The following is a 144,179-nucleotide window of genomic DNA, read 5'->3' as shown; positions in this document are numbered from 1 at the left end:
ACCTTCATTCCGATTTGAAGACGTTTCCTGTCTGGTGAACTTCTATCTACCTGATATTAGCTGTTAGGTTTTAATTATGTAGGAATTGCAACTTGTTGTCATTTTGCTGCGAGCTCTTCACTTGTCATGATCAATTTTGTCACCTTGTCCTCCAACAGTTCCTCAGACTGAACTTTTACTCAGTTAGACTGGTGGTGTGGTTAAGGCTTTGGACTTGAAACTCTGAAGTCGTGGGTTCCAATCCCATTTCTGACACCGCTGTGAGAACCTGAGCAACTCACATGACCTGTCTGTGGGCAAATTGGAAAACCAAAAAGCAATTGCATCATAAATGTTGTAAGTCACCTTGGATAAAGGTGTCAGCTAACTATGTACAGTGCATCTGGAAAGTATTCACAGCGCCTCACTTTTTCCACATTTTGTTCTGTTACAGCCTTATTCCAAAATGGATTAAATTCATTTTTTTCCTCAGAATTCTACACACAACACCCCATAATGACAACGTGAAAAAAGTTTACTTGAGATTTTTGCAAATTTATTAAAAATAAAAAAATGGAGAAATCCCATGTCCATAAGTATTCACAGCCTTTGCCATGAAGCTCGAAATTGAGCTCAGATGCATCCTGTTTCCCCTGATCATCTTTGAGATGTTTCTGCAGCTTAATTGGAGTCCACCTGTGGTAAATTCAGTTGACTGGACATGATTTGGAAAGGCACACACCTGTCTATATGAGGTCCCACAGTTGACAGTTCATGTCAGAGCACAAACCAAGCATGAAGTCAAAGGAATTGTCTGTAGACCTCTGAGACAGGATTGTCTCAAGGCACAAATCTGGGGAAGGTTACAGAAAAATTTCTGCTGCTTTGAAGGTCCCAATGAGCACAGTGGCCTCCATCATCCATAAGTGGAAGAAGTTCGAAACCACCAGGACTCTTCCTAGAGCTGGCTGGCCATCTAAACTGAGCGATTGGGGGAGAAGGGCCTTAGTCAGGGAGGTGACCAAGAACCCAATGGTCACTCTGTCGGAGCCCCAGAGGTCCTCTGGGGACAGAGGAGAACCTTCCAGCAGGACAACCATCTCTGCAGCAATCCACCAATCAGGCCTGTATGGTAGAGTGGCCAGACGGAAGCCAATCCTTAGTAAAAGGCACATGGCAGCCCACCTGGAGTTTGCCAAAAGGCACCTGAAGGACTCTCAGACCATGAGAAAGAAAATTCTCTGGTCTGATGAGACAAAGATTGAACTCTTTGATGTGAATGCCAGGCGTCACGTTTGGAGGAAACCAGGCACCGCTCATCACCAGGCCAATACCATCCCTACAGTGAAGCATGTTGGTGGCAGCATCATGCTGTGGGGAACTGGGAGACTAGTCAGGATAAAGGGAAAGATGACTGCAGCAATGTACAGAGACATCCTGGATGAAAACCTGCTCCAGAGCGCTCTTGACCTCAGACTGGGGCGACAGTTCATCTTTCAGCAGGACAATGACCCTAAGCACACAGCCAAGATATCAAAGGAGTGGCTTCAGGACAACTCTGTGAATGTCCTTGAGTGGCCCAGCCAGAGCCCAGACTTGAATCTGATTGAACATCTCTGGAGAGATCTTAAAATGGCTGTGCACCAACGCTTCCCTTCCAACCTGATGGAGCTTGAGAGGTGCTGCAAAGAGGAATGGGCGAAACTGGCCAAGGATAGGTGTGCCAAGCTTGTGGCATCATATTCAACAAGACTTGAGGCTGGAATTGCTGCCAAAGGGGCATCGACAAAGTATTGAGCAAAGGCTGTGAATACTTATGGACATGAGATTTCTCAGTTTTTTTATTTTTAATAAATTTGTAAAAACCTCAAGTAAACTTTTTCATGTTGTCATTATGGGGTGTTGTGTGTAGAATTCTGAGGAAAAAAATGAATTGAATCCATTTTGGAATAAGGCTGTAACATAACAAAATGTGGGAAAAGTGATGCGCTGTGAATACTTTAGGGATGCACTGTAAGTGATTACGTTGACCCTTTTTGTAACTCTCTTTGGATTTGCCCAGCCAATAGAATGAGTCAGTAATGCACCTCCTTTTTTATTGTTATTTTCATCTCATGTGTTGGTGTTTTGGTAGCTCAATATCACCCCCTACAGTCCACCATGTGTCATCCTTGGACCTTCTAACTGTTTCAGATTCCCATAGGTGTAAACAGCAACGGAAAAGTCAACTAATTTGCAACATCTCCGCTAACCTTGTGGAACAACATGTGCTGCACTTCACAGCTGAACCTCAGAACCTTCCAGAAGAATCTGGACAAGATGCTGGGACAACTTAGATGGGCTGGATGGACTCCTCTCGTTTGTATGTTCTCACCTCTGCCTGGCAGCAAATCTCAGTGCAGACACTTTACACCTGGAGCTCCTGGCTGCTGGGACAAGTTGCTCACCTTCATTCCGATTTTAAAGACTTTTCTTATTCGGTGAACTTCTGTCTACCAGGTATTAGCTGTTAGGTTTTAATTATTTAGGAACTGTGACTCACTGTCATTTTGTTGGGAGCTCTTCACTTGTCATGATCAACTTTGTCACCTTGTCCTGTCAACCTTGTGCCCCAACAGACCCTCAGACTGACATTTACTCAGTTAGACTGGCAATGTGGTTAGCTTTAGACTTCAAATCCTGAGGGTTGCTGGGGTGATGGACTGGTACTACTGACCTCCTAACCATTCCAATGGTGGAAAGTGAGGGTCTTTATTCCAGAAATTTCCTCAGGGTTTTCAAAGGAACAGTAGGCGGCGCCCCTCTTTCAGCTCGACACATGCGATGAGACGGCTATTGGCATGTGCTTCATTTTGCCCAGCAACTTCAATTCGGCTCCCACCTCAGTGGGCTCGTATTGTTTGTAACCAAGACAACGAAGCTCTATGGCAACAAAGCCGTGACACATTTCAATAAAACCTGCTATTTGAATCCTGCAGTATTTTTAGTCCTGGTGCTTTGAAGAAAAAAAAAAAAACCGATATGATCGACCCCAAGAATCGTGGAGCTACCTGATGGGCTAACCGTGGGATGCAGAGGGGCTTCTCCTCTTTCGTCTCCCTCTTTCTCAATAACAATATCAATTTGCAGCTACCAGGGTGGAAAACTGCAGAGCCTTTCAGTGTCCTTCCATCCCTGCCTGCCCATCGCTACCCACTAAATATGCCAAGTCGTCCATTCATCAGGTTATTGGGAAAGCTGGCACCAATCCTGGCACTAACGGGGGCAGAAGGGAAGCATCTGAACCTTTGCCAGCATTCTGTTTGAAGATCAGCATTATGAAGATGGCTGCCATCCAATCTGTAGCTTCTGCAGAGAAAGCAGGAGAGGCCAGTTAAAAAAAATACAAATAAAGGGGCTGATTTTCACATAACATGGATGTAACTCTGTCCTTCATGTTTTAAAATGGCCACACACACACACACGGAGAAAAGAGTCAAACGAAAGTCCCCACAAACCTGCCTAGAGATAGGCCTAAGTCAGCCTGACCTCAAAACTCAACTGTCAGGCTTCGGCCCACACAGGCCCAAACCACGAGTCAGACTTTTACAGTGCAAAAATATTATTTAGTTTACTTAGCAGATGCATTTATCCAAGGTGACGTACAAAGGAAGTTTTAATACATACAAGAACAATTCAAAGGTGCAAGCATCCAAAGCAGCAGAGAACAAGATAATAACGGAGCCAAGATGGAGTCATATGACCGCAGCTCTATAATGATACCTGCAGCTCGACTGGGACACTCACATCAGCATCCTGAACTCTGTAAATAAGGGGGCTGATTTTCACATAACATGGACATACCTGGGGCGGCACGGTGGCGCAGTGGGTAGCGCTGCTGCCTCGCAGTTGGGAGATCTGGGGACCTGGGTTCGATTCCCGGGTCCTCCCTGCGTGGAGTTTGCATGTTCTCCCCGTGTCTGCGTGGGTTTCCTCCGGGCGCTCCGGTTTCCTCCCACAGTCCAAAGACATGCAGGTTAGGTGGATTGGCGATTCTAAATTGGCCCTAGTGTGTGCTTGGTGTGTGGGTGTGTTTGTGTGTGTCCTGCGGTGGGTTGGCACCCTGCCCGGGATTGGTTCCCTGCCTTGTGCCCTGTGTTGGCTGGGATTGGCTCCAGCAGACCCCCATGACCCTGTGTTCGGATTCAGCGGGTTGGAAAATGGATGGATGGATGGATGGATGGATGGACGTACCTCTGTGTTGTTGGGTTCAAAATCTGTACATTTTGGTTTCTATTTCCATTATATTTTGTTCAAGACAAGACAACAGATGAGCTACATTCAAGACAAATCAAAGCAGGTCTTCATCCCAGTTGTATCTCACTTTTAAAACAGCTGTTCCAACAAAGAAAGGAAGACATGTTGGTGGCTCAATTACTTTATAACCTGAGAAAAGATTTGACATCTAATTATTTTACAGCCTGGGAAAGGAAGACATAGCGACACCTCAGAGAACATGAAAAAGTTTTATTGTTTGGGAAAACGGACAGTGAATTCATTCATCATATTGATAGCCGGCCAATCAGAATATCTAAAAATCACATCTTGCAAAACCCCCCAGCAGAATTTTAGAATAAATATGCCTCATCTAAGGGGCGATATAGTGAGTAAGGAAGTAGGGAGGAAGAAGAAGGGACGAAGACGTCAGAGGAGGACAGAGCGACGTCAACGTGAATCCGTTTCCATACTGGTCATCAGAAAAGCATCATGAACAACTACAAGTGTGAGATCACAAGCCGCCTGCGACATTCATCCTTGTCATCTTTACTTTTTCGTAAGCTTTTTCTAAAAACTATATACTGTATATCCAGACTTTGCTATCAGTCCTATTTTCTATTATTCTTTGTTCCAGTGGTATTATTATTATTCTTGTAATAAATACCACGCTGCTTTTAACTTTCTATGCTTTGTCTTAATGTGTAGAGTGATTGAAGTAATAACGTAGATTTCTTTGAGCACCTGGTGCAGCCGGAGGTTTGCCATACGCTCCGTGCTACGAGGTTTATTAAAGCCGAGGGTGAGAGCTCCACCCAATAGTAGGGAACAGGACGTCAAGTAAGGCATTGTTGGCTTATAAATGGCCTATAGTCAAGGATACTGAGCCTTTGTATGTTTAAATGTATTCTTGTACACCAAAAGTAATATTTAGGTGTGAGATATCTTTAAAACATCGTATGTTGTTCGTAAGTCTCTTGAAGTGCTGAGAGAGTGACAGGCTGTGTTATTCCTAAAGCACTTGTGTGGTTTCAAGTGCCAGAGGTTAACCAGCTGTGTGTGTCATTCATGGGGCACTGTTGTGGTTAGGGTCTGTGTGTATGTGTATATCTATGTATGTGTGTGATAATAACGAACTTGACGAGTACTCTCACCCTTGAAGAAAAACAGGTAAAGGGTAAGTAGAGGGAAATACTATGATAATACACACTGTCCTTCATCTTTTAAAATGGCCACACACACCCCCACACACACACACAGAAAACAGTCAAACACATTTAGAAAGTCCCCACAAACCTGCCTAGAGATAGGCCTAAGTCAGCCTGACCTCAAAACTCAACTGGCAGGCTTCGGCTCGCACAGGCCCAAACCATGGGTCAGATTTTAAAGTGCAAAAATATTATTATTTATTTACTTAGCAGATGCATTTATCCAAGGTGACTTACAAAGGAAGTTTTATTACATACAAGAACGATTCGAAGGTGCAAGCATCCAAAGCAGCAGAGAACAAGATAACAACGGAGCCAAGATGGAGTCGTATGACCATAGCTCTATAATAATACCTGCAGCTCGACTGAGACACTCACATCAGCATACTAAACTCTGTAGGAGAGACCCCAAGAAGTTCCAAAATGTTTCCCAAAAGTCGCCTACACGTGCAGAAATAGGGTGCAGTTCGAATGGCCAATGGGAGAAAAGACCCTTGTCCACTCTTGGAATGACAGTCAGCAGACAGGCAGAGGCAGAACATACAGATAAATCTAGAGATCGTTAATTATAGGGGGACATCATTTTCTCAATTTACCGAATTGTGACATACGAGGTTTTTCCATGATTGGTGAGAGGAAGCCAATGGGGAGACAGAAGCTAAGGAGTTGTGGGAGCAGCTGGATTCGGGAGGAGGCATAAACGTTGGGTAGTAGTTGAAGGAATCCCCACCAGGAGTATGTTGCCATAGTCCATTCGAGAGTGAAGCGGCTCCTGAGCGAGGAGTTATGTGGTGTGATTGGTGAAGGAAGGGTGGAATCCTCGAAATATTATGAAGGAGAGGAGTGCAGGTTATTAAAGACAGTGAGGAGTCCAGAGGCTCAAATCAAAAGGGTGACATCTTCAAGAGCAATGCATAGCGACAAATCTGAGGAAGGAGAATCGGAAGACACGAATGAGATATCTGACAGTGAAAGGGTTAGGTTTAGGGCGACGATGAGCCTCCATGCAGGATGAGATGGCAAAGAGATCTGGGCTGAAACCTGAGGAATGGAAGACAGCAATGAGATGAAGAGCTGTGTGTGTCATCAATGTAGAAATGTTAGGAGAAGCCATGAGAAGAAAAATGATATTGTCTAAAGAGCGAATGTAGGGAGCAATGAGAAGTACAAGGAGCCAGCATTGATCCTTGAGGAACACCTGTGGAGAGTTTTTGTGGAGGAGACTAGGAGTCGGATCCAAGAGACACACAAGGGTTGGCCAGAAAGGTAGGATTTGAACCAGTCCAAAGCAGGACCACTGGGCCCACTGCTCTACTGACACTTTAACCAGTACCATGCAGGTCACATGAACCCCTTCATGGCAACGGTATTCTCTAATGGCAGTGGTGTCATTTAGCAGGATAATGCGCCCTGTCACACTACCAAGATTGTTTATGAAGGAACCTAACAAGGAGTTCAAGGTGTTGGCTTGGCCCCCGAGTTCTCCAGATCTCAATGTGATTGAGTATCTGTGGTATGTGCTGAAAAACAGCAAGTCCAATCCATGGAGGTCCCACCTCACAAATTAGAGGACTTGAAGGGTCTGCTGTTAACGTTTTGGTGCACAGATACCACAGGACACCTTCAGAGTTCTGGTGGGTCAGAGGTGGACCCACACAACATGAGGTAGAGGGTTTTAAAGTTGTGGCTGATTGGAGACTGTTGCATGAGAGAGCTGGTGGGGTCCCTTTCAAGTCGTACATTAATGTCAGATCAATACATATATGTTGTGACAAATAGGGGGCCCCACTGAGCCCCAAGCCTTGGAAACAGCTGACACTCAGGCAGTCACAGGTTCCACAGGCGATTATTACAAAATACCTCACAACAAGTGTCTTCCAGTTCACACAAGCACAAATATATACAGTAGTCTTCTTCCTTTGCTTCTTCTGTCTCTTCTTTCTCCATCCACCTGGGGCGACAGCATTTTTGTTTCGATTTGCCAAAAACTTGAAAGATGTGACATACGAGGTTTTTCCAAAGATGATGAGAGGAAGCCAATGGAGAAACCGAAGCTGAGGAACTCTAACTCCTCTAACTCACTGTATGAGGCTTGGCGGCTTCCTTTTATGTAAGACCCAAGAGTACTTCAGGGTCCGGCGGGAATCCCGAAAAGTAGGATTCATGAATCCCTGCAGCACTCCCCTTTAGCAGCTCTCATGAAACCCAGCAGGGCTGAATCTCGGCACTACAATTCCCATCATGCCCTGCAAGGTTCCACATGGTTACTGCAGTCATGGGATGCTGCCATCTAAAAGATGGAAAATAAAAATATCCAAATTTAGAAGCTTTCCCCCACTGCTTCCTTATCTTGTTCTCTCATCCAGGAAAGGGTCCTGAACTCATCCCAGCCAGGATGTCCGTTAATCCTGCTTGGCACTTACAATATTTATTTATTTATTAATTAATTAAGCTTCTGTAATAAGCCAAATTTCCACCTAAGGACAAATAAAGTTCTGTCATCATCATCATCATCATTCTTGTTGCTCGTGCTTTACTTTTTGATCCACCTGTTAAGACCCTTGCCTGGCACATTCTATTACATATCATCTCCGGATCGTCTCGTTACTCACATTAATTCCTGGAGATTTTCTCTCACGACACTCAATTGGTGGTTTCAGACATGAAGGTCTTTTCTTTTTTTGTATGGGCTGGAAATCAAAAGCTGTCAAAAAGCAATGGGCGTTCATCCCTGATACAGCTGCCAAATGACATGGAAAGCACAGATGAATGATCTTTTCCAATAGCCGCTCAGCTGGACCTCCCCGCGTGATCCGTTATCCGCTCCGAATGCAACAGATGCCCCCAAGTAACAGACCCCGTCAAGCTGTCAGTTACCGGCAACATGCAGAATTAGTCTTGTTTCTGATCGTTAGCACCTGTATATCCCATAATGCATCTGGAGCTCTCTGTGATGCTCCACGACTCACATATGTTAAGTGAAACACCAGGAGAAAGCTTGGGAGGACTGAAGGCTCCGTTCTTTTGCTTATTAGTTAGTGGTTAAAGAACAGACAGGGCGCCACAGTCAATAGGGATTTTAAAAATACAAAAACGTCCGACATGATTATCAGACGTCAAATTGGGAAACAAAATAACAAAACAGACGACCACCTGGTAGGAGCCACAAATGCCAACTTAACATTGTGGGGACCAGGAATCAGGAATCATAGGATGCCCAAGTGGTTTCTGTCCTGGCAGTAACACTGTGGCTTAATACTTGGCACGGGCAATCAAACAGGCCCTAATAACTCCTCCTCTCAAGAAGCCCACCCTTGGCCCACCTCAAGCTGGTAACCACACTCCATTCTGTCTCTCTTCTCTAACTTCTATACAGAACACCTGACCATGCAATCTCCTAATCAGGGGGGTAACTGCAATGGGACGGCTGTACTCCATGCATCCATGCATTTGACATGTTTGTGTGATAAGTGGTCCGTGGAATCCGGTAAATTTTAAATAAATCATTGCACCCCAAGAAAGCGCAGGTGCCAATTGGGCGTAGGTGTGTGTGCTTAATTGAGGAGCTGGCCGACAGCGCCACATGTGGAGACGAGCGGGCCAGTCAGGCGCCTCAATGATGCCACTGGATAAGAGACAGAAAGAGAAAGAAAAGAAAGAACAGCATTGGGTGGAGAGGTAGGACCACTGTGTGAGAGGTAGCGCGGTTGTAGACCCCGCAATGGCACTCTAGGGGGGGATTGTCCCCACTGATTATCCGGAGGAGTGGATGTGATCCTCTCCATGGATATGAGACACGCCATAGCAAGGAAGAAGGATGACAAGAGGACCACCGACCCCGAGTGGTCTAGCTGACGCCACTCAAGGCAGCCAAGACAAGGATCAGGTTGGTGAGGACTACGGTGGCTGAGCAAGTAATGGGGAGAGCTGGGGAGATGAAGAAGGACTCATCCAAGAGTGGAAGGGACACTGACCCCACGACTGTGTTGTTGCTTTTTATTCTCACTTTAAGGCTTGATTTTAAAGTCGTGGATCGTCACCGTTTTAGTGAATTCTTTATTTACTGATTGATTAAGAGAGCACTGCACTATTTATTTGGACACTTTGATTTGGAATTGTTTTGAATTAAAGCCCACTGTCACTTTGCACCTACCCCTTATCTGGATGTATGTGTGCTCATCTGCCTGACTCTCATCTCGGTGACGTTAACAATGCTGACGGGTCCCTGTAGGCCACAGGAGCGTGGGGCTAACCCGCGCTCTCACAGTTAGCAGTGCAGCTGTGCAGAGGAGAGCAACCTTAAGGGCATTCAGGACTTGAGGTGACTGGAGAGACACGTTAGGGCAGGAGAGGCGGACTTTTTTATTTTTAATCCCAGAGGGACCTTTTCTTTCTTTTTGGAGCAGGAAAATATAAAACATTCTGTGCCTATAAAATGTCTTCACCCCCCTAGAGGTTCTTCAATTGTATTGTTACACAACATTACATCACAATGGATTTAATTTCACTCTTTTTGATTCTGATCAACAGAAAATGTAAAAGAGGAAACAGATCTCTACAAAGTGCCATCCATTATCCAACCCGCTATAACCTAATATAGGGTCATGGGGGTCTGCTGGAGCCAATCTCAGTCAACAGAGGGCGCAAGGCAGGAACAAATCCTCGGACAGGCCGCCAGCCCACCGCATGGCACACACTAGGGACAATTTAATATCGCCAATGCACCCACTGGAGGAAACCACGCAGACACGGGGAGAACATGCAAACTCCACACAGGGAGGACCTGGGAAGCGAACCTAGGTCTCCTTACTGCGAGGCACTACCACTGCACCACCATGCCACCTCTACAAAGTTCTCTAAATTAATCACAAATTAGAACATTTGAGAGAACAGGCCATTCAGCCAAACAAAGTTCGCCAGTCTTGTCCACTTGATTCTTCCAAAATAACATCAAGTCGAGTCTTGAAGGTCCCTAAAGTCCTCCTGTCCACCACACAACTTGGTCAATTATTCCAAGTGTCTGTGGTCCTCTGTGTGAAGAAAAACATCCTAAGATTTGCAAGAAATTAATTTCCACGCTTACATTGCGATGTATTAAATCTAAACTTGGCATAAGACCACGCACATTTTCACGCCAGCTAAATCCTTGGTGTACGTCTCCACTCGGTTTTGCAAACTGGTGGCACCCAACGTCAAAGCAGTGCTTTTGTTCCAGTGTGGTTTCCTTTTCTTTTTTAGATCCACATCCCTGAGGTGGCTTTATAAATACACTGAAATTAACTGCATATTGTTTATTAGTTTAAGGCATCTGATTGTAATTAACCTGTAACAATATAATGGTCCACAGAATGGCCAAACTATTCCAAATACCACAGCTGTTTTAACGTTGTTCCTCTCACTGCACCACTCGGAGTATTTATATCACTGTATCTGAGTGTGGAAACACAAATCTACAGCAGAGAATTATTGGTATACAGCATCAAGCACACGCTGCCTCAGCCATGCTGTCTATTTGAACTGCTCTCATACGACAAATACTTCAGAGCCTTTCCTGTACGGACCTCGCGGTTCACAAACAGTTTCATCCCAAGAACTCTAAACGCACTCAATCAGACCATCAAGTGCTCCTTGTAGAACTGTTAGTACTTAGAAGTACAATCACTTCACTGTAAACCTGGGATACAGTTATAATATTACACAACCTGAGCCACTTTATAAAGCGCGTATTTGCAGATGATGACGATATCATTTTTAAGATGAAATGCAGCAAAATATGTTTATTATATTATACAGATAAAATATCCTTCCATCCATCCATTTTCCAACCCGCTGAATCCGAACACAGGGTCACGGGGGTCTGCTGGAGCCAATCCCAGCCAACACAGGGCACAAGGCAGGAAACAATCCTGGGCAGGGTGCCAACCCACCGCAGGACACACACAAACATACCCAGACACCAAGCACACACTAGGGCCAATTTAGAATCGCCAATCCACCTGACCTGCATGTCTTTGAACTGTGGGAGGAAACCGGAGCGCCCGGAGGAAACCCACGTAGACATGGGGAGAACATGCAAACTCCACACAGGGAGGACCCGGGAAGCGAACCCAGGTCTCCTAACTGCGAGGCAGCAGTGCTACCACTGCGCCACCGTGCTGCCTACAGATAAAATAACATCATTTAAATCATCTATATTGTTAATAATTAAACATGTGAGGACACAGTGGGCAGCGCTAGCGACCATCTGGCGTCCTGATTGTTCCTGCCTCGCGCTGTATTCGTCCTGAGGCTCGCGTGACACTGGAAGGATAGATGGATAGAATAATTAAAACATGTACATTGAAGATATTTCAATGTTCCTTAAACGTTTTGAAGAATCGGTGTTCTAAGCTTACAGATGGTTTAACGTCTATTACAGAGCTGATTATGTGGCGATTGGGTATTTAGAGAAAGAAAAGTAAGGACAGGAATTGGAGGTTAGTACGTTTGAAAGAAACAGTACTGCTGCAATAAATTATTTCATCGAAGGTCACACATGGCGCAGCAAGCATCTTGCGTGAGGCAGGAACAATCTCTGGCCAGGTCGTCTCTTTCACTGCACCACCGTGTTCCCATGTTTAATAACATGCTTTAACTCCTATCATCATGAAAATGATATCAATTGTACATCTCAGTGTTTTATTTATTATTTGGAAAGCTGTAATATCACGAATGTCATGGATTCTGTGTCCTGTCGGAGGAAGAGAAAGCCCATTTAAGAAGCACGTAGTGATTCACACACATAGAGCACATAGAAGATCAAATACAAAATAAAGCATTTAACGTGCTACTTTAGTTATGATGGGATTTGAGAAACTAGTAAATTAAACGATTTTAAAATGAAGTTTATGACGTTCTACTTTAATGACAAAATAAACTACTTGATTAAAGTGGAAATTTCGAGATTAAGGTTGACATGTCGAAGTTTTTTCCCACGGTGTCCCTATTTTTTCATTCACTGTACCCTAATAAGTTTTCATATGACACTCTGACGGTGGGCTACGACTCGCCTTTTCACGGCGACTTTAATATCTGACAACTTCTTTTTTATTTTGGGTACTGTGCGACTTTGTGAACTTGAGCTTTTGAGTTTCTCCGACACGCTATGTCACTCGATCAACTTCCTTTTGTTGTTTCTACCACTGTTTAAACCAACAAATAATACGTTTTTCTTTGCCTCCACTTGGTATTCGCTGAAATTCTTCTATTTCCTCCGTGCTATTGCCATTGTCTTTTCACAGAGTGCTGAGCTTAAGGGCTATTTATATTGATTTTCATATTCAAAGAGGCGTAATTCGGGGGGGAGATGGGGCGGGACGTGCGTTACTTTTCACACTGACCGGCATTTATAGAGCAAAAGAATATGGAAGTTGGTATATGCACAGATTTATGCATCTGGATTTTATGGTGCGTACGCACATTTCCGCTTTTGTCCTTACGTCATGTTTTAGTGTGAATTCTACGCATGGAGTTATTCATGAGGCCCAAGATCTGGAGTATCGTCTGCAGTGCTGGTCACTACACTACAAGAACGACATCACAGCACATGAAGATGTGCAGAAGAGGAAAACCCAGTGCATCTCAGAACTTAAGGACGTGTCCTACTGTGATAGACTCGCAGATTAAAACTGTTTAGTCTCAAGCAGAGGAGACAGCACAGAGTCCTCATCCCGGCCTTTAAAATCCTCAAAGACGTTGATAAAGCAGATCCAGCAGAATTCTTTGAGATTAAGGGTGAATCACGTAGTCGAGGAACATTAGAACATTAGAACACTCTATACGAGAACAGGCCATTCAGCCCAACAAAGCTCGCCAGTGCTATCCACTTATTTCTTCCAAGAAAACATCAAGTCGAGTTTTGAAAGACCCTAATGTCTTACTGTCTACCACACTACTTGATAGCTTATTCCAAGTTTCTATGTTTCTTCTTTGTGTAAAGAAAAACTTCCTAATGTTTGTGCGAAATCTACCCTTAACAAGTTTCCAACTGTATCCCTGTGTTCTTGATGAACTCATTTTAAAATAACAGTCTCGATCCACTGCACTAATTCCCTTCATAATTTTAAACACTTCAATCATGTCACCTCTTAATCTTTTTTTGCTTAAACTGTAAAGGCTCAGCTCTTTTAATCTTTCCTCATAATTCAACCCCTGTAGCCCTGGACTCAGCCTAGTCGCTCTTCTCTGGACCTTTTCTAGTGCTGCTGTGTCCTTTTTGTAGCCTGGAGACCAAAACTGCACACAGTACTCAAGATGAGGCCTCACCAGTGCATTATAAAAATTGAGCAGAACCTCCTTGGACTTGTACTCCACACATCGTGCTATATATCATGACAGTCTGTTAGCCTTCTTAATGGCTTCTCAACACTGGCTGGAAGTCGCTAGCTTAGAGTCCACTATGACTCCTAAATCCTTCTCATAAGGTGTACTCTCGATTTTCCGACTGCCCATTGTGTATTCAAACCTAACATTTTTACTTCCAATGTGTAATACTTTACATTTACTGACATTAAATGTCATCTGCCACAAATCTGCCCAAGCCTGTATGCTATCCAAGTCCTTCTGTAATGATATAACGGATTCCAAATTATCTGCTAATCCACCTATCTTGGTATCATCTGCAAACTTGTTACTTATATTACTATCTAAATCATTTATATATATTAAAAATAGCAGCGGCCCTAGCACTGACCCCTGTGGAACACCACTCTTAACATCGGCCAGTTCTGATGAGGTTCCTCGCACCATCACCCTCTGCTTCCTTTGTCTGAGCCAATTCTGCACCCATCTACAAACATCACCCTGAACTCCCACCTCTTTTAATTTGATGCCCAACCTCTCATGTGGCACCTTATCAAATGCTTTCTGAAAGTCCAGATAAATAATATCATCTGCTCCACTTTGATCATATCCTTTTGTTGCCTCCTCATAGAATTCCAGCATGTTAGTAAAACACGACCTCCCTTTTCTGAACCCATGCTGACTGCTTAGAATAACTCCTGTCCTTGCCAGGTGTTGCTTGATCTTATCCTTAATAATTCCTTCCATTAATTTTCCTGTGATGCATGTTAAGCTTACTGGCCTATAGTTGCTTGGATCTGCTCTGTCACCCTTTTTATATAATGGGATGGTATTTGCCATTTTCCAGTCCTTCGGAATCTCTCCAGTGCGCAGTGACTTCCTAAAAATATGCGTCAAGGGTTTATATATGTACTCACTAGCCTCCTTAAGAACATGAGGATAAATATTATCTGGTCCTGGTGATTTTTTCGATTTCAGCTTATTTAATCTGAGCAGTACTTCTCCCTCTACAATTTCCAAATCCCTCAGTACCTCCTTAGTAGTCCCTGTTACTACTCTGAGGTTATCCACTTGCTCACTTGTAAACACCTCAGAAAAATGTAAGTTTAAGGCATCCACTATTTCACTGTCATTCATTGAGAACCTTTAAGAAGAATCTGGAGAAATACAGAGACAGCTGACCTATGAGCTAAACAAATGGGCTTGATGGACTTAGTGGTCTCCTCTCATTTGTTGAACTTTTGATGTTCTTGAGAAGAAGCAGGCTGAATGGGACTAAAGACTTCAATGGGAGTGGGGTAGGCGTGGCTAGTGACTTGAGTGGCAGCAAGCTGGGCAGGGCTTCATGCTTGAGTGGCATTTGACTGGATGGGTCTCCATGCATGAGCAAAGTACCAAGTCATGGAGCTGAAGCAGAAACCTTGAGAATCTTTAAGAAGAATCTGGAGAAATACTGAGATAGCTGAGCTATGAGCTAAACAAACGGACTTGATGGACTTAATGGTCTCCTCTCGTTTGTCAAATTTCTTACGTTCTTATATTTCTTCAGGTGATTGTGAGGCAGGTCCTCTCGTACAACATCAGTACCTGACCACAGAAATGCTCTTTGATCTGAATGGGTAGCCATTCCTACAAATGCAATCCCAAATCTTGTAGAAAGAGCACAACAAGAAAGACATAGCAGCTCTTGTAGCCGTGCAGATAAGAGCAGCCAGGTGCATCATGGGACCTGAGTACATGTCCTACTGGGACAGATTCAGACAATGAAACCTGTTTAGTCAGAGCAGAGGAGACTGTGTGGGGACCTCATCCAGGTCTTCAAAATCCTCAAAGGGTCTGATAAAGCAGATCCACCAGAATTTTTTCAGCTTAAAGGTGAATCGCATATTCGAGGACACCTAGTGGAAATGAAAGGTAAGTGCAATTAAAACTAGAGCCAGGAACTACTTCTTTACACAAAGAATTGTGGGAATCTACTGAGACATGGAGTTGAAGCAGAAACCTTGTGAACCTTTAAGAAGAATCTGAAGGAGATTTTGAGAGACCTGAGCTATGAGCTAAACAAACAGATTTGATGGACTGAATGTTCTCCTCTCATCTGTCAAATTTCTTATGGTTCTTTGGGATGAACTGGAACGGCGATTGTGAGGCAGGTCTTCTCGTCCAATGTCAGTACCTGACCTCAGAAATGCTCTTTGATCTGAATGGGTAGTCATTCCTACAAATGCAATCCCAAATCTTGTAGAAAGAACACAAAACGAAAGACATAGCAGCACTTGAAGCCGTGCACAGGAGAACGACCAGGTGGGACTTGAGGACATGTCCTACTGCGACACACTCTCAGAATTAAACCTGTTTAGTCAGAGCAGAGGAGAGAACCTCATCCAGGCCTTCGAAATCCTCAAAGGGTCTGATAAAGCAGATCCTTAAGAATTCTTTCAACTTAAAGGTGAATCGTGTATCCGAGGACACCCAGTGGAAATGAAGGGGAAGTGCGTTTCAAACTGAAGCCAGGAAGCACTTCTTTATGCAAAGAATTGTGGGAATCTACCAGGACATGGAGTTGAAGCAGAAACCGCAAGAACTTTTAAGAAGAACCTGGATGAAATACTGGGAGAGCTGAGCTATGAACTAAACAAACTGGCTTGATGAGCTGAATGGTCTCCTCTCGTCTGTCAAATTTCTTACATTCTTGTGTTAGGGCAGGCCAGAGCTAAGGACATGTTTGTCTGTTTGTTTTGATAAAGCAGATTCATTGAAGTACCATTAAAGGTACCCCAGGATGCCTAGTGGAGATTATGGGGCAGTGGATTTAAGGCTGAATGGTGTCCTCTCGTCTGTCAGATTTCTTAGGTTCTTATCTTAGGGCAGGCTAAAGCTAACAACATGTCACCTGTCCTCACCCTGCTAGATCTCTCCTCTGTCTTCCTCATAGCCAACCACCAGATCCTCACTGCCAGTCTATCTGCCCTCAGATGGTTTAAAAACTTGTGCAGACCTTACTGTGTGTCCTGCTAAGGTGGGATTTCAATGGTGTACCAGACTAGAAGGGTGCTGGGTACCCCATGGATGGGTGCTGGGTCTTACTTTACATCTTCTCTTTAGGCCCCATCATTTAGCCTACAGTTCACACGGACTTGCCAAAACTGGACAATAGAAGATTGGAAAAATGTCACCTGGTTTGACGAGTCTCGATTTCTTCTGTGACATTAAGATGGCGGGGTCAACAACATGAAAGCAGGGATCCATCCTGCCTTGTATCAACAGTTCAGGCTGGTGGTGGTGGTTTAATAGTGTGGGGGATATTTTCTTGGCACACTTTGGGCACCTCAGTACCAACTGAACTTTGTTTAAAAGCCACAGCCTACCTGAGTATTGTCATTGACTGTGTCCATCCCTTTATGACTGCCATCTTCTGATGGCTCCATTCAGCAGGATAACACGCCATTGTCACAAAGCTCAGATCACCTCAAACTGGTTTATTGAACATGACAATGAGCTCACTGGACTCCAATGGCCTCCATGGTCACCAGATCTGAATCCAGTAGACCACATTTGGGATGTGGTGGAACGGGAGATTCACATCATGGATGTGCAGCTGATAAATCTGCAGCAACTGCATGATGCTGTCATGTCAATGTGGACCACAATCCCTGAGGAATGTTACCAGCACCTTGTTGAATCTGTGCCATGGAGAATTAGAGCAGTTCTGAAGACAAAAGGGGGTCCAACCGGATACTAGCACTTCAGTTAGTTCAAAATAAAATGATAAGCTCAGTGACTTCCACAGGGGTCATAATGGAAGACCACCTAGCATGAGGACTCAAGACAAAGATGTAATGCAAGATTTGCCGGGGAGGATTTTAAATGAACAAAGCACACAGTTGGATTGAAGGGGACATCAAAATCACATTTTTACAAATTTGAAATGTCAGGGAAGTGTAAGGTGTAGCAGAAAATCTGTGATTGGTGGGAAGGAAGCCCCTGGAGCTCCTTGTGGCAGACCCCTCCTCTTTTTTACCCCCCCCCCCCCCCCTTCTTAATTTATTCCCAGCACTTTGTAAATCACATCTCAGGGTGTGGCGGACGAATTAATAATCAGCGGAACTGCCAACTCCGTCTGGCAGCCAACGCAGCTGTGGAGCTCTTGATGTGCAAGACACCCCACCACTCCACGCGCCTAAATTATAATGAACATTAGCAAAATGTGAAAGTCTTAATGGTGCCGGGTTTATAAACTGAAATAATTGACCTAAAAAAATCATACATAATTAAAATTAGGCTGGAATAACACGTGTGATTAGTTACACTGCATTGTGTTCAAAGATCAGGGCATTGGTGGCCTTTATCTCTGAACTTGTGGAGCTTCACACGACTGTGACCGAGAATTGGACAAGATGGGTCAAATCTAATTAAGCATGGACAAGATTGTTGGTCCCCCTCCATTAAAAAAGAAACACCCATAATTGTCACCATTGAAATAACCTGAAATGGAGAAAAGTCATTGGCCCCCCATCATTGTTTATTGTATATTTAACACAAATCACACTTTGCTTTAGAGTTTTGATTTAACAGAATATTTCAAATAAGAACACAAATGACAATGGCATGGATATCAATCATGGGACCTGTCACCTCATATTTGGCTATTACACGCTATCTGGTATGGGATTTATAAAACCGATGATATTGCTCATGATGTGCCATCTTTTGGAATGACAAATGTTATATGCTATCTGGTATGGGATTTATAAAACGCAGTGATAATGCTTGTGAAACTGACCAAAGTCACTGTTTTGACATTGTTTATTGCATATTTAGAAAAAATTGGACTTTGCTTTAGAGTTTTGATTTAACAGGATATTTCAAGTAAAAACACACATGACAATGGCATGAACATCAATCATGGGACCCTTCACTTTATATTTGGTTTCACAACCTTTAGAGTTTGCAGCCCCTGCACACAAGAAATTTCTAGAGGTCTCCATGAAACATCTGTACCTGTCCAGAGGTTGTTTGGCCCACTCATCCTGAGCAAACTGTTCCAGGGGTGTCAGGTTTGACAGATAGATAGATAGATAGATAGATAGATAGATAGATAGATAGATAGATAGATAGATAGATAGATAGATAGATAGATAGATAGATAGATAGATAGATAGATAGATAGATATGAAAAGTGCTATATAATAGATAGATAGATAGATAGATAGATAGATAGATAGATAGATAGATAGATAGATAGATAGATAGATAGATAGATAGATAGATAGATAGATAGATAGATAGATATGAAAGGTGCTATAGATAGATAGATAGATAGATAGATAGATAGATAGATAGATAGATAGATAGATAGATAGATAGATAGATAGATAGATAGATAGATATGAAAGGCACTATATAACAGATAGATAGATAGATAGATAGATAGATAGATAGATAGATAGATAGATAGATAGATAGATAGATAGATAGATAGATAGATAGATAGATAGATAGATAGATAGATATGAAAGGCGCTATATAATAGATAGATAGATAGATAGATAGATAGATAGATAGATAGATAGATAGATAGATAGATAGATAGATAGATAGATAGATAGATAGATAGATATGAAAGGCACTATATAACAGATAGATCATCTCGTGTACAGAGTACAGTCAGACACTTTGTGATCTGCTTTGCCTTCTCTATACTTTTACCAGCTTTACAGATTTTAAGCCTTGGCATAATTTCAATGGGAGTAAATTTATGAGTTAGCAAATTAAAAATGACTGGGGTAACGCATAAATTCATGAACAGCAGAATCGGAGTTATTTACTCACACGATGGATCAAATCAATTTGGAGATTTCATCGGGAGCAACAGTCAAATTTCCCAACATGTGCACTTTTGCCAGATTTTGATAAATTGCTTCCATTAGGCTGTCTAATTCCAAATAGCAGAGTTGCAATTCATATTCTCAGCTCATGTAATCTTTAAAGAAGATAAAACCTGATGGAAGTTAAGTAAAACTAAATACATTAAAAATTGAACATGAAATACATTTTACATTAAAATTATAAATGAAATTATGCTAAATATAAAAATAAATAAAGCCTGTTCACTGCCTGGCTGCTGCCTGTGTGAGTTTTGTGTGCTTGCCAAGGTTGCCTTGTTCTTTGTGGGTGGAGCCCCAGGAGGCGGGGCCACCCTGACATCATCACTCCTGATCAGTCATGACATTGAAAGCACTGGCAGGTGACGTGAATAACACTGATTATCTTGTTCCAATGGCACCTGTCAAGGGATGGCATATACAGTATTAGTTAGCAAAGTGCCCGGTCAGTTCTTGTAGGGGATGAGTTAGAAACAGGACAAATCGTTGAGTGTGAGGATTTGAGCGACTTTGACAAGGGACAGATTGTGATGACTAGATGATTTGGTCAGTGTGTCTCTAAACTGGCAGGTCTTGTGGAGAGTTCCTGGCATGCAGTGGTCAGTGCCAACCAAAAGTGGCCCAAGGACGGACAACTGGTGAACTGGCAACATTGTCATGAGTGCCCAAGGCTCATTGATGTGTGTGTGGTGTTGCACAAATTGCTGAAAAGCTTAATGTTGGTCATGAGAAAAAGATGTCAAAACACACAGTGCATCACATCTTGCTGCGTAGCCACAGACCAGTCAGAGTGCCCATGCTGACCCCCATTCACTGCTGAAAGTGCCTACTATGAGCATGTGAGCATCAGAACTGGACCATGGAGCAGTGGAAGAAGGTGGCCTGGTCTGATGAATGACGTTTTCTTTAAAATCCTGTGGACGGCCGGGTGCTTGCGTGTTATTTACCTGGGTAAGAGATGGCAGCAGGCAGCACCATGTGAGGAAGGCAAGCCGGTAGAGGCAGCGTGATGCTCTGGGTAATGATCTCCTAAGAAATCTTTGGGTCCTGGCACTCATGTGGATGTGACTTTGACATGTACCACCTCCTTGACGCAGACCACATACACCCCTTCATGTCAACGGTATACCCTGATTGCATTGGCCTCTTTCAGCAGGTTGATGCTCTCTGCCACACTGCAAACATTGTTTTGGAATCATTTGAGGTGTGGACTTGCCTCCATATTTCCCAGATCTCAATCCGATCAAGCACCTGTGGGATCTACAGGATAAACGAATCCCATCCATGAAGACCTCACCTCGCAACTTTCAAGACTTACAGGGTCTGCTGCTAACATTGCCTTCAGAGGTCTAGTGGAGTCCATGCCTGGATAGGTCAGAGCTGTTTTTGGTGGCAAAGGGAGGGCCTACTCAGCATTAGGCAGGTGGTTTTCATTTTTGAATGTCGTGGCTGATTGTTGTAAGTCTGCTGAGAAGGCTCAGGAGCTGCAGATCATTCATTTATAGTGGAGTTTGTTTAAGTATCGTGTTCTCTTTGGATTTCCTGCTTTCTTTTTGTATTTCTACCTTCTTTTCTTGAATTATTCTTCTGCACTCTTACAAATGCTGGTTCTTTAATGACGCCTTATGGTTCTTTACTGGGATGTGTAGTTCCTTTTACAACCGTTGCTTGACCGAGCACTATTTCATTCCGGGATGGGCTCTTTGCATATAAAGTTGGTTCTTCGTGTTTTGAAAAACTTCATAACATGTAGAAAAAAAACCTGAAATCTTTACTGTATGATTGGTGTGACGGGTGGGCAGCCACGGTCATTACCCGGCCGGGACACCAGCTGGATGGAAGGACCAGGGGGACAGAGCATCGACAGGGCACTGCCTTCTCCGGGACGCTACAGGGAGGCTGTATCACCATGGATTCCTGCAGGACATGCTGGGACCTGGAGTGTAGCACAACCCTGTTGGGTTCTGTGGGGGGCCGCCAGGGTGAGCTGCAGAGCCCTACAAGGGGGCTTTCACCACACCTGGGGGTGATTCCAGGTCTGATTACTGAGGCACCCGGAACACTCCCAGGGTTCTGCTTTGAAGGAGCCGCCTCACTCCAGCCAGAGAGCCAGAGTCGGGAGGAAGAGGGTCAAAGCTCACCAAGAGGAGGAGTGGAGGCAGACGACTAGGAGAGGAGAACAAAAAGAGACTGTGCTGCTGTGGGGATCGAGGGAAAAGCACCTCCCATGTGAATAAACGCGTGTTGTGTGGCAAAGTCGTGTCTCTGCCTATCTGTGTTGGGGTTGGGGAAGCTGGAGCCCCCCTGGTGGTCCCCAAGTCTTTATGTTTCCTTTCTCTTTCCCGTGGGAAACGCTTTCCCCCGTTTCCCACCGGTACAGCACAGTCACAAGCACACCAAACACAGTCCAGGACAAAACCTTTTGTTCTTCTTCTCTCTTTCTCTGTCACCTCCACTCCTCCTGGCGAGCTTTGTCCTCTTCCTCTTGACTCTGTCTGCCGGAGTAGTGGCTGCTGGCTCCTTTTACAAGGCACCTGGAAATGCTCCAGGTACTCATTGACCATCTTCCGGCAGCACTTCCAGGTGTGCTCAGCAGCAGCTGCTGTACCCCCTGGCTGCGTCCATGGAATCCTACGGGGGCTGCTTCAAACTCCAACTCCCAGGGAGACCTGCGGGAGTCTGAGGCACCACTGCAACCCAGGAGGAGCTAATCACGTAGCGCTCTGGAGGAGGTAATGTTCTGGATACGCTCAGAGGAGGCCTTAGGAGTGGACGGGACCTATAGGGCTGACCAACCCCACATGGGACCAGTTACTTCATACACCGTTACCGGTATGTGTGGACTGTAGAAACTTGCATGCAAATTTAATAAAAGTAACGTTAACACATACCAGATTTTCTTATTACAGTATTCAGCTACATTTTTTACAGTATAACACGCAGACTTTTTCAAAATATAACGATATCTCCCTGTTATAAATGAAAATCTTGAGACGAGACAAGACTTTTGCCAAGAGATTTTTTCAAGTCCCGCCCTCCTCTCCACTATCTCCGGTTCACGGCCCACGCCCGCGGTCCTCTCATCTCTCATTGGTGTGAATGCTTTTGTCAGACTCAGTTCCTACTCTCTCAGCTCTTATAAATATTTACATTTTACTCACTTTAAGTTCCCAATAAAAGAAGACGTATTATGTCCAAATCTTATTGAAGAATTTCATCCCGAAGGGTTGAAGAAATGAGTACACGGGCAATCCTAGCACCGAGAAACAATGAAGTCAAACGAATTAACGTGAAAATTGTCGATCAGTTACACAGCAAATTTGTTAAATGCGTATCAATAGACTCTGATGAAACAGTTGGTGGTGATGGTGAGGAAGATGAAAACATCAACTTACAATATCACGAAGAATATCGACAACCGTTAACACCGTCTGGTCTTCCACCGGTCGAATTACTGTTGAAAGAAGGACGTATCGTACGCGTAATTTATGTCTGAGTGATGGGCTGTGCAATACGACAAGATTAGTTGGATTCAAAATTGGTCGAACAATTCTGACATGTCAAATTATAACAGGTGACAAGAAAGGTAATGGAGTACATCTAACATGAGACACCAAAGGAGATCTCGATATGCCAGTCGTATTAAAATGCTTACAGTTTACCGTTAGAATAGCTTTAGCTGTGACAATTAACAAATCACAGGGGCAAACATTCGAAAACGTCAAGAAAGAAATTAAATTCACTCACAGGCAGTTATACATGGCGTTGTCACGATGTAAGACCAAACACGGAATCAAAATTCAATGCAATCTTGAAGAAAAGTTCATTCTATCCATCCATCCATCCATCCATTTTCCAACCCACTGAATCCTAACTACAGGGTCACGGGGGTCTGCTGAAGCCAATCCCAGCCAACGCAGGGCACAAGGCAGGAACCAATCCCGGGCAGGGTGCCAACCCACCGCAGGACACACACAAACACACCCACACACCAAGCACACACTAGGGCCAATTTAGAATTGCCAATCCACCTAACCTGCATGTCTTTGGACTGTGGGAGGAAACCAGAGCGCCCGGAGGAAACCCACGCAGACACGGAGAGAACATGCAAACTCCACGCAGGGAGGACCCGGGAAGCGAACCCAGGTCCCCAGGTCTCCCAACTGCGAGGCAGCAGCGCTACCCACTGCGCCACCGTGCCACCCAAGTTCATTCCAAATAATTGTTTTTTACTGAAGTTTTACAGTAAAAGTGAAAGTTTTAGAAGTATTTGCGTGTTCATTTCAAAGCCAAACGTGAACAAAATCTTATTACGCAACAAATACCTCTAACACAACATGAAACATAATTTACTTTCAAATCATTACGTTTTACTATGTTTTAATAAGGTTAATTACTCGCTGCATTGTAAAATAGTTCTATTATGCATAAGTAGCAATTCCCATGGAAATAACCATCTGTTTAAATTGTACATCCGCTTCCCCGTATGCGAGTGGGCATCCGCGTACTGCAGCTCTAGAAATGCGTGAAAACAGATTGTATTGGATTAGTGCTTATAAAGTGCCTTGGGGCAATGATCACTATAGAAAGACACTATATAAAATAAAATGTTTGCTCTTTGTAACCCTGACTGGGATAGTGCAATGAAAAACACTTCATTAATATTCTCCTCCATAAAAGACCCCCCACACACTATGATTTGATTTGCCATCTTTTGTCTTATGAAGTTCATCGAAATCCTTTGAAATGAATTGTTAGGGAGGCAAACCACAGCTGATATCTCACATATATGTCATGTGAATGTTTCTAAGGGCAGCCTTACAAATGAAATGAGCTCCACCAGGTTGGGGGCGGGGGGGGGGGCTTTCTCTCCAGGGAGATGAATTTACGAGGCGCATTACAAAAAAAAGAGGAATATCACAGTCAGGTTCACATTTTACAAAAGGCTTTTGGATCTATTAAGTGCACAAATGCATTAATGCCATTAAGATTTGCTGACATGGTGTTGAACAAAATATGAAATCAGCCGTCCCCCCCTAACCCCACCATTAGCATGGGTGACGTGGGCTTTAAAAATGAATAGCCCATGGCCAGTCGGAATGAATTAACTTCATGTTTGGGTGGCTACAACACCCCTCTTTGTCTTATATAGATGGTGGTCATAGTGAGACAGAGCCTTCAGAAACACATGAGAGACCCTCATTGTTATGGTTTAGGGTTTAATCCCTGGGTCATGTAAATAATTGTTTTATGTATTTGTTAGGGCTGCACGGTGGCGCAGTGGGTAGCGCTGCTGCCTCGCAGTTAGGAGACCCGGATTCACTTCCCAGGCCCTCCCTGCGTGGAGTTTGCATGTTCTCCCCGTGTCTGCGTGGGTTTCCTCCTGGTACTCCGGTTTCCACCCACAGTCCAAAGACATGCAGGTTAGGTGCTTTGGTGATTCTAAATTGTCCCAAGTGTGTGCTTGGTGTGTGTGTGAGTGCCCTGCGGTGGGCTGGTTGTTTCCTGCCTTGCACCCTGTGTTGGCTGGGATTGGCTCTAGCAGACCCCCGTGACCCTGTAGTTAGGATATAGCTGGATGGATGTATTTATTATGTGTTAACACGTTTATTGTTGCCTTTCTTCCATTTGTATTCTTATTTTTCACATTGTTTTGCTATTTTCATTGATTTTGTTTAAATTGGATAAGCTTTATTAATCCCATGGGGAAATTGAGAATAATGGTAATAACTTAATTGTGTATTGTCCCTTTATGTTTGCCTGTGTTCCTTGTTCTTTGTGGGTGGAATCCCAGGAGGCGGGGCCACACTGACATCACCACTCCTGGTCCCTCCCTCTGCTCTTGAAGACTCAGCAGCAGGAGATTTTTCATTGATTGTGGAGGAGTTGCAAGTGTTTGGATTTCCTTGCCTTTTTTCTTTGCTTGGATTCTGCCCGCCAGCACGGTGGCACAGTAGGTAGTGCTGCTGCCTTGCAGTTAGGAGACCCAGGTTCGCTTCCCGGGTTCACCCTGCGTGGAGTTTGCATGTTCTCCCAGTGTCTGCGTGGGTTTCCTTCGGGTACTCTGGTTTCCTCCCACAATCCAAAGACATGCAGGTTAGATGCATTGGTGATCTTAAATTGTCCCTAGTGTGTGCTTGGTGTGTGTGTGCACCCTGTGGTGGGCTGGCGCCCTGCCCAGGGTATGTTTCCTGTGTTGGCTGAGATTGGCTCCAGCAAACCCTCGTGACCCTGTAGTTAGGATATAACGGGTTGGATAATGGATGGATTCTGCCCGCAGATGGTGCATTTGGCACTGGTGAGCGGTGGACTGCCTCTTTTGGGCAGAACCCTTTTGCCCTTTTTTTGCTCTTTTGAGCTTCTCTGCCTTCTCTTTGATTTTTAAAGATGCTTTGTTGTCCTTTTTCTTCACAAGCCAGGGGTTGACGGTAATCCTCCTTCTTGTGGACATCTTATGTGGTTTTGTCAGCTCCCCCATACTTTTAGGGGCCCGCTCAAGCTGAAGCCAGCAGGTGGTATTTGGGGCCTGGCTTAGTTAAGATGAGCCTCTGCACCAGCAGGTTGCGGGAAAATCCTGGCCTGCTTCTCGGCTAAAGCTTAGAGGCCTCCAATCTATTCTTCCTTTGTGAAGACTCCAACCCACGATGGTAGAATTTTAATGTTTAATTAAATATTTTATATACTAGGGGGCTCTGCCCCATGCTGGGCACTATGCGCTAGCCATTTCATGGAAAGCGGATGTACAATTTAAACAGATTGTTAGTTTCATGGAAATTGCTACATATTCATAATAGAACTAACTATTTTACATTACAGCGAGTAATTAACCAGAGTAAAAAATAGTAAAACTCAATAAATTGAAAGAAAATTATGTTTCATTTTACGTTAGAGATATTCGTTGAGTTTTACATTTTCGTTCTGTTTGGCTTTGAAATTAACATGCAAATACTTTTTAAACTTACACTTTTACTGTAAAACTTCAGTAAAAACAATATTTGGAATTAACGTTTCGTCTATCGCATTGAATTCTGATTCCGTGTTTGGACTTTCATTGTGACAACACAACGTATAACTGCCTGTGAGTGAATTTCATTTCTTGCTCTCTAATAAATAAACCGACATTTTCGAATGTTTGTCCCTGTGATTTGTTAATTGTCGTAGCAAAAGCTATTCTCACGGGAAACTGTAAACGTTTTAATACGAATGGCATATCGAGATCTCCTTCGGTGTCTAATGTTAGATGTACTCCATTACCTTTCTTGTCACCCGTTAAAATTTTACATGTCAGAATTGTTCGACCAATTTTCAATCCAATTAATCTTGTCTTATTGAACAGCCCATCACTCAGACATAAATGACGCAGTAACATTACGATACGTCCTTCTTTCTACAGTAATTCGGGCGGTGGAAGACCAGACGGTGTTAACGGTTGTCGATATTCTTCATGATATTGTAAGTTGATGTTTTCATCTTCCGCTCCATCACCACCAACTGTTTCATCAGAGTCTATTGATACGCATTTAACCAATATGACGTGTATCTGATCGACAATTTTCGCGTTAATTCATTTGACTTCATCATTTCTTGCTGTTAGGATTGCCCGTGTACTCATTTCTTCTGTTGATATCCCTTCATGATGAAATTCTTCAATAAGATTTGGACATAATACGTCTTCTTTTATTGGGAACTAAAAAGTGAGGAAAACATAAAAATTTATAAGAGCTGAGAGCACAGGAACTGAGTCTGACAAAAGCATTCACACCAATGAGAGGTGAGAGGAGCGCGGGCGTGGGCTGTGAACCAGAAATGGTGGAGAGGAGGGCAGGACTTGGAATCATCTCTTGCCAATAATCTCGTCTCAAGATTTTCTTTTATAATAGAGAGATTATATGATAAATATTGTGTTGTTTGTTTGGCCATTTTAAAGTTGGGGGGGAAAAGCCCTTTCTGAACATCCAAATATCTTTGCATTGCTATTACGCTAAAGTCATGAGGAACAGGGATAGGGTAATACATGTGTTCATCTCGGTGGCAGAGGCAGTTCATGTTTCTGTGCTATGCTGCGGGGTTCTGCACATGGCATCACAATATGCCATCACAATGCGGAGCTGTATAGCCGTGTGCCACCCGACAAGTCCAAGTGACGCTGATGGTCTGTTCAGTCACCGCCTGTGTGTGGGACTGACTTTCATTTAGCTCTCCTCTCCTCTCCTGTGGTCTACTCACTATCACCAGAGAGAAAGAGTGCTGTCTGTAACCCATTCAACTATCACGATTACATTTTATGCTAGTTATTCAGTGTGTTTTGTACGCGCATTGAGGGGTTTTGAGATCAAGGATTCGGTTCCTTTTGTTACTTTTTTCATGAATTTCGTGATGATTCAGATGCTGTGTTTTGTTTTCCAAATGTCTTGGATGCCATTTTAGGTTCTGAGTCACCTCCATTTTGTAATCCCGTTGTTAGGTCAAAGGAGTGTTTCATGGGGCAGGGCCTCTGAGGTCGTGACCCTTGTTTAATCGTCATGACGGCATAAAAGGATAACTGGGAAGTCATTTCCTTTTTTGCAACTTGTAAAAGTTAGTGCTTGTTTTTTTATTATTCAGTTTCATTCTCTCAGTGACGTTCACGTAGTACAACACACCTGTTTGAGTTGCTGCCGTTTATCTCCATTCTTTATACAAGAGCAGCGCTGTGGCTGATGCCTGCTCCAAACTGTTTGTTGTACCAGCAATGAAAGGTACGATGTCCCGTGACCGCTATCAAAGGCAGGACCGTAACAATAGACAGCTTCTTCACAGCACTTTCGCTGGCTAATAGACTGCTGCACTCTGCTTGGTACCATAAACTAAAATGGGACGGGAACTTCCACCAGCAGCTAAAGTCACTTCAGTATGCGAGCAATTCGCCACGCTAGTGTTTAGATCTGGCAGTGCCATGCTGACGGTATATGCGCCCAAAAAGAAGAAGCCTGTCTGCATTTTCAGTACCATGCACCATAACGTGGAGTACAGGCAATATCGAAAAAGAAACACGTTCAAATGACATAGCATTTTCAAAAAGTGCCGTTTTCATGTGTGTGTGCATTCGCGAGAGAGGCAGAGACTGATTTGATCTCATTCAAGTGGTTACTGAAATCTAGATATATAATTCACTAAGCCGCCGACAAGTAGCCAGCCACCCATGGAAAGCACGCAAGACAGCCACGCCCACCAACTCTAAGACCATTGGATACGACGACAACTCGCAGAGCCACGCCCACCAACTCGGACCCAGCAACTCACAACACCGGGCGTCATTCACGTTCGTCTCTGCTAGACTCCACATACACCTCTGAGCCACGCTGACTTTTCATTAGTCAACCTCAGTGGAACCTCGGTTCACACAGAGGCAGCGCGAGAGAGAGATAGAGGCACACACACAGGCAGCGCCAGAGAGAGACAGACGCACACACACAGGCAGCACCAGAGAGAGACAGACACACACACACTGGCAGTGCCAGAGAGAGACAGAGGCACACACACAGGCAGCGCCAGAGAGAGACAGACGCACACACACTGGCAGTGCCAGAGAGAGAGCCGTCCACACACACAGGCAGCGCCAGAGAGAGCTGCGCACACACACAGGCAGCCTGAGAGAGAGAGTCGTGCACACACACAGGCAGCGCCAGAGAGAGACAGACACACACACACTGGCAGTGCCAGAGAGAGACAGAGGCACACACACAGGCAGCGCCAGAGAGAGACAGACACACACACACAGGCAGCGCCAGAGAGAGACAGAGGCACACACACAGGCAGCGCCAGAGAGATACAGACACACACAGGCAGCGCCAGAGAGAGACAGACGCACACACACAGGCAGTGCCAGACAGAGAGCCGTCCACACACACTGGCAGTGCCAGACAGAGAGCCGTCCACACACACAGGCAGTGCCAGAGATAGACAGACACACACAGGCAGCGCCAGAGAGAGACAGACACACACACACTGGCAGTGCCAGAGAGAGACAGAGGCACACACACAGGCAGCGCCAGAGAGAGACAGAGGCACACACACAGGCAGCGCCAGAGAGATACAGATGCACACACACTGGCAGTGCCAGAGAGATACAGACGCACACACACTGGCAGTGCCAGACAGAGAGCCGTCCACACACACTGGCAGTGCTAGAGAGAGAGCCGCGCACACACACAGGCAGCACCAGAGAGAGACAGACGCACACACACAGGCAGTGCCAGAGAGAGACAGAGGCACACACACAGGCAGTGCCAGAGAGAGACAGACGCACACACACAGGCAGCGCCAGAGAGAGACAGACACACACAGGCAGCGCCAGAGAGATACAGACACACACACACAGGCAGCGCCAGAGAGAAGAGAGCCGCGCACACACACAGGCAGCACCAGAGAGAGACAGACGCACACACACAGGCAGTGCCAGAGAGAGACAGAGGCACACACAGGCAGTGCCAGAGAGAGACAGACGCACACACACAGGCAGCGCCAGAGAGAGACAGACACACACAGGCAGCGCCAGAGAGAGACAGACACACACACACAGGCAGCGCCAGAGAGAAGAGAGCCGCGCACACACACAGGCAGCGAGAGAGAGAGGGGGCTGGACTCATAAGGTAGGAAGGCAGTTAAAGAATGCACCAGGCTTGATTTTGTTTTCACTTCTGTTTACAGCGATCGGTTCGTAGCGTGCATTGTTGCAATGTTACTTTTCTTGGTGGTTTATCAAATTACGGATTTTTTTCCCTGTGCTTAAAACTCATTAAAAAAAAAAAAAGTGTTTTTAGCCAGCGGTTGGTAGCGCTATAGCGGAGACTATTGCAGTGTTAGTTTTCTCTGTTGTTCAAGGTTTTCTCAGTGTTATTCAATGTTTTTACATTTAGTTTACTATTACGCTGTGCATTCTATGGTTTAATTAACTATATTTGTGCTTAAAAACTTAAAATATATATTTACATACAGTTCGTACAGTCTGGAACTGATTAATTGTATTTACATACAATCCTATGGGAAAAATTGCTTCGGTTCACAACCAAATCGGTTTACGACCAGAGTTTTGGAACGAATTATGGTCATGAACCAAGGTTCCACTGTATTCTTTTCGGTTATGACGCACGACCGCGTCCACCATCGCAAACTGTTTTACACGCCATGGTCTTAGAGTTGGTGGGCGGGTCTCCGTGTGTTTCTCTTGCGAGCGGGCACATGACCAGGCGGTGTGTATGCTTCAAGAACGAGGGTGGACGCGGCAGGACTATCTAAGAAGAGGCATGTTTGTCACGGATGTGAATCGCTGTATGCAGCGTGTAAAACAGTTTGTGAGGGGTATCCCATGGTCTTACAGTTGGTGGGCGGGTCTCTGTTAGTTGCTCTTGTGAGCGGGCACATAACCAGGCAGTGATTTATGCTTCGAGAGCGAGGGTGGACGCGCCAGCACCATCTAAGAAGAATCATATTTGTCGCGGATGTGAATCGCTGTATGCAGCGTGTAAAACAGTTTGTCGCGGATGTGAATCGCTGTATACAGCGTGTAAAATGCTGTATTGTATGTTGCCCTCTCCAGAGTTACATTTTTTCATTCACCTACAGTCATATCCTCAAAACCAACCACATTTGGACAACTGTGTCTATCAGGAAGTGTTCACCCATCAATACATAATTATGCGGCGTATGCTACGCCGCGGGTTGGCTAGCATAAAATAAACACTTTCACAAAGGTATAATGAAACAAGTGTGCTTTTATTCAAGAATAAAACTGAATAACAAAAAACAAGATACCAGGAAGACGTGATTAACCAGCGTTTGTGTGTCTGCTTATATCCCTTCAGCGATATCTTTTACACGTAGCAAAACTTTACACCGGCTGTTACAGACGGAAATCAAATGAGTAATCTGGCCACGCTGAGTAACTGAGCAAGAAAGGCCTTGAGAACTCAAAGGTCATTTTAACAGAGGCTTCCAAAAATAGGGGAAAGCAGGATCAAATAGGACCCCAAATGACAAAAACAGCATAGCCCTAAGAGATGTTTCAGGGATTGGCCGCTCTGTATAGAAGGTCCCACAATTCACTCTGCATGTCAAGACATAAACCAAGACATGAAGTCCAAGAAACTCTCTGAAGACCACCCTGATCAAACTGTGGTGAGGCAGAGGAAGAAGGATCGAGCTATTTCTAAAGCTTTGACTGTTTTCAGGAGTTAAGTGAAATTTAAGAAGTTTAAAATCATCAGGGCTCTTCCTAGAATGGGCCATCTGGCCAAACTGAGTAACTAAGCAAGAGGGGCCTTGAGGATCCAAAGGTCACTCTAACAGAGGCTTTGAAAATAAGGGAAAGTCGGATCACCCAGGACCCCAAACGACAAAAACAGTATATCCCTAAGAGATGTTTTAGGGATTGGCCGCTCATCTCTTGTCCCTCTGCATAGAAGGTCCCACAATTCATTGTGCATGTCAGGAGATAAACCAAGACTTGAAGTCCAAGAAACTCTCTGAAGACCACCATGATGCAAACCATGGTGTGGCAGAGGAATCAAGCTATTTCTAAAGCTGTGAGTGTTTTCAGGAGTTCAGTGAAATTTAAGAAGTTTGAAATCATCTGGGCTCTTCCTAGAAGTGGGCTATCTGGCCAAACAGAGTAACTGAGCAAGAAAGCCCTTGAGGACTCACAGGTCACTCTTACAGAGGCTTCTGAAAATAGGGGAAAGGCGGATCACCCAGGACCCCAAATGACAACAACAGCCAAAAACAGACTCTCTGAAGACCACCCTGATCAAACTGTTGTGAGGCAGAGGAAGAAGGATTGAGCCATTTCTAAAGCTTTGAGTGTTTTCAGGAGTTCAGTGAAATGTAAGAAGTTTGAAACTATCAGGGCTCTTCCTAGAAGTGAGCCATCTAGACAAACTGAGCAACTAAGCAAGAGGGGCCTTGAGCACCCAAAGGTGACACTAACAGAGGCTTCCGAAAATAAGGGAAAGTCGGATCACCCAGGACCCCAAACGTCAAAAACAGTATATCCCTAAGAGATGTTTCAGGGTTGGCCGCTTGTCTCTTGTCCCTTTGCATAGAAGGTCCCACAATTCACACTGCATGTCAGGACATAAACCAAGACATGAAGTCTGAGAAACTCTTTGAAGACCACCCTGATCAAACTATGGTGTGGTAGAAGGATTGAGCTATTTCTAAAGCTTTGAGTGTTTTCAGGAGTTCAGTGAAGTATAAGAAGTTTGAAACCATCGGGGTTCTTCCTAGGAGTGGGCCATCTAGACAAACTGAGCAACTAAGCAAGAGGGGCCTTGAGGACCCAAAGGTGATACTAACAGAGGCTTCTGAAAATAAGGTAAAGTTGGATCACCCAGGACCCCAAATGACAAAAACAGTATATCCCTAAGAGATGTTTCAGGGTCAGCCAGTCATCTCTTGTCCCTCTGCATAGAAGGTCCCACAATTCATTGTGCATGTCAGGACATAAACCAAGACTTGAAGTCCAAGAAACTCTCTGAAGACCACCATGATCAAACCATGGTGTGGTAGAAGGATCGAGCTATTTCTAAAGCTTTGAGTGTTTTCAGGAGTTCAGTAAAGCATAAGAAGTTTGAAACCATCGGGGCTCTTCCTAGGAGTGGGCCATCTAGACAAACTGAGCAACTAAGCAAGAGGGGCCTTGAGGACCCAAAGGTCACTCTTACAGAGGCTTCTGAAAATAAGAGAAAGTCAGATCACCCAAGACCTCAAACGACAAAAACAGCCGATCCCTAAGAGATGTTTCAGGGTCGGTCTCCTGTCTCTTGACTTCAGCAATCCTCCGCATTGTCAAAGTGTGGCAGGGTGGGGGGGATGGGGGGGATACTAACGATGATCTACAGTGGACTGAGCCGCCGTGACATCGCTGCTCTGATCTAATAATTGGCTGGTGCTGAATGCGCTCCAGAAGAAGCCAAGGTCACTCTGAATTGATTCTCATAAGCTTGAGTGCACTTAAGAGTAATTGGGTGAGTCAAAGAGGACTAATGAATGGCAGTGAATATTCACTTTGTCCCAGAGCCCTGTCTTTTATTTCCTCAATCCCGTCATCGCGTCGGCGAGCGCATAACGTTAAGGTGGAAACCTACAGCCTTCCACTTCTTTATCATTTCATACCAGGTGGCCCTGCCTTCTTCTCTTGAACCTCCGACTCTGTTAGCATTTCTGTCAGCGGTTGTGCAGTCAGGTGTTTTATGCTATTTGTGTTACTTTGAGCTGACCAGCTTTAGGATTCTGTGAGACCCCAGGCACCACATGAGCATCAGCGGTTCAGCCGTGTGACTTGCTCGTCATTTATATCTTTCAGATGACATTGTGAGGAGGAGGAGGAGGAGGATGGTGTTGTGGTGGAGGTGATATTTGTGGTGGGAGCACGATTTGATTTGTTGTCTTGCCATCCCTCTAAGCCTGCCAGCACCTTCTTGTCTTCTGCAGGTTTCAACCCATGAGGTGGCAGATGCTGCCATGGCAACGGGACCTCCAAGCAGAGTGTAGGAGTCGCTGTGGATGCTTATGGAGCTCAACTGGAGGAACAAAAATAGATGGGATGGCATCTGAGCTTCAACCTGCCCTTCTGTCTGGGGCTGATTTGTCTGTCAAGGGTCTCTTAACACCAGTCCTCACCTGGCAGGTGGTGGGCTGAAGTAGCTACTTCTCTTAGGTGAGTTAGAGGAGGAGGAGGAGCATGATGATGGAGGTCATCTGGGAGTACAAATTGAAGAAGAACATTTATGACTTCTGTGGTTCTTGTTTTGCTTGCTGAATTTCTAATAAATACATTTTAATTCCATTAAAATATCATTAAAGGAGCTCTGCTTTGCTATTGTAAGCCGAGGGGTTTTCTCTTTCATTGTGAGATCTTCACAGCTTTTGGCAGGTGTAGGCCGGAAAGCCTGCTTCTCGAGTTAGGGGCCCGGCTGATTTGGTATCCAGGCCTTCTTGAACCCTTGAGGCCTAGTTTTTGTATTGAAGCCTTCTTTTTGTGTCCACTTCTGAACACTCTGAAATTTTTTTTGATCTGGTTTTTTATGTCTATCGATTAAAAACCTCACATATAATATACCACTCGACTCGACTTGATTGTTTTTAGCCCACTAGACCCGAATAAATCCTCATTTCTTGGCCATTTTTTGGGCCATATTTTATGCAAGAAATGACACCCTTATGCTAAGGAGTAGGTGTCTGCAGCAGAATTGATCAGACGAACTTCAAGATGTAGATGACACGTCAACAGACCCCAGGGATTCACCCTCTAATGGGATACGAGGGGTCAAAGTTACTCCTTTTCACAAAACAAATTGGGATTGGTAATATAGGCACATGAAGTATTGTGTGGATCAATTTCAAGGTCAGTGGTTATCAATATGATGTGATTTCTGAAATCTGATCCTGTATTAGGGGGTCTAGCCCCCCATGGACCACAATCAGAGGGTGAAAATCAGAAAAATAAATCAGAAAATGTTGAGATGGTCTGTCATTTAATGAAGAAAAGAATCAATTCAGAGGGCTGAATCCTTAAAAAACAGGGCTATCAAAATGAAGGGAAAAGGAGTTAATTAGAAGTGAAAACTGCTCACTGATTAAGAGAAGAGTTAGAATGAAAACCAGGACTGGAGTTCAACACCCCTGCATCAGGGGGTGAACCCCTGCGGTCAGTTGACATGGCTTGCACAAGTTCAAGTCCGTCTGATCAGTTTTGTGAAGACACCTATTGGCTTACTCATTATCATAACGGTATCGTTTCCTGCTTAAAATAATGACCAGAAATGGCAAAAAAGTTGGTAGGGGAGTCCAAAAAGCCATCAAGACAAGTCAAATGGCATATCATATGTGGGGACTTCAGGAGTCAGGAGTTGCCAGATTAAAAATTTTAAAAACTGAAGTGATTTTAAAGTGTTCAGAAGTGAACACAAAAAGAAGGCTTCAATACAAAAACTAGGCCTCAAGGCTTCAAGAAGGAATGGATAGCAAATCAGCCAGGCCCCTGACTTGAGAAGCAGGCTTTCTGGCCTGCACTGGCCAAAAGTTGTGAAGATCTCACAATAAAAGGGAACAAAAACCCCTGGCTTACAAAAACAAAACAGAGCTCCTTTAGTAATACCATATTTACTCGTGTACCACATGCCCTTGTGTAAGACGTGCACCCTAATTTTTACAAAGAAAATCACAAAAAAAATTTGCCCCGTGTACGACGCGCGTTGTGATTGTATATGAAGAGTTTAGGGCACGTTTTCTGCAAAATGCCCTTCTGTTTTTGTTGCATGACGAAAGAGCGAGAGAGAGAGAGAGAGCGTGAGCGAGCAAACGAGCGAGAGTGAGAGAGCAAAAGAGAGAGAGAGAGAACGTGCGCGAGAGAGAGAGAGAACACACGCACACAAGAGAGAGAGAACACGCGCGTGCGAGAGAGAGAGAGAACGCGCGAGAGAGAGAGAAAAAACGCGCAAGAGAGAGAACGCGTGTGAGAGAGAGAGGAAGAACGCGTGAGAGAGAGAGAGAGAAGGAGACAGAGAGAGAACATGCGAGAGAGAGAACGCACACGAGAGAGAGAAAACGCGCACGCACGAAAGAGAGAGAAAACACGCACGCACGAGAGAGAGAGAGAGAAAACGCGCACGCACGCAAGAGAGAGAGAAAACGCGCACGCACGAGAGAGAGAGAAAACGCGCACGCACGCAAGAGAGAGAGAAAACACGTACGCACGAGAGAGAGAGAGAGAAAATGAGCGCACGCGAGAGAGAGAAAACACGCGCGAGAGAGAGAGAGAACGCGCCCGCGCGAGAGAGAACGAGTGCGAGAGAAAGAGAATGTGCGCGCGCGCAAGAGAGAGAGAGTGTGCGAGACAGCCCAAGCAGAAGAAGTATACATTACAGAAAAAAATTTCCTTGTGTATGACGCGCACCTGATTTTCTAATGCTAATTTTCGGGAAAAAATGTGCGCATGGTACACGGGTAAATACGGTTTATTTTAAAATATCATTAATAGAAATTCAAAAAGCAGAACAAGAACAAAAGAAGTCAAAAATGTTCAGAAGAAGTGGCACAACCTTCTTCATGAGGTAGATGTACATAATAAACAAGACAAGTTGTGTCCAATATTTGAAATACAGTAATCCCTCGCTACTTCGCGGTTCACTTTTCGCGGATTCACGACTTCCCGGATTTTATATGTAAGCATATCTAAATTCATAACGCGGATTATTCGCTGATTCGCGGGTTTCTGCGGACAATGGGTCTTTTTACTTGCTTCCTCAGTTGGTTTGCCCAGTTGATTTCATACAAGAGATGCTATTGGCGGATGGCTGAGAAGCTACCCAATCAGAGCATGCAGTTAAGTTCCTGTGTGCTGCTGATTGGCTCAGCGACGGAGTGTTGCATTAACCAGGAAGTCTCATCTCACTCATTCATCATTAACGTGCTACTGCTTCAGGGGCCGTGTACAAGCACCAACAGAAAATGCAAATGATTGCAGAAAAGGTAAAAGTTTTGGATACGTTGAAGGAAGGGAACAGCTACACCGCTGCAGGACATCGATTCTTTTTATTTAAAAAGGAGGAAAAGCATATAAGATCTACGGCCGCAGTGTCCTTTAACCAGGGTGCAAAACGAGTTGCAAGTGGACGTGATAAGGCAGTAGTCTGGATGGAATCTGCTTTAGGAATCTTTGCAACAAGGTCAACGACGTCATGACCGCCTACAAGCTGCTACGTGTACTTCGCTATACAGTAAGTGTAAACTTATGTACCGATTTCATATTGCTTAGCAGTTGTCCCTGTTATTAATAGAGTAAAGGGTGGGTTGTAAACAATACAGGGAGGGTTTAAAAACGTCCAAATACACATTAAATAATTAAATAAATATGGTGTCCCTACTTCGCGGAAATTCAGTTATCGCGGTCGGCCTTGGAACCTATCTCCCGCGATAAGTGAGGGGTTACTGTATTAAAACATGTGCTTTAATTTAAATATTTAAGTTCTAAATATTCTTGATTGTAATACAAACCCAAATTCAGGAAAGTTGGGATGGGTATGAAAAATCGAAAATCAAAAAAACAAAGAAAAAAGCTTAATGATTCTAAAATGTCCTATGACTTTGATGTCACTGCAGACAGCGTTTTACCCAAGATATGTCATGCTGTGTCCGCTCAGCTTCATTTCATTTGTTAATTTTCATCCATTCCATGCATTTCAGGCCGGCAACACATTCCAAAAAAATGGCCAAGAAATAAGGATTTATTCGGGTCCAGGGGGCCAAAAAGCCATCAAGATGAGTCGAGTGGTGTATTATAGGTGGGTCCATTTTTTTCCAATGAACAAAAAGAATAAAAACCAAAAAAAACTGAAGTGATTTCAGAGTGTTCAGAAGTGGACACAAAAAGAAGGCTTCAATACAAAAACTAGGCCTCAAGGCTTCAAGTAGGCCTGGAAACCAAATCAGCCGGGCCTAAGATATGTCATGTTGGGTGAATATTAATAAATGAAATGATGAAATGAAGCTGAGCGGACACAACATGACATATCTTGGGTTCATGCTGTCTGCAATGAAATGAAAGTCAATGGACATTTAAGAAACATTGCATTTATTTTATTTTCCATTTTCCATACCCATTCCAACTTTCCCAAATTGGTCGTTGTATTACAATCGAGAATATTTAGACCTTCCATCCATCCATCCATTAACCAACCTGCTATATCCTAACTACAGGGTCACGGGGGTCTGCTGGAGCCAATCCCAGCCAACACAGGGCACAAGGCAGGAGACAAACCCCAGGCACGGCGCCATCCCACCACAGGGCATGCACACACACACACACCAAGCACACACTAGGGACAATATAGAATCGCCAAAGCACCTAACCTGCATGTCTTTGGATTGTGGGAGAAAACCCACGCAGACACGGGGAGAACATGCAAACTCCACGCAGGGAGGACCCGGGAAGCGAACCCAGGACCCCTTACTGCGCTACCACTGCACCACCGTGTTGCCCTATTTAGACCTTAAACATTTAAATTAAAGCACACATTTTAATATTTCAAATATTGAACATAACTCGTCTTGTTTATTATGTACGTCTACCTCATGAAGAAGATTGTGACATTTCTCCATCCATCCGTTATCCAACCCACTATATCCTAACACAGGGTCACGGGGGTCTGCTGGAGCCAATCCCAGCCAGCACAGGGCACAAGGCAGGAAACAAACCCTGGGCAGGGCGCTAGCCCACCACAGGGCACACACAAACACCAAGCACATACTAGAGACAATTTAGGATCACCAATGCACCTAACCTGCATGTCTTTGGACTGTGGGAGGAAACCCACGCAGACACGGGGAGAACATGCAAACTCCACGCAGGGAGGACCCGGGCCTCCAAACTGAGAGGCAGTAGCGCTACTACTGCGCCACCGTGCCGCCTTATTTTGACCTTAAATGTTTAAATTAAAGCACACATTTTAATATTTCAAATATTGGACATAACTCATCTTCTATCTATCTATCTATCTATCTTGTTTATGTACGTCTACCTCATGAAGAAGATCGTGCCATTTCTTCTGAGCATTTTTCACTTCTTTTGTTCTTGTTCTGCTTTTTGAATTTCTATTAATTATATTTTAAAATATATTATTAAAGAAGCTCTGTTTTGTTTTTGTAAGCCAGGGGGTTTTTCCCTTTTATTGTAAGGTCTTCACAGCCTTTGGCAGATGTAGGCCGGAAAGCCTGCTTCTCGAGTTAGGGGCCCGGCTGATTTGGTATCCAGGTCTTCTTGAAGCCTTGAGGCCTAGTTTTTGTAATGAAGCCTTCTTTTTGTGTCCACTTCTGAACACTCTGAAATTTTTTTTGATCTGACAACTCCGGGCACTCCGGTTTCCTCCCACAGTCCAAAGACATGCAGGTTAGGTGCATTAGTGATCCTAAATTGTCCCTAGTGTGTGCTTGGTGTGTGGGTGTGTGCCCTGCGTTGGGCTGGCACCCTGCCCGGGATTTGTTCCTGCCTTGTGCCCTATGCTGGCTGGGATTGGCTCCAGCAGACCCCCATGACCCTGTGTTGGGATATAGTGGGTTGGAAAATGATTGACTCCTAACTCAGCAGTATGAGAAAACCCCAACATGTGATATACCACTTGACTTGTCTTGATGGCTTTTTGGACTGCCCTACCTACATTTTGTCCATTTGTGGTCCATATTTTAAAGAGGAAATGATACCGTTATGATAAAGAGTAAGCCGATAGGTGTCTTAACAAAAAAGATCAGATAGACTTGAACTTGTGCAAGCCATGTCAGCCGACCCCAGGGGTTCACCCCCTAATACAGAGGTGTCAAACTCCAGTGGCTGCAGGTTTTCATTCAAACCCTTTTCCTAATCAGTGACCAGTTTTCACTGCTAATTAACTCCTTTTCCCTTCATTTTAATAGCCCTGTTTTTAAGGATTCAGTGCTATGAATTGATTTGTTTCTTCATTAAATGGCAGACAAACAGAAATGAGACGTGAAACGAGACGACAGATGACCAGCTAAATTGGTGCTTCAAACTCCAACCAATCTCTTAATGAGAATCCGATTCTTGCTGTTAATTAAGCCCGTTATTTAATTCCACAATTTGTTGATGCTATCATTCTTCCACAGGAGATATTTCCAAAACTGTTGATTTTCTGTTTTTCCTAATGTTTTGGTGACCTAAGAGATCAGCCTTACCAAGACCATCACCTTTCTTTATTTCCACATATTGTGTGGTGGGCACAGATGAGCTGTCATCATATGGATTCTTGTTTTGTGTCTCCTTATTGTCCATCCATCCATCGATTATCCAACCCACTATATCCTAACTACAGGGTCACTGGGGTCTGCTGGAGCCAATCCCAGCCAACACAGGGCACAAAACAAACCCCGGGCAGGGTGCCAGCCCAATGCAGGGCACACACACACTAGGGACAATTTAGAAACGCCAATGCACCTAACCTGCATGTCTTTGGAAGGAAACCCACACAGACACGGGGAGAACATGCAAACTCCATGCAGGGAGGACCCGGGAAGCGAACCCTGGTCTCCTAACTGCGAGGCAGCAGCGCTACTCACTGCGCCACCCATCTCCTTATTGTTTGACTGCTAATTAAGTAAAAAGAAACAATTAAAGGGGCCCTGAGTCAAGTTAATTAAAATTAAGGCAAAGGAAGGTAATTAGCAGCCAAAACGGGTCACTAATGAAGAAGAGGGTTAGAATGAAAACCTGCAGCCACTGTGGCCCTCCAGGACACCGGAGTTTGACACCCCTGCCCTAATGGGATACAAGGGGTCAAATTTACTCCTTTTCATGAAACTTCAAAAAAATTGGGGATCAGTAATAGAGGCATGTGAGGCGTCATATTATGTAATTTTGAGGTTACCAATCCTGAATATTATCCTATTTTTGTTATGTAATTCTTTAACGGTGGTCCTAATCTTCTAAGAGCCACTCTCAGATGGTTAAAAGTGACAGATTTTAAACATAAGCATGCAAGATATCGTTTTAGACTTTTTCAGCGTTTCTCAACCTTTAAGTATTTGAGACCCGAGTTTTCATAACAGTTTTAATCGCGCCCCCCTAACGTTTTTTTGAAACCCTAATAAAATAATTTATTCCTATATTTTTTACTGCCGATACACCACTACAAGTTTAAAATTTTCCTACGAATAGTGAAATTACGCCACGTATGGCAACATTCGCGCCCCATTTTTTGTCACCTAGGGGGGCGCGCCCCACAGTTTGAGAACTGCTGGACTATTTCAAGGTGAGTGATTACGAATTTGATGTCATTTTTGATTTTTGATCTTTTTCTAGGGGCCTAGCCCTCTATGGACCTCCATAACAGGGTGACAAAAGAACAAAATTTCTATCACAATCAAGAATATTTAGACTTTACATCGAAGCACACATTTTAATATTTCAAATATCGGGCACAACTTTTCTTGCTTATTATGTATGTTGTCACACACATACACATGGGAGACGGTTGATGGGCTCAAATGGTGTTTTCGCTCAAGTCAGACCAGAGGTTGGCGTTGTCATGTAATCCTTTCTCCTTTTGTCTCTCTGCAGACCAGCCAAAGGACATGCCTCCTGATGACATCACCGGCAGCCCACCCACCGATGACGTCACTTCCGGTTGTCACTGATGACGTCCCCTCCATTCCAGAACCCACCTACAGAAGACCTCATTTCCATTTCTGGCCTCCCTGATCCATCCTTTTCCTGTTTCAGCCATATTTAAGACTAGCAAAATACCAGCGCTTCGCAGCGGAGAAGTAGTGTGTTAAAGAGGTTATGAAAAAGTAAAGGAAACATTTTAAAAATAACGTAACATGATTGTCAATGTAATTGTGTTGTCATTGTTATGAGTGTTGCTGTCATATATATATACATATACACATATACACACACATATACACACATATACAGATATATTATATATACATATACACATATATTTTTTATATATATATTTTTTATATATATATATATATATATATATATATATATATATACATACACATACATACATACATATACACACATAGATGCACTTACAATAACATAGAAATCAATATAAACAACATTAACATCATTATCATATGAGAATATGAAGTAATATATAAGAAGCACATTTCATATAAATATAAATTATTAAACAGTAAAATCTTCTTCTATAATTTGCTACCGTGGCTTTTCGTTGGTCTGTCCAGGATTTTAAATCACATGTAGCTTGCAAACTGTTTCACGTATTGACTTGAAATGTGGTACACATATAATACGCCACGTCTGCTATCCGCTTTATGGGTGATGAATGTATTACTCTTTTTATGTTTATTTTATTTTAGAATCAACTCCTATCTGCGCACACCAGGGCGGCCGTGGGCAGATGCGTATGGTGTATTCACTCCATGTTATCGTGCATTGCGCTGTCACTGGTATTTTGATAAAAGAATTTGAACAATATATAAGAAGCGTATAAATTATTAAACAGTAAAACATTAACATTTAAGAAGTAAAGTTATATTGAGTACTACTGCAGTGCCTTCGGGTATACGTCATTTTTTCTTTGCCCATTACATGCTTAAATGTATACATTTTTTGGTGTACCTACCCGAGAACACGCGACATCTAACCGACCGTGGGAGAAGCATGGATTTTAAACACGCGTTGAGTTCATCTGCTGGTCTCCCTCGTGGAATAACTGGTAATGTTTGACTAAAATCTACAGCGAGTAAAACGACATTACCTCCTTTTTTTTTTTTACGATCTCTGAGATCTTGCTTTTTTCGGTTCAAGGCTTCATAAGCTCTTTTATGTTCTATGGTGTACTTATCACAAACCATCATCTTTGAATGTTGCAAGACTTTCGCCTTGTATGTAGATCGGGGTAATTACATTCATTGCATTCCTAGTGTGAATCACAATCTGATTGTATGGGTGGTTACCTGGCACTGTAGGATTGCCACCCGTCCTTTAAAATACGGAATCGTGCCGCGTTTGAGAATGAAATTGCGCGTCCCGTTTTGAATCAATACTGGACGGGATTTATCCCGTATTTTTTTTATCATTTTTTTTTTTAAAGCAGCGTCTCATGCAAATCATCCCACACGCATTTTATGAAGATGCCTCCTTTCCTACTTTTGATTGGGTAATACTTGATGTCATCGTTAGTTTGATTGGTGTTTTTAACTGTCCAGTGAGGAGGGCGTGTCTTTTAAGTACAGTCTGCAAAGTGTTGGCACTGACATGTTGCGTCAGCGGCATAGTTGAAGCCCCTAACGTTGCGGTGAGCAAGTCGGCTAACATCCGCCATGTGCCGTCTTTCAGTTGCGAGAAGCAGATCATAGAATGGTTGAAACTGTTGCCCCTAACGTTGCGCCACGGCGTGTGTTTCGTTTATACCTCGTGTGTTCTCATTAAACTTTTATCTCGCGAATATGTTATTGCAATCCGCAGCGGGAGCGTTTCTATAAACTTAATTTAAACTTACGTTTTACACCGTGCTTTGTTTCCCTTATGAACATGCTTGTATGCTTAACTCGCTCCGTTCTCAATTGTTTAATTAATTTTTTGCTCTTCGCTGTTTGCGGCTGTTCCTCCATTTCCCCCTACTTCGTTCTTTTATCTCGCGAATATGTTATTGCAATCGTTAACGGGAGCGTTTCAATAAACTGATTGAAAATAGTTTTGCATTTACCTTTTTAGTAAAAGGCGAGCTTTTAAGCCTGAGAAATCACCCCGTAAATGCACACGTTTAATTGGACATGTGTTAATATGTATGGTTACACAGTATTAAAAGACAGTGAACAACGTCAGTTACCTTTCTTCCCGCGTTTGATAAAAGGTGAGCTTTTAAGCCTCAGAAATCACCCCGTAAATGCACACGTTTAATTGCACGTGTTAATATGTATGCTCACACAGTATTAAAAGACAGTCAAAAATTAACGTCATTTACCTTCGTTCCCGCGTGTGACTCGTGCTGTAAATGTCTTCCTTGTTTTTAGTTCACGTGATTACGTAGGAGGCGTGATGACGTGATACGTGACTCCGCCTCCTCCATTACAGTGTATGGACAAAAAATATGTTCCAGTTATGACTGTTACGCTTTGAATTTCGAAATGAAACCTGCCTAACTTTTGTAAGTAAGCTGTAAGGAATGAGCCTGCCAAATTTCAGCGTTCCACCTACACGGGAAGTTGGAGAATTAGTGATGAGTCAGTCAGTGAGTGAGTGAGTCAGTCAGTCAGTGAGGACTTTGCCTTTTATTATTATAGATAGATAGATAGATAGATAGATAGATAGATAGATAGATAGATAGATAGATAGATAGATAGATAGATAGATAGATAGATAGATAGATAGATAGATAGATAGATAGATAGATAGATAGATAGGGAAGCAAGGCAGTATATAATACAAATATAGATACAGATAATGAAAGGCACTATATAATACAAAAATAGATAGATAGATAGATAGATAGATAGATAGATAGATAGATAGATAGATAGATAGATAGATAGATAGATAGATAGATAGATAGATAGATAGATAGATAGATAGATAGATAGATAGATAGATAGGCACTATATAATACAAATATAGCTACAGATAATGAAAGGCACTATATAATAGATAGATAGATAGATAGATAGATAGATAGATAGATAGATAGATAGATAGATAGATAGATAGATAGATAGATAGATAGATAGATAGATTTTTTTTGTTTTAAATTTTTAAAATGACCTTTATTTTAAACAGTGACAAAAACATTAACAAAACAATATACACATTCAATTAACATAAAAAACCAAGCGTCATAATAAACAAGAGAGCCATACATCCGACCCCAACTACTCTCCTTTACACTCCTCCTACACCGCACATTAATAAGAAATTGAAATAGGTAATAATTATTATACTACAAAGACTACCTGTACTCCCCCTTTACACTCCTCCTACTCCGCACATTAATAATAACTTTAACAGTTAATAATTCATTATGACACAAAGACCACCTTTACTTCCTCTGTACACTCCTCCTACTCCGCACAATAACTACATGATGTTGATGCCCACCATTACTTTTTGTTAGTCCCAGTTGAACACCAGTTCACCCCCCTCCACAGCACACAGTACCTGTCGTGTCCCCCACATGTCGCTGAACATTTCTAAATTGTTTGTTAATTTATGATACATGAAATCGAGTTTCAGTCTACTTTTAATTAAAATTTTAAAGAGCAGCAGAGCGTCAATCCCCATGAGGTTCTTCTCTTTGTTTCTCCTTGTTTTAAAAATGCCAACTTGGCCTGACCTAAGAGGAAGTTTCCAATAACACATTTATTCTTATTGTTTTGGTAATAATTAATACCAAAAACAAAGCAAATATTAGAGAACTTAAAACCAAATCCACCAAGAAGAAAGTCCAAGAACATGAACAACGGCTTCAGCCGTTCACAGTGAATGAATAAATGAAAAATGGTTTCTCTCACATTACAGAACGGACACTGGTCAGTCTCTGAAACTTTAATCGTAAACAGAAACGAGTTTGTGGCTAAGGCCGAGTGTGTTATCCTCCACTGCAGATCTCCAAGTCTTTTCTGTAATGGGAGTTTATAATAAGCTCTCCATGAAGGTGAGATGTTCTCTGTGACCTGCAGTTCTTTCCTCCATAGTGTGTCTGGTAACTCCTTCATTTGATTATAAAATGTCACTTTAACACACAGTTTATATAGTTCTTTTTTGGTAAACAGTTCAAAGTCTTTCTCGACTAGAGTACCAAAACGGAGAAGGTGCCCAGGCCTGTCAGTGTGGTCAGTGACATTTGGCCTTACTATAATGGCAGGCAATACCATCTCTGCCTCTAGTGTGTCCTCACCTGTGAAATATTCGGCACACACAGAACTCGCGCCTGACCTCCTCAATGCTGTTTTTACCTGGCTGAGAAAAAGTTCAACCAGGCGTATTGATCTGATGCCCAGGACTGTCGCTAGGTGGGCTGGGGTGTGCCAGCACCTCATATGTGTGTTAATCAGGTCACTTATTTTTAAAAGTCTATTGTTCAAAAGAATAGATACAAAACAATCGGAAAGCAATAATGGACATTCCAACATAGGGTTCCACACTAAAGGTTCTTCCATGAACCAATAAATACTCTCCAGATTTAGCCTGGTCCTCCTGAGTTTTCTGTGCCAGATTTGAAGTGCAGATCGATAAAATTTTGGCAAATCAGACCGAACAAACACTGCATTGTTTAAGAAGAAAAAATGTTCAACGAAATTGAAGCCTCTTACTCTACGAAATAAATCAAAGGCCAGCTGTCTCCACGGCAGGTGCTCAGGTCCGTATAAGAGCTGATGTAACATTTGGAGTCTAAATGCCTCCATCTTGCTTAACAAGTCAATGAGTCCCTGACCGCCTTCTTCCACAGGCAGATACAGGATACTATGCTTCACCCAATGTATTCCATCCCAAAAGAACTCTAAAATAATGCTCTGGATGGTCTTGATGATAGATAATGGGGGGTCAAGACACTGCAACTTATGCCAGAACATGGAGGCTATCAAATTATTAATAATTAGGACCCTGCCACGACAGGAGATCTCCTTTTGAAGGTATTTCCATTTGTTCAGCCTGGCTTGAACTAGTAGATAGATAGATAGATAGATAGATAGATAGATAGATAGATAGATAGATAGATAGATAGATAGATAGATAGATAGATAGATAGATAGATAGATAGATAGATAGATAGATAGATAGATAGATAGATAGATAGATAGATAGATAGATAGATACTTTATTAATCCCAAGGGGAAATAAGAACCCAGATTCACTCTGTTACTTTTTGAACTCCACACCGTAAAGATGTGTTTGTTTTTTTTTATTTCTCAGTATACGGGGTGGCCATCCCGAAGCCTTTTTGTGCGTCTGCCTTTTTCATTTTACATGACATTTCTGGGTGGCGCAGTGGTAGCGCTGCTGCCTCACAGTTAGGAGACCTGGGTTTCGCTTCCCGGGTCCTCCCTGCGTGGAGTTTGCATGTTCTCCCCGTGTCTGCGTGGGTTTCCTCCGGGCGCTCCGGTTTCCTCCCACAGTCCAAAGACATGGTGGATTGGCGATTCTAAATTGGCCCTAGTGTGTGCTTGGTGTTTGTGTGTGTCCTGCGGTGGGTTGGCACCCTGCCCAGGATTGGTTCCTGCCCTGTGTTGGTTGGGATTGGCTCCAGCAGACCCCAAGGACCCTGTGTTCGGATTCAGCGGGTTGGGAAATGGATAGATGGATGACATTTCTGATGAACACCCAAAATTAGGCCATGAGCCGCCAATTCAGACACGTTAAGCTTTGAGAGCCTGGCTGCTGTCCCAGTTACACCTCAGGACAAGACACAGTCACTGGCGCATTTCCCAACAGGCTTATGTGACTGCAGTGTAGAAGCAGTAAAGACTGATAAAATTTTAAAGAATCTGAATCTCTAGAAAGCACTTGCCAAAACTCACATGCATAAGTGTCAGCGTAGAGTTCAATGAGCCCACAAACCTCAGGTGTTGCAGTCTCTGTGAAGAATCATTTGTCAAATTTTAACACCCGCACACGGATCTGCCTCTCTTAGCCTATCGATTTCCTTCACCTTGCTGACCTTTTCTTGCTAATGCATTTTTATGAGGAACTAAAAAAAAAAAACGGTCAAGTTACTTAAATGAGTAATCAGCAAATCAATCCCGTCAACGTTCAGTTAAACGAGGGAACATTAAGCTACACGGAGAGTCGCAAGTGACGACTAGCACTGCAAATTCAAAAATAACAGTAGGATACACGAAGCACATGATGGCACAATAAGTTCTTTTGAGGCCGAAGAGAAATGATAACATCTGATCATAACCATGGGCATGAATTTAAATACCTTTATAAATGCAAAACAAAAAGGTTAACAAATTATAGAATAAGATTAAAGGTAAGAATTAAACTAACTGATTAGGAGATTGGCTGGGATGAAAAGCTGCGGCCTCTTGGTTTGCATTGAAATTATTTCACTTAATAAAATAAAATTTAAAGATGCCTTGCTTGTTTTCTTGGGCCAGAATTTACTTTTATGGTTTGTTCTCTCCATTATATATATATATATTAGGTTCTGATCCGGCCGGGACGCCTAAAGGGACCGGAAGGAGACCTTTATGTCTTCCGAATCATGAGGGGGCAACCGCCCTGGACTAGGAAAGGACCACGGGAGAGGAGGAGAGATTTTCCAACTCGTTGGAACCCGTGGCCACCACCAGGGGGCAACTTAAACCTCATAGGACCCAGAGAACTGTCACTTCCTCCACACCAGGCAAGATGGTGGATGAACCTGCCAAGGACGCTCGGAGTGCTTCCGGTGCAAAGGGCAGCACTTCCACCACACCAGGAAGTGCTGCCGGAAGGTCGTCACCAGCCACCTGGAGTACATCTGGGTGGGAATAAAAGGCGCCGCCTTACTACAGTCTGGGAGCTAGAGTTGGGAGTGGGAGCAGGATGAAGCTCCCAGGAGGAGACAGGCGGCCAAGGACTGAGGAAAAGAAGGTTTATTGTGGTGATTAATTGCTGTGGGCATTGTGTGGTGATCAGGACTTACAGTGCATCTGGAAAGTATTCACAGTGCATCACTTTTTCCACATTTTGTTATGTTACAGCCTTATTCCAAAATGGATTAAATTCATTTTTTTCCTCTGAATTCTACACAACACCCCATAATGACAACGTGAAAAAAGTTTACTTGAGTTTTTGCAAATTTATTAAAAATAAAAAAACTGAGAAATCCAATGTCCATAAGTATTCACAGCCTTTGCTCAATACTTTGTCGATGCACCTTTGGCAGCAATTACAGCCTCAAGTCTTTTTGAATATGATGCCACAAGCTTGGCACACCTATCCTTGGCCAGTTTGGCCCATTCCTCTTTGCAGCACTTCTCAAGCTCCATCAGGTTGGATGGGAAGCGTCGGTGCACAGCCATTTTAAGATCTCTCCAGAGATGTTCAATCGGATTCAAGTCTGGGCTCTGGCTGGGACACTCAAGGACATTCACAGAGTTGTCCTGAAGCCACTCCTTTGATATCTTGGCTGTCTGCTTAGGGTCGTTGTCCTGCTGAAAGATGAACCGTCACCCCAGTCTGAGGTCAAGAGCGCTCTGGAGCAGGTTTTCATCCAGGATGTCTCTGTACATTGCTGCAGTCATCTTTCCCTTTATCCTGACTAGTCTCCCAGTCCCTGCCGCTGAAAAACATCCCCACAGCATGATGCTGCCACCACCATGCTTCACTGTAGGGATGGTATTGGCCTGGTGATGAGCGGTGCCTGGTTTCCTCCAAACGTGACGCCTGGCATTCACAACAAAGAGTTCAATCTTTGTCTCATCAGACCAGAGAATTTTCTTTCTCATGGTCTGAGAGTCCTTCAGGTGCCTTTTGGCAAACTCCAGGCGGGCTGCCATGTGCCTTTTACTAAGGAGTGGCTTCCGTCTGGCCACTCTACCATACAGGCCTGATTGGTGGATTGCTGCAGAGATGGTTGTCCTTCTGGAAGGTTCTCCACTCTCCACAGAGGACCTCTGGAGCTCTGACAGAGTGACCATCGGGTTCTTGGTCGCCTCCCTGACTAAGGCCCTTCTCCCCCAATCACTCAGTTTAGATGGCCGGCCAGCTCTAGGAAGAGTCCTGGTGGTTTCGAACTTCTTCTACTTACAGATGATGGAGGCCACTGTGCTCATTGGGACCTTCAAAGCAGCAGAAATTTTTCTGTAACCTTCCCCAGATTTTTGCCTCGAGACAATCCTGTCTCGGAGGTCTACAGACAATTCCTTTGACTTCATGCTTGGTTTGTGCTCTGACATGAACTGTCAACTGTGGGACCTTCTATAGACAGGTGTGTGTCTTTCCAAATCATGTCCAGTCAACTGAATTTACCACAGGTGGCCTCCAATGAAGCTGCAGAAACATCTCAAGGATGATCAGGGGAAACAGGATGCACCTGAGCTCAATTTCGAGCTTCATGGCAAAGGCTGTGAATACTTATGGACATGTGCTTTCTCAATTTTTTTATTTTTAATAAATTTGCAAAAATCTCAAGTAAACTTTTTTCACGTTGTCATTATGGGGTGTTGTGTGTAGAATTCTGAGGAAATAAATGAATTGAATCCATTTTGGAATAAGGCTGTAACATAACAAAATGTGGAAAAAGTGATGCGCTGTGAATACTTTCTGGATGCACTGTATATATGCACATATTGTAAAAGCCCACCACCCTAACCTCAACACAGACAGGCACAGAGACACACACAAGTTCAAACAACACACAAATCACCACAATAATACAGTTCAGTCCTTCTCTTTCCTACTTTCTCTCTTCTTCTCTCACTCTTTCTCTTTTCTGCTGCATCCTCTCCCGTAAGCTTTGTCCACTTACCACCCAACTCTGGCACCTCAAACGGAGTGAGGCAGCCTTCTTTATAGTGCACTTGTAAGTTCTCCAGGTGCTCCGTGATCCTCTTCTGGCAGCACTTCGGGGTATCGTGGAATAGATAGATAGATAGATAGATAGATAGATAGATAGATAGATAGATAGATAGATAGATAGATAGATAGATAGATAGATAGATAGATAGATAGATAGATAGATAGCAGTGCTATTAGTGAGAACTGCATCTCCCAGAAGTCCCTGCAGGGGCTGTTGGAGTCAAAGGTGGTCAAAGTAGTTTAAAAGGAGGGCAGGTGGCCAAAGGAAAAAAAGTGTGTTTTGTTGTTGTATTTTGTGTTCCATTTACCTGTGAGGCTGCCTTCTGTTGTTTAAGCCGTAATTCTTTTTGTGTCCTGGATTGTATTCATTGTTGGGGTCTGGATTGTCTTCTGCCTACCTGTGTCCTGAGGATTGTTTCTGGATTCATTGGATTCCCCGCAAGAAAAGGAGTGCTCCTGAACTCATCCATCCATCTTCACCCTTATAGTGGGTACCGGTAGGACTGTTTTTCATTCCCTTGCAGCGTGCAGATCTCTGGACTCACTATCGTCATCTTCCATTTCATCCGGTGTTGTTTCCATTGACTTTGCGGTGTGGAGTTGTGTGTGTTTATATGTTTGATGTAATATCGCCGTAGCAGTTTTGGGGTGGTATTATTGTTTGCATTTATATAATTTAATTTCATTATCTCTTATATATATTTCTCTTCTGGTTCGTCCTGCTTCCACTTCAAAACCGGTCCCGCCCACACGCAGCCTACACGGCATTTCTCGATTCCTATTCGTCGTCTTCCATGTCATGCACTATACTGCTGAGCGTAATCCATCCAACAAGTACTCGAGGTGTTGCCACAACGGTAAAGTAGCTTTACCACCCTTGTGGGAGCCACCTGTGTCTTTACAACAGCTTCTTACACAGCAAACATCAGAAGCTAAAAATGATCGTGAACACATTCGAGAATACAAGTCTTCTCTAGCGTTTGCTTCCATGGGTGCACAGATAACTCAACCTCCTGGCCAGGGACCATACTGTTTTAAAATACACGGGCAAATTTATCACCAAATCTCTCCACTATACTCTTAACACTTCTACCTCTCCAGGATATGGACAGTTGTATGATTTTCACACAGCGCAAGCTAATAAAGTACGCTTACAAAATAAAGCAAACTCTGCATGCAGCGAAAATGTACTTCTCCAGCTAGATTCCATGGTCAGAACCATCAACCCCTTCGCTAAATCATACAAACACATGCATGAAATCGCTCAGTCTAATCCAACAGCATCTGTACGAATGGTTTTCAAGGAAACCCCTAGGCAGGATTTACAACGATACAATGCTCCGACATGTCACACCGATGTTGCAGCGATTTTCGTCGGAGAAGATGGTCGAACAGCCTGCCGAACGGGACATTTGCATCTATCCCATAGGCAACTCCTGTAAACAGATTTCCATGCTCAATATGAATTGCGATCCTATGGTTTTCCCACTTTTATTCCCTTACGGAGACATTGGCTGGCACAAAGATTTACAACATGTTCCCGATAAAAGAACCGCCAAGCGAATAAGGCTTACTCAATGCCAATTTTACGGGTACAGATTAGCAATGAAGAATACATTTAGTGTTTTGCACTCCAGCAGCAAACTATTCCAACAGTATGTCGTAGATGTGTATGTTAAAACAGCGGGCGCGCGTCTCAACTATCTCAGATTACATCAACAAGATCTGCGCTTGGAACAGTACAATGTTTCAATACAGACACACTGCAAGCAAACACTGAAAATAACAACATAGGCAAAATGATCAGATTACCGTCCACATTTCCAGGATGTCCAAGATACATGCAACAAAACGATCAGGATGCCATGGCCATAGTACGTAAATTCGGAAAGCCTGATTTATTTATCACTTTCACATGTAATCCTGCTTGGCTGGAAATTCTACATGCACACTGCGTCTTTCAAGAAGTATTTATTTCTTCTTGATTTATGAATTCCTTTCTCACCGTTTCCGTTCCTATTCTTACACCGCAGTATGGGCGTCGGCTAGTATTCTTTAATTTCTGTTAGTTTCCCAGTGTGTTGTTTTTTGTCTGTGTTTGTGAGTGTGTGCGGGTCGAGCCAAAGCTGGGAACGTCCCTGGGATCCACTATAAAAAAAATAAATCACCGTCATTATCTTAGCGGCACCGGACCGCTTTAGATAGATAGAGTAGCTTAAACATGACAATTCTTTTCTTATTCTTGTTCTATTTGGGCTTTGATAATATTATTGTGTGCTGTTTTAGCTAGAAAGTGCCTTGTGATGGTGCATCATTCAGTATTGATTGATTGATTGATTGATTGTGTACACTCCTATAGTAAGATGAGGTCATTCCTTCAGCACACATATAGTAACATTTAGCAGGTGAGAGACGGGCTCTGCCTTTCCGTCACAGCGCGACATTCCACTTTAGAGCCGCCGATGTGCAGAGACTGCTAAGTAATTTGTGAAGGGAGTGATTAAGATTCTCTGCACAGGCACTGCATTATGAATATCCACACGATTTAATGTCACTTAATTAGACCTGGCATTATGAAACATGCAGCAAAGTCTCTCCTGCACTTTAAAGGCAAAGTCAAGGACGCTGGCAGTGAATCCCCCCTAATGATCTCATTTTCCTGCCTCAGTCGCCGCTCCACTCCTCGCCGTGAGGTATTTAGGATCGTATTGCTCTTCGTTTTTAGCAACCCTCCGCTGCAAATGAATTTATCTCCTCAACGTCTAACCTACCTGTGTGTAAAGAGGACAGTGCCCACAGTCATATTTAGAGAAGTCAAATGTGAATCTTTAAACCCTTGACGTTCATCTCTTTGCTGTTACACAACAGTAAGCGGTGCTGACACGGTAAAGCGGCCGCATTGTGAAGTTGCCTGAGGAGAGTAAGCCAGACGGCCCAAAACACAAAGGGGTGGCAGGACAACATGAAATTCAATGCAACTTATTTTTTTTTGTAAAGATCTCTTCACTGCATGCAGGCGCACACCACTGTGAACAGTTCTCAGTTCCATCCATTTTCCAACCTGCTGAATCCGAACACAGGGTCACGGGGGTCTGCTGGAACCTATCCCAGTCAACACAGGGCACAAGGCAGGAACAAATCCCGGGCAGGGTGCCAATCCACCGCAGGTTCTCAGTTCAAATAAAATTATTGTATAGAGTTTGCATGTTCTCCCCGAGCGGCACAGTGGCACAGTGGGTAGCGCTGATGCCTCGCAGTTGGGAGACCTGCGTGGAGTTTGCATGTTCTCCCCGTGTCTGCATGGGTTTCCTCCGGGCGCTCCGGTTTCCTCCCACAGTCCAAAGACATGCAGGTTAGGTGCATTGGTGATCCTAAATTGTCCCTAGTGTGTGCTTGGTGTGTGGGTGTGTGTGTACCCTGCGATGGGCTGGCACCCTGCCCGGGGTTTGTTTCCTGCCTTGCGTCCTGTGTTGGCTGGGATTGGCTCCAGCAGACCCCCATGACCCTGTAGTTAGGACATAGCGGGTTGGATAATGGATGGTTGGATATTATAATATAATGTCCAAGTTCATGAATCTCAATGCTTCAAAGCCTGCCAAAGTATGCCTGGCCCTTAAACTTCTAAGCAGGCTTGAGGCCTGCACACAAATTGGTCAAACTCAGAATCAAAATGGCTCCAATTAGAAAGTAGCCCTTGTTGTCAATCTTATCAAACTTTATTCAAAAATCTTTAAAGAGAATAAATAATTCCAAAATGAACAAAATAAATGACATGTGTATTCATGTAACAGTTTGCATATACATCTTCTTGCCTCACGACAGCTCCTATGACCACTCACATCGTATACACTCTAGTGCCCACTGTGCCTAATTTGTTTTGCCACTTTGCCAGTTTCATGTCAGAAGCCATCTGGAGCCCACAGAACGCCCAGGTCAGGTATGAGCTCATCTCATACCTCGCGAAGGGTGACAATATTATGATCTTCATTGTTTTTCTTGCGATTTGGTGTTCATTTGAAAAACACGAGGTCTGGGAGTTCACAAGTCGGGCTAAAATCGCACAGCATGGTTAGGATCACAAGGAGTTAAAGTTTACCCTGGTGGGGCAAAGAAAAGGAAGCACTAAAAGCAAACAATGTAAAAATGAAAATGAATAAATCACGAATGATAATTAGTTAAAGCCTATGACGTATCAGAACACAATTAACACCAAAGGAGTGCAGCTCGGTAGCTCAGTCGCCTCGGTGCGTCTCCTATTGTAGTTTCTAAGCAACAAGAACCAGAAGATCAAAGAAATTTTTATTCACACTGAGAAGACGCTCAGCATGAAGTAAGCTTTGGAAAATGAAAACGAGCAAAGGAGGAAAATGTACAAAAAAATCTAAATATAAACCATAGCAGTGTACCTTAAATTGTCGGAAATGAAAAAAAAAATCAATCTGTCGGGGAAGGCAGCCATGTGTAACAGTAAGATTGACAGGAAGGCAGATGGCACGGATGTGAAATACAGAGAAAGCAGGCGCGGTAAAATGGCACTTCAACAAAATCCCTCAAGAATTTCACATTTGAATGGCGCTGGTGCCAGGAAGGAAATCTGAAAGCGTCACTAGCTGTGAAGAATGAATATAAAGAAGAGAAGGAAAAAAATGTCGCTGACATCAGGATATTTCTGGAGGTGATTCTTTTCCTGCTTCCTAGAATTTGTTATTGGGGTGGCACGGTGTTACGAAAAAGGATGGCAAAATGGGTGTGAGGCCTCCAAAAACAAGCATGAGAGCAGGCCAGAATCCTACCTATTCTGCCCAGCAGAGGCTCACCTCAGCTCAGCCAGGCTCCCAGTACTACCTGCTGGCTTCAGTTGGAGTAGGCCCAAAAATGGGGGAACTAGCAAAACAACTAAAAAAAGGTCCAAATTAGCGTAAGCCGCCCTAATTCAAGGTGTTCCTAAGAAATGTAATGATTTATTTCATGAGGTGCAAGTACATAATAAACAAAAAAAGTTATGCCAAATATGAAATGTGTGCTTCAATTTAAATGTCAAAAAGTCTAAACATTAATGTCGAGGGGGACCCACCTCCTTAGGCACCACACTTAAAAAACAAAAAAATAGGAAAACGTTTAAAGAGACACAACATACCTCTAGAATTACAAATGAACTCAGTGGACACAAGAAGGCAGACGGCTACAAAGATTCACTTCAGCATCATAGATGTTGTCAAACATGGAAGATCTGGACGAGTCTAATGGGAGGGGCTTATCGAATATCACAGTGATAGGATTGGAATGTGACACGGCCGATAACCAGATTTCCGTTAATCCCGGAATGGAGGAGGACAATCCAGAGGACCACTGACGTCCCTTCTGTCAGGAACGTCGCCCATCGCTCCCTTTCCACTTCTACTCCACTATATCAGTGCACCGGCTAGCAGGAAGTGATCGTCACTTTGGACGCGGCCTTAATGTGGACTGGTCCCTGGAAGAGCTCTTTTGGCAACAAGGCATTCATTTTCTAAAAATTACAATATGATTCAAATTGGACATCAAATGGGGTTACCTGCTGGTACCCCAAAATCTTTATCCTGTTATTTCTCATTATTTTATTTAAACCATTGGCAGGTGCATGGGAGTGCAACAACTTCCCCACCCAACAAAAGACTAGCAGATCACCCTTGGAGAGATTCGTAATGGGACAGGAGCCCACCTCAGGTGCTGCGTTCCGTGAACACGTGGAACATCTGGAGAATAACCTTTTCCAAAACCTCCATAACTTGAAAACCTTTGTGAGGTAGCACCAGTTTTTATGCTGGGGATAGTGATGGGCACATGCATTCCCACCTGTTTTGCCCACCCTGTCACTTATCACATTTAACACCTCTGCTAATTTCTAATCTGGACTTTGTTTCTTTTCTTTTATTTTGTCTGAATTGTCCATTTTTAAGTTTACTGTACACTTCATTATGCAATGGACTCTGTGATTTGTGTTAATAGGTTTTGGAGGGGCCGGGTGTGGAGTTCATATTGTTGAATGTGTTTTATGTTGTTTGTCCTTATTTATACAGAATTTTATTATAATAGGCTGGAAGAGGCAAAGACAAAATATGGGGACGGTGTTGACCTTGTTTTAATCCGGTCAATCTGTTATGTGACACAGACAGCTGCCTATGGCGCCATCACCCAAAGGGTGCCGCTTATCAACGTTAAGGGGTGCGTGTTCTGGAATACCCTGCCCTGCCCAAAATGGACACCGAGCAGCATATTGGTAACTCATGGGGCGCATGCTGCAGACACCGAGAGGGCCTCCCAGTCCTTGAAGTCTAATAATAATCAATGTGTGCTACGGACACCGAGGGGTGCAGTTTATGTAATTACTAGACATTAAGCCCGTTACAATAACGGGCGCTAGAACAGTAGTGCATAAACATTAGTAGGTACAGTCTATATTAAATGGCAAGGGACTTTGACCTCATTCTTTTTGTTGGTCGTATTTTTGTTTCTTTCAGCCTTTCTTTTGTTGATGTTTACTTGCTGAGCTGACCGTTCTTTGTGGGCTGCCGCCGTGTATTGTGTGTCTTTAATTTTCTGTGACAGTAATACTGCCTTGTACATCCGCTGGCTTGTACATCCGTAATATACCTTTAATTTTCTCTGGCAGTAATACAGGCGTGCGCGTTGGTAATATGCCTTTAATCTCCTCTGACAGTAATACTGGCTTGTATGTGGCTGTAATATGCGTCACTGTATTGTGTATCTTTAATGTCCTCTCGCAGTAATACTGGTTTGTATTTCTGTAAAACACCTGTAACTTTCTCTGACAGTAATATCGCACATTGCACCGTGCCCTGCACATGTGCACTTCATCAGAAGACGCACACAGGGATTTTATTAAAGAGGATAGTAATAATAATAAAAATAATAATAATAATAATAATAATGCATTTTATTTACATAGGACCCTCTCAAGCAGTGTGCATTATGGACTTTTATGTTCCCCCCTTCCATGTTATGGACACCAAGGGGGCTATTTATATAATAATAATAATAATAGTATTAATAATAATAATAAAAATAATACATTTTATTTATATAGCACCTTCTCAAGCAGTGCACATTCTGGACTTTTATGCTCCCCCCGTCCATGCTATGGACACCAAGGTGGGCTGTTTATGTAGTAATAATAATAGTATTATTAATAATGATAATAATGATAATAATAATAATAATCCATCCATCCATCCTCTTCCACTTATCCGAGGTCGGGTCGCGGGGGCAGCAGCTTGAGCAGAGATGCCCAGACTTCCCTCTCCCCGGCCACTTCTTCTAGCTCTTCCGGGAGAATCCCAAGGTGTTCCCAGGCCAGTCGAGAGACATAGTCCCTCCAGCATGTCCTGGGTCTTCCCCGGGGCCTCCTCCCGGTTAGACGTGCCCGAAACACCTCACCAGGGAGGCGTCCAGGAGGCATCCTGATCAGATGCCCAAGCCACCTCATCTGACTCCTCTCGATGCGGAGGAGCAGCGGCTCTACTCTGAGCTCCTCCTGGATGACTGAGCTTCTCACCCCATCTTTAAGGGAAAGCCCAGACACCCTGCGGAGGAAACTCAGTTCAGCCGCTTGTATTCGCGATCTCGTTCTTTCGGTCACTACCCATAGCTCATGACCATAGGTGAGGGTAGGAACATAGATCGACCGGTAAATTGAGAGCTTTGCCTTGCGGCTCAGCTCCTTTTTCACCACGACTGACCGAAGCAGAGCCCACATTACTGCATATGCCGCACCGATCCGCCTGTCGATCTCACGCTCCATTCTTCCCTCACTCGTGAACAAGACCCCGAGATACTTGAACTCCTCCACTTGGGGCAGGATCTCGCTCCCAACCCTGAGAGGGCACTCCACCCTTTTCCGGCTGAGGACCATGGTCTCGGATTTGGAGGTGCTGATTCCCATCCCAGCCAATTCACATTCAGCTGCGAACCGATCCAGAGAGAGCTGAAGATCACGGCCTGATGAAGCAAACAGGACAACATCATTTGCAAAAAGCAGTGACCCAATCCTGAGCCCACCAAACCGGACCCCCTCAACACCCTGGCTGCGCCTAGAAATTCTGTCCATAAAAGTTATGAACAGAATTAGTGACAAAGGGCAGCCCTGGCGGAGTCCAACTCTCACTGGAAACGGGTTCGACTTACTGCCGGCAATGCGGACCAAGCTCTGGCACCGACCATACAGGGACCGAACAGCCCTTATCAGGGGGTCCGGTACCCCATACTCTCGGAGCACCCCCCACAGGATTCCCCGAGGGACACGGTCGAACACCTTTTCCAAGTCCACAAAACACATGTAGACTGGTTGGGCGAACTCCCATGCACCCTCCAGGAACCTTCTAAGGGTATAGAGCTGGTCCACTGTTCCTCGATCAGGACGAAAACCACACTGTTCCTCCTGAATCCGAGGCTCGACTATCCGACGGACCCTCCTCTCCAGGACCCCCGAATAGACTTTTCCAGGGAGGCTGAGGAGTGTGATCCCTCTGTAGTTGGAACACACCCTCCAGTCCCATTTCTTAAAGAGGCGGACCACCACCCCGGTCTGCCAATCCAGAGGCACTGTCCCTGATGTCCATGTGATGTCCATCGCATGGACATCACATCGCATAATAATAATAATAATAATACATTTTATTTATATAGCACCCTCTCAAGCAGTGTGCATTCTGGACTTTTATACTCCCCCCATCCATGCTATGGACACCAATTTTGGGCTGTTTATGTAATAATAATAATAATAATACATTTTATTTATATTACGCCTTCTCAAACAGTGTGCGCTCCGGACTTTTACACTCTCCCCCTCCTGTGCTATGGACCCAAGGGACGCCGTTTTGGTAACTCAAAGAGCGCACATTCCGGACATTGAGATGGATGAGGGCTCCATAGCAGCCTTGACTGGCACTTCTGTGGCAGGTCACCCTTCATAGCCGTCATTTGTTACCAGATATATGACATAAAAGAGAGACATTTCTTGTTTATAAGACATATAAATCGTATATTTGCCATTTAAGCCAGACAGATGATAAAAAGGTAAGATATTTGCTATATAAGATGGACACTTGCCATATAAACTGGATATTGACACATAAGATGGATTTCTGCCACATAACCAAGACATTTACTATGTACGTTGACATTTAAGAGAGACATTTGACATTCAATCTGGTTTTGTCACATAAACGAGACATTTGCTATTGAAACTGAATTAGTGACATATAAACTGAATATATGAAATGCAAGTGAGTTATTTACCATATAAGCTGAGTATCTAACATTTAAGAGAGACATTTGACATTTAAACTGGATATTTGCCACATAAAACAGACAGATTAAGATTTTTAACGTGTGGGCTGATATATACAGAGAGGGGCCCAAACTCATCATTAAAATGTCAGGGGGGCCCAAAGTATTATTGCAGTTTGGCTCTCTTTATCCCAGAGCCTTAGAATTAAGTGAACAGCACTGGTGAGCTTTATTGGCCTGAATGGCTGGTTCTGTTGTTCTAATGTTGTAAATTGTGACATAAATGTGACGTATAAGCTGGATGTGAAATGTTTGTCGTATAAGTCAGATGTTTGTTATAAAAAGCATTTTTTTTCCATATAAGTTGGATAAACTGATATTTACAGGATAAGCTGAATATTTGCCACATTAGTGATGTATTCACAATATTAGATAGATAGATAGATAGATAGATAGATAGATAGATAGATAGATAGATAGATAGATAGATAGATAGATAGATAGATAGATAGATAGATAGATAGATATCTATGATAGCACTCTATCTATCTATCTAAAGATCAAAAGATAAAGCATAAACAGGTGTAGGATTAGCAAAGTAGATTTAATTTAATCACAAAAACCATCAGCAGTTTGGGGTGTTTGGTGGAATGAGATTCATTAAATCAGTGTCTGTGATGCACCATTTGTTGGAATGACAAATGCAGAATGTATTTCTCTCTTATATTTGGTATGTGTAAGAGCCAATCTTAGAAAGTTAAAGTTTTCAGTTGTGGAAGATGACCCGGACACAGACAGGCAGACACGTTAAAGTCACCCAACACACGTTTATTTACACTGTCCATTATGTACAAAAGTGCCACACAAACCCCTAAAGTCCCCAAAGTCCTGGCCAACAACAATACCCTCTCTCTCTCTTCAGGCCGCCTCCTTTCCTCTCCTCCCAAGTTCCGTCCTTCTTCCACCCGACTCAAGCCCCTGAATGGAGAGAGGCGACCCCTTTTATAATCACCCGGATGTGCTCCAGGTACCTACCGACAATCTTCCGCCGGCACTCCCCAGTGTGGCCTAAGTGCTGGCTGTGCATCCGGAAACACTCCCCGATCCTCTTCCCCCCAGCACTTCCGGGTGTGATGGAAGTGCTGAGGTCCAGGGCATTGGGGCGCCTCCTGGCGGTGACCACGGGCCCCTACAGGGTTGAGCTTCAAAGCTCTGTACCCGTGGTCCCCATAGCCTCCACATGGTCTGGGGGTGGCGTAAGCCCTCCTCCAGTCCTCCGGGGTGTCCCGGCCGGGTTGCCCCCCCAGCCACCTGTGACACAGTTAAACTTATATTAGTATTTGCTTAATTTGAATAGAATATAATTTTCTTTTCTAGTCACAGACAATGCTATTGTCTCTTCCCCCTATAAGTTAGTAAGAGATAGAACTTTCTTGTTATAACTGAGATACAGTGTAATAATGGAGTCAGTTGTTGTTTAGAACAGGTCCCAGTATACAAGGACTTGAAAGACCCATTTTCAACTTAGAAATGGGGTAGGCATACAGTTTTCTGACCGTCCTCTAGAATTGGTTCAGATATGTCGTCATTTTGAAATGGTTCAGAAACATTTGAACTGATTTGTAACGATTTGAAATGTAAAAAGATTTTTTATTAATCCCAATGGGAAGTTCACATTATTCAGCAGCAGCATACTGATACAATAAATAATATTAAATTAAAGAATGATAATAATGCAAGTGAAAAACAGACAGTAACTATGTATAATGTTAAATGTTAACGTTTACCCCCCCCCCCCCCCCCCCGGATGGAATTAAAGAGTCGCATAGTTTGGGGGAGGAACGATCTCCTCAATCTGTCAGTGGAGCAGGATAGTGACAGCAGTCTGTCGCTGAAGCTGCTCTTCTGTCTGGAGATGATACTATTAAGTGGATATATATATATATATATATATATATATATATATATATATATATATATATATATATATATATATATATATATATATATATATATATATATATATATATATATATATATATATATATATATATATATATATATATATATATATATATATGCGGCACGGTGGCGCAGTGGGTAGCGCTGCTGCCTCGCAGTTGGGAGACCTGGGGACCTGGGTTCGCTTCCCGGGTCCTCCCTGCGTGGAGTTTGCATGTTCTCCCCGTGTCTGCGTGGGTTTCCTCCGGGCGCTCCGGTTTCCTCCCACAGTCCAAAGACATGCAGGTTAGGTGGATTGCCGATTCTGAATTGGCCCTAGTGTGTGCTTGGTGTGTGGGTGTGTTTGTGTGTGTCCTGCGGTGGGTTGGCACCCTGCCCAGGATTGGTTCCCTGCCTTGTGCCCTGTGTTGGCTGGGATTAGCTCCGGCAGACCCCCGTGACCCTGTGTTCGGATTCAGCGGGTTGGAAGATGGATGGATGGATATATATATATATATATATATATATAGCATATTTGCCATATAAGAAAGACTGAACTCATCTAAATTGGATTTTACCATTCTTGTCATTTGGAGTCATAAACACAGATGAAGGGTGCGTGATGACTCCAAAAAGAACCACAAAGCAGGGTGGGACCTCCACTTGCCAGCCCGAAAGAGGTTCACCCCAACTGGCTTTGGCCTACACGGGCCCAAAAAAAGGGGAGCTGGCTGTAGAAGTTACAATACAATAAGATAATGTGCCAAAATACATTTCCAGAAGGCCTCACAAGGGAGAGAAACCGCCAACCTCTGGCTTGTAGAGACAGGTCCCAAAAGAATTATTTTATAAATGGGGATTTATTAATAAAATTTATAAAAAATAAATAAATAAAAATGCTTGAAAGAATGTGAAATGATATGTCTATAGGGTAATCCAAAAACACAAATCCAAAGATAAATCCAAGAAGCAAAAAAAACACGAGGACAAACCGAGAGGGACCCATGAGACCTGCACTTCAGAAGCGGTCATCCACCCGCAGCTAAGCCTGTTCTTGAATGGGAGACCATCTAGGAAAAAGCTGGGGTTGCTGCTGGAAGAGGTCTGTGTGTATGGATCCCAGTGCAGTGATGGGGACACCGTGCTGTAAAAATGGCGCCCTCATTCAGATGAGACGTAAAGCCGAAGAGCTGACTCTCTCCTCCTTCATAAAGAGTAAAGGGGTATCCCCATGTCCTGGCTAAATTGCCCACCATGGCCTAATCATCCCCTGACTCGAATTGGCAAACTGTCTCTCTCAGCCCTTTACCACCTAACAGCTAATGTGTGGTGAGCGTACTGGCACAATAATGGCTGCCGTCACATCATCCTGGTGAATGCTACACATTACACTAGTGGTGGCTGAAGTAGCCCAATATGAGAAGTGCTATAAAAATGTAAAGGATTATTATAATTATTATTAAGGACAAAACGAGAATCTGTGTCAAAGATGAGTTCAAAACCCGACGCTAGGTGTCAGAAAGTCCTTTGCCAGGTTAAATGGCAGGACATTAGAAACCACTTGTCCAACTTTTTTCTTGTCTACTTCCAGGTGAAAGTTTGCGCTTTGTTACTTTTTCCATTCCTCTGTTTACTTGCTGCACATTGTGAGAACAGTTTGTATGACCGTATCACCTGAGCCATTAATACTATGTGTCGTTGCAGAAAAGTAAGTTTCTTCTAGAGAATTTGATTTAAAGAGGTTCAAATGTGTGTTAAGCTTAGACGTGCAGAGTCATTAAAATGTGTACGTGTTTGTAACATCGCGACTTGGCGTGTGAATTTAACTTTGTTTACAGACCACAGCAACAGAAATTAAAACCCTTTCTGAAGTCCAGACTGCGTTTGGTGGGATTTCTTACGTCTGTCCCACCTGCAAGGAGGAGTTTACAACAGTAAAGTTGTGCGACTGTCGAGTTATTAGCGGCGCCTGCTGTGGCCGGACACCTGATGTCATGCGTCTACTGACTTTCGGATTTTATCTCACCACATGTCCTGCACCAGCCTACCATACCAAGGTATATATATATACACACACACAGTATACAGTATTGTACCCAAATTTATGCACCTGTCTAATTTTGTTATGATGCATATTGCATATTTTCTGTTAATCCAATAAACTTATTGTCACTGCTGAAATACGACTGTGTCCATAAGGCATGTCATACAGTGCATCCAGAAAGTATTCACAGCGCATCACTTTTCCCACATTTTGTTATGTTACAGCCTTATTCCAAAATGGATTAAATTCATTTTTTTCCTCAGAATTCTACACACATCACCCCATAATGACAACGTAAAAAAAGTTTACTTGAGGTTTTTGCAAATTTATTAAAAATAAAAACACTGAGAAATCCCATGTCCATAAGTATTCACAGCCTTTGCTCAATACTTTGTCGATGCCCCTTTGGCAGCAATTCCAGCCTCAAGTCTTGTTGAATATGATGCCACAAGCTTGGCACACCTATCCTTGGCCAGTTTCACCCATTCCTCTTTGCAGCACCTCTCAAGCTCCATCAGATTGGATGGGAAGCGTCGGTGCACAGCCATTTTAAGATCTCTCCAGAGATGTTCAATCAGATTCAAGTCTGGGCTCTGGCTGGGCCGCTCAGGGACATTCACAGAGTTGTCCTGAAGCCACTCCTTTGATATCTTGGCTGTGTGCTTAGGGTTGTTGTCCTGCTGAAAGATGAACCGTCACCCCAGTCTGAGGTCAAGAGCGCTCTGGAGCAGGTTTTCATCCAGGATGTCTCTGTACATTGCTGCAGTCATCTTTCCCTTTATCCTGACTAGTCTCCCAGTTCCTGCCGCTGAAAAACATCCCCACAGTATGATGCTGCCACCACCATGCTTCACTGTAGGGATGGTATTGGCCTGCTGATGAGTGGTGCCAGGTTTCCTCCAAACGTGACGCCTGGCATTCACACCAAAGAGTTCAATCTTTGTCTCATCAGACCAGAGAATTTTCTTTCTCTTGGTCTGAAAGTCCTTCAGGTGCCTTTTGGCAAACTTCAGGCGGGCTGCCATGTGCCTTTTACTAAGGAGTGGCTTCCGTCTGGCCACTCTACCATACAGGCCTGATTGGTGGATTGCTGCAGAGATGGTTGTCCTTCTGGAAGGTTCTCCTATCTCCACAGAGGACCTCTGGAGCTCTGACAGAGTGATCATCGGGTTCTTGGTCACCTCCCTGACTAAGGCTCTTCTCCCCCGTTCGCTCAGTTTAGATGGCCGGCCAGCTCTAGGAAAAGTCCTGGTGGTTTCGAACTTCTTCCACTTACGGATGATGGAGGCCACTGTGCTCATTGGGACCTTCAAAGCAGCAGAAATTTTTCTGTAACCTTCCCCCTGATTTGTGCCTCGAGACAATCCTGTCTCGGAGGTCTACAGACAATTCCTTTGACTTCATGCTTGGTTTGTGCTCTGACATGAACTGTCAACTGTGGGACCTTCTATAGACAGGTGTGTGCCTTTCCAAATCATGTCCAGTCCACTGAATTTACCACAGGTGGACTCCAGTGAAGCTGCAGAAACATCTCAAGGATGATCAGAGGAAACAGGATGCCACCTGAGCTCAATTTGGAGCTTCATGGCAAAGGCCGTGAATACTTATGGACATGTGCTTTCTCAATTTTTTTATTTTTAATAAATCTGCAAAAACCTCAAGTAAACTTTTTTCACGTTGTCATTATGGGGTATTGTGTGTAGAATTCTAAGGAAAAAAATGAATTTAATCCATTTTGGAATAAGGCTGTAACATAACAAAATGTGGAGAAAGTGATGCGCTGTGAATACTTTCTGGATGCACTGTATATTAAAAGGAAGTTGCTACTTTGAAAGCTCAGCCAATGAGAAACAAAATCCAAAGAATTAAGAGGGGTTCCCAAACTTTTTCATATGACTGTAAAACCAATAAGAAAAGACATTGTGTGGTTTTGCTTCGGATGCAGAACTGAGAGACCTCGATAGTTTAGATGTTTAATAAATGTGGAGATAAACAGACCTCAAAACTACTGAGTCCAGTAGTTTGAGAGCAGGAACGAAGAGGGACGTGTAATATATGTGTCAATACCTCAGCAAAACAGGGGAGTGGCTCTTGGAAAGTGGGCGGAGTCAAAAGAGATGGCACTGACAGGGGTGTCAGAATTTCTCAGGTTTCCGAATCTGTCCAGAGCTTCAGGCTGTCTCTTCTGCAGCTGGACTCAATTGGGTTCAAGAGGCTCCCAAAACTGAAAAGGGAGGAAGGAGCCGACCTGCACCGTCACACCACGTCAGAGCCAAGCAGTTAATTTTCCGTCACACTCCTCATGTCCTTCAAAGTGCCTTGTAATTGAAGCTGCCCCCCGTATCTTGTGCCTCAGTCCTACAGTTCCAGTCTTCAGTTTATGAGAAGCCACCAGTGAGCTGAAAGACATTAATAACTTACTTTGCCACTACATCTTTTGGAAGAGGTAAGTCATTTCAAAATTTTTATCACCTCATTTGTTATTAGGCATGGCAAGAACATCCCTAGTGGAACAGTAGATAAGGCAACAGTTCAATGGAGGAAATGATGAAAGCCTGGCACACTGAAGTGCCCCCCTGTGCTGCTGGGCACGGATCCATTTCAACTGAGTGTGTTTTCAGCTTCCCGTGAATCAAGAAGTGTTTGCATTCCAGAGGAGATCTCGCTGAGTATTCTGATTGCAGATGTGTTTCGGTTTCTTTTTGGACCATTTTGCCAACACTGCCAACCTCAACAGGAATGGGCAGAAGTTGGCGGTGAGAGGGGAAACCTTAAGGACTCAAAGAAAACAAAGCAAAAGAAAACATCCATCCACTGAATTCACTAACCTAATTGGGTCTTCAGGATCTCAGAGGGTCAAAGTAGCTATCCAAGTAGCTTAGGGCACCAGGTGGGAACCAATCCTGGATAAGACGCCAGTGCAGCTCAGGGTAGCCTTGGGCCAGCACTCTGACCGGATTAGGCTGGTATGTGTTATTCTGTACTGCAGTTTTAATTACTAATTTAAAGGTCACATGAATTACATGCAGCCAATCCGGTTTTAATATACCATCTTCCTTTTTTAATGTCATGCATGTGTGCCTGGTAATTTAAGCAGTTCCACCCTGGGATGAGAGGGGGAGCACTGATGCTAACAGTATCTCCTCTACCCTCCTTCTGACATGTCAAAGCCACCCAAGGAGGATGCTTAGCTCCGCCTACAATGCTTTGAGAAGACCCCGCCCCTTCTGGCACCGCCAGTATAAGAAAGGAGCCGCCCAACTTGAGAGCTATGGGACAGGAGATTATTTCAATGGAATGTATACTGGGACAGTGTTGGCAATGTAGTGTCTCAAAATGCGTATTTGAAATTTTAAGAAGAAGCGTGGGACTTCTGATGTTAATTTTTTTCGTTCTTGAATCTCTGCTCCACGCTCCAGCTCAGTAGGTGGCGGTAATACACCATGTACATGCACCATAAAAACCCAAAAGAAGAAGAAGAAGAAGATGGCACCGGCATTTGACCTACAATTTGAGAAGTATAGAGCCCTGGCTCCATTGATATCACTTATTTTTGTAGAGACGTTGACGCTGGCTGTATTTTCTTTGCCTTTGTGCAGCTGTATGGCTGTTACTTTTGCTATTATTTAAAGGGGTGACCCAGCTGGTACCCCAAGCCTGCCTACCCATGTCTGTTTTCCTGTCATCATACATCTATATCTCTATATGTGTAAAATCCAACATCTGTCTGTATGTCTGTCAGCTTTTCACGAGAGAACTTCTTAACGGATTTAGATTGGGTTTTTTTTCTAGGATTTGCTGGAACATTCCGGTAGATTTTGTGACTTCTCTTATCGCACTAAGAATCATAGTTCGCTTGAGGTACCGATTTATTTGCGTGAATCCGTGACGCAGTGGGCTGAGGGGAGGGGGGGCGGGGCCATCCTCTCACTCATTAACAAGGCAGCCTCCCTCGGGACGTACGTTACATCTGCTTAGCTGGCGAACGAGAGAACTACTTAACGGGATTTAGATCGGGGTTTTTTTTCTATTTGCTGGAACATTCCGGTTGATTTTGCGACTTCTCTCATTGCGCTAAGAATCAGAGTTGGTTTCCGGCAGCGCAAATCCAAGAGAGTGGCTGCGGGCCAAGGGGAGGGGGAAGCGTGACGTCAGGAGTGGGGAGCCGGTCAGGGCCTCCTCACTCACGCGCCAGCCTCCATTCGAGTTGCTGTACATCTCACCACGTGTTGGAGTGCACCTTGTCTCCGCTTAGCTAGCAGTACCTGTTTGTTCTTCAGACATTATCATCTAGAGATTGTTAAGGAGTAGAGTAACATTTGACTTTTTTGAGAGAGAGAGATCAGAGCTCCGTGTGTTTTAGAGGGTAGCTGCTCATTGCCAGAGACATCACAGCCATGTGCTCTGCCGTCAGAGCTCAACACGATCAGATACAGTGGCAACATTTGATGCTGGAGCGTACCCTCCTTCCGCTTGGCCAGAGATACCTTGCCAACTTTTTGCATTTTTGGCAAAGAGATCACAGCTACATTCTTGCCCCTGATAACAAAACCAAAAATATTGTATATCAAGAGGCCCTCGGAATACAAATATAAATTCTTCATCCATCCATCCATCCATTATCCAACCCGCTATATCCTAACTACAGGGTCATGGGGGTCTGCTGGAGCCAATCCCAGCCAACACAGGGCGTAAGGCAGGAAACAAACCCCGGGCAGGGGGCTTCTCGATACAAATTACTTTTTTTTTTTTTAGTGATTTTTAAAGTTTGTCTTGTTTGGTTTGTGTTGCTCTTGGATTGCTGCTCTGCATCAACATTCACCGTACTTTTTGATCGCACTTCATATAGTTTTTTTTTTTTGTCTTCACCGAGGCCCTAATACGCTTCCATAGAGGAGATCTCAGCCTCTTGTGCAAATTTAGATGCAACATATTCAAAGGATCTGACACATCATTTGAAAGATGAGGTGATTCGCGTCAAGAGCGTGTATGACACAAATGTTAAGGTCCGAAGGTGGGCACTGTGATCTTTGATATCATATCATGAGATACACATGCAGAATTAAAAACGTTGCAAAAAGATACGTTGACTCTGTTAATAATTTTAATTCAGAGCTACCAGAACCCTCCACACGTCATGAGACACGACATGCGATACGATATTATATTATATAAATTTAATTACGGTTGCGCGAAATTTCAATGTGATTGACGTTATGCTTAAGTGTAGCATAGGCACGTCACTCGATCAACTTGGGGAGGCAAAACTATCGTAGTACGGAGCCAAGGGGGCCCAGGTGCTCAGTCATAATAGTCAGGGCCCAAAGATTTTCTGACGGCTGCTATGATAGCAATTTTATATATCAAGAGCCCCTCAGTATGGGGTGCCAAACAGGCAATTACAATGATTTTTGGAATATATAAAGTCAGTGTTGGAATATAGAAAGTCAGCGTCAGAAAATATAAAGTCATTCCCGAATATACAGTATAAAGTTAACGTCAGAATATATAAAGTCATTCCTGAATATATAAACTCAAAACTTGATTATATAAAGTCAGCATTGGAATATATAAAGTCATTCCTGAATATATAAAGTCAGCGTCAGAATATATAAAGTCATTCCCAAATATATAAACTCAAAACTTGATTATATAAAGTCACGTCAGAATATATAAAGTCATTCCCAAATATATAAACTCAAAACTTGATTATATAAAGTCAGCATTGGAATATATAAAGTCATTCTTGAATATATAAAGTCAGCGTCAGAATATATAAAGTCATTCCCAAATATATAAACTCAAAACTTGATTATATAAAGTCAGCATTGGAATATATAACGTCATTCCTGAATATATAAACTCAAAACCTGATTATATAAAGTCAGCATTGGAATATATAAAGTCATTCCTGAATATATAAAGTCAGCGTCAGAATATATAAAGTCATTGCCAAATATATAAACTCAAAACTTGATTATATAAAGTCAACGTCAGAATATATAAAGTCATTCCCAAATATATAAACTCAAAACTTGATTATATAAAGTCAGCATTGGAATATTTAAAGTCATTCCTGAATATATAAAGTCAGCGTCAGAATATATAAAGTCATTCCCAAATACATAAACTCAAAACTTGATTATATAAAGTTAGCATTGGAATATATAAAGTCATTCTTGAATATATAAAGTCAGCGTCAGAATATATAAAGTCATTCCCAAATATATAAACTCAAAACTTGATTATATAAAGTCAGCATTGGAATATATAACGTCATTCTTGAATATATAAAGACAGCGTCAGAATATATAAACTCATTCCTGAATATATACATTTAAAGTCAGATTATATTGATATTGACTGAAACGACTCAGGCACATTTTTAGTAAACTCAATGAGTTCCTAATACAACGTAATGAAATAAGTTAACAAAAACTTCTTCAGAAAAATATTTAAAAAATAAAAAAATTGTTCAGTTAATTTATTCAAAATTATGTATGTGCCTGGCATTTTCAACACTATATTTATTTATTCTTTCTGTATGGGTGCATTTTTGGACAAACCTCACAAGCCCGATCAACTCTGAGTGGCTTCTGTCGAAGTTTACCTTTTACTATACGAGTAAAATGACAAGCACGGAAATTAGAGAATATTTGATGGAACTAGACCATTTTATTTGTGAATTGTCTTAATTTTAAATATTCGGGAATGATTTAATATATTCCAACGCTGACGTTATATATTCAAAAATGACTTTATATATTCCGACGCTGACTTTATATAATCAGGCTTTGAGGTTATAATCAGGAATGACTTTATATATTCTGACGTTGACTTTATACAGTATATTTAAGTTTTGACTTTATATATTCCGACTCTGACTTTATATATTCGGAAATGACTTGATATATTCAGGAATGACTTTAAATAATCAGGGTTTGGTGTTATATATTCAGAACACTGACTTTATATATTCCGAAAATCATTATATTTGCTTGTTTGGCACCCCATACCTCGGATACGAAAACAATCAATATAAATTCTTCTCAACACAAACTCCTCCATCCATTATCCAACCTGCTATATCCTAACTACAGGGTCACGGGGGTTTGCTGGAGCCAATCCCAGCCAACACAGGGCACAAGGCAGGAAACAAACCCCAGGCAGGGCACCAGCCCACCGTAGGGCGCGCACACACACACAGCACAATCTAGAATCGCCAATGCACCTAACCTGCATGTCTTTGGACTGTGGGAGAAAACCGGAGCACCCGGAGGAGAACATGCAAACTCCACACAGGAAGCGAACCTGGGTCTCCTAACTGCGAGGCAACAGCGCTACCCACTGTGCCACCGTGCCGCCCTCAACACAAATTACATTTTAAAATTTGTTTTTATTGATTTTTAAAGTTTGTCCTGTTTCACTACTCCACGGGGGAGCAGCTAGTTAAATATAAAGCATCGTTGTCTTTCATTTTCAGCTGTAATACCTTTTAATTAATAAACATGAGGTCACCACCAGGGCTTTACTTTCGAATGACTAAAACATTTTTTTAATGACAAAGTGAGCTTTTCGCCACATGCCGTAGATTGGACGCTGTCGATGTTTTATGATCCGTTTCCCAGCTACGGATGCGCCTTTAAATGAGATGGAAGCTGAGCTCTCGCTTTCCACTGATTGCACGTGAGCCCACCGTGGAACTAAAAGGCAACCCGGGGTTTTTGTAAACGTCTGACTTCCTGTGTCGCCTGCTGACGGCGGCTGTGCTCATTTGAGCAGTTGATTAATGCGCAGCGGCGCGCAGATGAGGCAGGTGTGACCTCGTGGAGTCAGGACCCCGCAGATTAGAAAATAGGAATCCACACCCCCAGAGTGATCTGAAATGGCAGAAAACGAACGCAAAACGCAGACGTGAAGACTTTAATCAAACCCATTCATCCACTTTCTGGATTTTGACCATCAATATACTCACTGATATCCCGTTCTAAAAATTAATGGCAGCCAAAGCTCATTTACAGAACAATTGTCAACAGGTGAGAACCTCAAACTGGACCGGGAGGATGCTGTTCTATCAAAAGGCCGACTGGGTCAACAGACATGTGAATTCTCAAAGGGGCAACCAGAAACAGCAGACCTTTTAAAGGGGGAGGCTGGGAGTAAGCGCTGATTGTGGCATGTTGCCACACCCGCCACATGACGAACCACCCGGATTGGGACCTAAGTGCAGCCGTGCAATGGGTGACACCTCAGTACCAGACTGGAACAGTGGCTGTGGGTGTAGCCTTAGACACAGATAGGAGAAGCCAGGGCTAAACATCATGTAAAAGTAGAAGGCAGGGGGTGGAGCCTTAGTCATTGATAGGAGGGGCCAGGGATAAACATCTTGTTAAAGCAAAAGGCTAGGGGTGGAGCCTTAGACACAGATAGGAGGGGCCAGGGCCAAACATCTTGTAAAAGCAAAAGGCTGGAGGTGGAGCCTTAGACACAGATAGGAGGAGCCAGAGCCAGGTATCCTGTAAAAAGCAAAAGCCTAGGGGTGGAGCCTTAGGCATAGATAGGAGGGGCCAGGGCCAAATTTCCTGTAAAAGCAAAAGCCTAGGGGTGGAGCCTTAGGCATAGATAGGAGGAGCCAGGGTCAGGTATCCTGTAAAAAGCAAAAGCCTAGGGTTGGAGCCTTAGACACAGATAGGAGGGGCCAGGGCTAAATATCCTGTAAAAGGAAAAGCCTAGGGGTGGAGCCTTAGGCATAGATAGGAGGGGCCAGGGCAAACATCTCGTGAAAACAAAAGGCTGGGGGGGGTGGAGCCTTAGAAACAGATAGGAGGGGCCAGGACCAAACAACCAATAGGAATATGCGATTTATTTAATTTTTTTATGTGAAATGCTTCACCTTTCATGACATTTTGGACTAATTTTGGGGGGAAGGAGAGGGGAGTTCTTTAACATTAATTTGTTGATTTGTAGGTTCATTTTGACTCTATAACTTATTTTGGCTATTTTCACCACCATTTTGTTCGTTTACACTCGCCACCATTTTGTGCTCCTGTTCCTAGGAAAACATCTTGTGTTATTAGGGGTGTGCCCTCGGAGGTCGTGACTGTTGTTAGTGACATGGCAGGCTTAAAATGTCATCCAAAGATTCACTTATTATCACTTGTTTGCAGATTCAAAAAATAACCTTTATGTGCTTCAAACATTCTTTTGATCTTTTTCTGCAAGGTTTGGACTCTTCCTCTAAGTTTTGCCTTGGTATTTTGTATTTGGCAACAGTTTGATGGCATTCCAGGTTTCCAGCTGTTATTTTCAGTTTTTGATTTTGCCTCTTACTGGTTAATTATCAAATATTCTTGATAATCTCTTAGCATAACAGACAGCAGGTACCGTAAAAGTAAAATGAGGGGAGGAGTCTTAGACAGAGAGAGGAGGGGCAACAGCAAAGGAAAGAAAAGACTTTAATTTTTAAAATACAATAAAATAGACAATATCAACATATCAATGTAAACAATCAATGACAAAAACCAAATTTCAGAATAAACAGATGAGGTAAACATCAGTCCACCACTACTTTCCCATTACACTCCTCCTACTCTACACATTAATAAGAATAATCTTTTAAAAAGTTAACAATTCATTATAACATAATTCCACCATTTCCCATTTGGGGGACTTGGGGAGGGGTCTTACACACAGATAGAAGGGGCCATGGGCTAACAGAAAAGAAAGGTAAAGTTGAGGGGCGGAGTCTTAGACAGTCAAAGGAGGGGCCAGCGGCAATCAGTGGGGTCAAGTAAAGGTGTAGGGTGGAGCCTGAGTCAAAAATAGGAGGGGCCAGAGGCTAACAGCATGCATAGGGAAAGACTGGGGTGGAACCTTCAACACAGATAGATAGATGTGAAAGGCACTATATAAGACATATAGATAGACAGCGCCTTTCACATCTATCTATCTATCTATCTATCTATCTATCTATCTATAGCCATATGAAAAAGTTTGTGAACCCCTCTCAGCCTGCATAATAATTGACTCTCCTTTCAACAATAACGATAACAGTGGTATGTCTTTCATTTCCTAGTAACATCTGAGTACTGCGGTGTTTTCCGAACAAAGATTTTTAGTGACGCAGTATTTAGTTGTATGAAATTAAATCAAATGTGAAAAACTGGCTGTGCACAAATGTGTGTCCCCTTGTCATTGTGCTGATTTGAATGCCTGTCACTGCTCAATGCTGATTACTTGGTGTGATGAGCTCATTAAGCCTTGAACTTCATAGACAGGTGTGTCCCATCATGAGATATAAAGGTATTTAAGGTGGTCAATTACAAGTTGTGCTTCCTTCCCTTTGACTCTCCTCTGAAGAGTGACAGCATGGGATCCTCAAAGCAACTCTCAAAAGATCTGAAAACAAAGATTGTTGAGTCTCCTGGTTTAGGGGAAGGCTACAAAAAGCCATCTCAGAGGTTTAAACTGTCAGTCAACTGTAAGGAATGGAATCAGGAAATGGAAGGCCACAGGCACAGTTGCTGTTAAACCCAGCAGGTCTGGCAGGCCAAGAAAAATACAGGAGTGGCATATGGGCAGGATTGTGAGAATGGTGACAGACAACCCACAGATCACCTCCAGAGACCTGCAAGAACATCTTGCTGCAGATGGTGTATCTGTACATCGTTCTACAATTCAGCGCAATTTGCACAAAGAACATCTGTATGGCAGGGTGATGAGAAAGAAGCCCTTTCTGCACTCACGCTACAAACAGAGTCGCTTGTTGTATGCCAATGCTCATTTAGACAAGCCAGATTCATTTTGGAACAAAGTGCTTTGGACTGATGAGACACAAATGGAGTTATTTGGTCAGAACAAAAAGCGCTTTGCATGGCAGAAGAAGAACACCTCATTCCAAGAAAAACACCTGCTACCTACTGTCACATTTGGTGGAGGTCCCATCATGCTGTGGGGCTGTGTGGCTAGTTCAGGGACTGGGGCCCTTGTTAAAGTCGAGGGTCAGATGAATTCAACCCAATATCAACAAATTCTTCAGGATAATGTTCAAGCATCAGTCACAAAGTTGAAGTTACACAGGGGTTGGATATTCCAACAAGACAATGACCCAAAACACAGTTGGAAATCTACAAAGACATTCATGCAGAGGGAGAAGTACAATGTTCTGGAATGGCCGTCACAGTCCCCTGACTTGAATATCATCGAGAATCTATGGGATGATTTGAAGCAGGCTGTCCATCAAATTGAACTGAAGTGGAGAGATTTTGTATGAAGAATGGTCAGAAATACCTCCATCCAGAATCAGACACTCATCAGAGGCTATAGGAGGACAGCGTCTAGAGGCCAAAAGGAGGCTCAACTAAGTAGTGATGTCATATCTCTGTTGGGGTGCCCACATTTACGCACCTGTCTAATTTTGTTATAATGCATATTTTCTGTTAATCCAATAAACTTAATGTCACTGCTGAAATCCTACTGTGTCCATAAGGCATGTTATATATTAAAAGGAAGATCAGCCAATGAGAAACAAAAATCCAAAGAATTAAGAGGGGTTCCCAAACTTTTTCATATGATTGTATCTGTCTGTCTTTTATATAGTGCCTTTCATATCTATCTATCTATCTATCTATCTATCTATCTATCTATCTATCTATCTATCTATCTATTATATAGTGCCTTTCACATCAAGGCACTGTATAATAGATAGATATGAAAGGCACTATAAAAGAATTATTAAAATTAATTTTTGTTCTCATCACATAAAGGAGAACAAGACCTGTACCGATTGGCTCAAGGGCCTAACAGAGTAGAATCCCTTCTGGCTGTAACACAATTTGAAATGGCTACCTTCCAAATGTCACAGAGCCACCACTCCTTGTCATGTATCAGTTGTCACTTTTCACTTCTTCAGCCCCATCAAACATCAATATTTCTTCATATCACAACAGTCCCCTTTGCTATGACACCCCTAAATAAGATCTGATCCAACCAATGAACTTCAAAAGTCACATGACCATTTGATGAGAATCCACCTGTTTGTGGTCGGGGTGTCACATGATCTGTCACATAATGTCTGTTCTGAAAGGCCCCCTAACTCTGCAGCACCACTAAGCAAGCAACATGAAGACCAAGGAGGACCCCAAACAGTTGTGGAGATGTTTAGATTCAGGTTGGTTATAATATCCCAAACTTTGAATATCACAAGGAGCAACCATTAAAGCTACCGTATTATAAAAAAATGGAAGGAATACGTCACCACCACAAGCTGACAAAAGAAGGCCACCCACCAAAACTGACAAGGAGGGGGGCATTATTTAGAGATGCAATAAAGACAACAAGGATAACAACGCAGCAGAGATGGGGGTATCTTCCATCGGACCACTTGAAGCTGTACACGCCACAGAGCTTAAAGAAACAAAATAAGCAAACGGGGCTGGAGTTTGCCCAACAGCAATGTGGCGGACTCTAGTCAGATGAGACTAACTTTGAACTTTTTGGCCATAATTAGGAAACACCGAGTGTCGCACAAACCCAACACTTCCCATCTCCCTGCGTGCATCATTCCCAGAATGAAGTGAGGGGGTGAGGACAGGAAAACTGGTCAGGATTGAAGGGAAAATGGTTGGCACTAAATAAGAGGTCAATGCTTGAGTCGGCCAGAGTTCTGAGACTGGGATGAAGGTTCACCTTCCAAAAGGACAATGAATGAACCCAAATATACAGCTAAAGCGACACTGGAGGGGCTTTAAAGGGAAACACTGAAATGTCTTAGAATGGCCCGAGACCTCAATCCAATGGAGCAGGTTGGCCATCGAGTGAATGGGCGACCGTCCTAGTGGCGAGGTGTGCAAAGCTAATAGAGAACGTTCAACATGAAGCTGGAGTGGCAGCCAGAAGGGGGCTTGACAAAGTATTGACTTTGGGAGGGGGGTGAATACTTTTGCACACTCTGGATTTCTTTTTTTTTTCTTAATTATCTTTTGCGTGATGCACCTCCTATACCTTACCCCTTCCCAAAGGGGCCCCCAAAAAATCCAATTAAATTCTAGGTTGTAATGTGTCAAAACAGGACAAACACTATGGGGGGGCATCACATTCCCCTCTGATCAACATGCACACTTCATAGTCTGAAAAATAAAGAAATCAAGCAGCCGTCTCCAGGTTATTTGAGTCGGATGAGTCGGATTCATTATCTTTGTGGACGTGTGGTTCCGTTTTTTATTTTAGCAGACGCTGACTGCACATCTCAGGCGGGTTTATGGACGGGAAAGAAATAAAGCAGCCCACTGTGTTAATTTATATCTTCAAAGAGCTATTCTTCTTCATCTTCTTCTTGCGCTTCTTCTTTGCTGGCATATTAAACGCAGACCGCCGTTATTAATCACCCGCCTATCCGGGCCCCGCTATCCACTCCCCCCACTCGCAGGCGGCCGTGTCCTTTAAATTTGTCTTAAAATTAACCTTCTGAAGCCAGCGGAGTCCCTTTGCTGGCACGTCACACGACAGCACATAATTCATGATGTGGAAAATTGCATTCATTGGCCATAGCTCATAGGTTTTATTTCGGCAGTCGTCTTTTTTAATGGTATTTTTTAGTGCTTCTTATAAAGCAGGGTTTTCTGTCCAATGTAAAAGCACTTTTTTAATATCTTAAAACATGTCACTTTAAAAAAGTTGTACAATTTGGCTTTAATGGAACGAGGGAAACTCTTTCCTGGATGAGGTGCTAAAATCATTATTATGCAATTTGTTTTGTATATCGGCCTCATCGCTTCCCAACGGTTAACATTCAATTAAAATCCTTCTCGTCTCGCCGGCTTCAAGCTTTGATGTTTTAAGGCTCATAATGTCGAGCAAGTGATTTACAAATAAGTTTTGAATAATGAGAAAACACAATTATTATCATCATGTTTTTATCTTTATCTCTAAGTAAAAACACTTTAAACGAACCGCCAGAGGAAGACACAAGTTGTCGAGGTCGGGCAGTCACATGATTACGGCGCCACCGAGTGGCGGAGCGCTGCGTGTTGATTAGCACGTGCAGTGGAGAATGTAACTGGACTCTGCACATGGGGCCATAAGGACTATATGGAAGTCGCTTAGCATAAAAGCATCTGCTCAGCAAATAAATGTAAATGTGCAGATGTGGATGAATGTGTTGGTGCCCATCCATGACAAAAGAAGAACCCACAAGTGTTTCTGAAAATCCCTGAATCAAACAAAAGTCACTGACATCCATTAATGTTTATTCTTTGGACTCACTGATGTTAACTGCACCATGTAACACATATGTCTCTGTTATATGATGTCTGGTATGGAATTTATGAAAGCTGTGAAAATGCTTCTGATGTGTCATCTGTTGAAATGACAAATTTGGTATGTCTCTGTTATATGCTAGTTGGCATGGGATTTATAAAAGCAGTGATAATGCTTGTGATGCGCCATCTGTTGGAATGAGAAATACAGTGCATATGTCTCTGTTATATGCTGTCTGGTATGGGATTTATAAAAGCTGTGAAAATGCTTGTGATCCGCCATCTGTTGGAATGACAAATGTGGTGCGTATGTCTCTGTTATATACTACCTGGTATGAGATTTATAAAAGCTGTGAAAATGCGTGTGATGCGCCATCTATTGGAATAACAAATGCAGTGTGTATGTCTCTGTTATATGCTATCTGGTATGGGATTTATAAAACGGGTGATAATGCTCATGATGTGTCATCTGTTGGAATAACAAATGCAGTGTATATGTCTCTGTTATATGCTATCTGGCATGGGATTCATAAAACCGGTGATAATGCTCATGATGTGTCATCTGTTGGAATGACAAATAGTGTATGTCTCTATTATATGCTGTCTGGTACGGGATTTATAAAAGCTGTCATAATGCTTGTGATGCACCATCTGCTGGAATGACAAATGCAGTGTGTATGTCTCTTTTATTTGCTATCTGGTATGGGATTTATAAAAGCAGTGAAAATGCTTGTGATGTGCCATCTGTTGGAACGACAAATGCAGTGCGTATGTTTGTGTTACATGCCATCTGGTATAGGATTTATAAAACCAGTGTTAATGCTCATGATGTGCCATCTGTTGGAATGAGAAATGCAGTACTTATGTCTCTGTTATATGCTATCTGGTATGGGATTTATGAAAGCTGTGATAATGCTTGTGATGCACCATCTTTTGGAATGACAAATGCAGTGTGTATGTCTCTGATATATGCTGTCCGGTATGGGATTTATAAAACAAAGCAGACTTTGCTTTAGAGTTCTGACTCAACAGAATATTTCAAATAAGAACACAAATGGAAATGGCATGGACATAAATAACGGGACCCTTCACCTCATGTTTAGTTGCATAACCTTTAAAGTTTGCAATCCCTGCACACAAGAAATTCCTTGAGCTCTCCATGAGACTTCTGCACCTGTCCACAGGTCGTTTGGCCCACTCATTGTGAGCAAACTGTCAGGTTTAAAGTGGGCCTTCTCCAGACTGCAGGTTTCAGTTCTTTCAATAGATGTTCACTAAGATTCAAATCAGGGCTCATAAAAGGCCACGTCAGAACAGTCCAATGTTTTGTTCTTAGCCATTCTTGGGTGCTTCTAGCTGTCTATTTCCATGACCTGCGACTGAGACAGAGTTTTCAGACCCTGGGCAGGACATTTCACTCCAGAATGTCTTGATAGTCTTGAGGTTTCATTGTTCCCTGCACCGACTCAAGGCACCTCAAGCCAGATGCCACAAAGCAGCTCCAAAACATCACTGAGCCTCCTCCATGTTTCACAGAAGAACTGGTGGTGTTTTCTTTGAAAGCTTCATTTTCTTGTCTGTGCACACAGAGCTGCTGTGACTTGTCAAAAAGCTCCAGTTTTGTCTCATCTGTCCAAAGTACCTTCTCCAAAAAGCATTGTGGTTTGTCAATATGCATCTTCCAGTACATAACAAATTCCAGTCTGGGTTTTTTTTAAGGAGAATCATACTGGGTCTGATCAGACACTGATGGACCTCAACCTTAGAGTTCAGCGTGGATCTCTTTGGAAGGTGTCCTTAACTTTTTGTCTGCCATTTTCACTCTCCTTCTGCCCATTCTTGGGTCGAATTGTTGACCCCACAATCCAAATGTCACAGCAGAAATTGAGACCTGTCAGACCAGGTGAAGTTTTTCCAATCTCCTATTGTCTAATGTTGGTGACCCCGTGTGAATTATAGTCTCAGTTGCCTGTTCTCAGCTGACAGGAGTGTCACGTGGTGTGGTCTCCTGCTGCTGTAGCCCACCTGCTTCAAGGTCTGATGTGTTGTGTGTTCAGAGATGCTCTTCTGTATACTTCAGTTGTAACGAGTGCACATTTGAGTTCCTGTTGTCAGACCAGTCTAGAGATTCTTCTCTGACCGCTGGCATCAACAAGGCATTTTCACCCAGACACCTGTCACTCACTGATATTTTCCCTTTTTTGGACCATTCTCTGTAAACCCTGGAGATGGTTGTGCATGAAAATCCCAGTAGATCAGCAGTTTGTGAAATAGGCCACAGGTCCACCACGCCCTCGACCCTCTGCAGTTTGCATATCAGGAGAAGGTGGGAGTGGAGGATGCCATCATCTATATGCTACATCGATCCCTCTCCCACTTGGACAGAGGCAGTGGTGCAGTAAGAATTATGTTTCTAGACTTCTCTAGCGCCTTCAACACAATCCAACCTCTGCTCCTTAGGGACAAGCTGACAGAGATGGGAGTAGATTCATACCTAGTGGCATGGATCGTGGACTATCTTACAGACAGACCTCAGTATGTGTGTCTTGGGAACTGCAGATCTGACATTGTGGTCAGCAGCACAGGAGCGCCACAGGGGACTGTACTTTCTCCGGTCCTGTTCAGCCTATATACATCAGACTTCCAACACAACTCGGAGTCCTGCCACATACAAAAGTTCGCTGATGACACTGCTATGGTGGGCTGCATCAGGAGTGGGCAGGAGGAGGAGTATAGGGACCTAATCAATGACTTTGTTAAATGGTGCGACTCAAACCACCTACACCTGAACACCAGCAAAACCAAGGAGCTGGTGGTGGATTTTAGGAGGCCCAGACCCCTCATGGACCCCATGATCATCAGAGGTGACTGTGTGCAGAGGGTGCAGACCTATAAATACCTGGGAGTGCAGCTGGATGATAAACTGGACTGGACTGTCAATACTGATGATCTGTGTAAGAAAGGACAGAGCCGACTATACTTCCTTAGAAGGCTGGCGTCCTTCAACATCTGCAATAAGATGCTGCAGATGTTCTATCAGACGGTTGTGGCGAGCGCCCTCTTCTACGCGGTGGTGTGCTGGGGAGGCAGCATAAAGAAGAAGGACGCCTCACGCCTGGACAAACTGGTGAGGAAGGCAGGCTCTATTGTTGGCATGGAGCTGGATAGCTTGACATCCGTGGCAAAGCGACGGGCGCTGAGCAGACTCCTGACAATCATGGAGAATCCACTGCATCCACTGAACAGGATCATCTCCAGACAGAGGAGCAGCTTCAGTGACAGACTGCTGTCACCGTCCTGCTCCACTGACAGACTGAGGAGATCGTTCCTCCACCACACTATGCGACTCTTCAATTCCACCCGGGGGGGTAAACGTTAACATTATACAAAGTTATTGTCTGTATTTTACCTGCATTATTATCAATATTTAATTTAATATCGTTTTTGTATCAGTAAGGTGCTGCTGGAGTATGTGAATTTCCCCTTGGGATTAATAAAGTATCTATCTATCTATCTATCTATCTATCTATCTATCTATCTATCTATCTATCTATCTATCTATCTATCTATCTATCTATCTATCTATCTATCTATCTATCTATCTATCTATCTATCTATCTACTCAGAGCAGCCCGTCTGGCACCAACAGCCATGCCACATTCAGAGTCAATTCAGTCCCCTGTCTTCCTCATTCTGATGCTCAGTTTGAACTACAGCAGGTTGCCTTGACAATGTCTACAGGCCAAAATGCTGCCTTGTGATTGGATGATTAGATATTTGTGCTAACAAGCAGTTGAACAGGTGTACCTAATAAAGTGGCCAGTGTGTGTGTACAGTATATATATTGTGAGAAGAAAGACTCTCCAGACATTATAAAGGTTTGGGGCAGCCACCTGTATATTATATCCTGGCTGCAATAGTTTTAAATTATTGAACAGAGATGTTCACAAGACTGAGTCCAAAACAGAACTGAATACTTGGAGGTAAGAAGGCAGTTTTAAAGGCCGATGGAGGAAATGATGTCATCTATGCCGGAGCCGGAAGTGACATCATCAGAGGTGCTGGGACCTGGTGAGATTTCCCGGGAATGGTCTGCAAGGAACTGAGAGAGACAGTCAGCACACTCTGCCACCCCCTGGTGTGGTGTAGTATTACATTTTCTCAGGCCCTTTAGCTGTCTCCTACTCGCACATGTGTGACAATATATATATATATATATATATATACACTTTTCAATCCAGACCAGGGTCACAGGGGGTCTGAAGCCTATCTCAGCTTTGCATAGGGTGCAAGGCACTTTCAGACCCCTGGATAGGACGCCAGTCTACCACATGGCAGACACAAACACACATCTACTGGGCCGAATGTAGGATCGCCAATCCACCTAACCTGCATGTCTTTGGACTGTGGGACGAAACCAGGGCACCCAAAGGAAACCCATTCAGACACGGGGAGAACATGCACACTCTACACATGGAAGGCCTGAGATGTGAACCCTGGTCTCCTGAATGCGTGGGCAGTGGCCCCTGCGCCACCGTGCCTCCCTATTTTCTATATATAAATACAGTTAAGAGATTTGTTTTGAACCTAGTTTTGTTAAACTTGACTGGACTGCATGGATTGTTGTTAGATTCTAATAAAGTTAATACAATTTTAAAAATAAATAAATACAATTAGAAATATAAGAAGCATAAAATAGGAATATTTCTGTCCTCATCCTCCTAGTTTTTTTCTTCTGGCCTCTGATGTGCTCAACCACCAGATTCTCCTTGCCACTCTCTCTGACCCTGGCATCACTGGGACTGCCCTGTTTGAGGTGCTTTGAGTCCCAGCTCTTGGGCAGATCCTACTGTGTGCCTTGGTGTGGGGTGAGATGTCAAGGGTGCACCAAGGCAAGCACAGGTGGTGGGAGGGGGGGCAAGTTTCAGTGCTGGGTCTTCTTCTCTTCTCTCTTTACGCATCTCCTCACTAGGAGACCCAATCGTTACGTCTGATGGTTTTTCTTGTCAGTGCTATACCAGTTATACACAGCTATGCCTGTCATGCACTCCAGTGGCCAAATCTCTACACGTCTCCCTGATTTTGCAACATGGATGAAGGAGCAGCCTCTCCAGCTCGACCTACCAAAGATGGCCCTTCTTGTTATAGCACTTTATCCATCTATCCAGCACTACATCTCCGCTCAGCTCATTTGCACTAATACCAGCCTCGGGGTCCTGTCCTTCACTAACCGTGTTGCAATGGTCTCCCGGTCTTGCAGATTCACTCCATATCTGGCAGAATATGCAGCACAACTCCTGGTCCTGACTTTGGTTTTGTCATACCTGGACTACCAGAACTGTCACTGGCAGGAGTACTGGCCTGTGTCACCAAGCCGCTGCAGATAATTCAAAATGCTGAGGCACATCTGGTGCTTAACCAGCCAAGGAGGGCACATGTCACTTATGCAGCTCATATTAAATCCTTCATATTTACCTAGAGAGAAGTCAACAGGTCAACATCTAGATTATATATATATGGAGACCGTCCTCTGGGGAATCTACTATATATAAGGAAACACTTGTGGGGTCCTGGGCTTCTTCTTGACCACTCCGGTCTGCTGATAAACAGCATGTCTGGTGCTCAACCAGCTCAGGAGGGTACATGTCACTCCTCTTTTCAGATCACAACAGCAGCGCATATTAAATCCTTCATATTTACCTAGAGAGTAGTCAACAGGTCAGCATCTATATAAATTGTGAAGGCTAGGGGGCGCCACAGAGCCCCAAACACAAATGCACAAAACAGCCCTGGGTTCAAATCAAAGGGTTGCTTTATTACAGAATACCTCAGGTGTCTCGTCTTCTTTCTCTCTTCTCCGCACTGCTACTCCTCCGAGGTGAGTGTTGCCTGTCTCCTCTCCCGGCTCCAACTCTTCAAATTATGGAAGCGGGATCATTTTATACTGGACCCGGAAGCACTTCCAGTGATGTCAAATGGGCAGTTGGAGATACTTCTGGGTCAAAAGAAAGCTAGGAAGTTCGCCACCCTGGCAGCACCTTCTATCGCCTGGACTCCAACTCCCATGAAGCCCTGAGGGTGTCCAAACTGGGACTCCAAATGAGGAACACTGCTGCACTCACAGCTGAATCTGAAGTTCTTTTTAGACTTGTGACCCTCGTGGTAGTTCTTGGTAGGTTGGGAGCAGGCACTGATAGCATGTTGCCACACCCACCTCATGACAAACCACCCAGATTGGGACCCGAGTGCAGCGGGTGACACCTCAGCACCACATTAGGACAGCGTAGCGTAAGGGTTTTTTATGGTGGCTTGGACTCCAACTACCATGTAGCCCTGTGGGTGTCCAAACTGGGACTCTAAATGAGGGATACTGCCACCTATTGTAGTGGAGGATGAACTGCTCCCTGCCATCCTCTCTTGATCAGTTCCTGTAACCCTCAGGTATCCCAATCAATATGGGAATCATGAGGCATCCCAGCTGGGTATTGCCACCATTTACTCCATCTTTCCATTATGGATTCCACCTCTGTCCTGGGTGGGATGCCCAACTGTGTTCTGGGGCATCTTCAATATACATATGGAGAGAATCCTGCACTCCTTCTTGACCACTCAGGGGTCTGCTGTACTAAACAGCGTATCTGGTGTTCAATCAGCCGAGGTGGGCACATGTCACTCCTCTCTTCAGATCACTACATTGGCTCCCCAGTAGCAGCACATATTAAGTTTAAGCCCCTGATGCTTCCCTAGAGAGCAGCTAAGGGGTCAGCGCCCATATTTATGGAGACACTTGTGAAGTCCTCCTTCTTGGCTAGTCAGGTCTGCTGATGAATGTCATCTGGTGAGGCCACCTCTGCATGCCATCAAATCTTAGTCTGGACACTTTACATGTGTAGCTCCTAGCTGGTGGGTCAAGCTGCCCACCTCCCTATCAAATTCCGACTCCCTCAGTGTGTTTGAAGACTCTCTTGTTTTAGTAACCCAGGAAGTGTAACTCACTTGTTTTTTCTTCTCCACTTGTGATGATCGATATTGTCACCTTGTCCTGTCACACTTGTCCCCAAACAGTCTCCCTTACTTGATTATGTTGAACTCTTTTATAAGTCGATTTGATAATTTCATATATATATATATATAAGCCAAATACCACTGACTCACTCATCAAGAAATCTCCCAAACCATGAGGAGTTGGAACTTGAAATTTGGAATGTAGGTTACCTTTGGCCCATAGGTGCTGGCTAAGAAACGGTTTAAAACATTTCCTGGTCCAAGCGCGAAATTTCTTACAGTTTTTCAGACCGCTTTTCACGAGAGAACTACTTAACGGATTTAGATCGGGTTTTTTTTTCTATAATTTGCATGAACATTCCGTTGATTTTGCGACTTTATCATTGCGCTAAGTATCATAGTTCCCTTGCGGTAGGCCTACCGATTTATTAGCGCGAATCCTCGAGAGACTTATCGGGCAGCGGGGAGGGGGCGGGGCTTCCTCACTCAGGCGTCTGCCTCGGGGCGTAACCTTAACTCCGCTCAGTTAGCGAACGAGAGAACTACAGTACTTAACGGATTTAGATCTTTTTTTTTCTATAATTTGCTTGAACATTCCGGTTAGTTTTGTAACTTCTCTCGTCGCGTTGAGAATCATAGTTCGCTTGCAGTAACGATACTTGCACTCGCGCTAAACAAGACAGAGGCTGCGGGCCGAGGGGAGGGGGAAGAGTGACGTCAGGAGTGGAGCGCTGGGCGGGGTCCTCCTTACTGTCCTGTTTCACTAATACGCGGGCAAAGCCGCGGAGGATGGCTAGTATAATATAAAAGGAGCTCACCTTCAGGGTCGTATGGCGACACAGAAGCAGGGGGCAAGCCTGAGACCCTCATAATGCCTGACACCCAATTTCCCCTGCATTTAGCAAGCCACTTTGTCGTGTTCTGAGTCGCCCAAGTAGATTACTAAGCGATGTAACGACTTTCAAATAACTTAATGAGTATAAAAATCGCCGTCCTCCAGGGAAATGTTTCCCATCATTCCTTCCTGTAGCAAAAAAAAAAAAAAATCTGTTAAAAATGTCACTTTTGTCACATTAGCCGAGCATCTGTCTGAAGCCTTTAAAGACACACACGCGCGCGCTCCTCCAACTCGATCGAAGTAAACGCCGAGCTTGAAGGCAGTGAACCGAAATACGGCCGACAAATTCAATTTGCCATGCCGGGATACGGGCGCAGATGACATTAGCTTTACATTCTCATCCCTTTCCCTCGTTCCTGGGAGATGTCGGCCCTCTCACTGATTAAATTAAAGCGATAACTCAGCGGGAGCATCCCTTCTGATTCTATTATGTCAGTAGTCACTTAGTCCAAATATTCTTATAATGAGGGATGTGCTCCAAGCCGGCGGGCTCTGCCAAGTGTTCAGACCTCTCGCCTCACTGCTCTGCTCTCCTGGTTAAGCTCTCCGCGTTTGTTCCAGAGATGCCTGACTGGCTCTGCCACCACGTAGATACCACAAGTTGGAAAATAGCAGGCATGGCGTAACATTCAGGTGCGTCTGAGAGCCGTTCAGGGGTTCTGTAGGTGGGTTCTGGAACCATCTCCATCCATTTTAGGGGACAAAGGCCAGCTTGGCTAGATTGGGCAAAATGATGAAAACAGGACCTAACAGGACTTGAATTCATCACAGAGACCTCTCTCTCTCTATCTCTCTCTCTCTCACACACACACACACACACTCACACACACCGTATTCACACTGTCACACATGTGCATCTGTGCATCACCTTCCAGGTTCATCCCAGGAACAAAGTATTAGCAGCCCGGGTCGAGAGGGGGCACTCAAACTAACCTGCTCCTCTTCTTTTACCTTCAGCAGCACCGAAAAGACCAGAGCCGAATTAAGACCTTTAGGGGCCTGAAGCACTTGTGTGATTTTGGAGCCCCCATATATATCTGATTCAAAATATAAACAATAATAAACCGTAAAATTTAATTTTATTTTTAAAAATGAAACAAAACTTAATAATAATAATAACTATAACTACAATAACAATGACAATAATAATAATAATGTCAATAGCAATAATAATAATAACAATAATGATAATAAGAAGAAGAACAACAATGACAATAATGATAATGATAATTAATCACAATAACAATAATAATAATAATAACAATGACAATAACAACAACAATAATAATAATAAGAAGAAGAATAACAATAATAACAATAATCTTAATGATAATAATAACAATAATAATAACAACAATAGCAACAACAATAATAATAATACTAACAATAACAATAAGAATGACAACAATAAAAACAATAATAATAATAACAATAATAATAATAATACTAACAATAACAATACGAATAACAATAATAATAATAAAAATAATAATAACAACAACCATAATAATAATACTAACAATAACAATATGCCCTGTGTTTGCGTGGGTTTCCTACGGGTACTCCGGTTTCCTCCCACAGTCCAAAGACATGCTGGTTAGGTGGATTGGCGATTCTAAATTGGCCCTAGTGTGTGCTTGGTGTGTGGGTGTGTTTGTGTGTGTGTGTCCTGCGATGGGTTGGCACCCTGCCCGGGATTGGTTCCTGCCTTGTGCCCTGTGTTGGCTGGGATTGGCTCCAGCAGACCCCCGTGACCCTGTGTTCGGATTCAGCGGGTTTGATAATGGATGGATGGATGGATGGATAACAATATGAATAACAATAATAAAAATACATTTTTTTTAAATAGCGTCTTTCCCATGCTCAAGTCCTTTTTCTTCTTTTCTCCTGTTCTTATTTTTTTCTGCTTTTTGCTTTCTCTTCATCATTTATGAAAACTGCAGTGATTACATTTAACATAACATTAAAAAGTATAAATAAATAATAAATAAACAAAGACACACACTTCACAAATATATCTGAAACTTTTAATGTCAAAAAAAAACTATTCAATCAAATCTTCAAAGTGAATGTTTAGAGTGTGGCCGCCAGGGGGTGTTCTAGCACCCTTAAATCCTGGACACAATAACACACACACACACACACAGTGTCCCGGGTTCAAATTGTGCCCTTTTATTTTCAATAATGTGTACCTGAATGAAACAAAACTGGTAGAGAGATGAAATCTACTGTTTATTTTTGTATAATTCCACTTTATTTATATTTGAAAAGTTTCCTCTCACTATTTCTAATTGCAAAGTCTTTGATCAGATCCTTAGAACTAATTTTATGTAACACATCTGCTTCTATACTTAGTAGAGATAAGGCATCCAGCCTGCCTCTATTATTACTATTTTATTATTAATTGTTATTTCTGTATATACATGTATTTTTTTTCACTTAATATACATAGCGCTGCTGCTGCCTCGCAGTTAGGAGACCCGGGTTCGCTTCCCGGGTCCTCCTTGCGTGGAGTTTGCATGTTCTCCCCGTGTCTGTGTGGGTTTCCTCCCACAGTCCAAAGACATGCTGGTTAGGTGGATTGGCGATTCTAAATTGGCCCTAGTGTGTGCTTAGTGTATGGGTGTGTTTGTGTGTGTCCTGCGGTGGGTTGGCACCCTGCCCAGGATGGGTTCCCTGCCTTGTGCCCTGTGTTGGCTGGGATTGGCTCCGGCAGACCCCCGTGACCCTGTGTTTGGATTCAGCGGGTTGGAAAATGGATGGATGGATGGATACAAGTCCCTTTTTGTGGATCCTGGTTCAGCTGCACCATTTGCAGTTTGGCACCATGTGATCCCTTAGTAAATCCAGCAAAATGAGAATTTCTGTGGTGCCCACCTTCCCTTGATGCGCCAGGCGCCTGATCATGTAGCTTAATGGTCGCTCCAGTCCTGAAGAAGACGCCCAGTGAGGGCACTTGAGTTCGCCCCCTCAGGTCTCCTGCCTTTAAAGGCTGCAGCTGCCAGAAGGAGGTGGTCAGTTCTGATCCAACTGCTCCACTGACTTGATGGAGGGTCCTAAGAAAATACCTCACCATACCTCACTCTTTTTGCCATAGTTATGTATTTATTTGTTCATAATAGAAATAAAAAAAATGTTTTTAAAATTATTACTGTAACTTTCAGAAATCTAATCTTCTAATCACTATTGGTTTCCTAATGTGGTCTTCCAAAGTGCCAGGGCCGTCTTACCAGCATCATAGGCCCCCAGGTAGAGTAATGCGCTGGGGCCCCTGATTTGATAGCAAAACAGAAATGTATAGTACATTGGCATCAGAAACATCATGGGCACCTATAAGTAATTCCTAGGAGAAATTCTGAGACGTTTGACAAGCACGGGCACTGGTCTTTATGCCATTTCTACTGCCCACCTGCTGAGCATCGGTTATGACATAATTGACCGTTCAGTACTCAGCCGGAGCAGTCGGTTTGAGGGCATCTTGGCCATCCACCATAGCTGATGGTGGGTGATTGTGGTCTCTGTACTTCTCCATTTGGCTTTTTTGTGAGTGCCCAGTCATGCCAAGTGACACCAGGAGGGAGTGTTAGGCAGCAATAGGTGACCCAGCTGTAGAGGAGGGTGGGTAAGCAGACAGCTTTTCATATGGCACACTCACACACACATACACTCACACACACACACACATTGTGTTTCTCTTCCTGTTTGTCAGATTTGGAATGCAGATATGATTTGCATTTATCAAAAGGCAAACACTTTGAGTTTGAGCCTTGAAAAAGAAAAGCAAGGAGGTAATTGGCAGAGCCCACTTCACCGCTGATAATGAGATACAGTGCAAGTAACAGGGAAAGTGCTAGAAAAGTCGCTACATGAAGAAAGAAGAAGCCGCAGCTGAGGTGTGATGTCGAAGTCGCTGGCACAGACGATGAGCCTTGCGAGATCTCAAAGATGCATTTCGCCCGGTAAGACGACTCCAGGCAGCTCTCCGTTCTCGTCACTTGTGAGATGGGGAGGTGCCCAGGTGGCTGACCTTGAAGCCGCTATGCTGCAGCCCCAGCTCTGGTTTATGAGACTTTGGCCGCCAGAATGGATGGATGGATGGATAAAATGAGTTATCTTTGAATGTGTGGCTCACCTTTCACACATGGTGTAGAGACGGAGCAGACGAGGGGCTATTGAGATAAGACACACACACACATGCACTATTTCATTTTGTATAGCCCAAAATCACACAAGGAGTGCCGCAATGGGCAATGCCTTCTGGCAGCCCCCTCCCAGCCTTGACTCTCTAAGAAGACAAGAAAAAACTCCCCCCAAAAAAAACCCTTGTAGGGAAAAAATGGAAGAAACCTTCAAAGAGAGACCCCTTTCCAGGTAGGCTGGGTGTGCAGTGGGGAAATACAACACAATACACAGAACAGAACACAAGTCATCCTCAATACAATACAGAAGTGCAATAGAAATATTACAAGAACAGAGCAGAATCCAACAGTAGATGATATCCCATAATAGGATTTGGATTTGATTAGAGTCCTGGAGACCTCGGCCATCAAGCTGTCTCCCCCTATTGGCCATTCCACAACTGAGTCAGTGCTGGGACAGCCAATCTGATGAAAGGACCCCTCTACCCCATGATTCCTGCGGGATCAGAGATTACTTTTCCTTAGGCAGGCAAAACAATTTGGCAGGTGGGCCGTGGGCACCAAGTACCACATTTGAGTGCCGAGAAGATGAATAGAATAGGTGAGGGTTAGTAACGACTTCTAACTATCATGTTACTTATGTTTTAGTGCTAATGACTAACAACAGAGATGCAGTCTGTACAGTTAATCAGCAGCTCTAGTCAGGGTGTGCTGAACTGAAGTTATGAGGATTTGAAAGCTGAGACCGAAGGGGCATCTCTTATAGTAGCAAGCAGACCATTCTGCAGCTTAGGGGGGGGGGGGGTCCTGTAACTAAGAACTCGACCTCCTGCTGTTATTTTATTAATCCTTGGGATCCTAAGCATCTTGAGATCTTAATGTGCACTCTGGTTTGTAAGTCATGATAAGTTCAGACAAGTAAAGCCGGACCTCGGCCTTTTAAAGCTTTATTAGCAAATTGTGCTTTTGAAAATGGGGCAAGAATAAAAGTGTTAATGAAATGATGACTGTGGTGGGTTGGCACCCTGCCCGGGATTGATTCCTGCCTTGTGCCCTGTGTTGGCTGGGATTGGCTCCAGCAGACCCCCGTGACCCTGTGGTTCGGATTCAGCGGGTTGGAAAATGGATGGATGGATGGATGAAATGATGATGAGGAAGAGAAGAACATCACATGTTACAGTATTTTAATAAGTAGTGACTTGTGAGAGGACTCAATATTAGAATAGTCATATGATTAGTATGGGAGGTTATTATAGTCACATACCACAGCATGAATATTTACAATACAACATGGCAAGGTGCACAGCTACACATGGCGAGAGGTGGAGGCGGGCACATGAGTGAAGATGGCCCCACCCCTGACGTCATGCTTCCACCTCCCCTCGGCTTGCAGCTCCTCTCCCTCGGATTACCGTGAATCAATCGGTACCGCAAGCGAACTGTGATACTTATCGCAATGTGAGAAGTCGCAAAATCAACCGGAATGTTCCAGCAAATTCTAGAAAAAAACCGATCTAAATCCGTGAAGTAGATCTCTCGTGAAAAGTGGACAGACAGACGAAACTTTAGATTTTATATGTACAGTGCATCCAGAAAGTATTCACAGCGCATCACTTTTTCCACATTTTGTTATGTTACAGCCTTATTCCAAAATGGATTAAATTCATTTTTTTCCTCACAATTCTACAAACAACACCCCATAATGACAACGCAAAAAAATTTTACTTGAGATTTTTGCAAATTTATTAAAAATAAAAAAACTGAGAAAACACATGTACATAAGTATTCACAGCCAGTGCAGGATTTATGTATAAGCTACACAAGCTATAGCTTAGGGCCCCCGCCTTCTTGGGGACCCCCAAAACAAATTGTCCGAGTGAGCAATTGTCATATATACTTAAATATACTACAGCATTATTTGTCCCAATCAGGCCCGGCCTTAGGCATAGGCGAAGTAGGCGACCACCTAGGGCCCCGGCATCCGGGGGGCCCTGGATCGACTCCTTGGTCTAAGTTTCACGCATTTCACAGAGCTTCCAGGGGGGCTCTGGACCCCCCCTTTCGCCTAGGGCCCCATAATACCTAAGACCGGGCCTGTTCACAGCCTTTGCCATGAAGCTCACAATTGAGCTCAGGTTCATCCTGTTTCCCCTGATCATCCTTGAGATGTTTCTGCAGCTTCATTGGAGTCCACCTGTGGTAAATTCAGTTGACTGGACCTGATTTGGAAAGGCACACACCTGTCTATAGAAGGTCCCACAGTTGACAGTTCATGTCAGAGCACAAACCAAGCATGAAGTCAAAGGAATTGTCTGTAGACCTCCGAGACAGGATTGTCTCAAGGCACAAATCTGGGGAAGGTTACAGAAAAATTTCTGCTGTTTTGAAGGTCCCAATGAGCACAGTGGCCTCCATTATCCGTAAGTGGAAGAAGTTCGAAACCACCAGGACTCTTCCTAGAGCTGGCCGACCATCTAAACAGAGCGATCAGTGGAGAAGGGCCTTAGTCAGGGAGGTGACCAAGAACCCGATGATCACTCTGTCAGAGCTCCAGAGGTCCTCTGTGGAGAGGGGAGAACCTTCCAGAAGGACAACCATCTCTGCAGCAATCCACCAATCAGGCCTGTATGGTAGAGTGGCCAGACGGAAGCCACTCCTTAGTAAAAGGCACATGGCAGCCCGCCTGGAGTTTGCCAAAAGGCACCTGAAGGACTCTCAGACCATGAGAAAGAAAATTCTCTGGTCTGATGAGACAAAGATTGAACTCTTTGGTGTGAATGCCAGACGTCACGTTTGAAGGAAACCAGGCACCGCTCATCAACAGGCCAATACCATCCCTACAGTGAAGAATGGTGGTGGCAGCATCATGCTGTGGGGATGTTTTTCAGGGGCAGGGACTGGGAGACTAGTCAGGATAAAGGGAAAGATGACTGCAGCAATGTACAGAGACATCCTGGATGAAAACCTGCTCCACAGCGCTCTTGACCTCAGACTGGGGCGACGGTTCATCTTTCAGCAGGACAACGACCCTAAGCACACAGCCAAGATATCAAAGGAGTGGCTTCAGGACAACTCTGTGAATGTCCTTGAGTGGCCCAGCCAGAGCCCAGACTTGAATCTGATTGAACATCTCTGGAGAGATCTTAAAATGGCTGTGCACCAACGCTTCCCATCCAACCTCATGGAGCTTGAGAGGTGCTGCAAAGAGGAATGGGCGAAACTGGCCAAGGATAGGTGTGCCAAGCTTGTGGCATCATATTCAAAAAGACTTGAGGCTGGAATTGCTGCCAAAGGGGCATCGACAAAGTATTGAGCAAAGGCTGTGAATACTTATGGACATGGGATTTCTCAGTTTTTTTATTTTTAATGAATTTGCAAAAACCTCAAGTAAACTTTTTTCACATTGTCATTATGGGGTGTTGTGTGTAGAATTCTGAGGAAAAAAATGAATTTAATCCATTTTGGAATAAGGCTGTACCATAACAAAATGTGGAAAAAGTGATGCGCTGGGAATACTTTCTGGATGCACTGTATACTAGCAAATCATGCTTAGAATAAAAGCATTAATGAAATGATGATGAGGGAGAGAAGAACATCACACGTCACAATAAGAAAGCAGATTATTTTAATAAGTAGTGACTTGTGAGAGGACTCAGTATTAGACTAGTCCTATGATTGGTATGGGATGTTATTATAGTCTCTTACCACGGCAGGAATATTTACAATACAAAGTGTAACGTGAACAGGTTAACAGAATATATTGGATAAAAAGGGAAATGCAGGGCACATGTAAGTCAGTATGTGTGAAGTGCGGCCGTCAGGTCATGTAGTATACCGACATCTATAAGAATTGTCAGAAAAACGCAATTTGTTGCATAAACGTTATTGTCAGCAAAAATGATCCCCTGTTTGTAACCCACAAGTACCTGTACGTTGAACCCGGGTTCCGATGCCACACTGGAAAATGTAGTGTACGTGGTGTCACAGACGGCCTTGGTCCTTGCCCAGCAGGGATGCCTCTTCACTGAGAGGACAGGGGGAGCAAGCGTGGGCAGCACAGTAGCTCCCCTGGGATGTTAGAGGGCAGCCCCCATGGGTTGCAGTGGTGACTCGGATTCCCGCAGGGCTTCATGGGAGTTGGAGTTATCTACAGCCCTGTTGGGATCCAAGGGGGTGCTGCAACAGTTGCTGAGCCCTCGGAAGTGCTGCCGGAAGTAGGTCAACGAGCACCTGGAGCAGTTCCAGGTGTGCTATAAAAGGAGCCAGCAGTCACCACTCAGGGAGCCAGAGTCGGGAGAAGGAGTGGAGGAGAAAAGAAGCAAAGAGAATGTAGATAGTACTCAGAATTGTGCTTGAGACTGTGCTGTGGGCTCGTGGGGACGGGGAAGACGAGCCAAGAGAAATAAAAGATGTTTTTATAAGTGTGCCTCCCGTGTCTGTCTGTGTCGGGTTAAGCGCTGGTAAGGCGTCATTGTCACAATGGGTAAAAGCAGGGCCTGGCAAATAATAATAATACATTTTATTTATATAGCACCTTTCCCATGCTCAAGGCACTTACAGAATATAAGAAAGAACGGCAGGGTATACAGTATAAAGCATTGTACAAACCAGATAAATAAATAAAGAAGATTAAGACAGTGAATTCTGGAAAAAAAAAAACAGACAACATAATTGATGGTCTCACACATACACACACAGAGGTTACATGAGCATCTTGACATGGAGGTAAACTGAGAGAAAGGTAATAAAGTCAAGTAGAGCTAAAAGCCTTCCTGAACAGATGAGTTTTGAGTTGTTTTTTAAAAGAATTCATGGAGTCAGCTGACCTGATTAATTTCGGTAGGTCATTCCAGAGTCTGGGCGCTATACAGCTGAACACCCTGCTGTCACCCACGGAGTGTAGATTAGTGTGGGGCACAACAAGATTGCCAGAATCAGAGGACCTTAGTGGGCGGGTAGACACATAGTGATGGAGAAGGTCACTGATGTAGTTTGTCGCGAGGTTATTTAAGGCTTTGTAGGTTATTAGTAGGATTTTATATTCAATTCTGTAAGACACAGGGAGCCAGTGAAGGTGGAGCAGGATGGGTGTGATGTGCTCGCTGCTGCTGGTCCATGTCAGGACTCTTGCAGCTGAGTTTTGAATAAGCTGGAGCTGTGATATAAGATTAGAGGGGGCACCAACTGCCAGTAGGGAATTACAATAATCAATGCGGGATGTGATAAAAGCAGGGACAAGTTTCTCAGCATTAGAGAAGAAGAGGAAGGAGCAAACACGGGATATGTGACGGAGGTGAAAGTAAGAAAGTTTCTTAATGTGATTTATGTGGGCGGAATAAGAAAGAGAGGAATCAAAAATGACACCAAGATTCTTTGCAGTAGAGGCAGGTCTGATGAGATCACTGCCAAGATGGACTGGGAAGGAGCTCATTTTATTAAGTTGCATTTTAGTCCCAATTTGCAGGAGTTCAGTTTTATTGCAATTTAATTTTAAAGAGTTCTGCTCCATCCAGGTTTTAATTTCACCGAGGCAGGTTGTGAGCTGAGAAAGCTCTGATGAAGTTTCTCTTTTAACATTGAAGTAGAGTTGAGTGTCGTCTGCATAAAAAATGATAACTCTGTCCATAGCTATGGATAATATGGCCAAGGGGAAGCATATCCATATTACTAACCGAGAATGGTAAACCGGATGGCATGGACGCAGGTACACGGCGATGGGACCATGAGACATACTGCGCAAGCGCGTACAGCGCACGTCTCATAAACCGCAAGACTACACAGCATAGTGAAGCAAAGCAGGCACGGCTCCAGAAAGAAACAGCTCGACTCACAGAGATACAAACACGAGCCCGCGATCTCAACTGATGGGGCTACAAAAACGAGCCCGCCTTGATAAAAGCAATGAACGCAGGCGCCTACAACGTGCTTCTCAAACAACGCAACCAAAGGAGTCACGGCTCCCAAACAAAACATCTCAACTAACGGACATACAGAAACGAGCCCGCCTGGATACAATTAATGCACGCAGGCGCCTACAACGCGCCTCTCAAACAGCAGAGGCAATAGATAAACCGCAAAGAAAGGAACGACAAACAACCGCTAAACAATTCCACCAATTAGCTGACAACGCATTCTGTAATGAGTCCACTATTAATGAACATTCATTAGGATTAATGAATATCATTTGCTGTCATTGTCATTCACTTAACTTCCCTGAAGAAACAACTGGCACTACAACTAATGAGTTTACACGTTGTTGTCAAAGGGGTCAGGTTAGACTGCCTCCTTTAGATGAATATCCTGAATATCTACGGATGTTTCTAACTAACAATGTGCCCGAAAGTAAAAACTTTATGGACTGCATTAGATCCTACAATAGTTCATTTGCTTTTGCTTCTACCGGGGTAAATATCAGGCCACCAGCTGGCAATGGCCCATACTGCTTTTGCATATGTGGACAAATATTAAATTGGATTGGAACAGTGCACCCTGAACCAAATCGCGAACGCAAATATGCACAAATCTACGTGCTAGATCCAGATGACGCAATCTATCAACGAATGAACCTGCCTGAAAACAAGCAATGCACAGAGCTGATAATGAGAAATGTCGCTGAAGTCATAAACAATCACCCGACTAATGTATTTCAGGATACCCAACGCCAGGGGTAGGCGAACGAAGCGAGCAGGGGGCGGAGCCCCCTTGTAAATACAGAAAAGCAGAGGACCGAGGACAGAGCCCTGAGGAGCTCCTTGTGTGACTGGCACTGAGCTGGACCTGCTGTTACCAAGACTAACAAACTCTTGCCTATCAGTCAGATAGGACTTTGAACCACTGGAGGGCAGTGTCAGAGATACCCAGCATGTTCTCCATTCTGGACAGTAGGATGTCATGTCTGACCGTGTCAAATGCTGCACTGAGGTCTAACAGAATTAATATGCTGGTTTGTCGTTGTGACTGTTAGCATACAATATGCCAAATGAATGGGGAATTGCATACGCCGTAATATAAAGGGAGTATCTTGTTTGGATTTGTCAGTGTTGTGTGGTGAGAGAGGACATGCAGGTGATGGGTATAACAGAACAAGATGCAGAGGACACAAATATATGGAAGAAGATGATCCCAAACGGGAGCAGCTGAAAGAAGAAGACAAAGATCTTGTTTTGAGTTGTCAGTGTTATGGAGTCCCTGTAGTTTTCCCGTCGTAATGTTTCTTGTTGTCCGTCAGTCAGTTTGCCGCTGCTCTTCAGAAAGGTTTCGTGTGTAATTCATTTTTCCCTTTGCTTTCGAGGTGCGAGAATTGCTGCCGCTGATCTTCGGATAATGTCGCTCTGTGGTTTGTCATACATTGTCTTTGTTGTTGTAAGGCATCTCGCCTGTGCTGGTTGGTCTGGCGCAGTGGTTCTCAAACTGTGGGGTGTGCCCAAAGGGGGCATGAATCGAAAATATGACAAATACATCTATTGAAACCAAAACAAATTAACTTACACTACATTCTGATACTAGAAAAATAAATATAGAGTTAGATAAATGTCGATAAAAGTTAAGAAGGTATAATAAAATATGCATCTATGATGTATCATTAATTAAAAAAGAATAAATTGGTATTAATAATACTTTGCATTTATATAGTGCTTTTCTCACTACTCAAAGCACTCAGCAATTGCAGGTTAAGGGCCTTGCTCAAGGGCCCAACAGAGCAGAGTCCCTATTGGTATTTACGGGATTCGAACCGGCAACCTTCCAATTGCCAGTGCAGATCTCTAGCCTCAGAGCCACTGGCTCCTTTCAAAAAAACGATAGGGGGGCGCGATTAAAACTGTTATGAAAACTCGGGTTGCAAATACTTTAAGGTTGAGAAACGCTGACATATGCATTGCATTTGTCATTCCAATAGATGGCACATCAGAAACATTTGCATTATTAAAATGCTTCACACTTGTTATTCCAACAGATGGCGCATCACAAACATTAACACTGCTTTTACAAATTCCATATCAAATGGCATATAACTGAAACATATGCATTGCATTTGTCATTACAACAGATGGCACATGAGAAACATTTGCATTAATAAAATGTTTTGCATTTGTCATTCCTACAGATGGCACATCAGAAACATTTGTATTAATAAAATGCTTTGCATTTGTTATTCCAACAGGTGGCACATCACAAACATTTGCATTAATAACATGCTTTGCATCTCACTACTCAAAGCGCTCAGCAATTGCAGGTTAAGGGCCTTGCTCAAGGGCCCAACAGAGCAGAGTCCCTATTGGCATTTACAGGATTCGAACCGGCAACCTTCCGAATGCCAGTGCAGATCTCTAGCCTCAGAGCCACCGGCTCCTTTCAAAAAAAGGATAGGGGGACGCGATTAAAACTGTTATGAACACTCGGGTCGCAAATACTTAAAGGTTGAGAAACGCTGGTCTGGCATGATGTCGATGTTTCCGCTTCTGTGTGGTGGTGTGAGTCTGTAGGCCGGCGAGATCATTTCCGTTGGTCGCAGCTACACTGTATGTGCCTTTTCATTTTATCGAGAGGCTTATGTTGAAGTTAAGGAAAGAGGAGATGTAAAATGTAGTGTCATAATGCAGTTTCAGTCAGTAACAAAGTATGGCACCGAATAAACAGAACAAATACCACAGTTGGTAACTGGGCACATTGAAGATTTGAAGAGAAGCCTAAGACCAAAACTCTGCAAGGATCACGGATTCCTCTCTATTGTCATGGAGGGATAGAGTAGTCGTGGCAACCGTTTGTTTATATCGAGCACAGATGGACACAAGCGAAATTATATAAGGATATGTTAAAAGGAGGATTTTGAAATCTGCCCTAAACTTAACCGGGAGCCAGTGTAAGGATTTAAGAACTGAGGTTATGTGTTTATGGGACCACCGTATGGAAAACAAGGGTAAGGAGCGTATCTGGGAGGCGAATTTGAGTTTACAGTTAACTAAAATGACGTTATTCGTTCATTCATTCAGTCATTTTCCACCGGTTATCCAAAGCCAGGTCGTGGGGGCAACAGTTTTAACAGTGAAGCCCACACATCCCTTTTCCACAGCCACACTTGCCAATCAATACTGTGGGACCCCCAAGGCCATTTCAGAGATGCAAACCTCCCAGCGAGCCTGGGGTCTCCTCCCAGCTGGTCCTGCCCATTAAACTTCCATTAAAACTCCGAGGCCTTTCCTGGACGTCTGCGCATCTCGTTCTGTTCCTAAAGGAGAGCCCAACCACCCTGTGGAGAACGCAAAAAAAATGGAGTTACACTGTCATGAAGTGCTACATATTAGTGAGACGTGCAAGTAAGAAGTTCACTGTAAGTCGTACAAACGACAAAACGACGACTCTTATTGTTGTGTAGCTGTCTGGGACTGGCGAGGTGAGATGAACAACAGGCTGGGTATCCTGTAAGAACATAAGAACGTAGCACGTCACGGGGACGCTAAGATTAACACTATCCAGAGAACGCACCCCACCTTGACCTGACACACACACTCACTCACACACTGAGACCCTGAGGAATGGCCGAATGAAATCGATTAATAATAAAGGATATAATAATCAAATAACAAAGAGAAAAACATTATGAAACAGAAACACGTATGGTAAAGCCCTCCCCAATGTCCCACCGGCGATAATTATGTGCATACACTAACCGAATGAAACAACGGAACACCACTTTGTACACAACTAACACTCTCAATAAACTCCAGCACAGTCCAGTGCAGCAGCAGCAGCAGCAGTAGGTGACAATGGTGGCCCTCCGAGTGAAATGTAATGTTTTGTCCTACCAGGTTCCAGTCATTGCATGAAGATTTGACATAATTGGGAGTGCCCTCAAAAGGCGAGGCTGTTGATTTACCAGTCGATCTACGTTCCTACCCTCACCTATGGCCACGAGCTTTGGGTAGTGACCGAAAAAAGAAGCAAGATCACGGATACAAGCGGCAGAAATGTGTTTTCTCTGCAGGGTGGCTGGACTTTCCCTTAGAGATAGGGTGAGGAGTTCAGTTATCCAGGAGAGAATCGGAGTGGAGTCGCTGCTCCTCTACATTGAGAGGAGTCAGTTGAGGTGGTTCAGGCATCTAGTTAGGATGCCCCCTGGACGCCTCCCTGGGGGAGTGTTCCGGGCATGCCCCACTGGGATATGACCCAGGACACGCTGGAGGGATTATATCTCCCGGGTGGCCTTGGAACCCCTCGGGGTCTTCCCAGAGGAGCTGGAGGAGGTGGCCGGGGAGAGGAAGGTCCCTCTTCCCTGCTTGGGCTGCTGCCCCCGAGACCCGACCTCGGATAAGCGGTGGATAATGGATGGATGGATGAGAGTGCCCCCCCTAGACGAAGACATGTCCAACTGAGACGTGACCACACGGACAATAGGGCACAGGACAGCATGTGCATTCACCGGCCACTTTATTAGGTACGCCTGGCTAGTACCCGGTTGGGCTCCCTTTTGCTTTCAGAACTGCTCTAATTCTTTGTGGCGCAGATTCAACAAGGTGCTGGTAACATTCCTAGGGATTGTGATCCATATGGACATTATAGCCTCAAACAGTTGCTGCATATTTGTGACCCGCACATCCATGATGCAAATCTTCTGTTCCACCACATCCCAAAGGTGATCTACTGGATTGAGATTTGCTGACTGTGGTCGCCATTTGAATCCAGTGAGCTCATTGTCATGTTCAAGAAACCAGTCTGAGATGATCTGAGCTTTGTGACATGGCGCGTTATCCTGCTGGAAGGAGCCATCAGAAGATGGCGGTCATGAAGGGATGGACACGGTCAGTGACAATACTCAGGTGGGCTGTGGCATTTAAATGATGCTCAGTTGGTACTAAGGGGCCCAAAGTGTTCCAAGAAAATATCCCCCACACCATCACGCCACCACTACCAGCAGCCTGAACCATTGATACAAGGCAGGATGGATCCCAGCTTTCATGTTGCTCACCCTACCATCTGAATGTCACAGCAGAAATTTAGACTCATCAGACCAGGTGACATTTTTCCATTTCTCCTATTGTCTAATTTTGGTGAGCCCATGTGCATTGCAGCCTCAATCACCTGCTCTTAGCTGACAGGAGTGGCACCCAGTGTGGTCTCCTGCTGCTGTAGCCCACCTGCTTCTTTAAAGTTTGACATGTTGTGTGTTCAGAGATGCTCTTCTGCATACCTCACTTGTAACAACTGCTTATTTGAGTTACTGTTGCCTTTCTATCAGCTCAGACCAGTCTGGCCATTCACCTCTGACCTCTGGCATCAACAAGGCATTTTCACCCAGCAGAGAACTCACTGATATTTTCCCTTTTTCAGACCATTCTCTCTAAACCATAGAGATGGTTGTGCATGAAAATCCCAGTACATCAGCAGTTTGTGAAACACACAGAGCAGCTCGTCTGGCACCAACAACAATACCACGATCAAAGTCACTTCAGTCACCTGTCTTCCCTCGGTCTGAACTTCAGCAGAACAATCTTGAAGATGCTGGCTCTCTCAGGCCAACACTAGTGTATGCTTTGTGACACGGCACTTTATAAATTTAAAAAGAAGCAATGCAGTGAGGTCATAAAGGAGGCATCAGCAACAAAGCTTTGGTGTGCTGTGTCAGTCAGAAGACCCTCAACTGGTATTATGAAGCCAAGGAAACATTCAAATAGCAGAATAGTACAAGCGCCAGCAGTCTGTAGAGCATAACAAAGGAGATTTGACAAATGAGAGGAGGCCATTTAGTCTGAAATGCACTGCCCCATAATCTCCACTAGGTGTCCTCGAGTCACCCTGAAGGTGCATGAATTCTGCTGGATGTGCTTTATCAAAACAGACAGACAGACAGACATGTCCTTAGCTCTGGTCTGTCCTAACATAAGAACATAAGAAATTTAGATAGATAGATAGATAGATAGATAGATAGATAGATAGATAGATAGATAGATAGATAGATATGAAAGGCACTATATAATGGATGGATAGATAGATAGATATGAAAGGCACTATATAATGGATGGATAGATAGATAGATATGAAAGGCACTATATAATAGATAGATAGATAGATAGATAGATAGATAGATAGATAGATAGATAGATAGATAGATAGATAGATAGATAGATAGATAGATCTGTCTGTCATTCCGACATTTCCTAAACTGAAGGAAATGCAAGGTAACATAATCTCAGATTCTGAAGCTAAACCCATGAGTGAAACGTTTTTGAAGGGAGCAGAGTTCCTTATTTAAATTGTGTAAATAAATCATAGTGAGCTTTCAGAAGGATGTATTTCACCGCCGTCCTGTGACAGGATTTACATTTTAATGGAGGATTGTCCTCGGAGGGGTTAAAGTGAGAGGAGAGCCGCCTCTCTTTCAGTGTATTATCTCGATGATTGCTCTTCATATCTTGTTTACTGTGCTTAGCCAAGCTGCAGTGATGTATGATGCGAGCCACAACAAATCTTGTCATTTCAGACAATAAAATCACGGAGGTCTTTTCACTGGAGACCCTGGAAGTGCTCACTAAGCACTCTGGGGGGGGGGGGGTTGGGGGGAGTTGCTTGAAACATGGCTGCAGTTCAAAGTTAGCTGCAAAATACAAGCATGGCTCCAAGATGAATTGGCGGCCGAGCCAAAAAGGTGTTTTTGATCAATTGCTCAGAGCTCGTTCTTTGTTTGGAGGTTCAAGGTTTAACGTTCGTTCACGTCTTCTGAATCGTGTGTCAGTGTGCCTTGTGACCGAGTCACAACCCATCCAGGGTCGGCTTCCAGATGCTTCCAAGACCCTGAATTGGACAGTCAGAGTGGAGCATTCTTCATTTTCTGAGGAAAAGCATCAATAATTGGGCAGGGAATCCCACACAGTACAGAATTCCTTCTTCTGGTCACTCAGTGTATCATTTTTAAGAGTAGGTCTTAATTGATGGCCATTAGCTGGTATTTTGAGCTACGAATTGGTGGGACCCAAAAATCCCCAAAAATATTGAGAAGCAATCTGCTTGTCCCTGCACTTCTTCCAGTAATGCATTTTATCAGTATAGATGTTTGTGATGTGCCATCTATTGGAATGAAAAATGCAGTGCAAATGTCTCTGTTATATGCCATTTGATATGGTATTTGTAAAAGCAGTGTTAATACATCTGATGTGCCATCTGTTGGAATGACAAATGCAAAGCATGTTATTAATGCAAATGTTTGTGATGTGCCACCTGTTGGAATAACAAATGCAAAGCATTTTATTAATACAAATGTTTGTGATGTGCCATTTGTTGGAATGACAAATGCAATGCATATGTCTCTGTTATTTGCCATTTGATATGGAATTTGTAAAAGCAGTGTTAATGTTTGTGATGCACTATATGTTGGAATGACAAATGCAAAGTATTTTATTAATACAAATGTTTCTAATGTGCCATCTGTAGGAATGACAAATGCAATGCATATGTTTCAGTTATATGCCATTTGATATGGAATTTGTAAAAGCAGTGTTAATACATCTGATGCGCCATCTGTTGGAATGACAAATGCAAAGCATGTTATTAATGCAAATGTTTGTGATGTGCCATCTGTTGGAATGACAAATGCAAAGCATTTTATTAATACAAATGTTTCTGATGTGCCATCTGTAGGAATGACAAATGCAAATAAATTTATTAATACAAATGTTTCTCATGTGCCATCTGTTGGAATGACAAATGCAATGCATATGTTTCAGTTATATGCCATTTGATATAGAATTTGTAAAAGCAGTGTTAATGTTTGTGATGTGCCATCTGTTGGAATGACAAGTGCGAAGCATTTTATTAATGCAAATGTTTCTGATGTGCCATCTATGGGAATGACAAATGCAATGCATATGTCAGCGTTTCTCAACCTTTAAGTATTTGCGACCCGAGTTTTCATAACAGTTTTAATCATGTCCCCCTAACGTTTTTTTTGAAACCCTAATAAAATGTATTCCTATATTTTTTGCTGCCGATACCCCGCTACAAGTTTAAAGTTTCCCTATGAATAGTGAAATTACGCCACATATGGCAACATTCGCGCCCCCTTTTTCGTTACCTAGGGAAGCGCGCCCCACAGTTTGAGAACCGCTGGCATATGTCTCTGTTATATGCCATTTGATATGAAATTTATAAAAGCAGTGTTAATGTTTGTGATGTGCCATCTGTAGGAATGACAAATGCAATGCATTTTATTACCACAGATACATGTGAGGGGCAGCACAGTGGCGCAGTGGTAGCACTGCTGCCTCGCAGTTAGGAGACCCGGATTCGCTTCCCAGGTCCTCCCTTTGTGGAGTTTGCATGTTCTCCCCGTGTCTGCATGGGTTTCCTCCAGGCGCTCCGGTTTCCTCCCACAGTCCAAAGACATGCAGGTTAGGTGGGCTGGCGATTCTAAATTGACCCTAGTGTGTGTGGGTGTGTTTGTGTGTTTCCTGCGGTTGGTTGGCACCCTGCCCGGGATTGGTTCCTGCCTTGTGCCCTAGGTTGGCTGGGATTGGCTCCGGCAGACCCCTGTGACCCTGTGTTCGGATTCAGTGGGTTGGAAAATGGATGGATGGATGGATGGATATATGTGATGCTCCATCTGTTGGAATTAGAGAGACATAGCAACCGGCCAGATACACAGACATGAACATCTAGGAACTTTTTTTTGGACTATGAGGAGGCGAGCAGTTCCACCCTGGTCCTTTCTCTCCAGGATTGAGATTCCACCTAAGGAGGACTTCTAGCTACACTCTGAACCCTATGAAGGCTCCGCCTCCTATAAAGGAGCTGTTGCTGGAAGATGGCATCTCATGCACTAAATAATACTTGTTGAAGACAAAGCCCCCACTTAGCCATTTTGATTGTTAAAGACAAACAAAGCCGGTTTTCTGCTGTTATTTCACAGGCCATCATGCCACCTTTTTAATTATTGTTTGTTTATTAGTAAATGAGGTAACCCAGTTGGTACCCCAACAATTTTTTGGAGTACACTAGTTTGTCTTTGGACACATTGCAGTGGATTAATGACTTTGCCAAAGACAAAATGGATAAGTGATTAACCAAATTAAATTTCTCTGCCTTTTTCCTACACCCACATATCTTTAGGGATGTTAAAGGGAATGCTGGAGAATCCAGAGAAAAACCCACACAGAGACGGAGAGAAGAGAACATTCAAAGTGCACAACGACCAGCCATGTCATTCAAGCCTTTACTCGATCCATCAGATTCACTTCAGAATTGGCAGGGAGCCTCTCAGCAGGGGTCAGACTTGTTTTATTTTTGGATATTTAGCGGGCCGTCTCCTGGAAAATATTCATTTTGATCCAATCTCTTTTAATAGGATGGAGCCTCAAGTATCAAACAATACAAATGAAGTCAACACACGAGGTCTGAAATGACCGAGAAGCAGGGTCACTGTGAACAGTTACAGTAATGAAGCCATTCAAGAGTGGCATGGTAGTGTAATGGTACCGCTGCTGCCTGGCAATAATGAGTCTAGGGTTAACGTCCCGGACCCTCACTGCATGTTACCCCCTTGTGGGGTTCCACTGGGTGCTGCAGGTTCTTTTCAAAGGGATTCGGTCCTGGGCTCTTCACCCACCGTTGCTATGGGAGTCTTTGTTAGCTTCGGTTCCTTTGCTTTAGGACTGCCAAGTCAGAACTTTAATTGCTTACTAATATACCTAAAGTCAGTGGGTCGTCATGACTGAGTTGACTTTGGAGAGCAGATGGGTCCCCCTCCGCCAAACACATGCCAGTTAGTTGGATTGGTATGTGTGTGTATGTGTTCACCCTGCAATGCACTGTTGCTCTGTCGAGGGATTAATAATAATAATAATAATAATTATACATTTTATTTATATAGCGCCTTTCCCATGCTCAAGGTGATTTCCTGTCTGGTACCCTGTGCTACTTGAAATAGGCTCCAGCCCCCCAAGTGACCTTACTCTGTTATGGTTATGGTACCCACGCTCAATTCGTGTACACTGTCTGGACCCCCTGAAGGTCGTAGCAAAGGAGAGAATGAAAACAAAACTGAGTGCCATTATGAACAACGCTGCACATCCTCCTCTGTGACACACCAGCACTGAGGACTTTCAGACAACGAGTTATTCAGCAGAAGTGTGTCAAGACACGTGACGGGGGGTCACCTGTATAGCACCTCTGTGGGACAGGGACTGGAAAATGAGAACTTCTGTTGCTTACTAATATACAGTACCTGAATTCAGTGGGTTGTCACGTCTGAGCTGAGTTGGGGGATGATGCCCCCCTCCACCAAAAGCATGACAATTAGGTAGATTGACATGTGTGTGTTCACCCGGTGATGGAATGTTGCTCTGTCCAGAGATTGATAATAATAATAATAATACATTGTATTTATATAGCGCCTTTCCCATGCTCAAGGTGCTTTCCTGCCTGCTACGCTGTGCTGCCTGGGATAGGCTCCAGCCCCCCAATGACCCTACTCAGTTATGGTGGTGGTACCCAGGCTCATTATGGTACACAGGCTGGGTCTCCTGAAGGTCGTAGCAAAGGAGAGAATGATAATGAAACTGAGTGCCATTATGAACAACGCTGCACATCCTCCTCTGTGACACACCAGCACTGAGGACTTTCAGACAGTGAGTTATTCAACAGAAGTGTGAGAAGAAACACAACTGGGGGGGTCCTTTATAACAACAGCAATACGTCTGTACAGCGCCTCACTGGGACTGGAACTGGGACTGCCAAGGCAGAACTTTTGTTAATTACTATTACACCTAAATTCAGTGGGTCATCACGACTGAGCTGAGTTGGGGGGAGATGGTTCCCCCTCCTCTAAAGACATGCCAGTTATTTAGATTGGCATGTGTGTGTTCCACGGTGGCGCAGTGGTTCGCTTCCCGGGTCCTCCCTGCGTGGAGTTTGCATGTTCTCCCTGTGTCTGCGTGGGTTTCCTCCGGGCGCTCCGGTTTCCTCCCACAGTCCAAAGACATGCAGGTTAGGTGGATTGGCGATTCTAAATTGGCCCTAGTGTGTGCTTGGTGTGTGGGTGTGTTTGTGTGTGTCCTGCAGTGGGTTGGCACCCTGCCCGGGATTGGTTCCTGCCCTGTGCTGGCTGGGATTGGCTCCAGCAGACCCCCGTGACCCTTTGTTCGGATTCAGCGGCTTGGAAAATGGATGGATGGATGTGTGTGCTCATCTTGCGATGGACTGTTGCTCTGTCTGGGGATTCATCGTAATAATACATTTTATTTATATAGTGCCTTTCCCAGTAAGAGCCTTTGCTTACTAATATACCTAAATTCAGTGGGTCGTCACATCTGAGCTGAGCTGGTGGGGAGATGGACCCCTCTCCAAAGACATGCCAGTTATGTGGATTGGCATGTGTGTGTGTTCACCCTGTGATGGACTGTTATTCTGTCCAGGGATTAAAAATAATTATAATAATAATACATTGTATGTATATTATAATAATAATAATACATTGTATGTATGTAGCGTCTTTCCCATGCTCAAGGTGCTTTCCTGCCTGGTACCCATTGCTACCTGGGATAGGTCCCAGTGACCCTACTCAGTTTTCGTTGTGGTACTCAAGCTCAGTTAGGGTACACAGCCTGTATAGCGCCTCATTTGGACTGGCACTGCCATGTCAGATCTTTAGTTGCTTACTAATACAGTATACCTAATTTTAGTGGGTTGTCACGTCTGAGCTGAGTTGGGGGGTGATGCCAAAGATATGCCAGTTACATGGATTGGCATGTGTGTGTTTTCATCCTGCAATGGACTGTAGCTCTGTCCAGGGATTAATAATCATACTAAAACATTTTATTTATATAGCGCCTTTCCCCTGATCAAGGTGCTTTCCTGCCTGGTATCCTGTGCTCCTGAGGATAGGATGACCCTACTCAGGACTTAAGTGGTATTTAAGAAAGGTGAAAAGAACTCTATGAAGCAGTGTGCCCTTGTGCCCTAAGTCACGGTCTGCACGTTTTCCATTTCCTCGATGTGTCTCAGCTGCTCCAGCGACCCGCGATAGAAAAGGAAAAAATTCTTTTTTCATTCAAGCTGTAGAGAAATTCATTCAAATATAAAGTGAGATTTAGCCTTTTGTAAGACCTGAGCCCATGAAGGGCATGGAAAGTGGGGTGAGTTTAATCGGCAAGGCCTGTCCCAGATCTTCTTAAATAAATTGAATGTTCTGCTTCACTTCATCGGAATTTGTTAAACGCCGTCGGTTGTCAGGCAGTAGAGATAATAATAATAAGAAGAAGAAGAGCCAAACGTTCAAATGGCTGGAATGGCAGAGGGCTTGTTCAACAATGCTGTCATGATGTGGATCTAACTTTAAAAAAAAAAAAAAATATTGTTTTAAAAGTAATAAGCAGCCAATCACACACACTTGAAAAGATAGATAGATAGATAGATAGATAGATAGATAGATAGATAGATAGATAGATAGATAGATAGATAGATAGATAGATAGATTTATTCCTGTGTTTATTCAATAAAGTTTGGTTTTAAAAATAATAAAAAAAATAAAAAAATATCTATCTATCTATCTATCTATCTATTTTATAGTGCCTTTCATATCTATCTATCTATTATATAGTGCCTTTCATATCTAATAGATAGATAGATAGATAGATAGATAGATAGATAGATAGATAGATAGATAGATAGATAGATAGATAGATAGATAGGCACTATATAATAGATAGATAGATAGATAGATAGATAGATAGATAGATAGATAGATAGATAGATAGATAGATAGATAGACATTAATTTTAGTATAGTAGGAGTGGTGGCTCTGAGGCTAAGGAGCTGCGCTGGTATCCCGAAAGTTGCCGGTTCAAATCCCTGTCACTGCCAAAAGGCCACTGCTCTGCTGAGCCCTTGAGCAAGGCCCTTAACCTGTAATTGCTCCAGGGGCGCTGTACAATGGCTGACCCTGCGCTCTGACCCCAAGGGGTATGCAAAAAACTACCAATTTCTGTCCCAATGATCCTAGGAGCTCTGTTGTCCGGGGCTTTATGCCCCTGGTAGGGCCACCCAAGGCAAACTGGTCCTAGGTGAGGGATGAGACAAAGAGCGGTTAAACAAACCTCCTATGATGGAAAACAATTTTGGACGGCGTTTTCCCTTGCCCGGACGCGGGTCACCGGGGCCCCACTCTGGAGCCAGGCCTGGAGGTGGGGCTCGATGGCGAGTGCCTGGTGGCCGGGCCTGCACCCATGGGGCTCGGCCGGGCACAGCCCGAAGAGGCAACGTGGGTCCCCCTTCCCATGGGCTCACCACCTATGGGAGGGGCCAAGGAGGTCGGGTGCAGTGTGAGTTGGGTGGTGGCCGAAGGCGGGGACCTTGGCGGTCCGATCCTCGGCTACAGAAGCTGGCTCTTGGGACGTGGAATGTCACCTCTCTGAAGGGGAAGGAGCCTGAGCTAGTGCGCGAAGTTGAGAGGTTCCGGCTAGATATAGTCGGGCTCACCTCGACGCACAGCTTGGACTCTGGAACCAATCTCCTTGTGAGGGGCTGGACTCTGTACCACTCTGGAGTTGCCCCCGGTGAGAGGCGCCGAGCGGGTGTGGGTATACTTATTGCCCCCCAACTTGGAGCCTGTACATTGGGGTTTACCCCGGTGGACGAGATGGTAGCCTCCCTTCGCCTTCGGGTGGGGGGACGGGTCCTAACTGTTGTTTGTGCGTATGCACCGAACAGCAGTTCGGAGTACCCACCCTTTTTGGAGTCCCTGGAGGGGGTGCTAGAGGGCATACCTTCTGGGGACTCCCTCGTTCTGCTGGGAGACTTCATTGCTCACGTGGGCAATGACAGTGAGACCTGGAAGGGCGTGATTGGGAGGAATGGCCCCCCCGATCTGAACCCGAGTGGTGTTTTGTTATTGGACTTCTGTGCTCGTCACGGATTGTCCATAATGAATACCATATTCAAGCATAGGGGTGTTCATATGTGCACTTGGCACCAGGACACCCTAGGCCTCAGTTCGATGATCGACTTTGTGGTCGTGTCGTCGGACTTGCGGCCACATGTCTTGGACACTCGGGTGAAGAGAGGGGCGGAGCTGTCAACTGATCACCACCTGGTGGTGAGTTGGCTTCGATGGTGGGGGAGGATGCCGGTCAGGCGTGGTAGGCCCAAACGTGTTGTGAGGGTCTGCTGGGAACGTCTGGCAGAGCCCCCTGTCAGAAGTAGCTTCAACTCCCACCTCCGGCAGAACTTCGACCACATCCCGAGGGAGGTGGGGGACATTGAGTCCGAATGGGCCATGTTCCGTGCCTCTATTGTTGAGGCAGCTGACCGGAGCTGTGGCCGTAAGGTGGTCGGTGCCTGTCATGGCGGCAATCCCCGAACCCGTTGGTGGACACCGGCGGTGAAGGATGCCGTCAAGCTGAAGAAGGAGTCCTACGGGACCCTTTTGTCCTGTGGGACCCTGGAGGCAGCTGATAGGTACCGGCAGGCCAAGCGGAATGTGGCTTTGGTGGTTGCTGAGGCAAAAACTCGGGCGTGGGAGGAGTTTGGGGAGGCCATGGAGAACGACTTTCGGACGGCTTCGAGGAGATTCTGGTCCACCATCCGGCGTCTCAGGAAGGGGAAGCAGCGCAGTGTCAACACTGTATATGGTGGGGATGGTGCGCTGCTGACCTCAACTCGGGACATTGTGGGTCGGTGGGGGGAGTACTTCGAAGACCTCCTCAATCCCACTAACATGCCTTCCAATGAGGAAGCAGAGCCTGGGGACTCAGAGGTGGGCTCCCCCATCTCTGGGACTGAGGTCACCGAGGTGGTCAAAAAACTCCTTGGTGGCAGAACCCCGGGGGTGGATGAGATACGCCCGGAGTTCCTCAAGGCTCTGGATGTTGTAGGACTGTCTTGGTTGACACGCCTCTGCAACATCGCATGGACATCAAGGACAGTGCCTCTGGATTGGCAGACCGGGGTGGTGGTCCCCCTCTTTAAGAAGGGGGATCGGAGGGTGTGTTCCAACTACAGAGGGATCACACTCCTCAGCCTCCCTGGAAAAGTCTATTCAGGAGTCCTGGAGAGGAGGGTCCGTCGGATAGTCGAGCCTCGGATTCAGGAGGAACAGTGTGGTTTACGTCCTGGTCGCGAAACAGTGGACCAGCTCTACACCTTTAGCAGGGTCCTGGAGGGTGCATGGGAGTTTGCCCAACCAGTCTACATGTGTTTTGTGGACTTGGAAAAGGCGTTCGACCGTGTCCCTCGGGGAATCCTGTGGGGGGTACTCCGGGAGTATGGGGTACCGGACCCCCTGATAAGGGCTGTTCGGTCCCTGTACGATCGTTGCCAGAGCCTTGTCTGCATTGCCAGCAGTAAGTCGAACCCGTTTCCAGTGAGAGTTGGACTCCGGCAGGGCTGCCCTTTGTCACCGATTCTGTTCATAACTTTTATGGACAGAATTTCTAGGCGCAGCCAGGGCGTTGAGGGGGTCCGGTTTGGTGGGCTCAGGATTGAGTCACTGCTTTTTGCAGATGATGTTGTCCTGTTTGCATCATCAGGCGGTGATCTTCAGCTCTCTCTGGATCGGTTCGCAGCCGAGTGTGAAGCGGCTGGGATGAGAATCAGCACCTCCAAATCCGAGACCATGGTCCTCAGCCGGAAAAGGGTGGAGTGCCCTCTCAGGGTTGGTAGCGAGATCCTGCCCCAAGTGGAGGAGTTCAAGTATCTCGGGGTCTTGTTCACGAGTGAGGGAAGAATGGAGCGTGAGATCGACAGGCGGATCAGTGTGACATCCGCAGTAATGCGGGCGCTGCATCGGTCTGTCGTGGTGAAAAAGGAGCTGAGCCGTAAGGCAAAGCTCTCAATTTACCAGTCGATCTATGTTCCTACCCTCACCTATGGTCATGAGCTATGGGTAGTGACCGAAAGAACGAGATCGCGAATACAAGCAGCTGAAATGAGTTTCCTCCGCAGGGTGTCTGGGCTCTCCCTTAAAGATGGGGTGAGAAGCTCAGTCATCCGGGAAGGGCCCAGAGTAGAGCCGCTGCTCCTCCGCATCGAGAGGAGTCAGATGAGGTGGCTCGGGCATCTGATCAGGATGCCTCCTGGACGCCTCCCTGGTGAGGTGTTCCGGGCACGTCCAACCGGGAGGAGGCCCCGGGGAAGACCCAGGACACGCTGGAGGGACTATGTCTCTCGACTGGCCTGGGAACGCCTTGGGATTCTCCCGGAAGAGCTAGAAGAAGTGGCCGGGGAGGAGGGAAGTCTGGGCATCTCTGCTCAAGCTGCTGCCCCCGCGACCCGACCTCGGATAAGCGGGAGACAATGGATGGATGGATGGATGGATAGGCAGGATCAGATAGATAGATAGATAGATAGATAAATACATAGATACATAGATAGATAGAAAGGCACTATATGATAGAGGGAGAGGATAACATCAAAACTAATGGTAGTTCTGGAGATGATGTTTCTCTGGTGGTCAGCACTGCAGCCTAGCAGGGTCCTTGGTTCAAATCTGTCAATGGGATCAAAGGTCAACAATCAGTTAATGGCTTCCATTTACGCTAATCAGTTATTTAATTTTATTTTCTGTGTGTTTTAGCACATTTGTGTCTTTATGTTACTGATTCTGTATTTTAAAATACATGCAAGAAAAGCTCTGGGACCTAATGGGGTCAGTCCACGAGTTCTTAAGGCATGTGATGACCAGCTTTGTGGTGTCCTGTGTCACCTTGTCTGTCCCTAAGGCTCCAGAAAGTGACACTGCTGTGGGAAACATCCTGCATGGTGACACCAGGCGCCTCATCACCTAATGACTACAGACCTGTGGCACTTTTGTCTCACATCATGAAGACCTTGGAGAGGCTAATCCAGGACTATAAGAGTCCTCTTGTGGAAGACCACCTGGACCCCCTGCAGTTTGCCTATTAGTCAGAGATTGGAGTGGAGGATGCAGATATGTGTCCGCTCCACAAGGCTGGACAAAGCACTCTGAGGATTCTGTTCTTTGATTTCTCCAGTACAATACAATACAATGCAATTTATTTTTGTATAGCCCAAAATCACACAAGAAGTGCCGCAATGGGCTTTAATGGGCCCTGCTGCTTGACAGCCCCCCCCAGCCTTTACTCTCTAAGAAGACAAGGAAAAACTCCCCCCCAAAAAAGAAGAAGAAACCTTGGGAAAGGCAGTTCAAAGAGAGACCCCTTTCCAGGTAGGTTGGGCGTGCAGTGGGTGTCAAAAGAAGGGGGGTTAATACAATACAATACAATACACAGAACAGAACAAATCCTCAATACAGTATGAATATAAAAATTTTAGAAGTACATAGCAGAATTTAACAGTATATGATATCTCATAATAAGTTTTGGATTTGTGTAGAGTACTGGAGATTTCATCCATCATGCTGCCTCCTCCTATTGGCCATTCAACGGCTGAAACAGCGCTGGGCCAGCCAATCCGATGAAAGGACCTATCTTTCCCACGATTCCTCCGATCCTCCATCACGGATGACTTTACTTTAGGCAGGCAAAACAGCTTGGCAGGTGGGCCGTGGCACCAAGTGCCACAATTGAGTACCGAGAAGAGAAACAGAATAGGTGAGGGTTAGTATCCAATTCTAACTATCATGTTACTTATGTTTTAGTGTTAATGACTGACAACAGAGATGCAGTCGGTACAGTTAATCAGCAGCTCTAGTCAGGGTGTACTAAACTAAAGTAGTGAGGATTTGAAAGCTGAGACCGAAGGTTCATTTCTTATAGTAGCAGGCAGACAACTCCACAGTTTAGGGGCCCTGTAACTAAAAGCTCAACCTCCCACTGTTATTTTATTAATCCTTGGAATCATAAGCAGACCGGCATCTTGAGATCCAGTAGCATCCAGCCATCCCAGTTAAGGGGTCAACTCGGAGATCTGCAGGTGGATGAGCCTCTGGTGTCCCGGATGATGAACTATTTGTCAGGAAGACCACCAGAGTGTGAGACTCAAGGACTGTGTGAGCACCACAAGGAACAGGCCTGTCTGCTTATCTCTCTACTCTATGCACCGATAAATGCAGGGTGGAGCAATGGAAACAGGAAATTTTCAATTGACGTTCAATGCAGGAATAAACACATTGCAAAATATATTTAATGATGAAATGTATTGTACGGGATATGCAATTAACGATGATAATCAATATGCATTCAAAATTCATTTTATGTTTTGAAGAAAACATCATGAAGGTGTTAGGGTCTATTTCTTCAAACACATTCTGACAGCAGGGACGTGCGGTCAGGCGAGTCATGAAAAGTAAAAAAAAAACTAATAATGATAACATAAAATAAATTTGTCTACTGGTCTCTGCTATAAATGTGTTTTCTGTATGATTCCAATAATTGTGATAATTTTTATAGTCACAATCGCTAAATTTACGCATTTCCTGTTCAAATGCAAGGGAGAAACACGAGGTGCGGCAGTGACGAGCCTCCCTTCCCCTCAGACTGCGCTCTCCTCACTCACTGATGGGGTTGATGCCTGCGATTGGCGCGTGCCTGTTGCTGTCTCTCTGTATGTCGGCAATCTGATGTTTGCAGACACATTTATTATACACCCTGACTTTCCACAGTATGGCTAATATCTTTAATGAACGTGTGTGACATATTTAGTATTGCTGATCGCTGTTAATCAGTGAACAGCACGAGGTGAGGCAGACAGTACCATGCTGTCCTGAAGGGGGCGCATGTGAGCCCAACAGGTGCTCGTTGCTGTTGTTCTATGCCAGATTGCCAGGTGTGTCGAACTCCAGTGCCTACAGGTTTTCATTCAAACCCTGTTCCTAATCGGTGACCAGTTTTCAATGCTAATTACAGTGCATCCGGAAAGTATTCCCAGCGCATCACTTTTTCCACATTTTGTTATGTTACAGCCTTATTCCAAAATGGATTAAATTCATTTTTTTTCCTCAGAATTCTACACACAACACCCCATAATGACAACGTGAAAAAAAGTTTACTTGAGGTTTTTGCAAATTTATTAAAAATAAAAAAATTGAGAAAGCACATGTACATAAGTATTCACAGCCTTTGCCGTGAAGCTCAAAATTGAGCTCAGGTGCATCCTGTTTCCCCTGATCATCCTTGAGATGTTTCTGCAGCTTCATTGGAGTCCACCTGTGGTAAATTTAGTTGACTGGACATGATTTGGAAAGGCACACACCTGTCTGTAGAAGGTCCCACAGTTGACAGTTCATGTCAGAGCACAAACCAAGCATGAAGTCAAAGGAATTGTCTGTAGACCTCCGAGACAGGATTGTCTCGAGGCACAAATCTGGGGAAGGTTACAGAAAAATTTCTGCTGCTTTGAAGGTCCCAATGAGCATAGTGGCCTCCATCATCCGTAAGTGGAAGAAGTTCGAAACCACCAGGACTCTTCCTAGAGCTGGCCAGCCATCTAAACTGAGCGATCGGGGGAGAAGGGCCTTAGTCAGGGAGGTGACCAAGAACCCGATGGTCACACTGTCAGAGGTCCTCTGTGGAGAGAGGAGAACCTTCCAGAAGGACAACCATCTTTGCAGCAATCCACCAATCAGGCTTGTATGGTAGAGTGGCCAGACGGAAGCCACTCCTTATTAAAAGGCACATGGCAGCCCGCCTGGAGTTTGCCAAAAAGCACCTGAAGGACTCTCAGACCATGAGAAAGAAAATTCTCTGGTCTGATGAGACAAAGATTGAACTCTTTGGTGTGAATGCCAGGCGTCACGTTTGGAGGAAACCAGGCACCACTCATCACCAGGCCAATACCATCCCTACAGTGAAGCATGATGGTGGCTGCATCATGCTGTGGGGATGTTTTTCAGCAGCAGGGACTGGGAGACTAGTCAGGATAAAGGGAAAGATGACTGCAGCAATGTACAGAGACATCCTGGATGAAAACCTGCTCCAGAGCACTCTTGACCTCAGACTGGGGCGACGGTTCATCTTTCAGCAGGACAACGACCCTAAGCACACAGCCAAGATAACAAAGGAGTGGCTTCAGAACAACTCTGTGAATGTCCTTGAGTGGCCCAGCCAGAGCCCAGACTTGAATCCGGTTGAACATCTCTGGAGAGATCTTAAAATGGCTGTGCACCGACACTTCCCATCCAACCTGATGGAGCTTGAGAGGTGCTGCAAAGAGGAATGGGTGAAACTGGCCAAGGATAGGTGTGCCAAGCTTGTGGCATCATATTCAACAAGACTTGAGGCTGTAATTGCTGCCAAAGGTGCATCGACAAAGTATTGAGGAAAGGCTGTGAATACTTATGGACATGGGATTTCTCAGTTTTTTTATTTTTAATAAATTTGCAAAAACCTCAAGTATACTTTTTTCATGTTGTCATTATGGGGTGTTGTGTGTAGAATTCTGAGGAAAGAAATGAATTTAATCCATTTTGGAATAAGGCTGTAACATAACAAAATCTGGAAATAGTGATGCACTGGGAATACGTTCTGGATGCACTGTAACTTCTTTTCCCTTCATTTTAATAGCCCTGTTTAAAAGGATTCAGTCCTCTGAATTTATTCTTTTCTTCATTAAATGAAATGAAATGTGAAACGATCCAACAGATGAACAACTATATATAGATTTCAAACTTCAACCAATTTCACTCCAAACAAGCCCTTAATGAGAAGCCCATTCTCGCTGTTAATTGAACTCGTTATGTAATTCCACGGCTTGTTGTTGCTCTCAATCTGCCACAACAGACATTTCCAAAACTGTTCATTTTCTGTTTTTTCTAAGAACGCTGTCAAAATGTTTTGGTGACCTGAGAGATCAGCTTTACCGAGACCATCACTTTTCTATATTTTCAGACATTGTGTGATGGGCACAGGTGATCTGGTCATGTCTTGTTTTGTGTCTCAATATTGTTTGACTGCTAATTAAGGAAAAAGAGACAGCTAAGGAGCCTGAGTCAAGTTAAGTAAAACTTATGGAAAAAGAAGTTAACTAGCTGCAAAAACTAGTCACTAATGAAGAAGAGGGTTAGAATGAAAATTTGCAGCTACTACGGCCCTCCAGGACACCCATGATCTAAGCAGACGCTCTATAAGTCAGCGATATCAAAAAGTCAAATGCACTGCAGCGGTCCGTTTATTTTTTATTTTTTTGTACCCACTGACTGCCAAAATTGAAGGTTAAGATTTTTTTTAAAAAACTGCGCTACCGTGCCGCCCCACTTATTTAATGCCCCACTTATTTAATTTTCAACTTACAAGGGAAAAATGAAAAACGCAAAACAATTACTTTTTGTTCTTTCGCACATCAGATAAGAAACGAGAACGAGAAAACGCCGTTTATTCATTTCGCAGTAAGTAACAACAATAACGTTCATAAAAGAACTGCTACATCAATAAATCAAATCTTGTATTTTTACCTAAAAGATGCGACTGCAGTCATGTCCTCGTCGCAAAGTGTCACTCTTTTACTGTTCCGAAAAACAACGTAATGGCCCATCTTCTGCTGATGCCAGTGTAACTTCAAGGCCATCGATCGATGTGTTGTGAGGAGGACTGTTCGCAGGTGTCATCCAAAATCCCGCAGAAGAAGAAGTGATTCTGGTTTCAGACAACGAAAATGCGTCTGTTTTGTTGTTTTTGAGCTATTACATTTTCATTATTTGAATCACAAATAAATCCAGAAAAGAATGTGGAATTTTACGTTTATGACTGCTATTTGTGATCATAGAATTAAAAAATACCTTATTTTCCCTCATTTTATTATCCATCCATCTATTATCCAACCCGCTATATCCCAACAGGGTCACAGGGGTCCGCTGGAGCCAATCTCAGCCAACACAGGGCTCAAGGCAGGAGACAAACCCCGGGAAGGGCGCCAGCCCACCGCAAGACGCACACACACATACACACACCCACGCACCAAGCACACACTAGGGACAATTTAGAATCGCCAATGTCTCCTAACTGCAGTGCAGCAACACTGCGCCACCGTGCGGTCCCCGTGCCGCCCCTCATTTTATTATTTAATCAAAACTCAAAATCTGAATATTCCTTTAATTTTCGTTTTTAATTTTTGCTTCTGAAACGAAATTTCAAATACCAAAGAGTACAAGTTTTTACGTTAAATAAAATATTCTTTTGCTTTTCTTGTTATCCTTTTGTTGAACAGTCTCTATTAAAATGAATTAAAGCATCAGAATAAAAAGCTTTAAAAAAAAACTAAATATTTCGATTAAGGTCAAAAGTGAAATCCGTTCTTTTTTTTTTTTTTTTTTTTTTGTATATGACTCAATACTTTCATTTGTAGTTAATGAGTATGAATTGTGGAATTGTGCGCCCTCTCCGCTCTCTCACTCGCAGCTATAAACGTAACGTTCTTTCTTAGCCAAATATGTGCCTTACCTCTGTGTGTGTGTAAAGAATTCTGATGAGATGTAAAACATAACCAATGTGCATGCTGCCAACTGAATAGTAGATAATCGACTCTTTTCCGTTCATATATTTTTAAATCTCACTCTGAAGGTTCTCAGCGCCTCACCTGCCATGAACCTCACCACTCGTCACAGTCTGACGGCCCGTTGTGGAAATTCTGCATTGTTCGACGTCACATGTCAAAGGGAATGCCAATGATTTCCTCTTCATTCCTCTTTTTTAGTTCAGCAGTGGTTACAGGACTCGTGCGGTAAACTTGGCTTTTAAGATGTCCCCACAGGAAAAAAAAAATTTACAAACAGTGAGATGCGGGGATCACGGAGGCCATGGAATGTCACCGTTGTGTGAAATGACGCGCCTTCTTAACAATCGTCGAATAGCTGCCATCGATTGTATGCGAAGTGATGGCTCCACCTGAACCCGTTTCTTCGAAATTACGCACGCATGTTATAATCGCATGAGCAGAAGGGACACGATCATGATCGTTGCGCACCACTCCACTGCTCCGCTATAACTAAAGGCAAGGGGTTCTAAACGAGGTCCCAAACAACTGGCGACGCCCCAGGGTCGCCAACACCTAGTTCCAAAATTTCCCGTTTTCTCCTATCTATCTATCTATCTATCTATCTATCTATCTATCTATCTATCTATCTATCTATCTATCTATCTATCAAACTGTGCCCTGCCCTGAGTAGGACATGAGCAGCAATTATGAAGCGTCAGGGTAGTCTGATGGCTCCTACAGTACAGTTTTGTGTCCCTGACCACCTGTGTGTTGATGTTGGAATTTCTCTTGCATGACCTCATGTGGAGCCATCACAGTGTTGTAGAAGGGTGACGGGGATGTCATTTCTCACATTTAAGGACCACCGTGTCCTAAGTAACAGGAGCCTGCCCTGCCCTTTCTTCTTCAGCTCCTCAGTGTTCTGAGACCAGATAGATAGATAGATAGATAGATAGATAGATAGATAGATAGATAGATAGATAGATAGATAGATAGATAGATTAGATAGATAGATAGATAGATAGATAGATAAGATAGATAGATAGATAGATAGATACTTTATTAATCCCAAGGGGAAATTCACATACATACAGACCAGACCATTAATGTGGACCACCGAGTACTTGCAGCAGTGCACCAACCCACTCCGTGAAGAGTGACTGGACACAGAGCCTCTTTGGTCTGATGAAAGTCAATAAGCAGTTCCTTGGTTTGGCTCATGCTGAACTGCAGAAACTGCTTTCTGCACCAAGAAACAAAGTTCTCCCCCTGCCTCCTGTCCTCTGTGTCATCCCCCTTATCAATACCCCCCAAAAGTGTAGAATCATCTAAGAATGTTTGCCAGTGACCTGTCCTGTTATCCCAGTCAGACTTTCTAGGAGTAACTCTGAGATTCATGATAAATATGAGCACAGGTGCAGGACTTGAACACAGGGGCTTCTATCTGTGCCACCACACCCCTCTGTTCAGAAGGTTTCAAGTTATTTGTAAGGTAATTTGGCCAGTGGCATACAGCGCTTAGCTATAGGAGGATAAACTATGACTAAAGCTTAGTAAAAAAAACCAAAACAAATAAATGTCTCCATTACTTGGATGGGGGTGGGGGGCTGTAATTTAATTAGGCTTCTTGGAGCAAAGCATGCAGTCAGATAAGAATACCACCGGTGTGTGTCCAGGAAGGAGTCCGTGCAGATAATGATTTGTGCCATCTAGAGACTGGCCTGTCCATTCTCGTAATCACTTAAGTGCAATGTGAGCCTCTCTGATCAATATGCCCCATTTTAAAGGACCCAACAGACTTAACTTTAAAAGGAGGTGACATCAGTCTGGAGTCGGCCTCCAGTTTTAGTGTCACTTAGGTCACTATTAGTTGTTAGTCTCTTCAGTTGACTGGCCTTATGTGGGTCTGAGTGTGGCAGTTCTGACTCAGCCAGCCCTGCGGTGGCCTGCTGCCCCATTCATACCTGATTGTTGTCTCAGCTCCACTTCTCCACCATCTGCAATCGTATGTTTTGCCCACCTCATACCAGGACCCCCAACCCTTTGTCCTCCTCATCTCCCCCCAAATAATGTTGAGTGGCTTCTTTTATACTGGACCGGGGGGGGGGGGTACAAGTGAGGTGGCAGAACATTGTGAGCACTGCCACAACCACAAAACCACCTGACAGCACCCCCTGGTGGCACCAAAGGAACTCTATCTATCTATCTATCTATCTATCTATCTATCTATCTATCTATCTATCTATCTATCTATCTCTATTATATAGTTCCTTTCATATCTATCTATCTATTATATAGTGCCTTTCATATCTATCTATCTATCTATCTATCTATCTATTATATAGTGCCTTTCAAATCTATCTATTATATAGTGCTTTTCATATCTATCTATCTATCTATCTATCTATCTATCTATCTATCTATCTATTATATAGTGCCTTTCATATCTATCTATCTATTATATAGTGCCTTTCCTTTCATCTATCTATCTATCTATCTATCTATCTATCTATCTATCTATCTATCTATCTCTATTATAGTGCCTTTCATATCTATCTATCTATTATATAGTGCCTTTCATATCTATCTATCTATCTATTATATAGTGCCTTTCATATCTATCTATCTATCTATCTATCTATCTATCTATCTATCTATCAATCTATTATATAGTGCCTTTCATATCTATCTATCTATCTATCTATCTATCTATCTATCTATCTATCTATCTCTATTATATAGTGCCTTTCATATCTATCTATCTATCTATCTATCTATCTATCTATCTATCTATCTATCTATCTAATATATAGTGCCTTTCATATCTATCTATCTATCTATCTATCTATCTATCTATCTATCTATCTATCTATTACAGGGGTAGGCAACGTCGGTCCTGGAGTGCCACAGTATGTCAGGTTTTTGTTCCAACCCAGTTCCTTAACGAGAACTCAATTATTGCTGATGAAGCACATATTGCTTAAGTGACATTTTAATGCTTCATTTTAGTGGTCTCGCTTGTTAAGGTTCTCCAACCTTAATTGCTTATTTCAATCTTAAACTGCAGCATTCAGTGTTTTAATTGCTCCATATTAGCAATAAGATGTAAAAGACAAAGCAGCCAGCAGTTCTCCAGCTAGCTTTTTTCCAATTACATCTGTGTGTGTTCATCATGCACGGTTTGATTTAATAAAACACTTAATAGAAAAATGTGACAGACTGAAAATGATCTGTTTTAGGCTTCAAATCATTTGGATGATATCCTTGGAAAGGAAAAAAATCTACGATATAAAAGCCTTACATTGCACAGACTAACAAGCCATAAAATTAAATAAGGTCTGAGATTGGCAATGATTGGTTTCTAATTAAGCAATTGGGTTGGAATGAAAACCTGTAGCCACTGCGGCTCACCAGGACCGACATTGCCTACCCCTGTTTTACATCTTATTGCTAATAAGGAGCAATTAAAACACTGAATGCAACAGTTTAAGATTGAAATAAGCAATTAAGGTTGGAGAACCTTAACAAGCGAGACCACTAAAATGAAGCATTAAAATGTCACTTAAGCAATATGTGCTTCATCAGCAATAATTGAGTTCTCGTTAAGGAACTGGGTTGGAACAAAAACCTGCACATACTGTGGCACTCCAGGACCGACGTTGCCTACCCCTGATCTATTATATAGTGCCTTTCATATCTATCTATCTATCTATCTATCTATCTATCTATCTATCTATCTATCTATCTCTGTTATATAGTGCCTTTCATATCTATCTATCTATCTATCTATCTATCTATCTATCTATCTATCTATCTATCTATCTATCTATCTATCTATCTTTGTGATCCTACCAATCGTGTTTACACACAGACATACATAATTTCAAAAATCAGGAGTGGTCTCCCCTCGACTTTCTAATATACTTAGATATGGGGATGGATATTTGAGGAGTAAACCACAAGACAAGGATTATATTTTTATATTATGTACATTAAAGAACCATCAACAACAAGTCAAATTAATATTATATTGAACAATTATTATAAAAGTAAAGTTGAATAAATCAGACTCTGTAGCTGCATGGTTAATGGAAATAGACCAAAAGTTGATAGAAATCTACATTTTGTACCTTAATACTTGTATGCTAAATTTGGTTGACCTACGTGAAAGCAAACTCAGGTTATTATGTTTACACACACACACACACACAGACAGACATAATTCCAAAAATGGTATTTTCAAAATCATGAAATTGAATTTTTGCTCGATTCCTGTACTTTCCCTATGAGAAAATAAATCAGACTCAGGGAGAGGTTGAATTTTTTCACGATTCCTATACGTTCTCTATACTACGTATACAAGAAAGTAATACAAAATATTATTTTCATATGTTCTCTAAAAAAATGATCAACCAATTTTGCAAAACATTCAGTTACTCTCTAAAAACTGCATATGTGCTCTCCCGTGTTGGGACTGTGAGCTAACTTACATCGGGGAAAACAAAAACACTATGAGATCACTATGAGGTTCATTGAAAATGTATTTTATTACCAACAGTTCTGACAATTTGCTCATCATCCAATCATGTGTGTGCTGGAGCAGAGCAATAATTGGAATGAAATTACAAGATTAAAGGTACAAAGAAAATGGATTGAGAAATTTGAATACTCGGTACCCTAATGGATTCCATTAAAGACAGATTGGTGGTATTTTAGCGGATTTTTCTCTTTGATGATGTTTTTCTTCTTCTTTTTTTTTAGTTTTCTTATAGCATGACATGTGGGTCGCTGCCTTGCACCCCAAAGACGAGGCTGAGTCTCAGTCCTTTATCAAAACCAGCTTTATTCTTTTTCGAAATGGGAACAGCAGAGTTATTTATTGTAGCGGGATCTACCATTCTATGATACACGGGGTCAAGCTTGGATCACAAAGTTGCACCGGAGAGCACAGGGGGATTTCCAAGGAGTAGAAACTTTACTGCCATCCAGGCAGATGAAAACACAAGTCTCTTTCAGAAGTGCTCCGGTCACACAGGGAAGAGCTGTAAAACTTGATGCCTCGGCCCCGACTCCTGATCAAAAGAACACAAAGTCTCCTTTTCAAGGGGGTACAGTGGCTCGGAAGCAGTGACCGGAGCAGATGGAGTCCTGGGGAAGAGAGAGACAGGACAATGATGGCAGCAGCACAGTCTTTTAAATGTTCGAAGCACATCACAGCTGATCCCACAAAGAGGAGGTGTAAGAGTGAGTTTGTTACCCATTGAAAAACTGTTTAACCTCTTAACCGCCTTGTGCCAGATATATCCGGCACCGTTGTTTTATTGCTGACGCCTTACTGCCAGAATTATCCGGCACATTTGCCTATGGTTATGTGAATGCCTGGCTGTAGTATAACTAACGGTTTGGCGTGGGTAGTATTACTACATTGTATTTCGACAACTCTGTGGTTGTATTGGCCAGTCACGTGATGTGATTCGGAAGTGAACGTTGTGAATATGGTGAAGTGTAAACTGACTTCAAGTGAGGTTTTGCAGGCGATTTTGGACAATAATTCTGATCACGATTGTAGCAGTTCTGAAGAAGATTTTAGCGACAATGATGATCAGCAACGTGCGCTGCATGATACTGTGAATGACGACGCATCGGATGATGGCGATGAGTGGGTGTATCCCCAACATCTCAACTGGACTGCTGCCCGTGGTGAACTACCATTTCTGCATCCGTTTGAGGCAACGTGTGGATTTACTGTTGATGTAAACAATTACACTGCTGAGCAGTTTTATGAGCTGTTTGTGTCACCTGATTTGATCAGACATTTTGTTCATCAGACAAATCTGTATGCAGCACAGTTTATTGAGAAAAATCCCAATTTACCTCCACATTCCCGTGTTCATGCTTGGGTAGACACTGATGAAAACGAAATGAAAAAATTCATTGGGATATTGATGTTGATGGGAATAATCAGAAAACCAGATATTGAGATGTACTGGTCTACAGATCCTATGTATGCAACACCTATTTTTGCAGCTATCATGAAACGTAACAGATTCTCTTTGCTGCTGAAATTCTTTCATTTGAATGACAACAGCAATGAGCCAGATAAGAAAGATCCAAACCGCGACCGCTTGTTCAAGCTACGTCCTTTGATTGACCATTTATTTGAAACATTTCAGTTGCCCTACGTACCAGGCCCGTCAGTTGCAGTTGATGAAAGTTTATTGTTGTGGAAGGGCCGCTTACAGTTTTGACAGTATCTACTATTGAAAAGGGCACGGTTTGGTATCAAGATGTTTTGCTTAGCTGAGAATTCAGGTTACGTTTATAGATTTCGTGTATACACTGGCAAAGAGGATCCTACGAGTAGTATTTCAGCAGTGTTGCCAGATGAATGTAAGGACTTTGCACTTTCAGAGAAAATTGTTGTGTACCTTGCCCTACTACTATTGGACAATGGGTACACCATTTGGATGGATAACTGGTACTCCAGTTGTAGGCTGTTCCATTACCTTCATCATCGTAAAACTACAGCATGTGGCACAATTCATTCTAACAGGGTCCCTCCAGAAGTTCGCAATTCAGCGCCAGCACCAGGTCAGCACATTGCATACCGCAGTGGCCCATTGCTGTGCCTGAAATTTCGAGACAAAAAAGATGTTCACATGCTAACAACTCAGCACAATGAGTCTGTGCAGGAGGCTCCCCACAGAAGAGGACGCCCATCACCTACTGATGTCCGTTACAAGCCACAATGCATCATTGAATATAACAGCAACATGGGTGCTGTTGACAAGCAGGACCAAGTATTGGAACCCTATTCGGCTGCAAGAAAAACTATGAAGTGGTATAAAAAGTTATCAGTTCATCTGCTCCAAATGGCAATGCTGAATGCTCACATTCTGTACCAGAAAAATGGAGGCACAAAAACATTTCTGCAGTTTGAACATGACGTCATTGCAGACTTCATTTTCTCTGGTGAGGAACAACATGCAGATAGAGTAGAGGCAGTGGTGAGGCTCACAGAACGTCACTTTCCGGACAAACTTGAACCAACAACAACTTGGACCAAGCCACAGGCATGCTGTCGTGTATGTTCAAAGAAGGGTCAGCGTAGAGACGTCAAGACCTTCTGCTCAAAGTGTCCCAGCAATCCAGGACTTTGTGCAGTTCCCTGCTTTGGCTTGTGGCACAGCAAACTCAAATACTGAGAATGAAACTATGATTGACCGAACTACTTCGATAGCTTTTGACTGTTCCGTTTTGTAGTAGACACTAAATCCAGAAGCCTGAGAAAATGTACATTTTTGTGTTTTATTACGCATTTGCCCATTTCTAGAACTTGCACAACATTTAGTGGTAAATACTGCTTGAATAAATGTAAAAAAGTAAAAAAACGAAAATTGTTCAGATTTCGCCCGGCGTGGGGAATATTTAGGGAGTTGGCTGTTAAAAGGTTAAGAGGGGGTGTCTGAAGAACGGCCTCAGCCCCCTACGGCACCATTCATAACAGACACAGCAAACAGGCAGGGTCAGGGCTGGGTCAGAGGCCAAGTAATAGCGGTCGCTGCATCGCCCATCAGGCGGCCGGCGCTTTGGGCGTGGCAGCGGTCAGCTTGTAGTTGTTTCTGTGGCCCTGCGGTGGCCTTGGCAATGGACAAGCAGCCCTCAACACTTCTGCGTGACGTTCCGTTGGGGATAGTCTCGAAAGAGCGTAGAAGTCTCACAATAGATACTAGTTTAACTATGAATGATTTACTGTATAGATGTTTTTTAAGATTTTTTTTTAATTTATTAATTTAATACAGGCAGTCCCCAGGTTACGTACGAGATAGGGACTGCAGGTTTGTTCTTAAGTTGAATTTGTATGCAAGTCGGAACAGGTACATTATTTTAACAAATGCTATTGTTGACCGACTGTAACCTAGTGCTCTGCCAATAAATGATGGAGTTTCATCTCTCTCTGACCTTTTTATTATTTCTACTTTATTTTCCATGCTGATGGTTTTTCTCTTTTTTACTGTATCACCAGCACTTGCACCAGATTTGTGTTTCTGAGACACTGTTGAAGGGTGAAGACAAAAAGTTAAGATGAGCTCTTCTGCACAGCACTGCACACGCTATCACAGCAAGATGGCACGTCTGGTGTACTGACGAGAGACAACTTCCTGCTACGTACGTAACAGTACAAGCAGGCTTGCTATTGGGGGCAGCGAGGGGCACTTCACCACCCGCCCACCACACAGTCACCTCCACTAGCATACAGTATGCTGCCTGCAGCGTCCGCCCACCGAGAACGAACAGGGTGAGGCCAAAGGCGGGTAGTGAATCGCCCACCACCACCCCCATTCAACAGGCAGCCACCTGAGGCGCACTATACAATGCTGCCCCCCGCCACCCTCATTTACCCTCAATGGACCCGTTCAGACACAACTGGGTCACCACTTGCAGCATCACCAGCCTCCCACCGAGAACGAACGGGACAGTCAGGAGCAGTAGCTGCGGGTCACCACTTGCCACGCACCCAGCCGCCCACTGAGAATGAATGGGGTGCCCCATTCATCAACCGCAGCCGCCCGAGGGACACTATACTGTGCGAGCAGCGAAATCGCCCCCTCCAGCCACCGCTTGCAGTCTCCTCAGGCCGAAGATGATGGAGTGTCAGTTACTGAGGAGCCTGCATCACGTCCTCCAGACAGATGAAGGAGCAGCTGCGGCCCCATTTCGTAGGTCGAATGTCGGATGTCCGTACCTTGGGGACTACCTGTACTTTGTTTTATAAGTTTCTTATGATTAGTCCAATGGTGACTCATCAGACCTGGTGAGGTTTTTCCAATCTTTTGTTGTCCAATGTTGGTGAGCCCGTGGGAAGTGTAGCCTCAGTCACCTGCTCTTAACTGACAGGAGTGGCCCACCTGCTTCAAGGTTTGACGTGTTGTGTGTTCAGAGATGCTCTTCTGCACACCTCGGTGGTAATGAGTGATGATTTGAGTTCCTCTGACCTCAACAAGACCACTCACTGGATATTTTTCCTTTTTCAGACCATTCTCTGTGAACCCTAGAGATGGTTGTATGTGAAAATCACAGTAGATCAGCAGTTTGTGAAATACTCAGACCAACTGCCATACCACATTCAAAGTCACTTCAGTCCCCTTTGTTCTTCCTCATTCTGATGCTCGGTTTGAACTTCAGCAGGTCGTCTTGACGATGTCTACAGGCCGAAATGCAATGAGTCCTGCCATATGATTGGCTGATTAGATATTTGAGTTAACAAGCAGTTGAAGAGGTGTACCTAATAAAGTGGTCAATGAATGTAGCTATTCTGCAGAAAGTGTTTTGGTTGAAGTACACATTAAGAAATATATAACATTTGTATTAGAAATAGCATGAAGAGACTAATGGAATGGTTGGGTGGTTTAAGAAGTGGCTAAGTGTCATGTGCGCAGTAGGACTTGCTAGTTGACATGTATACAGTTTAAGAGTAAGAACTGAATTTATTAGATATTTAAGGAGAAGAATGTAGTAGAAATGCGACTTTTATTTGGGAACGTAAGGCAAGGAGCCAATCAGTGTAAATATTCAGATGACGTAACCCAATGAACCAATCACAGTAAATTTTTAGATGATGTAAGCCAATGAACCAATCACAGTAAATATTCAGGTGGTGTAAGCCAATGAATCAATCACAGGAAATATTTAAATGGGGTAAATCAATGAACCAATCATAGTAAATATTTAAATGGTGTAAGCCAAGGAACCAATAATAATAATAATTATAATAATAATTCTTTACATTTATATAGCACTTTTCTCACTACTCAATCAGAGTACATATTCAGATGGTGTAAGCCATAGAACCAATCACAGTAAATATTCAGATGGTGTACGCCAATGAACCAATCAGAGTAAATATTCAGATGGCGCAAGCCATAGAACCAATCACAGTAAATATTTACATGGGTAAGCCATAGAACCAATCACAGTAAATATTCAGATGGTGTAAGCCAATGAACCAATCAGAGTAAATATTCAGATGGCGTAAGCCATAGAACCAATCACAGTAAATATTTACATGGGTAAGCCATAGAACCAATCACAGTAAACATTCAGATTGTGTAAGCCAATGAACCAATCAGAGTAAATATTCAGATGGCGTAAGCCATAGAACCAACCACAGTAAATATTTAAATGGGGTAAGCCAATGAACCAATCATAGTAAATATTTAAATGGTGTAAGCCATAGAACCAATCACAGTAAATATTTAAATGGGGTAAGCCAATGAACCAATCATAGTAAATATTTAAATGGTGTAAGCCATAGAACCAATCACAGTAAATATTCAGATGGCGTAAGCCAATGAACCAATCGCAGTAAATATTTAAATGGAGTAAGCCAATGAACCAATCAGAGTAAACCAGGTGACAAGTAAGCATTAATTAAGCCCTGTTATGCAAATTCATTTGTCGATAATTTAAGTGTCTGCCTTTATTTTGTGACCATTTGCTAACAAACTCTGCCCAGGACACTGTCCCATATTAGATTGTAATAACAGGATGCCATCTCTTTTCTGAAGAGAAAATAAAAGACGCAGTGAACAAGTTTCCTCCTGCCTGGTCCAAGATGAGGACAAGTTTCTTCGTTTAACATAATTCCAATTCCATTTCTTCCACACCATCTAGGGGATAAAATGACATCATGATGCAAAAATATCATTACTTTTTCTAGGCATTCTGCCACTCAGTCTTATCTCATTAATATTCATGAGCTGGGCAGGACCTTTTATAATTTGGCCCAAATCTATGTGATGATGCTGGCTCAGCATCAGTGGTGATCGGGCATTATTTGGACCCAGGACTATGGAGCTATGAGGCAGATGCACTCACTACAGCATTTCAGTGCCATCCCGTAATTACAGAATTATACTAAAATGTAATTGTATTTAAGTCATGAAAAAATAACCACCTTTAATTTCCCAATTAGCCACTAATTGGTTGTTATATGGTGAAATATTAAATTAAGAATAATGAGTTACAATGCATGTCGCATGTAGAACTCTGATAACCCTTCTTGCTGTTGCAGTCTTGCTGTCATTTGGAGGATAATTAGAGGCATCGGTGACACTTTTGGCACTTCACACGAGGAGCTTAAAAATAGACAGTAAATCGGGGGCATAAAGCACATCCAGGCTGAGAGAGTGGAAAAGTGCTTATTACGTGCTGCCATTACTTTAAAAGATAGGGGTGAAATTAGATATATAATGGCGGTCTGGGATCGATAGATACTTTATAGAGCTGTAGCGCAGAAAACAGAAGAAAAAGTAAAAATGCAAGGAATTGCCCTGCTGGGTCTGACACCAGTCATGCAACAGCAGGTAGTGCTTCCTGGGTGTGGTGAATGAACCTCAGGTACACTGGAAGTTGTCACACCTGTGAGCCTTAGGGCTCTTGTGGTGGTAATTCCTTGCCGATCCACAAGATAGCACTGTTTAGTAATGCCTCTTCTCTTCCTCCCTCTACAGATTGGATGATTGGCAGCCCTACCGCCTCTGATGTCACTTCCAGTGCTACCCCCACCCCCCCAGACCCGCCTCCTCCTGCCTGGCATGCACTTAACTAGAAGTGTCACAATCCTGGAGCAGTCACTTTGAGATTCATGTCAATAAAGATGTCTTTTTGCCCTTTTCCAATGTGTTTATAACACACATTTCTTTTCAATTATATGGGGTTTGCCTGCGGGTGCCCCAAACCTCTTTGCTTGTCTGTTTCTTTATTACAAAATAAAACACTAATGACATGTAACATTAATAAAGTGAAACGTGGGACAAGATGTGCTACCTATAAAATACAATGGGTTCACAAAGGATTCAAACCTCTTAACATTCTGCACACTTTATTGTGTTGTAGATTTCATTTGCCCTTTCTGCCCGTCGGCCTACACTCAATAACTCATAACATCAAGCTGAAATTGTGTCTTCAGAAAGGTTGGCAAATTTATTAAATGTTAAAAACTGAAATCTTTCATCATAGAAGTATTCAGACCATTCATTTGTAGAAGCCCCTTTGGCAGCAATGTCAGCTTTGAGTCTTCTTGGCCAAGTCTCTACTAGCTTGGGATTTGTGCAGTTTATCCCATTCAGATCCACTCAAGATCAGTTAGATTGGATGAGAAACATCTGTGAACCTCCATCTTCAGGTCTCTCCGTAGATATTCTATGGAGTTTAAAGTCTGGACTTTGGGTGGGCCACTCAAGGACACTCAAACTTTCTGTGTGCTTCAAGTCATTGTCACAATGAAAGGTTAAGTCTGAGGTGGTGGGCACTCTGATGTCTTCAATGACCTCTCTGCATTTTACTGCAATCACCTTTTCCTCTGACCTGTCTCCTTGTCCACATATCTGTCACCATCATGCTTCACTGTAGGGATGGCATTAGGCAGGTGATGAGCAGTACCAGTCAAAGTGGTTGGAGAGTTCAGTTTGATCTCATCAGACCAGTGAACCCTTAACCTCATGCTGTCTGAGTCCTTTAAACTGTCATAAGCTTTTTAGTCACAAATGGCTTCCATCTAACATACAGTAGACACCTGATTGCTGCTTATATGGCCATCCTTATGACAGGTTCATCCATCTCAGGAGAGGACTTCATGTCTTCTTGCATAAGACTCTACAAGCTTTGCACACCTGGATTTCGCATTCTTATTGGCAGAACCTCTCAAGTTCTGTTAGGTTGAATGAGAAGAGTCTGTCAGATGCCATTTTCAGGTCTCTCCACAGATGTTCTACAGGGTTTAAGCCTGGGCCACTCAAAGACATTCACAGACTTGTCCTGAAGCCACTCCAGGCATTGTTTTGGCAGTATGCTTCATTCAGGTTATCATTGTGTCGAAAAGTGAACCATCACCCTAGTCTGAGGTGGTGGTGGGTACTCTGGTGCAGGGTGTCTTCATGGACCTCTCTGGATTTGACTGCATTCAACCTAAGCTCAGTCCTAACCAGTCTGCCTGTGCCCACAGCTGCCACCACCATGCTTCACTACAGGGATGGTATTAGGCAGGTGATGAGCAGTGTCAAATCTTCACCAGACATAGTGATCGAAGTTCTGCCCAGAAGGTTCAGTTTGATCTCATCAGACCAGTGAACCCTTCACCTCATGCTGTCTGAGTCCTTTAAACTGTCATAGGCCTTTTAGTCACAAGTGGCTTCCATCTAACAGAGACACCTGATTGATGGCGTGTGGCTTAGATGGCGATCCTTAGGACAAGTTCTTCCATCTCAGGAGAGGACTTCAGGTCTTCTTGGGTAAGATGCCACAAGCTTTGCACACCTGGGATTGGACAGTTTATCATATTCTTATTGGCAGATCCTCTGAAGCTCTGCTAGATTGGATGAGAAGAGTGTATAAGCTGCCATATTCAGGTCTCTCCACATGTGCAAGCCTTTTGTTCGAAAGTTGCTTCTGTCTGGCCACTCCACCATAATAAACGTCTAAATGATGGAGTCCTGCTTAGATGGCCATCCTTCCAACAGGTTCTTTTCCAATCTCAGCAGAGGACCATTGGGTTTTTGGTCACCTCCCTGACCAAGACCCATCTTGTCCGGTTAATCAGTTTGGCCAGGCTGTCAACTCTCAGGAGAGTCCTGGTGGTTTCCAAACTTCTATTTCACAATTCTGGAGGCCACTGAGCTCCTGGAAACACTCAGAGCTTTAGAAGTGGTGGATTCCTTGGCCCTGATCTGTGGCATCACCACAATTTGATCACAGACATCTACAGAGAGTTCCTTGGACTTCATGGTTTGGCTTTTAACCTGACTTGCAGTGTGAATTGTGGGACCTTCTATACAGAGCTAGACATGACCCTCTCTTAATGATGACCGATCAATTCAGTTTGTCGCAGGTGGACTCCCGTCAAGTTCTAGAAACATCTCAAGGAGGGTTAAATAAAACAGGATGTGTCTGAGCACAAGTTGGGCTACCACAATAAAAGGTTGGAATACTTCCAGCTATGAGAGGTTTCAGCTTTGCAAACCTTTCTAAAAGTTTTGACATGTTGGGTTATTGAGTTTGGGCAAGAATGGCAAATTTGGGCAGTTGAAATTAAATCTGCAGCACAGTCAAGTGTGTGGTGTCTGAGTATTTTCTGAATCCATCGTATAGCTCCTTTCACACTGCACTCCATCACCAGCTTACTTACTTACTTCTTTAGACATAGTTCCTCCTGCGCCAGGTGGCACATTGGGCGACAAGCGATCACCATGGAGTTCAGTCAGCAGTAGCGGCCTCAGTTTCAAATGCCACTTCATAAATATACTTCTTCATTTCTGATGTGGTCATTTCATTCCATCAGAAGCACACAGAGATCAAGTGCCAGAAGTCTGATGTTCTACATTTGTGAACAAAATGTTCTCTTTGGTCATAAAATCATGTTTATGAAGCTTGTTCCTTTTTTTTTCCTGTTTTTTCACCCTTCCAAGATACAAAAAGTACACAACGTGATGAAGCTAACAGGTTATATCATCTGCAGAGCGAAATCTGCTCCGACACTGATTCATCAAAGTGAGGAAAGAATCCCTGCTGACTTTCTACCTTGGAGGCCGACCCCCATCTGCTGTTTCAAATGAGAGTGGGTTGGGATGAACCAGGAGCTGGGAATGAAGCGTCCACTAAGTGGGAAGTGACGGGGGAGGGGCCTTCTTGAAGAGTAGAGCGACCCACTGGCCTTTTAAAATTAGTAGATCCGCTCAGCACAGATTGACTTTGCTTCACTGCCATAACCATGTTACCATGTTAGGCACACGGAGTTTGATTTGAGGAAGCTCAGATAAATAAACCTTCAATGCATTCACCCTTTGAAGGCTCAGATTCTCAGCATAATATATATATATATATATATATATATATATATATATATATATATATATGTATATATATATATATATATATATACTGTATATATACTGCGGTGGGTTGGCACCCTGCCCAGGATTGGTTCCTGCCTTGTGCCCCGTGTTGGCTGGGATTGGCTCCAGCAGACCCCTGTTACCCTGTGTTTGGATTCAGCAGGTTGGAAAATGGATGGATGTATATATATATATATATATATATATATATATATATATATATATATATATATATATATATATTTATACAGTACTGAAATATATATAGTACCTCGAACCGCCACCTTATCGTGTTGGAGGGGTTTGTGTGTCCCAATGATCCTAGGAGCTCTGTTGTCCGGGGCTTTATGCCCCTGGTAGGGCCACCCAAGGCAAACTGGTCCTAGGTAAGGGATGAGACAAAGTGCGGTTCAACATAACCTCCTATGATGAATAAAAAATTTGGACGGCGTTTTCCCTCGCCCGGACGCAGGTCACCGGGGCCCCCCCTTTGGAGCCAGGCCTGGAGGTGGGGCTCGATGGCGAGCACCTGGTGGCCGGGCTTGCACCCATGGGGCTCGGCCAGGCACAGCCCGAAGAGGCAACGTGGGTCCCCCTTCCCATGGGCTCACCACCTATGGGAGGAGCCAAGGAGGTCGGGTGCAGTGTGAGTTGGGTGGTGGCCGAAGGCGGGGACCTTGGCAGTCCGATCCTCAGCTATAGAAGCTGGCTCTTGGGACGTGGAGGACCCGGGGAAGACCCAGGACACGTTGGAGGGACTATGTCTCCCGGCTGGCCTGGGAACGCCTCGGGATTCTCCCGGAAGAGCTAGAAGAAGTGGCAGGGGAGAGGGAAGTCTGGGTATCTCTGCTCAAGCTGCTGCCCCCGCGACCCGACCTCGGATAAGCGGAAGAGGAGGACAATATATATATAGTAATACTGTGTATAAATATATACAGTGATCCCTCGCTATATCGCGCTTCGTCTTTCGCGGCTTCACTCCATCACGGATTTTAAATGTAAGCATATGTGAATATATATCACGGATTTTTCACTGCTTCGTGGATGTCTGCGGTCTACAGTACGTGTGCTTCCTCAGTTGATTTGCCCATTTAAATTCAAACAAGGGACGCATTTGAATTGAAACAAGGGACGCTATTGACGGATGGCTGAGAAGCTACCCAATCAGAGCATGCGGTTAAGTTCCTGTGTGCTGCTGATTGGCTCAGCGACGGAGTGCTGCATTAACCAGAAAGTACTAATCTCACTCATTCAGAATTAACGTGCACAAGCGCCAAGAGAAGATGCAAATGATTGCAGAAAAGGTAAAAGTTTTGGATATGTTGAAGGAAGGAAACAGCTACACCGCTGCAGGACACCATTACAGCATAAATGAGTCCACGATTCTTTTTATTTAAAAAGGAGGAAAAGCATATAAGATCTACGGCCGCAGTGTCTTTTAAGCAGGGCGCAAAATGAGTTGCAAGTGGACGTTGTAAGGCAGTAGTCTGGATGGAATCTGCTTTAGGGATTTGGATTGAAGAGTGATGGAAGAAGAACAACGGCGGTGCTAAACAGTCGCCTGAAGAGGCTCCTTTAGAAGAGCTGTAACGCTATCCTTTGTTGTGCAGTAAAATTAAACTCATCGTTATCGGACAAGTCGTCGTGTCATTGTTGGTGAGTAACCATAATTAATTATTTACGTACAGTACTTATTACATGTACATAGTTTAGTGTGACTGTACACACATTTTACTGTATACAATTTTTCTTGCATTGTACGTATTTATTGCTGGTGGCCTGTCTGTCGTAATGGCTGTAACATATGTGATATCGGAGACGCTCGATATCTTTAAAATAATATTTAGGTTTTACTGTATGTAACATACATAATTTCAATGAATCTTACCTAATATCTAAGAGAATACAAAGGGTTTATGCTGTATAATTGTGCGTGAAATGTTTATAATAGTGTGGGAGAGTTTATAAGGGCTTAAAATATATAAAAACTAGGGGGCTCCGCCCCCTGCTCGTTTCGCTCGCCAACCCCTGGTGTTGGGAAATTACAAAGAGCGTGATGTATGAATGAGATATAGCATAGTGTGAAGGTGTAGATGACGCAGATAGGAAGCAAACAATAAAGTGTTTGGCACAGTGTAAAGGTTTATTGGAAAATTTCTTTGTAAATAACATTAGTAGTAAAGATGGTGTCGTCCTTGAATGAGTTTTCCTTGGCATGGAGCATTTATGACCTTAACTTTAACGTCAGATGAACGTCGAAGTTGTGAGAAGGCCACATAAAGTTGTCCATGTACAAAAACGGGCTCAGATAGGTAGATGCCAACCTTGTGCATGGTTTGTCCTTGTGATTTGTTGATGGTCATGGCAAAGGCAGGTTTAATGGGGAATTGTTTCCGTTTAAGTGTAAAAGGTAATTCCAGGTCAGAACTTGTAAGGTCAATTCTAGGAATGAGAACAGTATTGTTAGCATGTGATCCTGTAAGAACTGTTGCTTGAATAACATTGTGTGTTATGGTGTAGACGACTAACCGTGTACCATTGCATAAACCCTGTTTAGTGTTAAGGTTTCTTAATAGCATGATTACTGTTCCGTTTTTAAGGCTAAGACTGTGTTGTGGTAATCCGTCTGGGTTAATAGTGTTCAAATATGCTAAGGGGAAATTAAGATGGTCATTGTGGTCATCAGAGTCAACTTTGTCAGAGTTTAGAAAGAGGTGTGACTCTCCAGGAAGTAATGAAATGACCTGGTTATTAATGTGATCAACAGTAATATTTTTTGGACATAATATACTTTGTTGTGTTAAAAGGGGCATTTGGTCTAATGAGACCGCTGTTCCAAATATCTCCGTAAGTCGTCGCAGATGAAGGGTTGAGGAATTGTAATAATATCTGGGTGAAGTCCATGTGTATTGGTGAGTGTACAATGTTCTAGTTGTAATAACCAATTGTTATATTCGGGATCTGGAAATCGCATGTTTTGTACCAAGTGTATCTTTAGAAAGCAATGCCAATTGTTCGCATAACATTTTTTGTTCCGCGGTTTTAGAAGCGCGCTGAGGTGAATTTTTTTTTTTGATGCGGGTTCGTGTTTGTGGTCCTGTTACTCGAGCCGTCTAGTTTTGTATCCGTGATCGTGAATTGATGACTTGTTTGATCTTTATTGTTAGGAATATGGATAAGTAATAAGTAGGATCGAACTCACTGTTAATATGCGGACTGTTCGTTTCTTCGTATTATCACCAATCAGGTCTCGCGCCTGTATATGTATTGTAGTTCGGTCTCGTGTTGTTTATATGATGTCGTCGCGTATTTTAAGGTGGAGTGAATAATAGCTGAGCGCATGGCATGTGGAGCAATAGGTAAGCACTGTCTAAAATCTACTCCTAATAAAAGTACCTTTCCTCCAAAGGGAATATTATTATTCATCTACGCAATGCCAATTGTCCGCGTATTTTAAGGTGGACTGAACAATAGCTGAGCGCATTGTAAGTGGAGTAATAGTTAAGCACTGTCTAAAATCTCCTCCTAATAAAAGTACCTTTCCCGCAAAGGGAATATTATTATTCATCAACGTTTGTAGAAGTTTATCAATGGTGTTGAGTAAGTGAGTGGATGCCATTGTACATTCATCTATAATTAATAGTGTGGCAAGACGGATGTCACGTGCATTGTTACTGTTCATTGTCATAGTGGATACCGATGTTTCTGTGATTGGGACCGGTATTTGGAATAAGGAGTGACATGTGTTTTTGGAGCCGAGACATTTTTTCTTCCGCGGTTTCAGAAGCGCTTTGTAGGTGCCGACGTGATTTGTGCATATTTGCGAACTTGATTTGTTTCAGGGTGCACTGTTCCAATGCGATGTAATATTTGTCCACATACGCGAAAGCAGTATGGGTCATTGCCTTTTGGTGACCTGATATTTCCTCCGGTAGATGCAAAATCAAATGAACTATTGTAGGATGTAATGCAGTTCATAAAGTTTTTACTTTCAGGTACTTCGTTAGTTAGAAGCTTCTGTAGATATGCAGGATATGAATGTAAAGGAGGCAGTGTAATTTGACTTTTTTGACAACAACGTGTAAATTCATTACTTGTATTGCCATTTGTTTCTTCAGGGAAGTTCAGTGAATGACAATGATTGCAAATGACAATCATTAATCCCAATGAATTTTCATGAAAAGTGGACTTATTATTGAACGCGCTGTCAGCTAACTGGCGCAATCGTTAGTGTGGTCGTGGGTCTGAATCGTCCTTTTTGTGTACGTTTCGCGTGCTATGTCCGTAGTCTGTCCCGTTTCGTGTCCAATGGGCTTTGTGTGGCGCTCGCGGCTTGTTTTTTTTTGTGTGCTGGGGGCTTGTTGCCTGAGTTTTTATTTCTGTTAGTGGAGGGGGTGCTTGTGTGTCGTGGGGCTGAATCGTCCTTTTTGTGTGCGAACCGTTTCGTGTGCTATGTGTGCCTGCGTGTGACTCCTTTGTTTTTGGTGTCCTAGGGGCGCGTGGCCTCATTTCTTATTTCAGTTACTGGAGGGGGGCTTTGGGTGTCGTGGGTCTCAATCCTCTTCTTTGTGTGTGTCCCGTTTCGTGTGCAATGGCTTCGTGCGTTTACGTTGCATTCCATCCGGCCGGTTTCCATTGCTTGGGGGGGGGGGTGGTTTGTGGGGCACCTGCGCAGTACGTCTTTTGTGGCCACGGCCCATGGCCGGATGTCCCTGCGTCCATCCGGTTTAGCATTCTCAGTTAGTAATATGGATAACCATATAAACATATGGTTTCTACTTCACGGATTTTCTTATTTCGCGGGTGGCTCTGGAACGCAACCCCCGCAATGGAGGAGGGATTACTGTACTGTATAAGTATTGTCACACACGTGCACACAGGAGGCAGTGAAATGGCTTAACTGAGGGCAAGATGTCAGCTCGGTGGTTGATGAAGTGCACTAACCTCTCTTCTCCCTCTTCTGCAGATCAACAGAATGGAAGCCCAGCTAAACTGGCAGCAACTTCCGCATTCCTGTCCAGTCCACACCCTCCTACTGACCTCACTTCCGCCTTTCCCCTCACAGAACCGTCTCCTCCTGCACACCGCCTATTAAAGACCGCACCTCTCCTCCCCATTCAGTCTTCTTTGACTACTCGATTGCATATTCATTTTTGCCTTACAAGATACGGGATCAATACTCAAACCTTTCTCTTTCTTACTTGTTTTCTTGTTACAATATATATAAAAAGGTGTGAAAGTCAATGGAGGAGATTCCAGACATTCACACCAGTGGCCATCCTGTTGGAGGTCATTTTGTAGGCTCTGCCAGTGCTCATTCTGTTCCTTCTGGCCCAAAGGAGCAGATACTGGTGGGTCCTGCTGGTGGATTAAGGTCCTTCTACGAGGGGCCCTGTCCAGCTCTCCTCGAATAAATGCCTGCCTGTCTCCTGGAATCTCCTACATGCCCTTGAGACTGTGCAGGGAGACACAGCAAACCTTCTGGCAATGACACGTATTGATGTGCCATCCTGGAGAAGTTGGACTACCTGTGCCAGCTCTGTAGGGTCCAGGTATGGCCTCATGCTACCAGTAGTGACACTGACCGTAGCCAAATGCAAAACGAGTGACAAAACAGATGAGGAGAGAAAAATGTCAGTGGCCTCCGTCCACCTGTTAAACCATTCATTCCTGTTTTGGGGGTCGCCTCATTGTTGCCCTCCTAGTGCACCAAAGCAACAAGCCCCTCTGCTACTTCATTGACCAGATCAATAGCCCACAAGTTTCATTGACTTGATGCTGCTATACTCTCACTAAAAAGGGTTCCTTTCATTTTTTTTGAGCAGTATACATATATTTATATATATGTACGCCGTAAATGTTTTTTGTTGCCATCCATACACCTCTTGCATGCCCTCCCACTGCTTGATATTCTAAACATGCAAGTTTAAAAGGAAAGGGCGCCACAGACTGTCTATTGTAACCCTCCACAAATATCAACTGAGAAGCCAATGGAGCAGTTGGGCGTGGACATACTCAGGCCCCTCCCACAAGCCTGCCCATTCCAGCCACTATGTCATAGTAGCTATGCAGCATGTCTGGTCAGAAGGTTATCCACTGCCACACCAGGTGACAGAGATGGTGGCCGATGCTCTTGTTAAGGGGGTTATTTGCAGGCTTTGAGTTTCAATGGAGTTACCATGTTTAGATTTGGACAAGAACAGGCCATTCAGCCCAATGAAGCTCACCAGTCTTATCCAATTATGTCTTGTAAAATAACATCAAGTCAAGTTTTCAATGTCTCTGACGTCCATCTGTCTACCACGCTACTTGTTTCTGTGGCTGTCTGTGTAACAAAAAAAATTTTGTACATTTGTCCAAAATTTACCCTTAAGAAGTTATCTCTCCGCGGTGCAGGAACCTACAAACTGCACGCCTGCACTTCTGATGCTGAGTGGAGATCTGTGGAGTCCAGCAGCTCTGATATTGATGACTCCACTTGGGGACTACAGGACAGAGATGATGTGGTAAAAATATTATCCATCCACTTTCTGAACCCACTTAATCCAGCAACATCTTTTCAATAAATTTGAACCTAGCCTGGATTTGCTAAGGATGTGGTAACACTCCGCCACAGGGCACACATGTGGACACACCCGCACTGGCACAAATGAGCCCAACCACCTTTGGGATGCTAGATGAAGACACAAGAAGAACATGAAAGTCCACACGGATTCGATTTGAACCTTCCATTTGTAGCCGTGCTACCGTGGGGAGAACTTCACTTCCCAGGATCCCAAGGGGGTTACCCGCATAGGATGACGGGAACGGAAGTAGAGGGTGCTGGGGACGAAGGAGTCGAGCGGGAAAGTTTAAAAGGGAGGCCTGGCGTAGCAAAATGAGAGTGGTGTTTCGTGTCGTCTAAAAGGTCAAGTGTGACCTGGATCGTTTCATGTTAGATGAATGGACTGCCTTGTGCCTGCCTGTCGTGTTATAGTGGTAGATTAATTGTCATGAATCTTCAAAAGGAGCGCTCCTGGAAGTCTCACACCTCGCCGCTCATGACTACCGGTAGGACTGTTTCATTCATTTTCCACGGAAGCTGTTCTCGGAATTCTCATCTTCACACCTTATCATTTCACCTGCTTTTGCTGAGTTGGACTGTATAAGGACATTGTCGCGTGTGTTTATTGTTGTGGTTTGTTTGTTTGTGTTTATTGTACATCGACATAAGGGGAACTGGGGTGGGATCGTTTAGCGCCGGGCTACTCAACACGCGGGCCACTAAAGCATTTTCTGTGGCCCCCAGGAAGTACGAAATGTATTAAAGTCTATTGATCCGCTGTGGCAACCCCTAACAGGAGCAGACGAAAGAAGAAGAATCATTTTCAGAATTTAAATTCCTGTTCAAAACAAGAACATTCCATTTTCTCTCAGAAGGAGCGCACTAGTGTTTTATAAGTTTTTTTCAGTTCATGCAAAGTTTCTTTTTTACGGACACAAAGGAGACAACACATTTTAAAGAGCTACAGGTGAAAATGGCAAAACGCAAAATTTCAAACGAGCATAAAACATTTAACAACGCATAGGAAGAAGAATTCGCATTCACTGAAATAAACAATAAACCTCTATGTCTGCTTTGTCAGAGAAGTATAGCGATACCAAAACGCGCAAATATCCACCGTCACCACGAAAGCTATCCTGTTGACTTTAGAAAGGTCAAGTCGGCCGACATGGCCAGCAAAATTTACTACGATGCAAAGTAAAAGAGAGCGATTCCTTTACAGAAGTCTCATATAAAATAGCGTGGAACATTGTAAAGAGCCGAGACCTTTTTCTAAAGGTGATTGTCTAGTGGCGGCTATGAGGCTAGGGATCAGCACTGGCAATCAGAAGGTTGTCGGTTCGAATCCCGTAAAATGCCAAAAGGGACTCTGCTCTGTTGGGCCCTTGAGCAAGACCCTTAACCTGCAATTGCTGAGCGCTTTGAGTAGTGAGAAAAGCGCTATATAAATGCAAAAAAATTATTATTACTGAAGGTGAGCTTATTAAAGTTTCTTGGAGTGCAATCTTTTTTCGCTAATTGTATCCTTAGCTGCAACTTGGATATCTGACCATCAGATTCTACACTAGCCTGAACAGTTGAAAATAATTTCTGATGATCTTTTTGAAAAGCTTGTAACTGACCTAAGTAACGCGGAACATTTTAGTTTGGCCATTGATGAGTCAACCGATATACGGTATCAGACATGGCGGCCCAGGTCATGGTGTGGGTGTGCTTTTTTTTTAATGGCACGGATCTTGCTGAGAAATGCTCACACTTCTTCCACTTAAAGGCCGAACAAGAGGAGAGGATATTTGTTGACGAGAGGGAACGTTAACAAGCATCCTGATTGTATTACCATTTGTATTTATGGTGGAGTGTGGCAGTATTCATATGTTACTTGCATATTATCCTTATATGCAGGCATTTAAAGAGCAAAAGTAGATGTGGCAATAAAATGTTAATTGATCTAAATTACATTAAAGTTTCAAATAGCTTTCATAATTATTTTAAGATGCATTTTTACTTTACTCCCTTTTTTCAGAGAAATGTTTTGTTAAAATTGTTCTTATCTAGTGATATGATTACAACAAGAGAAGTCATATGTTAGCTCAACTTTAAATAAAGTGCTAATTTCTACATTTATTATTCTTTTGAAGGATTATTATACGTAACCCTAAATGCAAAGAAAATTTGTTAAATAGATTTATTAGTTTTAAAACATTCTGACTTAAATCTTTAGGTAACAATTAACACCAACAATGTCCGAAAATGTTAACTTGTTTTGCATTGCGGCCCTTTAGTCAGGCTAATTCCCAGTTTTTGGCCCCTGAAGTACATGAAGTTGAGTAGCACTGGTTTAGTGTGTAGTTATATTTCGTTTATTAGTGTTTAATACATTCTTTAATTGTTGTTTTATCCGTTTCTTTTTGTCTGTTTGTGAATGTGTGCGGGTCGGTTTAAGGCTGGGTGCGTCCCTGGAATCTCTACCAAAAAAATAAATCCCTGTCTCTTCGATTGTGAATTTTAGCAGCACTGGACCGCTACACCTTGATGAACTTTGAAGTGTGCAGCAGCACTCGCTGATATGCCAGTGTGCCCCGAAACTTTCTTCTCCCCAGTTATAAATTTCACAATCAAATGGACTACTTATAGATATTCATCAGGGGTGGGGGGGAATCCATCATTCTTCAACAAATGGTCTGTTTTACAGCCACTGCTTGTTAAAAATTGAGATTTTGAAGACTCTTAAGGAAATCCTTACTTGTCATTTTAATCTCGCGCTGTCACACATTTATAAAAATGACCTTCTGTAGTAAAATAACAACGTCTCCGGGATGGTAGCAATTCATTTAGGTAATGCCTTTAAGGTCCTGCCCGTCATAAATGATTCATGGAGTCCACTTGTTTTACATATAAATTACTTGGCAGCCCAGATCACTCGGAGAATTACCTCCTTGAATTTGAATTATAACACCCCGGACTAAATGTCAGGTTTGGAAATCAATGATTTACCGAACGACGGCTTGCCGTGACGCTTAATGAAGCTGCACGAATGATCACTCGTGTCATACAAGAGAACATAATGTCACTCGCTTCAGGGCTCAATGCCAAGAGAGATTCTGATTTAGGGTTCCTGGTATGCAGCTACTGGTGGGCTGCTGGCCGCTCCCTTGTTCGGCTTTTCTGTTTTTTCCCTACATACTGTATACCTTAGTGCAGTCTACACCAGGAGTTGGCAACAGGGACATGCGGTCAGCCTCGCCTGTCGTCATGAAAAGTAGCAAAACTAATAATAACATAAATTTGTCTACTGGTCTGTGCAAAAATCTAGACAAAATCGCTGAATTTGCACATTTCCTGTTCATATACAGGAGAGAAACGCGAGGTACGGCAGCGACTAGCCTCACCTCCCCACAGACTGCGCTCTCTCTCACACACTGACGGGGTTGATGCGTGCGATTGGCGCGTGCCTGCTGCTGTCTCTCTGTGTGTCGTCAATGTAATGTTTGCAGACACCTTTATTATACACCCTGACTTTCCACAGTCTGGCTAATATCTTTAATGATTGTGTGTGACATATTTTAGTCTTGTTGATTAGACATAAAACCGTAGTGAAAAGGCACAAGGTGAGGCAGTGTTTCCTTAGGAGGCACTAGCTCTCCGGAAATGTGTTCTTTTGAAATTGCGGCAATATAGAGATACCAGCAAGCCCGCGATTCTCAAAAGAATCACAAATCCAAGAATGGCAATCACTTTCTGTTCCCTCAGATACTTGGAGGGATGAAATATCATGGACGGTGGGTGCGTCCTGGGAAAGTTCATTTAATTAAATAAACATACTTGTACTAAAGCGGTTGCTTTTTGGAGCTGTGACTCATCTGGTTGTGGTGTTTCAGAAGCGCGTTGTAGGTGCCTTTGTTTATTGTTTTTATCCATGCAGTCTCTTTTTTGTTTTTCTATGGCTGTGTCATCAGCGAGAAGTTGTTTGCTGACGGCGGCGGATTCACGTGCTGAAGTGACCATGGTTGCGGATCCGGGCATGGAGGGCTACATTACTAAATGAACGTGGTATATGCGGTGGTGTGGGCAGTCGCGTTCGGGCGGTTGTACAACCTGGCGTGCACACTT

This window comes from Erpetoichthys calabaricus, chromosome 11, assembly GCF_900747795.2.
Source record: "Erpetoichthys calabaricus chromosome 11, fErpCal1.3, whole genome shotgun sequence".
In the NCBI taxonomy this organism is placed as follows: domain Eukaryota; kingdom Metazoa; phylum Chordata; class Cladistia; order Polypteriformes; family Polypteridae; genus Erpetoichthys; species Erpetoichthys calabaricus.
This window is presented reverse-complemented; position numbering follows the sequence as displayed.